Source organism: Harpegnathos saltator, unplaced genomic scaffold, assembly GCF_003227715.2.
Source record: "Harpegnathos saltator strain DR-91 unplaced genomic scaffold, Hsal_v8.6 scaffold830, whole genome shotgun sequence".
NCBI classification, from domain to species: domain Eukaryota; kingdom Metazoa; phylum Arthropoda; class Insecta; order Hymenoptera; family Formicidae; genus Harpegnathos; species Harpegnathos saltator.
In genome coordinates this window covers 1-137,331 of record NW_020230683.1, presented here as the reverse complement: position 1 = coordinate 137,331, position 137,331 = coordinate 1, and the positions used below count along the sequence as shown (strand labels likewise).

The 137,331-nt window shown below is 49.0% G+C and overlaps 7 protein-coding genes, 1 long non-coding RNA gene and 1 other non-coding gene across 17 annotated transcripts; 2 read left to right on the top strand and 7 right to left on the bottom strand.

The window, feature by feature from the left end:
• Positions 1–32,477: 32,477 nt before the first annotated feature.
• On the bottom strand, positions 32,478–74,696 carry AP-1mu (adaptor protein complex 1, mu subunit). 3 transcript variants are annotated; one of them, XM_011143336.2, is made up of 3 exons: positions 74,491–74,696; positions 73,590–73,676; positions 32,478–34,466 (listed from the first exon to the last, which is right to left on the bottom strand). In XM_011143336.2, exon 3 carries the CDS (start codon positions 34,453–34,455, stop codon positions 33,187–33,189), a length of 1,269 nt encoding a protein of 422 aa, XP_011141638.1. In that variant the 5' UTR covers positions 34,456–34,466; positions 73,590–73,676; positions 74,491–74,696; the 3' UTR covers positions 32,478–33,186. The 3 variants fall into 3 exon arrangements, with proteins under 3 accessions (XP_011141638.1, XP_011141639.1, XP_011141637.1); XM_011143337.3 differs by lacking the exons at positions 73,590–73,676; positions 74,491–74,696 and adding an exon at positions 34,735–35,059; XM_011143335.3 differs by lacking the exons at positions 73,590–73,676; positions 74,491–74,696 and adding an exon at positions 34,883–35,058.
• On the top strand, positions 43,765–85,824 carry NLG-5 (neuroligin 5). Of its 4 annotated transcripts, none has more exons than XM_025307148.1 (9): positions 43,765–43,938; positions 56,586–56,889; positions 61,176–61,328; positions 62,463–62,663; positions 77,382–77,574; positions 78,583–79,027; positions 81,357–81,630; positions 82,194–82,340; positions 83,116–85,824. In XM_025307148.1, exons 2-9 carry the CDS (start codon positions 56,784–56,786, stop codon positions 83,772–83,774), a joined length of 2,178 nt encoding a protein of 725 aa, XP_025162933.1. In that variant the 5' UTR covers positions 43,765–43,938; positions 56,586–56,783; the 3' UTR covers positions 83,775–85,824. The 4 variants fall into 4 exon arrangements, with proteins under 4 accessions (XP_025162933.1, XP_011141650.1, XP_025162931.1 ...); XM_011143348.2 differs by having other exon boundaries at positions 43,765–44,462; positions 56,586–56,883; XM_025307146.1 differs by having other exon boundaries at positions 43,765–44,462.
• Positions 85,825–86,945: 1,121 nt separating this feature from the next.
• La (La autoantigen-like) lies at positions 86,946–89,746 on the bottom strand. 2 transcript variants are annotated; one of them, XR_849874.3, is made up of 8 exons: positions 89,321–89,746; positions 88,817–89,170; positions 88,549–88,691; positions 88,380–88,461; positions 88,023–88,277; positions 87,735–87,870; positions 87,375–87,515; positions 86,946–87,061 (listed from the first exon to the last, which is right to left on the bottom strand). XR_849874.3 is itself a non-coding variant. In XM_011143340.3 (8 exons), exons 1-8 carry the CDS (start codon positions 89,558–89,560, stop codon positions 87,030–87,032), a joined length of 1,311 nt encoding a protein of 436 aa, XP_011141642.1. In that variant the 5' UTR covers positions 89,561–89,746; the 3' UTR covers positions 86,946–87,029. The 2 variants fall into 2 exon arrangements, 1 of the variants encoding a protein (XP_011141642.1); XM_011143340.3 differs by having other exon boundaries at positions 87,447–87,515.
• LOC112590478 (small nucleolar RNA U6-53/MBII-28) lies at positions 87,585–87,682 on the bottom strand. The gene has a single exon (XR_003114234.1). It is a non-coding gene; the product is annotated as a small nucleolar RNA U6-53/MBII-28 (small nucleolar RNA).
• A 10,341-nt stretch (positions 89,747–100,087) lies between the features above and the next one.
• Positions 100,088–107,001, top strand: Hey (Hairy/E(spl)-related with YRPW motif). Its single transcript, XM_011143343.3, has 3 exons — positions 100,088–101,610; positions 102,144–102,358; positions 105,193–107,001. Exons 1-3 carry the CDS (start codon positions 100,982–100,984, stop codon positions 105,597–105,599), a joined length of 1,251 nt encoding a protein of 416 aa, XP_011141645.1. The 5' UTR covers positions 100,088–100,981; the 3' UTR covers positions 105,600–107,001.
• Positions 107,002–108,678: 1,677 nt separating this feature from the next.
• Positions 108,679–113,013, bottom strand: LOC105184506 (uncharacterized). Its single transcript, XM_011143342.3, has 2 exons — positions 111,718–113,013; positions 108,679–111,166 (listed from the first exon to the last, which is right to left on the bottom strand). Exons 1-2 carry the CDS (start codon positions 111,760–111,762, stop codon positions 110,912–110,914), a joined length of 300 nt encoding a protein of 99 aa, XP_011141644.1. The 5' UTR covers positions 111,763–113,013; the 3' UTR covers positions 108,679–110,911.
• A 4,105-nt stretch (positions 113,014–117,118) lies between these two features.
• LOC112590477 (uncharacterized) lies at positions 117,119–120,936 on the bottom strand. The gene is made up of 2 exons (XR_003114233.1): positions 118,965–120,936; positions 117,119–118,897 (listed from the first exon to the last, which is right to left on the bottom strand). It is a non-coding gene; the product is annotated as an uncharacterized LOC112590477 (long non-coding RNA).
• An 85-nt stretch (positions 120,937–121,021) lies between these two features.
• LOC105184508 (uncharacterized) lies at positions 121,022–125,670 on the bottom strand. 2 transcript variants are annotated; one of them, XM_011143344.3, is made up of 4 exons: positions 125,093–125,670; positions 124,628–124,768; positions 121,717–124,509; positions 121,022–121,274 (listed from the first exon to the last, which is right to left on the bottom strand). In XM_011143344.3, exons 1-3 carry the CDS (start codon positions 125,190–125,192, stop codon positions 121,718–121,720), a joined length of 3,033 nt encoding a protein of 1,010 aa, XP_011141646.2. In that variant the 5' UTR covers positions 125,193–125,670; the 3' UTR covers positions 121,022–121,274; position 121,717. The 2 variants fall into 2 exon arrangements, with proteins under 2 accessions (XP_011141646.2, XP_019697590.2); XM_019842031.2 differs by lacking the exon at positions 121,022–121,274 and adding an exon at positions 121,359–121,660.
• A 69-nt stretch (positions 125,671–125,739) lies between these two features.
• On the bottom strand, positions 125,740–127,689 carry LOC105184509 (gastrulation defective protein 1 homolog). 2 transcript variants are annotated; one of them, XM_025307145.1, is made up of 2 exons: positions 127,106–127,310; positions 125,740–127,034 (listed from the first exon to the last, which is right to left on the bottom strand). In XM_025307145.1, exons 1-2 carry the CDS (start codon positions 127,127–127,129, stop codon positions 125,787–125,789), a joined length of 1,272 nt encoding a protein of 423 aa, XP_025162930.1. In that variant the 5' UTR covers positions 127,130–127,310; the 3' UTR covers positions 125,740–125,786. The 2 variants fall into 2 exon arrangements, with proteins under 2 accessions (XP_025162930.1, XP_011141648.2); XM_011143346.3 differs by having other exon boundaries at positions 125,740–127,689.
• Positions 127,690–137,331: the final 9,642 nt, after the last annotated feature.

Below are 137,331 nucleotides of genomic sequence, written 5' to 3'. Positions count from 1 at the left end.
TATCTCAGACGGTCACTCTGCCACACACTATCTCGCGCGCGAGGGTCCGGTATCTCGCCTCAATCAGATAGTTTCCATTACTTTTATTACTCGCCCGGCGGCGTTTAACTTTCGTTCCCGGCTTTATCTGCTCCCGCAACGGCAAGATTTACGCCTCTGTGGGCTGCTCCGCCGGTCGCCGGATCGGCCACTCTCAATATCGTAATTGAGCGAGACATCGGCGCTCAAACTCGCGATAAAAGTGCGCGCGAGAGATTGCGTTTACAAGCCAGCGGATCCCGGCGAATTAACGGATCGGCGTTACCTGGACGTTATACGCTCTCCGGCGCGCTGTGGCTTAAGGAAAACGTCATTTCCCGACCGACATCTCGTACCGAGACACGCGCGCGGCTTCTCTTCTCCGTCGGCTGAGCAACGGCGAGGACGACGACGACGACGACGACGACGATGACGACGGTTGTTGATAAAATTCCGTGTCACTCGCAATCAAGCGCACTCGCTGCGAAATGTACACTCAATTATCGGCACCACTCCGGTTGGCTTTTTTACAACGCTAGTTGTTTTTTTCATTATTTGCAATATTACTGGCCGTCGGGCAAATTAAATGAATACCGTACATAAAATCAATTCCATTTATTTGTCGGGCGGATCGCATTTCCCCTTTCGATATCCCGTATCAAAAATATCAACGGCTCCATATACGCGCTGCGCACGTACGTGTACGTGCACACGTGTGTGTGTGTGTGTATGTTAAATCATGCACGTGTGCAGCCCGTAAATGTGTGCACTAGCATGCGCATGCGTGGATGTTCGATAAATGTTTACCGAGCTGGTTGCAGTCTGGTTGACGTTAATTCACTTGATATAGCCAAGCGCGCGCCACATCCTTCTCCAACGATATCCTTCCAATCTCTCTCTCTCTCTCTTTCTCTCGCTCTCTTACTCTCTTTCTTTCTTTTTCTTCCTCTCTCTTCGCCAAGAAAGCATCCGTCCCGCCGACGACCTCGTCCTCGATCATCGGTTCCTTTTTCGTCGCACCGTCGCGGCCTCGGCATATGCGACGGCGACGGCGACGGCGACGGAGGCGGCGCATCGATTTCGCTTTTATTCTTTTACTGACACGATAGCGACGCGGCTTAACGTGTCACTCGCCCCGATACCCGATATATAAGACAACGCCTCCGTCCGTGGAAAATACCGCGGATGAATTTTACCTCCCATCGTGCAACATCAACATTATTGATTAAGTGCACAGTGTTGCGGCCGCGTCGCGACCCCTTCCCGCGCGACCCACCCCCTTGAACGCTTCCGCGTTACCGTAGATCCCTGCCGTTATTGCGGTAACCGTACGGCCACTTTGCAACCATGTCACCGAACGTATAACAAGCCCGAGGAGCGTCCTTTTTTATCGCGTGTACAACACCGCGACGGATCGAATTACCCGGCCGATAAAATATCTCTCGTTATCGGCGATTTTTCAAGGAGGAGACTCGAATGTCGTCCAGCCGTGGTCGGACGTACGGACGTACGGGATGCCAATCGGGGAGTTCGATCGACCAGCAGAAAGCGGAGAACAAAAAAGGAAGCGAAAGGAAGAGCGGAAAAAGGAAAGCAAAGGGAGGGAGGGAGGGAGCGAGCGAGCGAGCGAGAGAGAAAGAGCGGAGTACTTTTCTCCGTCGGATATATTTTCAGACCTCGATGGATGGTCTATTTTATGCCAACGCGGTGTGTTATTTCGGTGCGCGAGCGAGCGCGAGGTGTCCCAGGAATAAACGGTTCGCGTTTTTACATCGTTCCCTCTTCATTGATTTAATCGCCGCGGCTTTATTCCCCGCGGATGGGAACGAGATAAACGACCTATATATGGCGGAAAGCTGCAGGAAGGGGAGGGCTGGGGAGGGTGGTTTCCGCGTAATGCGTACACGAAATAAGCGAGGACCCGGACGTATGCGCAGTGCGCGCGTACGCGCGCGCGACGCGTAATGCGAAATTAATTATTTTGCACAACGATAAATTCCGCATCAGTTCTCTCTCTCTCTCTCTCTCTCTCTCCCCTTCCCTCTTCCTCCCTCGTGTTCCGCTCAACCCGATGCGCGATGGCTGCCGATAATAAACAGGAACGTCAGATATAATGACGAAACTCGATCGGTTCTTCTCGAATATATATAACTCGCGGATTGGCTCTCTCGCTCGCTCTTGAGGAGATCAATCGCGGAGGAATAATCGATGTCACGCGAGCGCGCGCGATCGCCCTCACGATGGGGAGCGCGTAATAATTTCGAAAGTGCGCTCGCGCTCGAGACCTCACTCGTAGCACACATACGCGCATTTGCGTGCAGGAGCGAGATTTTTTTTTTTTTGTTTTTAATGCTCTGAATTGCACGTTTGTTGCAATCTCGCGGCGCGAGAGAGAGAGAGAGAGAGAGAGAGAGAGAAACCCACAATGTCCGCGAGAGCGGTAATAATAGCGGCGCGAACACGAAGCATACGTGAACACGGTATGAATACTTGAAAAGCTGCACTTTTCCACAGTCGCGTGTTTTCGTTAAACAAATACGAGGTTAAGCATTTGCCTAGCCGTGCGTCGAGTGTGACTGGTAATACGTCGCGAACGATGACGACGATTTCGTAACGAGTGCGATTGCTCGTAAATGCACTCACAGACGCGCGCGCGCGCACGCCCACACATGCACATCCACAGACTGTATTGCACAATTTTCTCATTAGATTTAATCCTACGGCACAATCGCTGAAGAAGATTCGAGACGATTCCTCGCATTCTGCCGGGGCGCGGAGGGAAAATGTAACCATGGGAGCTTTATAAATCTTAACGTCTGCGAAGTGGAGCACTTATTTCTATTTTAATCGCCCTCCTTTTATCCTCTGTCTTTCTCTCTCTCCCTCTTTTTGCCCGTCCGCCACCCTTGCGATAAACCGTCGTCTTCGTAGCGAGCGCTCCTTTCCATGGGGAGTGAGAGAGAGAGAGAGAGAGAGAGAGAGAGAGCCACGTCGCTCTCGGACAAGTGTCCATTTACGCCGAAAGGGCCAAAGAGAGCAGCCGTGGTAGTCGCGTAGTAAATCTCTCTCTCTCTCTCTCTCTCTCTCCCTCTTTCTTCCTCTTCCTCTTCCTCTTCCTCTCTTTATTCCTCTCTCCTCATCTCGACCGGCTATCCTCCTTTCATCTGCCGCGAGAACGGTAGACGGCGAGAGAAATTCGCGGAGAACGGACGAGAGGAAATTATGTTCGCGGTATCGGCTCTTAAGACGTGTTTCCCTAAGAGGCTTCGTCCTCGCACGATCGATATTACGCGCGCGCAATAATGTCCATTGTGGAATATTGTTTCGATCGAGCGATATCGGGGAGCGCGCGCTACGAGGAAACCAGCGCTGGGAACAGCGCTCTCTCTCTCTCTCTCTCTCTCTCACTCTCTCTCTCTCTCTCTCTCTCTCTCTCTCTCTCTCTCTCTCTTCCTCTCTCCCTCCCTCCCTCCCGCAAGTGCGCAATCCGCAAGCGTGCTGTTATTACATCCGACGCTGCGCTCGAAACGATCGAGCGCTCGGAATTATTACAGATGCGAGAGAATTATCGAAATTCATTTCACTCGTCGAACATGAAAATTTCGCGTATTACGTTTTGCCCGATTAACGGAGAAAAATCGATCATTTCCGCGATTTATTCCGAAACAAATCGCTTCCGCCCTCTCTTCGTCCTCTCCCCGTCGTTGCGGCTCGTTCGCGTTACTTTCGCGATAACCGATTTATTTCCGGACGGAAGAGAGAGAGAGAGAGAGAGAGAGAGAGAGAGAGAGAGAGAGAGAGAGAGAGAGAGAGAGGGAGGGGGAGAGAGAGAGAGGGGGGGAGAGAGAGAGATAGAGAGATAAATAGACAGATAGATAAAGGGCAATACAAAAAGAATGAGAAGAGGGAGGAAACAGCTGGAAATGGGAAGAACGACGGAAGAGGGGAGGAAGAAGTTGTTATTTCACGGTGTTGATTAATCGACGTACCTCGCAATGTGGCTGACGCTTATCAGGCCGGATATTTCCGGCACACGATTTTTCGCTCGTGACTGCGGAACGGCAGGATTTCGAAGTACGGCTATCTCCCTCGCGAAGGGAATCGGATCGGAGCGGCGATCGTGACGTTACCGTCGCCGCTTATTTTAAATAAGGGGGATGCACCGTCTCGCGCGACGGTGACCTGACGCTCGACACGGAAACGCTATCGCGCGAGATTGCATTCGTCCGTCGTCGTATCGTTAACGTCGCAAACATATTTGCAAAGAAAATGCAAATGCACCCTTTCTGTCTCCCTCCTCCTATCTCGCTGTGAACACCCCTTTCTTTCTCTCTTTTTCAACCTCCCCCTTCTCCCTCCCTTCCTCCCTCTCTCTCTCTCTCTCTCTCTCTCTCTCTCTCTCTCTCTCTCTCTCAATTGCTTCGTACCGCCAGACAAACGAGACCGTAAGTGTCGTACTTGTACGCCCACCTCGCGTTCCTTCGGAGACGAAAAAGAGGAAAAAGAGGAGCGAAAGGAAGGAATAGAGATTGTAATAATGATCATTGCATAATGACTGCAGCGGAGCATCGAAATTGCGAGCGGACGGATTTCGCGCGCAGAGTACAGCCGGCGAACGGGCTGGGCAAGGGCGGGAAGGGGCGAGCAGGTGGAAAGAGATTATCGCGATGCTCGTTAAATTCAATATGCCGCGCATAAAAGTCGCCTTTCAGAAATTGCACAGCGCACAGAGAACCGGACGACGCGGGAGCGGGAGCGGGAGCGGGAGCGGGAGCGGGAGCGCGTTGTAGTTACCGTAGCGTAATAAATCGATTCCGCTTTGTATCGCATCTATCTCGCGATGCAACAGATATCTCTGGCTTTCTCTGCGCGCGCGTACGCACGACGCAGCGCGGTAGCTGCTTAATATTATTGAAACCGCAGCAATCTGCATCGATTACATCGCGCGGGCGTACACAAAAGCGGGAGCGGAACGCGCGGCGCGATTCGCCAGGCGACGAGAGCCGAACGCGCGCGGCTTTTTATTATACAATATACTGGAGAGGGGGGGAGGGGGGCGCGGGGGAGCGCGGTCACGGAGTCGCCGTGGGTGAAGTTCGTCAATGGCGACGCGAGCGAAAAGGCGCGTATCGATCGGACGAGCGGCGCACAATGCTAAATTCCGCGACGGAATAATTCCGGGACGGAAGCCGCGGCGAGAGCGGACGACGGAAGGCAATCGACGATGTTGTACGAAAGCTGAAAGGGAGATGGAGCGCTTATCGGATCGCTATGTATAAAACACGGAAACGTAAACCAACACGAAAACTGACCAGCCGCCGCCGTCGCCGCCGCTGGCGATCCAAGCGGAGCGGATCTCGCGGAAACGATAAGACCGTGCAATCTCGACGTTATGATCCGCGGATAAATCGGCGAGGGGGAGGAGAGAGGCAAGAGAGAGAGAGAGAGAGAGAGAGAGAGAGAGGACGGTTCTCGCGATTCGAATCGCTCCCGTGAGAAACCACGTGGAAAAAGAGCGAGCGAGGGGGCGAGCGAGAGGAGAGACGAGGACGGATCGTTAAAATTGCCATTTCGCCGGTGCGTCCCGCCATAAATTGGCTCTCGCTGCTACTACTCTTCTCCGATACCGAGAGAACGCGACCGTTCGCCGCGAGAGATCGCTCGAATTTTCCGAGCACGATCGTGCGGTAGGCTCGCGCAACTCGCCAAAGCAGTTCGGCTCTTTAGCGGCCATTCCGCCGAGTTTTAGTTTAATCCTACGGGGACTGTTCTCCAAAATGTACTTTCGTCCGGAAACTCTCTTCTCCAAGTTCTCGTTCGAGCGGACCGATAACCGCAGATAAGAACTTCGAAGAATACTGCCGCATTCGAGAACCGCTCGACTCTCTCCCCCTCTGTCTCCCTCTCTTCCCCTGCAGACGGATAGAGAAGGTTCTCCGCGCGCGCGCGCGCGCGCGAAAGATATATATAAGAAAGTGTGAAATTTTTACCTGAACGTGCGTTCCCTCGGCCGCCGCGAGGAAGAGACGCTTCGCCGTTTGTTTCGCGCATTGACGGCGTAATAATAATCATTTTCATACGCTCGGCCGGGTGTTAATGGAGAAATTTTCAATACAAGCGAGTGTAACACGAAAATTAAAGTTTGTTTCATCCCTAAGCGCTTGTGAAAAGATACAGCGACCCCTTGCTGAAAATCGACGATGCACCTTCCCAGCTGTTTCTCTCCATGCGAGTGCACGAGGAAAATATCGTACAACTTTCCTCCCAAGTAGCAGTTCTTTCCCCAAAGGGGAAAGATAAACTATGAGCAGAGTTCGCTTCTACGAAACGAAAGGATGATCAATTCAGACATGTTTCTCGACTGCAAAATTCCACGGCAATTTCCAGCACGAAATTCGCGCACTTCTCGCCGGGCGGCCAGTATCGCGGATCTCTAACTCTCGCAACGCAACTCAATAACACGCGACCCTGAAGATAAAACCGAGCCTCTCCGTGCCTCTCCGGGATCGGAGGAGAAAGAGAGGACCGGGCCGATGATTCGATCAGCGATCGTCCATCGTGTAGCACGGAGGATTCTCGCGCGTAGCGTGTCTAAAGCGAAACCAAGTGCAACGCAATTAGCAACGCGAGATTGGCGGAGAGCGACGCGGACAGCGTCGCTCTACAATCTCGGTAGATTGCACTCGGCGAAGGCCGCGCCGACGGGATATCGGTGGCCGCAATATTAAACGATATTACGAGAAAATTGGAGAGCGCTCCTGAAGACGCGCGCGCGCGCGACCGGCCAACAGTCGATCGGCCTGGCAGGAGAAGAAGTAGAAGAGAGGAGTCTTCCTGGTCCCGGCAGAAAGGAACAGGATCGGTAGGAAACGCGCGCGGCTAACTACTTCCGTGCTTCCGCGCTTCCGTGCTTTGTCCGAATCCTCGTCCGGGATCCCTCGGCCGTGAAATTCCCCGTGAAATTCCCCGTGAAATTCCGCGGCCCGATCGCGCGCGCGACCGTCTCATCACGAATTCATCGATCGCCACGGGAGGCGGCGAGGCCCGGCGGCAGCAGGGGGCGGCGGGGGGGGGAGACGTAAGACAGATAAGATCTCCTTTCTCCTCCTCGAGGTGCGAGCACAAAAGCACGCTGGAACTAAATTCGCCGGCTAACGCCGACGACGATGCCTGCTGCGCGCAGCCGACAATCACCTCCCGACCGGGACGGATCAAATTGGTCGACTCGGCGGAAGACGCGGGGGGCTCGGGAAACGGCAGTTTCGGAGGCTCAATCGGCTCGCGACTCAGACTGATAGAAGAATATAGTTGAATTAACTATAATCTATCAGTATATTTTATAGTTCATTTTGGCGTCAACCATATTTTCATAGTTGGTGGAACCTGCAAAATATAGTAGAATAAACACAAATATATAGTCAATGGTTGTCTTAAATAATTGTTTAGTTACTTTTACCACATATATGTTAATTTCTCATTCACAAATGTAGTGAGATTTAATATTCATATAGTTATCATATAGTTAGTCTGTCATCATTTAGCAAATATTCTGGCAATATTCACTATATAAAAGAGTTACTTTACCTACCATTTTATGGATTTGTATCCATACAGTAATTTTAGTTTGACTTACTATAATTCTTAGTAAAAATATTATATGGTTGGTTATACTATACTTATATCGTAATTATTACCGATATTATGGTAATACTTACTATAAATATGATATTTTGGACTATAATTTAGTTACTATATCATTACAGTTCCAAATATCATAATACTTTTCTCTCAGTGCAGACTCCAACGCGCGCTGTCTTTGTCGGGAACAGCGCGACTTCCACCCGTCCTTGGGTAAACACCTCATCGATTTTTTTCATTTTGAAATATGTTACAAAGGACGAAATTCTGAGTGACTTTTCCCAATACGATTATACGGGGGTCGCTTATAGTTTCTGAGATATCTGACTCTAAAGTTTTATAATTGTACGTTGAAGTGTATTTGAAGTAGAGGTAAATATATAGAAAGGGCTACACCTCACCGGTGTTCTTCATTTCGAAATACGTTATAAAGGATGAAATTCTGAGTGACTTCCTGATGCAACTATATGGGAATCGCTTATAGTTTCCGAGATATTTGATTTTAAAGTTTGGGAATTTTCATTATCCTCGAATTAAATTCCAGATATCATAAGCTGACGTTATTTACAGTACAAACCAATACAATCCAAACAGTTAATCCGAACATAGCGTATACATAGATGCGCAACCAAGCTTCCGGGTTTCACACATGGATGCCGCTAACGACACATGTAGTCGACATACATGTCTGAAGTTGTGTTTTTTTTTATAGCTTGGACATCTGTTAACAATAACCAGTCGTAATACCAACACATATCGCGACGCAAAAATATTTTTTCTAACAACGAAGATGTCGAGTTTTGTGCCAAATAAACAGCATTTGCGGGAAGCTGTGCTTTTCTGCTTTAACTTGAAAAGAAGTGCAGCTGAAGCACGTCGTTTGCTTGAGGAGGCCTACGGCGAACATGCACCATCGAAAACTACCTGAAGATTGGTTTAAACGCTTCAGAAGTGGCGATTTCGACACTGAGGACAAGGAGCGCTCCGGAAGAACAAAAACCGGAAGAACAAAAGCCGGAGAACGCCGATCTGCAAGCGTTATTGGATGAAGATGATACGCAAACAGAAGATCAACTTGCGGAGCGGCATTAAACATGACTCGCCAAGGTATTTCCAAACGTTTACATGCCATGGGAACAATTCAAAAGGAAGGAAAATGGGTGCCGCATGAGTCGACTGAGAGACGGATGGAAAATCGAAGAGCCACTTCCGAAATTTTGCTTTTGCGGCGTGAAAGAAAGAGTTTCCTGCATCGAATTGTTACTGGCGATGAGAAGTGGATATATTTCGAGAATCCCAAACGCACAAAATCGTGGCTTTCACCTGGCGAAGCATCAACATCGACGGCACGGCCAAATTGCTTCGGAAAGTAGACAATGCTCTGCGTTTGGTGGGACCAGAAAGGAATCGTGTACTATGAGCTGCTGAAAAGAAGTCGGGCGAAACTGTCAATGAGCATCGCTACCGACAACAACTGATCAATTTGAACCATGCATTGCTCGAAAAACGGCCAGAATGGGACACGAGACACGAACGAGTGATATCGCAGCACGACAACGCTCCGTGCCATCGCACTTTCATCGTCCAGGACACCATCAAAACGCTGATATGGGATCTGCTATCGCACCCGCCGTATTCGCCAGGTCCCTTCCGATTATCACTTGTTCCGGTCGATGGTGCATGGCTTGGCTGGGCAACACTTTGCAACAATTTCGAAGAAGTGGTTGGGTTTCGGTCCACAGACATTAGCGTCGTTTTATCGTCGCGGTATTCATGTATTGCCAGAGAGATGGCGAAGATGTGTAGGGACGATACTTTGAGTAAACCATTTTTTGTATTTCTCTTGAAATTTTCCATTTTTCATTGATCAAAAAAACCCGGAAACTTAGTTGCGCATCTAGTAGTAGAAATATAGGAAACAGTACATACAAGCGCACCCCCGCCCCAAGAAAATCCTAACCTAGCCTAACTTATTGCATCTTTATATATCGTTGGGCGATGTTGAAAAGATCTCCTCAAAAGCTACAACACCTAATTATATGCAGATATTACAATAAGTTAAGTTGAGCCAGGTGATAGATCTTAAGAGAACTTTTAAGAACTTCTTCAGAGAACTTTTCAACAATATCCAAAAATATATAAAAATGCAATAAGTTAGGTTAGGTTAGGTTAGGATTTGTTTGGGGAGGAGGTACGGGGGAGGGGCGGAGCCCCTCTCCCGCTTATATGTACTGTTTCCTATATTTAAAGTGAATGAAAACTGCTTGTCTACTTCAAATATACTTCAACGTGCAATTATAAAACTTTAGAGTCAAATATCTCAGAAACTATAAGCGACCCCCATATAATCGTATTGGGAAAAGTCACTCAGAATTTCATCCTTTATAACATATTTCAAAATGAAAGAAATCGGTGAGGTGTACCCTTTTCTATATATTTACCCGCCCTTGTTTCGCGCGAGACGACCGGCTTGATTTTGTCGCTTCACGCGGATTTGCATCGCGCGCGATCTCGCCGCGAACCTTGACCTCCTCAATTTGAAATTAAATCTCCTGACTCTGATAAATTCGCCCCCGAGAGGTCAAACGAATAAGCAGCGAGCCCCAGGCATGACGACGAGCATCGAGCCGGTCGTTCTACTCCAAACTTGTCCCCAAACACGAGATGCTCAGAACCGCATCAGATCTGAGCTTCTCTGAGTCGAATCACGATGATGATGTCCTGGCGTGATCGTTCGACTTGTGAGAAACTCGCGTCTCGAAATTCAGCTCAGAGTGTCTCAGGTGACGGCGAGTTCCAAGAGTAACGACCACCGTACGGGAGGAACTCGGAGGAAGTTTGCTCGGACGATACGCTGACGAGCGCGGAAAATAAACCACGCCGACTTGTGTGATTCCTCTATTGTCGATCGTTCCAGACCCACGCAGCGCGGCGGGGGGAGGGGAGGGGGACGCGCCCGCGTGCGACTCGCGTTTTCACGCGGGTTCGGACGAAGGCCGGCGCTCGAGACCGTCCGACAGATTTCTTCGAGTGCCCTTTCGATCGAGGGCCTCGTCGTGTATTCATCGATCGCGCTCAAGTACCCGGCGAGGATCACTCGCATCCTCAGACATGCCACGCCACTCTACGAAGCGGAGCGCGGAAGCTGCGGGTTGGGGTGCGCCCACAAACAATGGGGTGCGCCTCGGCCGGGCTGCTTCGGCCGAGAGGAGAGAGAGAGAGAGAGATGGAATATTTATTAGCTCCGAGTCCCGGGAAGAGAATCGCGCACGCGCGCGCACTCGAGGGAAGAAGAGGAGGAAAGAAAAAAGAAGGAAGAGTAGAATTCGGGGCTGAGATTTCGGCTGAGATTCTCGGTCCGAGACGAGACCGATTCGCCGGCTAATCGAGAGATGTGTCGGATTAGTTTCTCCCCGAGACAGCGAGCTCCCTCGATCCACTCGTCTTTCCTTCTTGTTTTTTTTTCTTTTCTCACCAAGCGGGGAACTCGGCGCGCGTACGTGAATTATCGAGAAGCCAGGAATCGGAGGGGGAATAAACACCCGAATTGAGAGTAAAAGATTTATATCCCGCGAAAGATCCGCTGGATCTCGAGCTCCGTCTCGCCTTGGGAGATCTGCCTGTCGACTGACGAGACGCGATGCGAAAACATCGCGTCTAATTTCTCCCAGCTCCTCGAGATTCGCGAGAAATCGCTAATGCGGTGAAAAATAAAGGGGGAAGACGCCGCGAGACTTGATGCACGTACCGAGACCGGGGACTCCGCGATAATAACTCGCGCGAAAAGGAAACGCGGTCTTAAGGGGATAAAAAGCGGACTGCCGACGCGGCGGCGGGAGACTTGCCGAATAGAGAGAGAGAGAGAGAGAGAGAGTGATAAAAGCGGCGAAGGTGAGTTCGATACTCACCCTCCGCATGCATTGAATAGGCGCAAGTATGTTTACCTATGTGCGCCGGTATATAATGCACGTTCAAGCAGCGCCGGCTGTGAGGCGCATCGGCACCCCAAGCGAAAGCCCGCGCTCGCGGGAGGAGGGGAATTTTTTAACGCGCCCTCGCGCGCAACCCCAGCCTGCGTGAGTCGAGAAAAATTTACATTTACCGCAGCAGATCGAGTAAACGGAAATCAGGACGAGAGAGAGAGAGAGAGAGAGAGAGGGAGAGGGAGAGAGACGAGAAACGATCCCGGCAAGAAGGATCTGCCGTAATGACATTTGCATTGCGAGGTTGCCGCGAGAAAAATCGATGTCACAAACAAAATGGACGAGATCTCGCCCGTCGCGGCGGAGATGTTTGCGCGTAATTTTTTAACGCGCAAGTTAATCTGATTCTCTCTTCCCCGCCGCGTTTCGCGTCTCGCCCCACCAAATGCAATCTCCCGGCTCCTGAATTTATCAAGATCGTAGCAACTGCGTGAAAGAATCAGCACCGGCGTGTGCAATGTTTAATGCGAAAGAGCGCAACGATGCGGCGACAAGATTCCTCGCGAAGAGACGAGTCGCAAGAATGCAGACTGAAATTTTCCCGCTGTCTCTCTCTGCGCGAAGTATCGTCCGCTTCTCTTCCGCGCGAGTCACTAAATATTCCACACCTCCGGTATCTAAAGCATCACCCTCGACGAGGGTGGATAATTTACCCTCCGTGATTGGCGCCCGTTATGATCACCCCTAAGGCCGGCGTTGCATTTGCATCGGCATGTGACCTCTCTCTCTCTCTCTCTCTCTCTCTCTCTCTCTCTCTCTCTCTCTCTCTCTCTCTCTCTTTTTCTCTCTCGATGCGCGCACACATACACAACGGCTATAATAGCCATATCGGCGGGACATAAATACGACCTCGCGAAAAGCGCCGGGAAAGGAGTGTAACTTCGCGACGGTGCATGCGTATGCATATGCATTCTTTCTTCTTACGATGCCGGTACCGGGACACCGGTTCAAAAACGGTTCCACACGTGAATAATTTATACGGCGTGTCTTACGAGATGGCAAAATACAGGCTAGCGAAGGCGAGGGGAAAGAGAGAGGCAGGGAAGGAGAGAGAGAGAGAGAGAGAGAAAGCGCCCTTAAATATGTATTACGCTGGAACTGAATAACGCGAGAATAATTCATATCAGACCGGGATGAAATTGCAGACGACGGCCTTTCATGAATGCGTCGTTGTCGTCGTCGTCGTCGTCGTCGTCGTCGTCGTCGTCATCGTCATCGTCATCGTCGTCGTCATCGTCGTCGTTGTCGTTGTCGTCGTCGTTATCATCATCGTCGTTGTCGTTGTCGTCATTGTCGTCCTCGTCGTCGTCGTCGTCGTAGTCGTCGTCGTCGTCGTCGTCATCCTCGTCGTACTGATACCCGTATATTTTCCCAAGAGAGAAAACTGTCCGCAAGCACGTGCCGGGTCGTCAATGAACGTAACTTGGTGCAATCGCGCGTGATGACGCATTACACTGATCCGCCAATTGGAATCTCCCGCGACCGCGTGATAACGCTTTATCCGTCCGAGAGAGAGAGAGAGAGAGAGAGAGAGAGAGAGAGAGAGAGAGAGAGAGAGAGAGAGAGAGAGAGAGAGAGAGAGAGAGAGAAATACCACCGATCCTCTCTTTCCTTCTTTCTTCTTTCTCTCTCTGGCGGTCGACGACGGTGGGAACGAGTCTGTCCGCCAATGGAACATGAAATATCGCGAGCTGACGCTAAATATTTTCCGGCGCTATTTTCAACGCGACGTCGCGGCGCGGCGGGCAAGAATCGAGCGAAAAAGCCGGGGCGCGCGCAAGTGATTGGCCTTTTTCAGCTTTTTCGACAACAATAGGCAAAAAAGGGGGGAGGGGGGGAAACAGAGGGAAAATAGTCCGTTTCCGCGATTTTAGTCAATCTGTCTTGCTCGATATTCAATATTTGCCCTGTAAATACTTCCCTCGCAGCGGCAATTGTGAGCAATCGCAAATATTGTCGCGCATTCATCGAATACACGCACTAGCACGCAAAAAGCAATGTTCCCCATGTGCCGCCGGAAATCTCGCGATCAATCTTCCTTCCGTTCGCGCTCTTCCTTCCTTCCTTCCTTCCCGCCCGCCCACCGCCGCTTTTTCTCGCTTTCGTCCGCTCAGTCTTTGTTTCCTCTCCCGCGGCGCTCGCTACCGGAGAAAGGTCCGCGCTCCTAAAAGCTTCCTCGTTCTTTCTGTTCCTCGCGCGGGCCTCGGCACGCGGAAGCTCGGAAAGTTCGCGACTGGACAATGAATGCCGCTCGGTGAAACGACGAGGAGGCAAAAAGGAATAAACGGTGGGACAGATGCGCCGCGGAGGTTGGGTGGGCGGCGGTCAGGGAAGTGGACGGAAAATAAAGGGAGAAAACTCCAAGGACACCCGCTCTTCCTCCTCCTCACGCGGATCCTTTTTCCCCGGCGGCCCGGTGCGGCGCGGGGAACGACGACGACGACGACGGTGATTCTTTCCGTCGACCGGCGAAACTTTACCGTCCGTCAAACGAGCCAATGTTTACCGGGCCGGACAAAGAGAAGGAGGAGGAACGGACGACGCTGGATGATCCGGGAGTTTTCGGAGTATCGAGCTTCGTTCGCGCGCCGGACTGGACGCTCGCTCGCGTCGCCGTCGACATTTTTTTCTTGCTGCCAGCTGCTCGAAATGCCGAGACATAGAGTGTGTCTAATGACCGAGTAATCATCGTGACATACCTAACGATCCAGATGAGGGAGGGAGCAGGGCGAGGAATTTAGCGCGAACGATGTCCCGAGAGCAGAGCAGAGCAAGGACGAGAGGCGTTTCCCGCCGGAAACGTTCGTCCGCCTGTCATATTTGAAATTGTATCATGTTTTACTGGGAGAGCGAGCGCTTGTAATAAAAGACGAACTTCACTTTGTACCGTCTCTCTGCTCAGCGCGGGGAGCAGCAGCCTCGTTGCGTGAAGCATGCGCCACGTTAATAGCCTGCCGGCAACAAAGATCGCGAGGACGGAATCTGCGGTATCGCGAGCGCGAGCGCGATCCGACGAGAGAGTGCTGAGCTTTCGCGTTTGGTTGCATGAAGGATTCCCCGGCAGGAAGCCGGATTTCGGACAAACTTATTCGCGCGACGATCATGAGCGAGCTTAATTAGTAGCGAAAACGAATAATCCGCGGGAGCCAACCTATTTAACTTGACTGTAACCGATGTTCGCAGACGAAGAGAGAGAGAGAGAGAGAGAGAGAGGGGGAAAAGAGAGATAGATAGATAACTCGATGTCTCTCTCATGTGGTTCGAGTGACTCGATTTATCCGGGCGTTTAAAGTCCTCCGGTGACATTCGACGAACGGGGTGAACCTTCCGGGCTCGCCTCGATGGCGACTAACCGGCGCGAGATTTCTTTTTAGTGCGACGGAGTTAATTAACGATTCCCTCCACGCTCGCTCACTCTCCAGTTCGCTTCTTTCTCCCTATCGTTCTACCTTTCTTTCTCTCTTTCGAGCCCTTTCGTCTTCCGGCTCTCTTCGCCCTCCTTTTGCCTTAAAACCTGTCTTTTCGCTCGTCGCGACTTCATCGTCGTCACATCCCCGGAAACTCGTAAAATGCTCGCGAGTGAGCGAGCGAGCGAGCGAACGCGCGGGAAGCAGCGCGATTTTAATGAGATTCATTTCGTTACGCCGGCATCAAAGCCGGAGCCGTAACTTTGCCTCCGCATGCGGCTACGTTACTTTCAAAAAAGTACGGCCTCCGTTCCGGAAGTTCCGCGCCGCGCCGGCGTCTCGGCCGCCGCTTCGTTCCGTAATTACGCGTCCCGAGCGGGGAAAATAGGCGCGCGTGTGCGGGAGAGGGAGAGAGGAGAGAGAGAGAGAGAGAGAGAGAGAGAGAGAGAGAGCGAGCGAGCGAGGGAGAGTCCGACGAGTTTTCTGTAACGCGACTACATTAAAGTAGCGAAATGAGGGAATTACCGAGAGCCTCGGCGGAAACCGCATTTCGCGAAACACCGCCCTCAAATCGTAAATTCGAAACACGACGATGGTCGGTCGGTGGTTTTCGGTACGGGCGTGGCGCGCGTTTGGAAAATGAAAGTATTCGTGGGCCAAGTTAATTAATCGAGGAATTAATGTTCGGGGGAAATCGACTCATCGTCTCTCTCTTCCTCTCTATCTCTCTCTGGTTATTGCGTTCGTGTAATTTTCTTCACGTCCTATGAACACGCACTGCGTTCTCGCGAATATCCTAGTCGAAATTTTGAATCCACATCGATCCTGCAAATCCCGTCGAGTTTGCGGAATCGATACACACACACATACACATACGAGATATGACGCTATGCTATACAATTGAAGGAAGTAATGAGGAATTTTTCTTCTCATAAACTCTTTATTTATCTTTTCTTTGATAACGTTGGAAATTCCGATAGGATTTTTGTAGCCCTGAAAAGGGCTGAAAAGGAGTTGCGAGGACAAACATGGTTATATATCTAATAATGCTCTATATCGGTAATTTAAATCAATACTTAAATTTGAATTCGGCACAATGACAGGACTGAACAAAGGTGAGAAAAAAAGTTGGGAGATTTCCAAGACTGGGTTTGTTAGCATTATTAGAAGCACAAATTGGCAATTGTTGAAAACTTATATTCAGGCCGGTATTTGTAGCGTATGATTTGACGAATAATTGCTTCTTATATCACCAAGATATATCTGTATTTCTTTCACGCAAAAATCGACGTCTCAAACGACAACACGATAACAGCGTATGAACGCGAATTTGTGATTGATCAAATGCTCTCGATCAAAGATGGTAAATAATTTATACAATTACACGAACACCGGCCTTAAGGGTGGATTCTAAATTTCGACTCGGACGTGTCCCCTTGCTTTCGAAAAATTCGAACGCGAGGAATTCCGTTAATATCGGTAATATCTCGCATGATAAAATTTGACACACCTGGATACATGATGTATCGCTGCCCGCCTCCTGGTGTCCTGTGTCCTCCCGTGTCCTGGATCCCTGAATCAGCGTCCTGTTGCCAGCTGCGTCGTCGCGGCTCTCCAGATATCCCTTTGGGGCACTTGACACTGACACCGACACTGATACTCGCGTACGCATGATTCGATCAGAGAAACGCGACGCCGGCGACGGCTCGGTTGAACGTTTCGCGAAATTTCTCACCCCATGAGAATATAATTTACGCGCTCCGCGTCACGGTGTGGCGTCGTTCGCCGACTCGAACCGTTGTCACGCGGTAAACAGGACAGGTACGCAGCGCACGAGTGTATCAAAACAATGGGCGAAGTCGTGACTCGTGACCCCCACCAGTCGTCACTGTTGTCGCTCGGCGTCGAAATCTACAAAGGCAAGGGAAAAAATAGAGACTATGCGAAAACGAGAAACTAATTATTTCATATTCATGTGCCGTCTCGCGCTAATTTTTACTCGATTATTTAATACTCGCTCGTCGTCGAGGTAACGGGTGATTTTAACCCTTTAACGCCCGACTCTTTTATCAGTGTTTTAAGAATAAAATTTGAGTTTTTTTTTTTTAACTGAGACTATAAGTAGCGATAACCAAGACAAATATCAGAATTTTATACCTACGAGAAACTACCTTTTGCAAGCAGAAACTACTCCCAGAAGCGAAAAATACGCCCGATCGGTTAAATTTTGTTTTTAGTTTTAATAATATATCTTATAGATCACCATTTAGGTAGTTAATTGTCCCTTCATTTTTCGCCGCATAAAAAACTGTAGGTCATCGAAAATACGTTGGTTTCTTGATTTTCGTGTCCACCATATCGGATTCGCCATTTTGAATTTCTGTATTCTTTTAATTTCACATTTCGCATCTGAGAAAGATTCCAAATGTATAAAATTATAACAGATACCAATCTGTTCATTTATAGTGCACTTCTAGATCTAGTCAGTGACAATGCTAACTATGCCTATTTGGAATTTGACAAAACATGTTATCATTAAAACTGAGCAAAAAACAGACTAAACCGAATCTACATACAATCTACATACCATTTCTTAGAAGAAGAATTCACCTTTACCATGGTGCAAAAAAGACACGAAAATATCTCTTTTTTTGACTAAGTTACGGATTCTGAAATGCGGATTCTGGTAATTATAGTTACCAGTAGGCGTTAAAGGGTTAACATATCGGGAATCAAAATCGAAAATGCAGACGGAATACCGAGACGATGGAATATTAAATGATTCTCAACACCTCGTGAGATGCTCACGGCGCGACTGAAGCCCCCTCCCCCCTCCGCGCACCGGAGCTCCCCCGCGAACTACTTTTTCAAGTTTCGAGCCTGGGAAAACGACAGCAGAGGAAGCAGCCGTCTGCAGTATCGAGGGACAATAGCTTGTACAATGTATAACATCGGTATAAGCCCGGAATTCTCCGCTGGTCCTTCAAGTTGAATGGAACTTGTGGAGTTAATGCAGGGCCAAATTTTCGACTCTCGGCTTACTTCGTCGAATATTCTACGAGAGAGAGAAAGAGAGAGAGAGAGAGAGAGAGAGAGATCCTGAATTACAGCGAACACGATAGCACAGCCGGGAAAAGCATTCGCGGCAGAATGCTTTTACACGCGATAAACTTATCGGGAGACTCCTCTCCCCCTCCGCTGCATCTTGCCTCGCGCGCGCGCGCGCGCGCACCTGCTTCATTAATATCTTTAATAAATATTCATGACGCCCTCCTAGTAAATGTACTCCTCGTAATAAGAAATCATTTGTAGTAAAACACAGCGCGCGTCGGTGCACGAGTATTCTTTTTTAACCATCAGCGGACAATGGCGCCATTGTCTCGCGGCAGAGAGCGCGAGGGAGAGAGTGAAAGGGGGGGGAGAGAGGGAGAGAGAGAGAGAGAGAGAGAGAAAGAAATTTCCTCTCTCATCCCGATGATCGATCGCCGGATTATCGATCACGTTCGGGATGCGCCTTCCGTCGCGTGTCTCGCCGCACACGCGCGCCGGTTTTTGGGCGCGCCGGCAATGATCCGTAACTAAATGCAAATGTATGTGGACTGCAGTAAATGCAAATGCAAAGAGACGTAGTCTCAACTTTAAGCCCGCCTAATGCATTCAAGTGCGACGAGAGCAACGAAAGTTCGACGAACTCGCCACGGTCGTGTAAACCGCCGCTTTCCCCCTCCCCATCCCCCTCCCCCTCCTTCCTTCCCACCCGCCCGCCGGGCGCCTTTATGCAAAATCGTAACAACATCGTTTGACTTCATTATTGCGAGTCCGGTTTAACGGTAGCGGGTGCACTCGCGTCGAGTGCGGCGGGCCGGAGAAGAGAGTAACAGATGGGCGAATGAGACGACGAAAGACCGGAACGCGAGCGGAGATGCAGGGGCGGATGACGGAGGGTGAGGCGCGGCGGGAGGGAGGGGGGGTGCAGCCGCGTAAAGACCGTATCACACTAGCGACTCGCGACTGCGGCTGCGATTGCGATTTTTCCTCGAGCGATCAGAAAGCCGTCCAAAGGACAGTCCGCGAGTCGCTGCCTTCCGATTGGTCGAGGAAGAGTCGCAATCGCAATCGCAGCCGCAGCCGCAGTCGCGAGTCGCTGGTGTGATACGGCTATTACGCGACAAGTAACGCGACGCGACTACGGCGGCGACGGTCGAAACGCAACGCAACGCGACGCAACGCAAGTAACATAACGCGAGCCTCGCGAGAGCGCATTGTTAGGTCCACACGCGAAGGCCCAAATAAACATCTCCGCTCCGAGAAGCGACAGACCATTGTGGCGCGGCAGACTTCTTTTGTTCTCGCGCTTCGCATTGTTGCGCCGGGGGGATGCTGAAATATCAACGATAATTGTCGACCGCGACGCGACCGACGGCCGCGTATATCCCGCGAGTGCATCCCGAAGGGTTGGACATGGAGGGTGCGGTGACAGGGTGGAGAGATTGGGGAGAGGGGGGAGGGGAGGGGGGCAGGAGACGCCGCAAGACGCGGATAATTATCACGCGGGGTGGCCGGCGAATCAATCCGCGCTCGCGCGCACAATGCGTGCGCTGAATCAAACACGGCTCCATCAAAGACAACCCGATAAATTGCCGCGCGAGCGTTGCCACTCCCGCCGAGGCAATTATGCAAACCGCACTCATTAACGAATGCAAAGTACACTAGAGAGGTCTCGCGGAGGAGGCGGCGGAGGATCCGCGTACAAGCCGGATCGACACATTACTCGCTCGCGAGTAATTTATCCGCGTTTACAGGCATGCAAATGTACGCGGAACGCGCGCTACGCCCCGGCGAGTAAACACCCCCTCCCCTCTCTCTCTCTCTCTCTCTCTCTCGGTTCACGGTGAGTCCTCTCTCGATTATCCCGGCGGCGTGATATCTAATTCACGCGATTCAAGCGAATCGATCATTATATCACCGCGAGTGAATAATTATTATTTGATTCACCGAATCTGTGCGAACCGACGGAGAGAGAGAGAGAGAGAGAAAGAGGAAGAGAGAGAGAAAAAGAGAAGGGAGAAGAACGAGCACGGCAGTGGTGGCGTTTCGCACGAGCGAGACACGCTCCGTGTATTTTTGCGCTTCCTTCCTTTTTCGTCCGCCCGACACGCAGATAAAATGAAAATTAAGGTCGTGACTTTTTAGAACGCCTTATATATTTTTCTCTGCTGTGTCGCCCGTTTTCTCATTCCCCCCTCTCTCTCTCTCTCGACTGTTATATTTGCGCCCACAAGTGTTTCCGCGATGGAAATTTTTTCGTCGCCCGCTCTCGCAGCGTTGCATTTATGATAAAGACACGGGGAGAGGCGGACAGGGGAAAGGACGGGGGTTGGGACGGGCGATCTTCGGACGCGGCGGAAAATTTTTAACATTTGCCCGCGCTCTCTCCGCCGTTTTTAATATTGTTTACCGGCGCGAGCTCAGCTCGACTCGGTGCGACGCTTATGCAAATTCAAACGGTCCTCGCGCCCGAACAGGTTTCACCCTCCTTTCCCACCCCCGCGCGCGCATGCGCCAGCGGAAGGACGGGCATGATATTAAATGCGTTCGGGACGAGTGGAAGTTTCGCGGATTGAAATAATAACGGCCGACTCGAACTCGGTCCCGAGCATCAGACTGAGTTTAGACGGAGTGCCCTTACGTTTAATTGGCCAACTATGGGGTTAATTTCATTCCGTAAACTTCAGTTAGGCCAATCGTTCGTTGTTGGACGAGCAAATATTCGCCTCAACTTCGGTCTTATCTAGTCCCGTTGTCCGCGGTTTAATTAAATTAAATTCGACTCGGAGTCTTCGTTAACACACAGCCGCGTGCGTTACCACTCTGCGAATCAAGACGGATTCCTCTTTTGCCGGGGCCAAGGAGCGAGGGGGGGCGGGGGAAGACTTGAAAATAACCCGTCACTCCTCGTGCATGGGGACTCGCGCACAAGAGAGAGCGAGATTTTCCGCAATGCTCGCGAGGCGGAATGATTTGTGTTGGAGATTAAATGATACAGAGCGCCAAACGCGCACCGCAAAGCGCGTAAAGCGTAACGCCGCTTGCAGCAGCAAGAGCGGAGACAAGAAGGAGGGGAGGAAGAGAGGAGGGAATCGCCGAGAGGACGAAATTAAAAAAGCAAAATTTGCGAGAGAGGCGTGTGACGAATTCTCACGTCGCGTCGGCGGGAAATTTCCTAGTTTCCCACGCCGTCGCGTCTCTTCGCGCACTTCGCCTCGTCGATTTTCAAACGGCAATAAAAATCGCTCGGGACCCGCGGCGGCGGAAACGCGACGAAATATAAACGCGCATGCTCCCGACGTGGCTTTCCTTCGAGGAAGTGAGTGAAGTCTGTCGAGCTGCGAGCAGAGTTCGAAATAGCGAGAGAGGAAGAGAGAAAAAGACAGAAAGGGTGAGAAAGGGGGGGGGGAAGACGCGACGCTTGTTATATACACTCGCGCGCAGCATGTCGCCGCGCCTCTCGCGACGGCGTTGTGTTCCGGCTTTTCTAATGTCGCGACGGCAACAGGAGGACGGCGAAGAAGAGGGGGGAGGGGGACAAACAACGGGCATCGGTAAATGCAAATACGCGGGGAGTCTGGAGACGGCGCGGTGTCCCTTCGGTCGAACCCCCGGGGTTAATGCATTCGAGTGTAGCGCGTGACGTTGTTTGCGCGACGTATGCTTGTATGCAAATGCACGGTAAAGAGGACATCGTGCGCTACACACGCGGGACCCAGTAATGTCGATCTCTCGATTGTCGATATTTCGACGGTGCGTTATGTAAATATAAACGCTACACAGCCGCCGCCGCCGCCGCCGCCGCCGCGCGCGCTACTCTCGACGCGACCGCTCTCGCAAGCGTCTCTCCTCGTCGTCGTCGTCGTCGTCGTTGTCGTTGTCGGCAATAATATGCCGGACACACGGAAAATTCCGCTCGCGAGCCGAACAAGAGCGCGCCGAGGTTTTTTCACAGCCGCGGATTTGGCTTGAAAGGGCGGCCGAAAGTGCACGCTCGCCTCGCGAGGAATTGCCGATTCTTCTCTTTCTCCTGGAGAAAGTCCGAGGTGCCCGTTCGAGTTCTCTCGCGCCGCGAAATTGCGCGCCGGCGACGATTGCCGTCGATCGCAACGCCGCGCAAAAGACAACGGACGTCCGCGCGCGTGAATTCCCCGTCGTGTAGATTCAGCGCTGAGTGCTAAACGTAGTCGCATAGTTCTAAGTTTCACAGTCGGGGTAACGCACTACATACATTTCACGCAAACAAGGGCTGCGAGAGATCAGGCAGCCACATTCGGCGCTAAGTGCGCGGCTGATAGCACGGGTCTTGCGTTCGATAAATTTAAAGCCGAGCTGCCGTTGTCGCCGCAAGCGGCGAAGAAGCGCGCGGGGCGCCGCGCGCTATCGCCAATCACACGTGATAACCCTCCCCCCATCTCGCCCCCCCCCCTCCCCGATCGATACATCGCCGAACGCGAGTTACGGAATGCAACTACGCGATGATTAAAAAACAATAAACGCGCGATGAAGGTAGCTTGTAAAAGCGCGTTTAACACGTCCCGTGCCGTGCGCGCCAGCGATGAACGAACGGTGCGTGTGTGTTTTTGTGTTGCCGAGTACGCACATTCGTGGGTTGTTGCACACGCTGTAATACATCTGCTCACACGCGAGATACGCGTGTGAAATATGTATACTTCGACATAATGCGCAAATATCTCGCCGTCGCTCGGCCCGCGTAAATAACGAGAGTGGGGAAAATTGTCTGAAATCTGTGGGCGGCGCGTTTAATAAATTAGCCCAGTGATCGATAACGCCCGACTAATAAATTTACACGCGAAAGTTGGCGCCCGCGCCGCCCCCGGGCGGCTTCGTATTCTCGGAGCGAGACGCGCGGGCTAACGATATGAATTAAAGCCCCCGCTTTAACATAACCGAACCAACCGACCGACCGACCGACCCACCGACCGACCAACCAACCAACCGACCGACCGACCAAGCAACCTACGATCGACGCCTCGAAAATCGCGGGACCGGGTCGTGGCACTTTAATGCACCTTGACGAACGGCCGGTGTCGGGCGGGACGATGCGCGGCGGATCAAGTTTGAGCTCCCCGAAAATCACCGCGGTCCCGAAAGATCGCCGGGAGGGGGGAGAATCGGCGGAGCGCCGCGACCTCCGCCCGTGGCTGGGGGCGAGGGGGGGGAGGGACGGGGACGGGGACGGGGGTGGGAGCGGATGTAATTTGCAATCAGATGTCGAAGTCGCAGGACGAAAACAAGGAAGTCCCTCGCACCCGATTGGCTCTCAGCCAGTGACGGATCGCGCGGTCTTGCCGAAGGGGTGGCGTTTTGTCACTCGCGCGACCCTCCGGCCGCACGGCGCGCGAAGGCGACCACCCTCGCGCTGCTAGCTTAACACTCACCTTCCCTCACCAGCAGCAGCACCCGGGCTTCGGTACCCTCGAGCCCGCCACTTCCCCCGCCGCGCAGCCCTCTTCGCCGGCACGAGGGCGCGAGTGAGCTCGAGAGAGCTCGTGTCTTTTTCGCTCGGTGATAAATCAATGCGGGCCGCTATTTGCGAGAGAGCTCGCTCTCGGGCTTTGGCTTGCCTTTTCCTAAACGGATCGCCGCGGTAAATGCTGCTTTTTCGCGCGCACCCCATAATTCACAATTTCCGCTGCTCTCAAAGCTGTCGACCGGTTTTCATCCCTGCGTGCACGCGCCGCCCGCCCGCCCGCGCCGAGACGCAGCCGGGACGCGGGGGTTGTTTGCTCGCGGTATGGGAAGAATGAAATAGACACTCGATGAATTTGGGTCGCGCGACGAGAGCGTTGCATTTTTGCGCGCGCGCTCGCATACGCGAGCGTTACAGCCTCGCCTCACTTCGTGTCTCACCGAGGTGAAATGTGCGCGATCGAGTCTAGCTAGAAGAGAATCATCCTACGCTCTGTATGTAAAATGTAATCAATGTTGGAATGTTTCAATCATGTTTTTTTAATTTGAGCTTGTGAAAAGTGGGTCGCTTTAGGGGGGGGGGTTACATGTGGAGCCATAGCGTTTTCAAGGCTATTTTTACGAATTTTTTTAACAGTGTATTCATTAATGTTCCAAGTATAAAATAAATTTGTCACTATCTGTCTCGAATACAGTTATATTTTATTTTATTCATTTTCTCCAAACATGATTACAGATTGAAAAAAGTTTCATTTCCAATATTTTTTTTTAATATTGGTTATTTTTCTAAATCTGGCTTCACTGCCTTCATATTGGTACGGATTATAATGGCAACTGTATATTTTGAAAATCCTTCTCATTTTTTCGCTTCAGAGTAGCGAGAGACCCGGAATTATGTCGACAGTAAGCATAGAGCTCGCAAACGGATGACTATATTTTTATCTATAATTACAAATTGTGATTCGGTAAAATTTATTTTATACTTTGAACACATTAATGAATACATTAATGAAACTTTCAAGTCCATTGATCTTGCTGTTTCTGTAAAAAAAAAATTGATAAAAATAACCCTGAAAATGGCTTTCCGCGTGTACAAATTCCCTCCTTAGAATTATAAACCGGTACGAGCTTGCTGGGCACGGTAAATGTACTTCTGTCGAACGAGAGAACAATGTATCCCCCCGCCAACATCTAAATTACGAGACATTATCGCGCTCAACACTGCGCTCTTCAGCTTCAGTCCCTCCGCAACATCTTTCTTCAGAATATTTTATATTCTTTAATAATTTAGTTCCCGTTATCGCAACACACGCTACTCAAGTCGTGCTGAAGCTTGTCGTTTGTGTTGGTTCTCTTCTCGCCAATCCTAATTATATCCCCGAGAATCCGATGTTTTAAACCGTATTAGGTTTCAAATATGAACCTTCGCGAGGAGGGTCTGGGCGAGTCCAATATCTCGGGGATGCGCTAACAGGTAGGCACCGCCGCGTTAATTTCGCAAACAAACGAATCAACGGAACTTCGAACAGGCGGCGTAAAGTTACCAGACAAGCTGCTCGCGATCATAAAGACACGGCTGCCTCCGTCGCGGTAAGACGGCTGAAGGAGGGAGTTCGCGATATATCGCGCGAGAGAGCGAGGAAGAAGACCGTATGTATATTTCAGAGGCGGGGGCAGAGGTGGGGGAAAGGATAACTTTAGGACTCATAACGGCGTATTTTCGCGCGTCGTAACTTCCCGCGAGTACTTTGTACACGAAGTACATAAACTCGAATTGAGTTTCCCGATGCCAAACTCCCCTAAAAACACACCCCCTCGCGCGAGAACTCTCTCCCTCTCTCTCTCTCTCTCTCTCTCTCTCTCTCTCTCTATATATATATATATATATCTCTCTCTCTCTCTCTCTCATTCTCTCTCGCTCTCAGTGCGACGCTCCTCCTCCTCCTCCTCCTCCTCTTCCTCATCTTCGTTCTCGTCCTCGTCCTCCTCGCGGAACTTCCTCCACGCGCGCGGCTTTTACGAGACTTATATTATAACAGTATTGCAGTAAACACCGGCGGTTAGCGTTACTCCGCACGACGTCGCGCGCCACTCGCGACAAAGTGGCCCGCTGTAGCGCTCGAATACTCAACGGGGAAAATACATCGAGGGGGGAGCATCCGAGAGCGCGTTTTTACGACTGCCTTTTACTGCCCGCCGGCCGGCGGGACAAAAAATTCGCGCTGCCGATAATGCACTCACGGGATGAGGGGGGCAGAGAGCAGGCACACACAAACGAAGCCGACGAAGCGAAGAAATCGTTAAGATCGCCTTCGTTAAGAAATCAGACTGCCGCGAGACAACTCGCGCCTTCTCGGCGGCGATTCGGCCCTCGAGATTCGCTGTGCTCTCGGGAGGACCTGGAGGACACGATCTCTCGCTGGAGAGTTCGCGCGATCGCGAAACAGCCGGGATTAATCGATATATAACAACGTATATGTTTATACGGATACACGACACGACACGACACGGCGGCGGAGCGACGACCGCGGCACGTTGCGCCGCTACGTGATTTTCGACGTGGCTACGGAATTAACGACGCGCCGGATGTAAATGAGTGTGGAAATGCAGGAGCACGCTGGGGTGCGTCCATACCGCGCGCAATTGCTGACAAACGCAGCTATTTCGACGGCGGGGTCTCTCCTCATCATCAGCGCGATTGTAAGCGTCCACAGCGAAATTCAACGTCTCGGATAATTCGATTGGATTCTGGGGCCGAACTCTCGCCGGGCCGCGTCTCGCGATCGGCGGCGCTTCAACGCGCGTTCGCCAACGACGTCGCGAGCAATCCCTCGTGCGAGACACGCGTTCATATCCGTGAAGCCGTGATATATCAAGTCTATGCATAAGTTTTGTAGGTTAGGTTTAGATGGCGCTAGAAAACGGTGTACTGATATGTTTGAACTAATTATTTTTATGTTGAGCAACCTGCATTCAACTAGATACACGACAGATCGTAACTGTTGACGTAATCTCATTTTTTTAGACTGTTTAAGGGGACTGGAGGGTCAGATTACTGAAAAATCGTGCTTGATTTTGATAATGATTTTGTGACGAACTGAACAAATGTGCAAGAATGAAAATTTTACATGCATTTATATAACATACGAAGAGTAGAAAAATTTTGTTTTTAAACAGATACTCATATATAAATGTACGTCCACTTAAATTTCAAGCGCGTTTTTCTCGAAATTTTGTTGTTCAACTTTTTGCAGTGATTTCTCCGAAACTGAGCTTCGTACCGATTTGAAATTTTAAAGCAATAATGTTTGTTCATGCGGCTCTCAGGCGAACTATAGACAACTCCGTCAAAATATTTCATTTCGAGATATTAATTTTTTTATTGTAAAAGAACTGAAAAATTTGAATGTTTTCCTAATAATAGCTGCCGTTTTGTTGATTTCGTTCGATTTTTTTTCTAGTAGTTCACCGGATAATGATAAGCCTCCTCAAGATTTCTAGCTAAAATTCGCTCTGATCGGACACCACTGAGAGCCGAGATATTATTGCAAAAACGATAACTTGAAAAAAAAAGGAGAGTATATTTCAGCTATATATATTTATACGAATATTTGTTAATAAACAAATTTTTTCTGCTCTTCATATGTTGTACAACTATACCTAAAATTTTCATTCTTGCACATTCATTCAGTTCGTCACAAAATATCAAAAAGATCAAAAACAAGCACGATTTTTCAGCAATCTGACCCTCCAGTCCCCTTAATAATGGAGCACGAAAAAGTGCACACATCCGACATTGCTTATTACCAGGCTTAATACCGGGCGAAACTGTCACTGCGGAGCGTTATAGTCAACAGTTTGAACCGTTTGAACGATAATCTAGAGCAAGGGAGACTGTTTACCGGCAAAGGACCCCGTCCGATTATTTTGCTGCGTGACAACGCTAGACCCCATATATGTCGCTGCGGCGACCCAGCAAACTTTATTCGAGCTCGAATGGGAAGTCCTACCTCACCCGGCGTACTCGCCTGACATTGCGCCTTCTGATTATCATTTATTCCGGTCGATGCAGCACGGTCTCTCTGGCACACGCGTTTCGAAAATGAGGCCGATGTCCGAGAATGAGTCGATGAATTCATCGCATCGAAAGATGCCGCGTTCTTCCGACGTGGAATCTACCTTTTGCCCGACAGATGGCGGAAGGTTGGTAGAAAGCGGGGGAAAATATTTTCATTAAAAAGTAACGTATACATTTCGTTTGGTGAATAAAATAATTCAGCCCAAAAATTCGTCCCCCCGTGTCCGCGTCGTCAAACCGCGTCTATTTTGCGCGCCATTTTACGTGAGAAGAAAAAATATGCAGCGATCTCTCACGAGAGACCAAAATACCACCCACGCACGCGTGACAGTGAAAATTCTTTTTCGCCGCGTCCGCGCATTATCAGACCGGGTCTATTTTACACAATTACGTTGAAAAAAAGAAGAGAGAGAGAGAGAGAGAGAGAGAGAGAGAGAGAGAGAGAGAGGTTCCCTGAGGGAAAGGTTGCCCAGATGAAAGCCTGGCGGCGAACGTGTTAACGTTAAGCGCGGTCACGCACGTTACCGCTGCGTTTCCGCGGACGCGGAACACAATGAAAGTGCATTTTGTACACCCCTATGCGAATAATAAAAAGATTATCGTCACCGACTAATACAGTAGCCGGGCGCGCGCACGCGCGTACGTGCGATGAATATGCAGCGTCCGTGCGTTTTCGAAAAAGAAGAGCGCTCGCGCGTTTTATTCGCTCTCTCGCGCGGTTCAGACGCTTCGCCTCGTGGGGAATGCCGGAGCGACGGCCTTCCGGCAAAGCGGCGAAGAGCCGGAAAATCGCGCGATTTTCAGCCGCTCCCGCGGAACGGAGTCACGATAACAATTTGCAGGGGCTGCGAGAACGCCGCGAGAACTCAGCTATGCGATATCTCGTCGAGCTTTTTTATTCCGCTCAGAAGTCTCCGAAGTCTCATCACAAAATTCCCGGCCGTGGAATCTTCCGCGCGTTGCGCGACGCTATTCGCACAATTATCCCAAGGCCGACCGCGAGCGACCGGAGAATCAAAGAGCGGGTGCGGCCGGCGATTACCGGGGGGCTACAGGCCGCGGAGGGCGGGCGGGGGCGGTGGTCTACAAGAGAGAGTATAATTGGTGATTAATATCATCAGCGATAATTGATTTTATAGCGGCTCGATATTTCCATTCGCGCGCATGTTATTATGCAGATAGGAGGGGAGCGTCCCGCGGTATATAATTAGCCCGGGAATATATCTGCAAATGAAATTATTTTAATATCATTTCCCGTCCCGGACGGAAGATGCCAGTGTTTGTGTTTGATGCGCGGACATATTTATAATACGTCGCGCGCAACAGCGGCGGCGGCGGCGGCCGTCGGGTGATACGCACGCGATGTAAATTACAGCGCTAGCGGATGAAAAGCCGTTTTCCCCACTTTTCAGCGCAACGCCGGAAAATATCAAAAGCCATACCCCCGCTCGGATATCGGAAACGTCGAGTGCGCCGGCCGCGTAATCTCATCTGCCGGCTGCTGTACCATCGACGTCTGTATCTCTCTCTCTCTCTTTCTCTCTCTCTCTCTCTCTCTCTCTCTGTCGTCTCTGAGCGCGTATAATAAAGCTCGCGCACCAACGCCGCGCCGTCGCCGTCGCCGCATTTAGCCGAGCGTTTCAGCGCTCGCGATTCGCGCTCGGTGCTCCGGCAACGTAAATCCGGCGCGAACTGCGCGGGCTCGGTCGCAGTTAACGTTAAACGCTAAACGACGAGTCGCCCAAGTTCGCGCATTTCTGTGAGCCGGCGAAAGAGGAGGCGGACGAAGAGGAAGAGGAGTCGCAGAGGTAGATGAAGAAGAGGATACTCGACGCTCGAGCGGACTAAATTACGGGATTCTTCTCGCGCTGCTCCGCATCGCTATTACAAATAACACACCCACACTCACACACACACACACGCACATATAGAATCGATATTGATCCGCGTGTTTCCGCGATGGCTCGTTAATGCGAGTCTCTCTCTCTCTCTCTCTCTCTCTCTCTCTCTCTCTCTCTCTCTCTTTTTCTCTCTCTCCCTCTCCATCTCCCTCTCTCGAAACTTTCCTTCGTACTAGGCGCGCACGGACGGGCGCGTATATTTCCCGGATAAGTTTTAATATCACCTCGCGGGGTCGCGGGAGAGAGAAAGATCGCGCCAGAAAGTCGGCGAGAAAGGAGCAAGAGCGTCTTGGTCCCGGCGACGAAGACGACGAACGGGAGTTTTCGCGAGGCCGCTCTCTCCGGCCACCGCTACAACTTTCAATCGTCCTCTCCTCGCCGGAGAGTCGCGTCGAATCCGGGCGACGAGGAGGACCGACGAAGCGTCCCGGGAGTGCGCTACGAACGGTCGGGGAAGTCCCGGAGCTTTCCCCCTTCGCACCAAGCCGCCGAACAACGCATCTCATTACCCCCCGCTCTTTCTCTCTCTCTCTCTCTCTCTCTGGGCACTTCGCGATCGAGTACCAGTCGGATTTCCTCGGCGACGCCGTTAAATTTGCTTTCTCTATTAGCGGCACGCGACGCGAGCGAGAAACGAGACGAATCCCCGGGAATTTTACCCGACCCGAATTCCACTCCGCGGCGGCGACCGCTCCCGAGACTCGAGTCCTTTTCCCGGCCTTTCCCGCCCGACAGGATCCCTCGCTCGGCAGGATACACGCGGTCGGGCTAAATCCCGAGGCCGGGATCCTCGCGGGCGAGTCGATAACACGAGCGCGTCGTTACGATGAACGTTCCGCGTCTCCTCGTCTGGCATATCACCGGGAAACGCGATATCGAGATATCCGCGTCATTTTACGGCCGGTGCGAAAGGTCTGTCGGGTTTGTCGAATAAAAGGGAAAGCCAATTATCCAATTTCGCAGGGTCGATCGTCCTCGCGAATAAAGTGGACAATACCGACTCGCTATTTTTTTTCGACGTCTGTATCTTCCTCTTTAATGCCCGAACTTCCCACGAGAATTGAACAGAGGAATGATAGATCAGTCTGATATCATTCTGTTACAACGCGAGAACTTCCCGCGATGTTGCACCTGTGATGTGACGTGTTACGATAAATATAGGACAGAATATCGCGGGTTAATCGAACATGATCACGGATGTGGCCGACAAGTTTCGTCGTTCGATTTGCGGATTAAAATAAGACGGATCGCCGGAATTTTCGCTTCGTCTCTCCTTCTTCTTCGCGTTCGATCAGATGAAAATTTAAATCCCCGGCTCAAGTCTCTACTTTTCCTCCTGGCTCGAGACTCTCGGTTCGACGATGAGTGCTCTCTCTCTCTCTCTCACTCTCTCACTCTCCTCTCTCCGTTTACTTCACCTGCGTCGGTAGGATGCGACGGCACGGTGCTGCGATGCGCCAACAGCCCGCGCTCGCCTTCTCGGTATCTAATTGAACGGATCTAACGCGTTAATTACGATACCGGGGACCGGAGCCACCAATATTTACACCGGTCGACTGCTCGTTACCGTTATCGTTGTTTGCACGCGGCCTCCTTAGAAACAGAGAGCGTTCTCCGATATCGCCCGAAGGCGCGCTGCGCATCGTATCGCTCCCCCTCTCATCGATTTTTCCCAACCCGGCGGAGGGAGATCATCTCTCGTCGCTGTGCGTGCGGCAAACGTGATAAAAATATGCCGGATGGAAAGATAACACGAAGTGTGAGCGAGCGGGGCGGCGCGGCGCGGCGCGGCGGCTGAAGAGAAGAAATTCAAGTGGAACCTTGTGCGAAAAAGGGAAAGATCACACGCGGCCACGTTCTCTCGACATTCGACAAGTCGTTACCGACACTTTCCTCGTATCGCTCGTTCCCGACGCGCCTCGAGCCGAGCTTCGAGCACGTTGCCGCACGAATGCAAGCACGGACCCGTTAATTCACTCGTAACAACCCCTCCTCTTCGCCCACCCCCAGGCCGATTACTATCTGCGCGACCGAACATTACCGTTATCCGCGCGCCATCGTTGCGTTCCGGCGGGCCCTCGTCGTCGCGCTGAGCGAAAAAGGATCAAGAAAATTCGTCCGATGAATACAGATAAGCGCGCGGGCCGTCACTTCCCTCCCCCCCCCCCTCCTCCTTGATGCGATCCGGCCACACGAAGGCGCGTCGTCGTTCTCGTCCTTCTCTCTTCTTTCTTCTCCCCCTTTTCCTCTCCGTATTTTGCCTCGCCGATTCGCCTCTCACGTTCGCGCTCGCGCGCGAAATTCTGTATGAGTGTACTTGGCGGGGATTTCCATAAAATTATTACACGCTCGTACGCTCGCCAAAAAATTTGCATACCGCGAGCATTCGGGCCGAGCGCGAGTGTTCAGCGGCGTCGCGAGAAAGAGAAAGAGAGAGAGAGAGAGAGAGAGAGAGAGGAAGGGAGGAGGGAGAAGCTGAATAAAAAGGTTTCGGCTTCCACCATTTCGCTCTAATCGCGTTTTCGTGTCGTCCCTGCATCGCGCGAACGGCAGACACGAGCTCTCGTGGAATATTTATCGTTTTCTCTTTTTTTTATTATTCTCTTCTCTCGCGCCCTCCCTCGAATACGCGCGCGCGCGCGCGCACTTTTGCCGTTCTCGATACGCGGCGCGCGGTGCGACGAGGCAATCTTCGATTTCCCGAGGAATAGGAATGTTCCTACGGGACGAACGGGGAACCGATATTATTACGGTTAGAGTGGAAACAATTGGAAGCGATGGGAATCGATCGACCGACTCGTGGAGTCTCCGTAGGATTTCTATTAAAAACTCTTTACGTATCTCCATGATGTTCCTCACATTATTATCGTAGGGATGTACAGTGATTACAGTACGATCGAGAATCGTGATACTGACACATACAAGTAATATATATATATATATATATATATATGTATAATCCTTAGCGATATAATACTCTATTTAGTGTCTATTTATTACTTACATATACATATACATATCAAACGCTTTCTGTCCGTAAACTCGCCTTGCCAAACGTACGTGTTACGAAATGACTCCCAATTCTCTCGTACGATCTCTCATTGCGGGTATTGCGGGAGCGCGGAGGGAGGAACGATATTTTTTTTCTCTTTATTAGAAGTCGTCTCTTTATTAGAAGGGTTATCGTGTTTAGAAAAATAAATTGGGAAATATACGCGTGTAGAAAGTAGACTCGATGTCGAGTCGAGCGTTGTCTGAATTAAGTACTCTCAGGAGCGTGAGCGAGTCTCGGATTCGAATTCGCGATATCGCGTGCGCTCAGGATCTTTCACTTCGCGATCACCTCGAGCGGTTCCAGAGCAACGTTGAGTCCGCGGAATGTGTGTTCGCCGAAAGGATAACCGAGAAGAAACTCGCGAGGCCGGTGTTCGAGAAGCGGTCGCTTTTAAGCGCGCGCGCGCGCGCGCCTTCTCGCGCGTCGCGATGAATCTCGAGGGAGTAAAAGGTGGGAGCGCGCGGTGGTGGTGGCAGCGGTAATAGCAGTAGCGCAATTATCGGTTCTGAATACCTCGGGAAAACGTACATTACGCGCACCGGCTACTTGTCGCAGCCGAGAGTAACGGAGACGCCGGAGAAAACCCGGGATGATGATGACCGTAAGCTGCGTCGGCGCCGAGTGGCTAATTCGTCCGCAGCTGATAATCACCATTCTGGGTGATGTAGCGCACCCACGGTAGCGCCTGGTAGCCGCTCTTCTCGATGATCTTCAGGTATCGTACTTGAATACCCGACGTGGTGAAGTATGGAATTTCAAACTTCACTTGGATGGGCGGTTTGCCCTCGACGTCCTCGCCGACGACCGAGGGTAGGCCAAAGTGCGCTCGCATCAGGTACTCCTTACCGCCCGGGAACGACTTGATGATCCAGGTGATGGCGCTCTGCTCCGGCGAGTACTTGACGCTGCCGATTGTGGTCTTGAACTTGGGCGAGTCAGCGTCGTTCGGCACCGGTATCACGATCTCCACATTGTTCGCCGTCGAACGTCGCTTGAATTGCGACCTCGCCTTTATCATGTACTCGACGCGGCTGTGGGCATGCCGCTCGATCACGGACTCGATCCATATGAGGGGTTTCACGTGAGTGTTCAATCGATACGACATCAGCTCGAACTCGCCGTCTGGCGGGATAAACGAGATCGTCCGGTCGTTCTCGAAACGTGACAGTCTCACGCACTGGTGGAACTTGACGTCCTCCAGCTCCACAGACTTGGACTTGCCGCGGCCGGTCGACTCAAACAGAACCTTGTCGTTCAGACCCAGCCTGAGTTCTGGCATTCCTGACAAGTAGACTCTCATCTTTATGGCACCTACGATTTCTGAGCTCAGGACATTGCCATTGGCGTTCGCCAAGAGATTCACCGACTCTATCACGTCGAGGAACACCTCATTCTTGCGGTACTTGATACCTTCTGACCGCCATGAGACAGCATTAGTCACAGCCATGGGGATTCTGGGTTGAATTTCCAGTTTATGACCCTCCTGAGTAATATACTCTTGCAAAATTTTACTGTCAGTGGTTTGAGGGTAACCAAAGTCCAACAGCTCGTCCAAGAGCTCATAGATGACGACAAAGTTGTCTCGTATACTCTCTTCTTCCAATTCTTTGAAGTATTCCTGCATGACGTGTACCACCTTGTGCAAGAACACAAACACCAGGGATATGTTGGCGTTCTTCTTCGTAGTGGATACGATATACAGATTGTTATATTTTATATATGCGTATGTACATTCTGGAGTCTGGATGATAGGAGTGAGATTGCCCTCTTCCTCGCGCTCCATCACCAGTGGCATGAACTTTTCTATGACACCAGTCTCGATGTCGCCACGGTAGTTTCGTGAGATCAGCACCTTACCCTTCACATCCAAAATGTATATCGCCGACGTCGACATCTTGTCTCAGTCTGCAAGCAAAAACAATAAAGAGAGGTTAAAGGTGTCAGCAAAATGCCTCGAGATCCGTTTAAACAAACACTAGCGATGACTACTCTGGCATATTCCTCGTGTAGAATTTGTTGCAAAAAAGCGACTGTTATCGTCGGAATAACGCGTGACTTTGAGATTGAACGCAGCCAATATTACTTGAACGTATAGGTTAGGATTGCCAGAGTAACACAGTTTCCACACGAAATTCGCAGGAATATACGAACTTGCAGAAACCGAGATGCGTACGTTATTGAGGCAAAAATAATGCTGTCAATCGAAGGTCAAGGTTGAAATAGATACGTGACGAAACATTAATTTGACTGTGTGTTTCACTGTGTGTCGAAATGCTTTACACGAAATCACTGGGGAATTCCGTAGGTGCGTGAATGTTTACCTAGGTTGCCCGCAAGAGCAATGAGCGAATCCTTCAAGAACGGCCTCGCTACCGTTTACATTTAGGTACGTGCTTTTCTCCGAGATCGACGCGGTAAGATCAAGCGACAAAAAACAAACCCAACAACACCTCGCGCTGCTAGACTGCCACTGTGGACTGTCACGAAGTTGCTCGAGACTCGCCACGTCGCGCGCATGCGTCAGCGGCTAACTTCACACGGCATATCGACCGCGGCGCTGCCTGCCGTTCGAACGCGTCGTACATACAATAGGGAGACGCTCGCGAGTCGATATTTTGCAGTTTTCGATCAAGTGCGCGAGATAATCGGACGATCGTCCGGAACTGCCGAGAGAATCGCGTCGAGCGAATAACGAGAGTCAAATTTGCTCGCATTAATCAAAGCTAAGCTGAACAATTGAAGAGCACATCCGGAAGAGCACTCGCGTCGAATCAGACAATTTGGCGTTTACCGCGTTCGCAGCGCTTCGTTTTCCAAATGTTGCAGCGGTCATGAGAGCGCGATCAATATCCGCAATTTTTCGCGCGCGGAACAGTGCACTCTGCTCGCCGCCTCAATTAACCTAATTCCCGCTGAAAGAGGATTTACGAATATCTAAGAAGAAGGGAAACGCCCCGATAAGACTATGCGCGCTCCGTTCTCCGTCTCTTAATCCGAGCTCATTCGAGCGAGTACAAATATTTCGAAAATCGCGCTTAATACTGCAGAGGTAAATCCGTACTAAGGCATTTTAATCTGTACCCCGTGTTTCACGAAACATTAAATCCTACTTGAAGCCGTTTCGTAGGAAGCGCGCTGTATCTCTCCGGCGAAGAGCGAGACAGAGAGAAAGGGGGAGAGTGCGGGGGGGAGGGGGGAGGGAGGGAGAGAATAGCACCCTCCGACATTAAGATTCTATGGAACAACTGGAAGTCATTTAATCTCGGCGGGAGATTTCAGCAGCGGCCACTTCGCGAACGGGAGAAAACGATAGCGCTGCAGGCAGGATATACCGTCGAGTTTGAAAACACGAGGAATAGACACGACTGTGTTGCAAGGCAAATTCGACGAGCGGGAATCGCGCGCGCGCGCGCGCTTTTATATTCGAAGTGAGCTTTCCAGATCTTATCGCCCGACATTTAAATAACATCCATCCGATAAAGGCTGCGAGATGGTAGAACTGCACATTCGTTCGTATACATACGAGGTGCATGGGGCAAACTGTCCCTCCCTTTTCCTCTGCTCTTCCCGAAACAACCGAGAGAAACGAAGTCGGCCAAAGCGTCGCCGAAAGAGTCAGTCCGGCGCAGAAGCTAGTCGGCCGAGTGACTGAACGTCTCGCGAAATCTTCGACTAATCGGCAAATGGCCCTCAAACGACAAACACATAGCGGCGCGCGTACGTTCAACGCGGCGCCATCGATTTTCCTCGCGCGTTGTCTGCCGAATATGCCGATAGACGCGGCGCGATAGCGTCGCATTAAACTGACTGCAAATACACGTCGACGGTGATTGCCGGCTTACAGATTCTGTCGAAATAAAACGTTTCGCGCGCATTTCCGGACGAAAAACGTCGACACGCGCGACACGTCGCGTTTCGCGTTTCGCGCGATATAAAAGCTCTCTCTCTCTCTCTCTCTCTCTCTCTCGCTCGCTCGCGCTCACGCCGACAGAGAACCGTAAGCTACTGCAGCTTCATAAAGTATCGGTACTTACCCGTATCCCTTATCCCGTCGAGCCGTGATACGATATACGACGCGATATTACGTGTCGCAAAAGTAAATCGCGCGGAAGGAAAATTATGGGAATAAAAGCGGCCGTCGACGGGCAGGCTCGCTCGCTCGCTCGCTCGCTCGCTCGCATTATTCTTCTATCGCGTAATCGACATTCGCCGACGCGTCGATTTGTTGCGTATTTTAATTGAACACCGCGCGATTCCGCAGCGCTGTTTTAACGCGCCGCGTGCTCGCTGCAGCGTTAAAACGCGATTTGTGCGCGGCGTAAAAGCCCCGGCCGCGTCTAACCGATTGAACGTTTATAACGGGCATCAAAAGGCGCGCTTCCGGCCGCCGTCCGAAAATCACCGCTGTACTCGTTCAACTATTCACAAGCGGTCGATCCAACCGTGTTATCTGCGGTCAGCGTGACGCACCCATTAGGTACTGCGATCGCGCTTATTTTCGCTTGCGCCGACACGATCGGCAGGTCGACGCGGGCGGTTCTACAGCTCGAAAACGCTGGCAACGAACGCTGGCCCTTCTGCCGCTTTTTCGACCGACCGAACGAACAATCACCGTCGACACTTTCAACACCGCGCTCGCAGATAAGTCGGCCGATTTCGATAGCGCGCTTGAGCATCGCCGTCGGTATTCCGAAACGAGCTTTACTTCGCTAGCCTGATCGAAGCGCTGCGAAGCGACAAATGCGATTGCGAGCGCGAGTCGGGACTACGCGACGGATAGAAAATCGTCGCGGCCGTGATCAACATATTTTTGCTATCGTCGAAAAAATTTTATCCTTTTAACGACTGTGCGGCTTCGTTTCGGTGAGATACATTTCGCCGAATGCTCCTGTGCGGTGAATATGTGGGGAAAAAATGCGCGATGTGCACGGCGGCGAAGATAGAATTTCTCTCTCTCTCTCTCTCTTTCTTTTTTTCGTCATTCCCTGTCCGAGGTTTCGACCCTTCTGTTATCCCAGAGAGCAATGAAATTATACCGACGGGCGAGAAGGACGGGAGGGGGGAGGGTTCAACTAGCGGTTCTTTTCGCCGACGCGAATGAATTTAAATCGCGACGATCGAGCTTAACGCGCCGCCGTAATTTATGTTGCGAAAAATTGCGACGATATTTCCGTCCGTCGGATGACGGCCGCGGGATGACCGGTGCGGGCGGCGGGGGATACAATATCATCCTCCCCGTCGTCCTAATGAATACATTAACCGCGCGATGAGCGACGGGCGGCGGCGTACGCGTTCGCGCGTGTGATCAAATTCTCCGGTAGTTTTAGCATAAAATATTGAGATCAGATACGGATCCATACGGCGCCCCGATCGTATGCATCCGGATGTGTTTGCTCGGTAAGCATTCCCCGGTATTTAGGAAAACAGGCTTGGCCGGCACGAGTCCCGATTTCCTATTTTCAATTGAATATCAGCCCGCCGCCGCGCCGCCGTCGCCGTCGACGTGAAACGCGTAGCCTGCACCCTGATAAATATTTCATAGCGATCCCTGGTTACCGCGGGCAACGTCACCGCGAATATTATTACGCGCGAGTACGTCTCGGCGATATAGCCGTGAAACGCGTTATTTGTCGAGACTTGTCAAAATCTGTCGGAGCAATAATCGGGCTAGTGAATAATCGGCGTTCCCGAATTAGTTCGTGCCGATGCGCGCGCGGTTATAATGTTTCTGCGATACCGATACCGATACCGATACGCGAATATCATTTGTGTGAAGAAGATATTTCGCGGTAATACGGCACGGTAATATAAAACTGTTATCGATATATCACCTGCGCGTTGCGCGAGCAATAATGATCAATACCATTACGCAAATGACACCGGTATCGCTTACATCGCCGGCGCGATGGCACCAGCCGGACATCGCACCGGCGACATTGTACACATCGCGCGTAATTAACGCGATGTTATTATTTAGTTACATACCCGATATTTTCCCGAGCACACCTACACTTCAGACGAAGGCGGCGAGTGTCCGTCCGACAGCGCAGCGGTTAAACAGCGTTTCCTCTTTCGTGCGCTACTAACGACACTCCCCGACCGTGAATTAATCATGAGCTCGAAAATCATTCGTCGCGTACGGCTTATGCATCCGGCGGAGTATTCGCCAACCGGGCGAATATTTACCGGAGCACGATCGGGCCGCGCGCGCGCTGAGTCGCGCGCACTGTTTGCGACAAATTCCACGGGAGATTCCATTGTAATTGAACGAGGCTGACTCGATTATAAAGTCAAATCATCAGCAGGTGAAGACGGAAGGAGTTCTTCCTTCCAGCGTGCGAAGGCGAATGCGTTTCTCTCCCTTCGTCGTCTTCCCTTCGCCGGCGTAACTCACCCTCTTTGTCCGCCTCTCTTTTTCGCGCTCGCTCTTACCATGCACGAGCGGCGCTGAATCGAGGTACAGAGACAATGTCGACGGCGTCGTCGCTGTCGTCGCAGTCGTTGTCACCGTCGTCGTCTTCTTGGGGGCCTCCTCTCGCACCGCGTCCAATCCGCGAAGCGCTTCAGAAAGACCGTTCTGAGGAATCTGGGAAACTCACTAAGTCCGCACGAGCGAATTACCGGCGATGTTAAGAAGCGAGAAGCTCTCGACAAAAATTTACCTCTTCCTCTCCTCCATTCCTCACTTTCTCTCTTTCTCCGCCGAAAAGGATAGAATCACCGCTGTCGTGGGATTTTCAGCGGGGCGAAATGTCAGCTTGAATTTATTGCAAAAACTGAAATAATACGCTGGCAGAGACAGCGCAATAACGGGGGCGCTTTCATCAGTCAACGTTACAATTCGACTATAATAAAAAAAGAGGAAGAAAAAATCTAGAGAGGGTGAGAGAGAGAGAGAGAGTGAGAGAGAAAGAAGACGGTTGAAAACTTTTGTCGTATATCTATTTCGAGATTAAACTATTTCGAGGACTCGTCGCAGTGCACCGTAAGAATTCCGAGAACAATTCCCATACGCCCTAAAATTAATCACATGCACCATCGTGCTGCTCCCTTCCCCCCTTTTCCACGCGCGCTACTATTTCCCACGGATGATTAAGGGGTCAGATTACTGAAAAATCGTGCTTGTTTTTGATAATGATTTTGTGACGAACTGAATAAATGTGCAAGAATGAAAATTTTACATGCATTTATATAACATACGAAGAGTAGACGAATTTTGTTTTTAAACAGATACTCATATAAATGTACGTCCACTTAAATTTTAAGCGCGTTTTTCTCGAAATTTTGTTGTTCAACTTTTTGCAGTGATTTCTCCGAAACTGAGCTTCGTATCGATTTGAAATTTTAAAGCAATAATGTTTGTTCATGCGGCTCTCAGGCGAACTATAGACAACTCCGTCAAAATATTTCATTTCGAGATATTAATTTTTTTATTGTAAAAGAACTGAAAAATTTGAATGTTTTCCTAATAATAGCTGCCATTTTGTTAATTTTGTTCGATTTTTTTTTCTAGTAGTTCACCGGATAATGATAAGCCTCCTCAAGATTTCTAGCTAAAATTCGCTCTGATCGGACACCACTGAGAGCCGAGATATTATTGCAAAAACGATAACTTGAAAGAAAAAAGGAGAGTATATTTCAGCTATATATATCGTATATTTATACGAATATATGTGTGAATAAACAAATTTTTTCTGCTCTTCATATGTTGTACAACTATACCTAAAATTTTCATTCTCGCACATTCATTCAGTTCGTCACAAAATATTATCAGAAACAAGCACGATTTTTCAGCAATCTGACCCTCCAGTCCCTTTAATGAATATTAATTCCTTCCTTTTTCGCGGCTGACGATCAGCCGAATCGGCAACGCGCGTCTCGACGCTCGTGGAAGCTACCGAAACGAAACATCCATGGGTCGGGGCTTGATAGGGTTCCGGAAAAATGATAAGATTAAACCCTGAGAGAACCAAAGAGAGCTTCTCGTCGGTGTCGATATTTTCCTCGCTAGCTCGCGCGCGCGCACGCGAATGAAACGTCAAACCGAAGATAAAGTGATGCAGTACGTACAAGGTTGAGAGAGGTCGGCAACGCAGTTATATTACACGTCTATTCCTGGAGCCGCTCCTCTGGGGAATGAGCGAGCTATATCAGAAAGCAAGAGGAGGAGGAGGAGGAGGAGGAGGCGGAGGGCGGCGGGAAAGTTAGAGCCGCCCGGGGGATCGGTACGGCCGATAATTGAGGCTTGAATTAAATTAGCCCCGGTTCCATTCCAGAACGACTGAAAGTCTCGCGCGTTACACACACTACGCGATAACCGAGTTGACCCATGCCGGCCGATCTAATCGCGATTATCGATCACACACCGCTCTTACGCCGAGATTTCATTAGGATCGATATCGCGCTGTCGGTTAAATCGGTTAGGCAAGATGCATAATGGATTAAGCAATCGCACGTGGTCTCCATAGCGATCGGAGAGCCTACTTTTGACTTCTCGACTCTCCGTCTCTCTCCCTCTCTCTGTCTCTTCCTCCCCCTTCCCTTCCTTTCCCCGGCCCGCTCTCGTCGGAACGTTCCTCGCGCGTGATTACAATTAATAATTCTCGCGGATTTCCAATCGGGCCCGACAGTGGAGGTAAGAGTGACGTCGATGGTCAAAGCGACGAGTATAATTCGCGCTTTCCTGCTGACGCAATTGGGTGATGGAGGAGGAGGGACGCGGGAGGGAGAGGGAGAGGAAAGAGGCGGCGCGTCGAATCGCGAAAAATAAGCCGGAAGCGGCGGGCAACTCCTATCTCGTATTTCTCCCGCGAAGGGGCCCGGAAAGTTCTGAATATCAAAGTTGTAATTTATCGTAAGAACTTATTCCGGTGGCGCGACCGTCCCGTATTTATTATCGTCGTCAATTTTTCGTTCCGCGCCACCGAGATGTCGGTGTACACCGCGCAGAATGGTTACAGGATGTACGGCGTGACGCCGTTGCCAAAAGAAACCGTGGATCCTCCCTCTCGCTCGCTCGCTCGCTCGCTCGCCCGCCCACCCCCCCCACCCCCCCCCTTCGTCACCCATTTACGCGAGATAAATTATATTACGCGAGTAAAACGCGCAAACCCACCGACGCTGCTCCGGCTGGCCTCGGCAACCGGCGACGAAACATAACCGCGCCGACTAAGTGGATTCACTTAAGAGTTTAATCATTTATGTACGCCACGAGAGTCTCTTTTATGCGCGCGCACGCGCCGCGACATTATAACGAGAAAATCCATTAAGACGCCTCGCCAAACGACCAGACGATTGAAACAAACGAGAAGAAAAGAACAAAAATCGCGGCGGTCCCTGCCTCTTCGAGTGAGAAATTGCCGCTCGGCGATGACGCGCGCGCGTTACCTCCTCGCAGCTCTCGCGATTGTACCGACCGGAGAAATTGGTTCGTACTACGTGTATAATTCCGCAATCTGCCTTCTAATTAATCCATTTCCCGTTTCAGCAGCGAATTAACAAACGCGCCGCCGACGCGGCTGTTGCTGTCAACGGGCAGCGAAAAGAGGAAGAAAGAAAGTGAAACGGAGAGAGAGAAGAGAGAGAGAGGGAGAGAGAAAGAGAGAAAGACTCCTATCGGGGGGGGGGGGGACGCGGGGGTATGGATAATGTAGTCGCGATTAAAAATTTAAATCAGCCATCGGCGCGGCGAGAGAAAGTTCGGACCGATGAAGCGACGACATGGCACCGTTGCCGTCGTCGTAGTCGCCGTCGTCGCCGTCGTCGCCGTCGCCGTTAACCCTAAGTAGAAACGGTGCGGAGAAGTGCACCGCGACGGGGTGAGGAGGAAGGGGGAGGGGTGAGTAGGCGGTGCGGAAACGAGAGTAGATTGAAACCAGAAGGAGAGGGTTGATCAGCGAGATGTCTTGCGGGGAGGGTAAGTTTCTCGGTGCAATCAGTGCCTCGCTATCAACCCTCCCGCGTCTCCTCCCTCGCCCGGCCGCAGCTGGTCCTTGTTCTTTCTCTAAGCGGTATCAAGCGCCGTCTCCAGTCGCTATATTCCGCGCGTTTCCCTGTTCTTCTCGTTTCCACGACGCCACGCGGAACTTAAGATAATGCGGCCGCCACCGTCGCCGTCGTCGTTGAGAGCGCTTGGTGGTTTGCTCGCTGATGGCGGAGAGAGTTCGACGGTGCTTTTTGCGTACGAGCGAGCGAAGTTCTCGAGCGAACTGAGCTCTCGCGCGAGCGAAGAGACTGCGATCGCAATTCTGATCGACTGAATTCGTCATTTTCCCCGAAGAGGGAAGAAGAAGAAGAAGAAGAAGAAGAAGAAGAAGAAGAAGAAGAGAGAGAGAGAGAGAAAGGAAAACGCATCTTGCATCGATCACAATTTACCTGGCTATGGGAGGGAGGAGGAGAGGGAAGAACTTTTATCCCGGTTAATTATTCCGAACGTCTGTCAGACCAGAACGAACACTTACACTTGAGAGAGAAAAAATACGAATGAGAATGATTTAGCGAGCCCCGTCGTCTGGACGTTCGAGAAATAAATTCGGATTTCATTAGCGAGACGCAACTTCGTTGCCGCCTGGATCGCACGGCAGAATCAATTAACAAGCGCGCTTTAGTCGCGCTGTACGCCGCGTACTCGAGAGATTCGCGCGCGCCCCGAGTTTTGTAAATTCAGAAGCGGCCGACGATCGATCGGATCGCCGCATCGTGTCGCGTCACGTGCCTCATGCAGTGTGAGAGATTCACCGCGGAACCGGACGCGGTGCATCCAATGGATCAACGATTTTTTAACAAAAAAAAATAAAAAAAAGAGAGAGAGAGAGAAGCAAGAAATGACGAATGGCAATCCCCGGGAGAGATGCGTTCGCACAGATAAGCCTATTGTTGTAATTATAAGAGTGGACAAAAGCCCATTCCCGCGGATGACGGCTTTGGTTGTACAAACGCGGAGTGGATTCCAGCGCGTCCCCGCGGCGGAACAGGCCGGGATGCGCGAGTCTGCTCGCTGATCTCTCGCTAGAGCAACGGCGATCTGATCGATTTTAATCTCTATCTCGTCGCTTTAATAAACGCGCGGCGCGCGAGTGCCGCTCGCGCTGAGAAAAGAAACGAGAAGTGCCGCGGGTGCGGTGCACAAATGCACAAACACACACATACACACACACACACACACACACACACACACACACACACACAAGCGTACACAAAACGCTGTATCGGATTCTCGTTTGTGCTTACAGACCGACGTCCTCGCCGAGTGGCCGCCCAACAACGTCCCGCCGCATCTCGACGTGCACGGAACGAGCGCGAGCTGGGCAACCCATGGCGCGAGCCCGAGCCATTCTCATCCGAGATGTTTTGAGAGAGCAATTTAACTTGGACCACGGTCGGTCGGGGTCGGCGGAATAAAAGCGGCGTCGCGAGCGCGATGCACGAGCGGACTACGGCGGCGGACCGCGGCACGAGGAAGTCGCGCGACCGGGCGAATTAGCGGGGCCGTCCGCGGCGAATTCGCGCTCCTTCTCCCCCAGGGTGACACGTCCTCCCCCCCCCCTTCGCCCCCCCTTCGCCCCCCGCCCCGGCCGGCTCTCTCGAGACCTCGGCTGTCCTCACCGACACCTCGACGACCAAGGTCGCCGCGCACGGTTATGCTGGTGGCGTCGCTGCAGGTGGCCGCCAGCAAATGCTGTCATGCTGCTGCCATGCCAGCCGGCGGCCCGGAGCCGGCCGCTGGCCGCGAGGAGTCCGATCGGACCCAGGTCTATCCGCAGCTCCTGCATAGGACTCGTCGTCTTCCTGATCGTCCTGTCAAGCCTGACCGGCAACGGCCGGGCAGCCTCTCAGCCAGTGACCCGCTACGCCTCGCGCATCGTCGAGACCAAGAGCGGACAGATACGTGGAATACTTCAGGTATGTGTCGATTCTTTTCTCATTCCGACCATCGGTCGCTCAGGGTGGGAGCGAGCGCCTCCCGACGGTGCTGGCGGCGGCGGTGACCAAGAGTGGTCGGCAAGAGACAGAGGAGGGTGTCGAACGGCGAAACTCGTCGACAGGATTTCGGGTGTCCCGCAGGTGGAGAGGAGAACTCGACACGCGCGCGAGCATCGTCCCGGACACGGCTCGAGCCCGCTTGTAAATACTGGGTATCGCGAATCGGCTCGTCGACGGCATCACCGGTCGCGTCGCGCTGTTTCCGCGGTGCGTTCGAAACGCGAGCGCGCAACCGTGCCCAGGGCGGAGATTTATCGCCGGGTCGACGCGCAGGTTTTTCCGTTCGACGTCCGAGCGGTACGTTCGCCGCGCGGATGTTCGGGAACGTCAATTACTCGCGCGCGCGACGTGGCGTTCTTTATGACCTTCAAATTGAAATTCGTCCCGCCGGCGGCACGGCAAGGCGCCGAGAGACTTGCGAAGGCGACAATTTTGCGTCGTGAGTTTCAACGAGTCGCGCCGGAGGTGAACGGGAGTTTCGCGCTGAGGATAGACAAGCTGACGTGTGTGTGTGTGTGTGTGTGTGTGTGTGTGTGTGTGTGGGGGGGGGGGGGGGGGGGGGGGTGTGTGTGTGGTGTGTGTGTGTGTGCATGTTCGTGCAGAAATCGATTCGCGGCTATTTTGCTCGTAGGTCTATTCTTCCTGTTTACAGAGGGTCCGGGCAGCGGTTACGATGATGCTGGATATGATGACATGGATATTTGGACACCGTGTGTACAGAATGGGATAATATCTTGGACGCGGAATTAATCTCCCGCCGCGATTCGTAAACGAACTGTGAATCAATTTTGGCCAAACGCGCGCGCGCATGTACATGCATGCATCCAGTTAAATATCTTGTTAACTAATATTAGAATAATTATGATAATATCGACGGTATTTCGTATTGACAATGCTCCACCAGCGAGCGCATTAATATTCATATTAACAATTTGCTGCTCATCTGTACGATGGACGTTGCAACGATAATAATGATAATGGAAATATTAACGATGCACACGTATCTGTCGCCGCGAGGGAAATTACAAAGTATTTGCCGAGTGCGCCAATACACACACACACACACATACACACGCACACACGCACGCACACACACGCGCACACATACATTTCCGTCTCGCGAAATTTTTTATCGCTCGCGCGATCATTCATCATCCGCGATCTGCCTTCGGAGAAAGAAAGAAAGACCGAAATAAGTATTACGGCGCTTAATGCCCTCCAATTAACATACCGCAGAGCATTTGTGCACAACGGTGCATTAATCTCGCGACTTTAATTATTTCCACATTAGCGTTGTCTTTGCGCCGCCTCCTAAATTTGATCGTCTCGCTCTCTCTGTATTCCCCGTTTCTTCTATCCCCCCTCCCCCCCCGTGTCTCATCTTTACCCTCTTCTCTCTGCGGCTATCTCTCTTTCTTTCTCTCTCCCCTTCTCTCCCTTTCTCATCACTTCTTCCATCCAATTTAACTCGTCGTTCTCTCAGTACTCAACATCTTTTCCTTTTTCTGCCCCTTCTCCGTCTCCACCTCATGCCCCTCACCCGTACTCTTTCATTAAATGCGTTACTGTCCTCCTATCACTCCCACAAACTTCGCAGACCGCCCCCGCCTTCCTCGCCAGCCGCGTCACTTTTCTCTTTTCCCGTCCCTTTAACTTATTACCGCATCTAAATCTTGCTGTCGACCCGACACGTTGAAAGTTCCTTTTGCCTGCTAAGTATCTGAACCGAGCGATAGCTCTTTACCTCCTTGCACTACTCGACGCGCTACAGAGCTCTAATTAACCAAGAACACACGTGCCCGCGATCGTTACTCCTCTCTTTTTCGCCGTATCTTTTTTCTTCTGTTTTAGCCAAACGTCACTTTCTCGAAAAGAATGGAGAGGGAGAATGCAAAGAGAGAGAGAGAGAGAGAGAGAGAGAGAGAGAGACAGAGAGAAAGAGAGAGAGAGAAAAAGAGAAAAAGAAAACGCAACAAGGTCCTCGTCAAAGGGTACAACGTAAAACAATTACAGCTGAAACAAGCTTTCATTGCGCGACTCGCGGGGAATTTCGCAATCGGAATTAAAACAATTAAATTTGAAATGACGTGCTGCGGGAAAATCCCCCGGTTTTATCCAGCTATTTCCGATACACACAGCGCATACAGCCAATACGCTCCGGTCGAAGCGACCAGAGAGAGAGAGAGAGAGAGAGAGAGAGAGAGAGAGAGAGAGAGAGAGAGAGAGAGAGAGAGAGAGAGAGAGAGAGAGAGAGAGAGAGAGAGAGAACGAGAGCGCGGTTCGATATCTCCGATGGCTCCAACGACAGCGAAATTTTTTCAGGAGACAATCCGCTGGCAGCTCGTCTATCGGAGCCGAAGCGTTTTCACAACACCGATCAGTCAGAGCGAGGCGAGGCCGATTTGACGTTTACTGCGACATTCGCTACGCCTGATGGTAGACATCAATTACGTCTAATAGATATTCATATCGACAAGAGGCGGATCGATGGATGTCCGATGATTCCTCCTCCCTTCCCTCTGCCTCCTGCAGCCAATAACCGCTCGCAGTTCCCGCCAGCGTGTTGGCGCGACTCGTTCGCGCGCTTGGCGTTGAAGTAACTGCGGCGCGACGCGCCGGCGGGATATATCACGGGCGAAAATGATTTCGCGATTCGCGCGACCGTGGCCTCGCGGTCGCGGGAGTGAAATCGGCCAATTCGATATCGGGGTCAGTCGGTATCAATTCGCACGGAATCGTCCGCCACACTCGACGAATGTAGCAGCGATTTCTCTCTCTCTCTCTCTCTCTCTCTCTCTCTCTCTCTCTGTCTGTCTGTCTGTCTGTCTCTCCTTCTCCATCTCGTAGCGATCGTTATTTAACTTTGCGACGCTCGATATATTTACGCGCGTCGCCGCCGTTGCTTCGGCGAGTGTTGCTGCGCCGCGCGCGAAATTACGAATCGCGTTTTCTCGCTCTCGAAATTGCAGCACGTCGGGAACGATCGCGAGAACGGGCGCGAGCGTTAATCCCCCGAGCCAATTACTGCAATCCCGCAATTTCGTCTCCGCGTTATCGCGCCGTAAGACGCTGTAAATTGCGCGAAATACCTCGAGTGCGCCGCCACGGCGCGAAACTTCGATACGTCGCGTCGACTGCGATGTAAATTTATTTACACCGACGACAGGACGAGAGAGCGGACGGGAGAGGAGGAGGAGGGGGGAGGGGGCGAAGAGGAAGAAAAAGGGAGGAAAAGAGAGTAACCGAGAGAGGGAGAGGTGGGCAGACACAAACGAAGAAGAGTGACGATGGCACGACCGACGGAGTGAAATATATTTCGGACGCGAGTTAAATATTTATGGCGAGTTTGATGGTGAAATATTTATAGCGCTCGTCCGTCGATCCGGCGTATGCGGCGAGCGGTATCCTTATCGCGATACTTAGCCGAGAGAGCCGAGAGAGATCCAATTAAAACACAAAGTCCTGCGTCCTGCGGCGGATATTACTCAGACTCGATCCGCTCCGTCGCTCTCAACGCCTCATTTTGTCGGTACACAGAAGGGATCGTCGGGATTGAGGCCGTGAATGAGACGCGCCCGCGGATTATGGGGCAACACTGCCGCCGCTGTCGTCTCCGTCTGCGTCTTCGTCGTCGTCGTCGCGATTGAAACATCCGTATGGATCAGTCGCCGTATGGAGCAGTCGCTTTGGCGGAATTGCGGATCCGCAATTTACCGGCCTTTTTTCGCCCGACGGTCTCCGGGCGGATGGATGGATAACGAGAAAACTTTTTCGCTCAGGACGCCTCGTGGCCTTTACATTACGTCGTAACGCGCCGCAACTCACGCTTGTCGTTTTTGTTCCCGCTTCGCTCGGCCCGGGCTCTCTCTCTCTCTCTCTCTCTCTCTCTCTCGCGCGCGCGCGCGCACACCTTCGCGTTCGCGCCCTCGGTCCATTTCGCGCGATCGAGTGCTGCACGTTTTGCCGGCAGGAAAACATTGCTCTGTCAAACGCCGCTTCGCTACACAACGAACGTGTGTACGTACATACGGACAAACGAGAGAGAGAGAGAGAGAGAGAGAGAGAGAGAGAGAGAGAGAGAGAGAGAGAGAGAGAGAGAGAGAGAGAGAGAGAGCGAGCAGCAGACAGACGAGCGAGCGCTCCTCTCCGGCGGCGTGATATATAAGCAGAATTGTTTTGCATATTGCCGACCGTATATATCAAGGTACATTCAGGTACACCTCAGGTATACCGAGAAGCGGTCGCCGCGCTGCATCCCGGACCGCGCGCCATCGATTATCATTACGATTGCGGACTACGAGCGGGCTTAGGACGCGCGCGCGTTCATCCGTTATTCTATACGCGGTTATATATACGCACGTCGAGCGCGAGATGTATCGACGCGCGGAATATTTATCAACCGCCTACGAAATACAGCTTACCGCGGAATATCGAGTTTTCCCGCGCATGCAGAATCCCCGATGAAATTTCCCGCCGGAAAATTCGATCCGCCCGCTTACGGCGAACCTTACGGCTTCGAACTAGCCACGCGCGCGCGCGCGCGCGCGCGCTCGCTCGTCTCCTCCTCAGGATTCGCGAGTGTGTCGAACGTAAAGCCGGGTAATACCCCGCGAAGACGAGAGCGACGGGCAAGCGTGCGTCGTTTCTCTCTCGTGCACTTATCCCCGTCGCGCCGGCCGCCAGTCTGGGCGATGAAAAGCGCGTTAATTAGATCTCCACTCCCTCCCGCCCGTCCTCCGTCACGAAGGAGGAGACGCGCGCGCGCGAAAGAAGAATTATTTATAGATGCGCATTTTAATACGGTTATACCGCGGCCGTGGGGTTGCACGAGCTCCACCGGCCCGGTATCCCGGTGAAAAGCGCATACGTTTGAGGCTTCATAAATTTCCCTCACGATGCGTATAATTCCCGCGCGAGGCGGAGCGAGGCGAAATGAGACAAGGTGAGACGAGAGCGGACAAGATGTGAGCCGCAGATGTCTGCATGATATATCCCGTCGCGACATTTTTTTCGCGCCCCCTCTCGAACACGCCCGTGCCAATTGGCATTGCGAACGACACGCGAAAGTGTATACCCTCGCCGCGTATCGCCAGTTTGCCTTTGTAGCGAAATCCTAGGCCCGCCTCTTCATCGCCGGAATTTCAATCTCGGAAATATTTTCCAAGAACGGCGGAGAGTCGAGGCGGAGGCGCGCGGCGAGTGGAGGCCGCACGTTCGTTTTGTTTGCTTTTCCTGCGCCCCCTCCCTCCCCCCGTCTCTTCCCCTCCTTCCCCTCGTACTTTTTCGTCACGACGCGGCCCGCAAGCGCCGTGTAAAAGTCCCGGAGTCAAAAGAAAGGCTCGCGCGATAAGCCTCCGCGGGAACGTGGAACATCGCGAATCGGCGAGGCGCGTCCGATCAAATGCAACCTCGCGAGAGGCGCTTAAAGTCCGTGTCACACTACGGATTGAAGATCAAGGATTGCGGATTGAAGATTGAAATTTGACCAATCGGAAGAAAGCAAATCGAAACCGAAGTTCGTTGATTTGTCGTCGAAATCTAATCTTCAATCCGCAATCCTTCATCTTCAATCCGTAGTGTGACACGGGCTTAATGCTCCCTCCTCCTGCGAAGCACACTTTCAAGGCTTTCCGCGGAAACGCGGACGCACCTCTCTCCCTTATCCGTCTCGCAAGGGAAGATCCGGCAAAAGTCGGCGGAAAGTCGACTTTCGCGCGTGCGCGCGCGACTTTGAGGCTTAATAAATTTCTCTCACATTTATGTGCCGTAATAACTCATTGAGCCGCGGCCGGCGCACATAACTTCACCGCCAAAAGCTTCCATGCGGCCATTATTGGCCGCTCGGACCGCACGGTGCGCCACGGTGACGTAAATTCTCCGTATCTTCGCCATTTTTCCGGCCGACTTCCTTTGTCGCGCGGCGCATAATTTATCGCGTCGCCCGAATTTACGTAATTTATCGTACCGTTTAAATCAACCGCGAGAATCTTCGCTGCTCCCTCTTCCTTTTTCTCGCTTTCTTTCAGCTCGCAACAAACCGCGCGTAATTGCGTTATCGCGCCTAGCCTCGCGCAGCCACGCGGCCGCTCGACTCGATAAGCGCCGCGTATAATCGTGTTTCTCCTTCTCTCTCCAACGTCCGTGGCTTTATATTCAAATCCGTTGAACTCGCGCCGGAAACTCCGAACGAACAAACGAACGAACGAACGTGTATGAACGAACGTGTCGCGGAGCGAGCGAGACGGCACATTTGGGCGGGGGGGGGGGGATTGGAGGTTCCGATTCAGAAAGTATACGTTATAAAAGCTCCCCCGGCGATTTAATCGCGATATAATCCCGATGACAAAAACGAGACCATAATTTTCGCCGCTAATTAATGCGAAACTCCTAGTAGCCGCGGTGCAATTAAACGCGTACGTGCGAATATGCCAGAAACGCAGTATTAATTTGCTTCGCTTTAGCACGTTATACGTCCTGTCCTTCGCGCCGTTGTTGTTGCATCCGTAATTTATGACGTAACCAAATTTATTTCGCTCGTTATCATTTGTATGTACGAGATGAGACCTAATGAATATCGCGCGAGAAATGTAAACAATCCCTTTAGGGTGGCAATTGTCGCGGAACGAATAAGCATATGCAAATTGTCGGCCGGCATACAGTTGCGAAACACGCATTTATGCACGCCCGCCCGCACGCACGTACGCATGCGCGCGCGCGCGCGCGCGCGTGTGTGTGTGTGTGTACGACCACGAAATAATAAATCAGTAAACCATTGTAATTGCGCTGTCTTTAAATAAACACTGGCGTATCGCGCTGCTTTCGCATCCGTACACGCTCATTCGGCCTCGTTTATCGTTGTTTATCTTAAATGTACATTACGCACGTAGGTCGCGCGCGTTATCATCATCACCGGCGAATCCACCTTTTATATTAACGCCGTCGTACGGGATACACGCCGGATGAGATCGACGGCGCATCGCTATCTGCGTAACGTTCGCGTGTTTCCACCGACATGCCGACGCGCGCCGGTAAATGCGGACCATCAATTTCACTTTGTATCCAAGAGAGAGAGAGAGAGAGAGAGAGAGAGAGAGAGAGAGATTTCGGGGCGACGACCGGCCCGCTCGTCCGCCTCTCGTTATTTCATCGCTCCCTCTGCTCCCCTTCGTTCTATTGAAGGAGCAAGAAAGGAAACGGACGATTTCACCTTCACCCTCCGAACTCTTCAGCTTGTCCCGGAGATACTCGACGAAGTCCGGGCTCGTCGTTTTTCGTGCTTCTCTCCCGCAAAAGGGCGAAGAGTACCTCCGGGAACAAGCGAGATAGAGAGAGAGAGAGAGAGAGAGAGGGGGGAGAAAGACAGAGATAATTGCATCATCAGCTGTCCCTTCATCGAGATTGGAAATGTGTGCGCGACGTCCCGCGGGTGCTTAATTTTAATGACGAATTCTTCGTTCAATTTGCAATAACTTTCCCCCCCTCCCCCTCCCTCTCCCCGCCCCGGACGAGGACACGTCGATATAGATAGCCCGATAATTTCCGCAGTGTCCGCTATTTTTTTTTCCATTTTTCGCGAATCCGGTTGCCCGAGAGTAAATCGGCTTCGCCCGGAGTAAATCGGCTTCCCCGGCGGCGTCTCGCCTTCGCACACGCGGAAAGTTTCTCCGCGTTCCGGAAATAATGAGAATTACGATCACGTCTGCGGGCGACTGATTTCGAAATAAAATTCGCCCCGTTCACGCCGAGAGATTATAATAATTCACCGACACCGTTACGCAGTCCGCCCACGAAACGCTCCGCGTTTCCCCGCCCCCCCCGCTGCCGCCCCCGGCGTCTTCCCTCTTTGCGGGGCGTCCAAGTCCCGCAAAGTCCGAAAGGCGCAGACGGGGGCAATAATCCAGCCATAAGTCTCATCCCCGCCGTTATCGCCGTTATCGCGCTATCACCACTGACTATTATTCGAGCCGGGTACGCTCGATCGCGAGGAACGGCTGCGCTGCGAGAACGGTAAGAGAACGCGGCGTGTGCGTATCGACCCGTTATCTCAACTACATAAACGTAATTTCGCAATCCACCGAATTTACGTTTTTACCTGTGCGGACAGTTAGTTCGCCCCTTATCACGGGCTGCGATGAGCAAAAAGGCTGAAATATGAGCGACGTAAATTCCCGGTATTTCGTAGCGATTCTCCCGCGTGCGTGGCCGCGGAGTCGCGTCCCCCGGGAACATTACCGAATTTTCTCAAATGTTAGACCCCGGCTCTCTAGTGCGGTTTCGTCATGCCAAATTAGTGCAGTTAATGGACATGCTAATATCATCGATGTAACCGGCTTCAAAGCTTGACGTATGTTAATATTTACGTGAACACACGTGGAACGCAGCCACTGCGAGCTGGAAAAGCTGCGAATCGACGCGCCTTTCAATCACGCGTAATCGCTCGATTTTATCCGAATCAAAGGACCTTTTAAAGGGGGAATTACATGCGGAAGGTCGTTTCCAAGACTATTTCTATGATTTTTTTTTTTTAACAGAAAAGGGGAAAATCAGTGGAAATGCTTGGCATTTTCGTAGTGTATTCGTTAATGTTCAAAGTATAAAATGAATTTTAGTGAACCGCAAGAGCTGATCCAATTTGTAATTATAGATAAAAACGCAATCATCCGTTTGCGAGCTCTGTGTTTGCCGTGTCGACATAATTTCGGGCCTCTCGCTACTCTGAGACCAAAAAGTGAGAAAGATTTTTAAAATATACGGTTACCATTGTAGCCCGTACCGAAATGACGGCAGTGAAGCCAAGTTTGGGAAAATACTGACTGTGCAAAAACAAGTATCGAAAATGAAACTTTTTTCAACCTGTAATCATGTTTAAAAAAAATAAATAAAATGAAATGTAACTGTGTTCGAGGTAGGGGCGAAAACTACGTGTCTGCTGTATATTGCGAAAAATTTCAAGTTATTCGTAATTCAGTAATTTTCGCGTAATCGTGTCGGTAGCTTAAGAAGCTGGTGTTTTCAGATAAACGCGTTTAAAGTTTTATATGTATGTACTTTCCATACATATATAGATAGTAACAAATTTACTTTATACTTTGAACATCAATGAATCCCACTGCGAAAATTTCAAGTCCATTGATGCTACCGTTTCTGTTAAAAAAAATTCATAAAAATAGCCTCGGAAACGGCCTATCTCGCATGTAATTCCCTTTTCAGTGGAGACGGAGATACTTGCGAGCGCGCGTGCGCGCACACACACGTTCAGATACGTGCAACTTTTCTGCTTTTACCTCAAGCATTGTCGACAAGGTATAAACAAATGTTACTACGAATGAACACGCGTCGTAAAATCCCACGGAAAGGAAGACCTCGTCACGCGGCATGACAGATGTTATATCTAGCTTCAAAATTCGATGTCCCTTCCTTCTGATTTAAATAGACTCGCAAATAAATTCTCTCCGGGTCTTGGTAAACTTATCCCTAAGGAGGTTGCGCGAGTATCGTCGGTGAAACAAATGGGGTCGCGTCTAAGCGGACGGTCGATACCCTCGGATTTTAGCCGGCCCGACCTGTTTCCAGATCGAAACGCGCCCCCCGCGCCCTCCGCAGCTTCATAAGCAGCTGCGCCCGTGCGTCATCGCGGACGCAATTATGCATATTATTATGAGAGCAGCGCGACATTTCGCTCGAGTTCGGACGGCAAGACCCCGACGACGGGCGGCGACAAAAGCGCTCTCAAAGGAGTCGCGCGCGAGGGTTTCTTTCGAGACTCGGCCGAGGTCGCGTTTCCATTCCCATTTCGCGATCTCGCCAAACTCCTGCGACGGAAATCCGTTTAAAGAGCACGTCAGAAACGCAAAGTGCGCCCCCCGGACGTATCGCTTGGTAGCGCGAGACAAACGCATCTCTCCCGATCAATTTCCGACTAATTTGCGATCTCACGAATCCGCGTGTGCGTACGTTTGCGTCACCGCGACACTATTGTCTTCTTTCCCGCCCCCTCCTCGCGTCGCGTCACGCTGATGATTTTCAATCCCGCGCGCGCAAGAGTCAATTACGGCCGGAGAGCCAACTCGCCGGGACAAAATTCGCGAACCCAAAATCGCGCGAAATTAATATTTCATCCGACGTCATCGCCGTCATCCACCCGGGATTTTACCGGGAAGCTTCGATAAGCGCCGATTGTTATCGGCAGTCGCATGACGCGCGTTAAATTTTTAATGCAATCGAAAGTGTCGAATCAAATAACTCCGATTCTCTCTCTCTCTCTCTCTCTCTCTTTCCCATCACGTTTCCTCTCAAGCCCTCTCCTCTGTCAGCCCGATCCACTCTCACGCCCCTCAACAGGGTGACATTCTTCTCTATCCTTTTTTTTTTTCGCCACTCCTCCGACAAGTGCGCGACGCCGGAACGTTAATAGAAATTTGTAATTTCCAGGACGAGAGTCATAGGATGCCCATTTCGACGGGGGCGGCCCTTTCCCAATTGCGCTCGGAGGTGCAATTAACGTCGGCGCGCGGCAAACGAGATTTATCGGTCCTCCTAACATAATTGCTTTCAAGATGCGACCTAATGGCAATTTTTCCCGCTCGATTATGTCGCGCGAGAAGGATTGCCCGCCACTAGGCTCTCACCTGCGCGATCGGCTTCGCGTATATTGTTTCCGCGCACAAATGTCTCTCTGGGGTAATCTCATTAGCGTAATCACGCCGCGAAGCGCGCGACTCTCGCCGTTCGAACGTTCGATCCGATCAGATTAATATTTCAACGTAATCTCCCGGTACTCAAACGATACAAGTGTGGAGGTTTTTCTTTTTTCTTTTCTCTCTCTCTCTCTCTCTCTCTCTCTCTTCCTTTTCTTTCTTTACGTAGACGTCCGCTCACAACGGCGCTTCGATCATCGCGACGTTTGCGTCAAAAGCGCGAGAATCCCACGGTTTCTCGTCCTTTTAGCGCGACGTTTTTAATCACCGGCTCGTTTAGAAAGCGCCGGCACGCGCGAGCCGAGTGTCTTCCGAGTCATTCGCACGTCGCACTTCCGACACGCTCAGATGAATATTGGATGCGGAGAGCTTGGCCAAGGGAGACAGGAAGAAAGAGAAAGAGAGAGAGAGAGAGAGAGAGAGAAAGCATATCCAGTCCGCGGTCGCCTGTTCCCCCCCGTAGATCCGCGCAACGGCGTGATGTATCTTCGCGCTGTTGCATCGCGCACGTTTTAGGAGGAGCCACTTGCATGTGTCAAACGGGGCTAAAAATGTCGCGACTTTATGTTTATCAATTTCCCCGGCAGCTGTCCCCGGGCATCGATAGAATCGGTAAGCGTGAATATCCGTCCGTGGCTCCGCGCCGCGGAGGATATATCGCAACCCGATCCAATTCGGTGAAATCAACCCCTCTCGAAGCGCTCGTTCGAAGTCGCGTTGTGTCATATCGCGTCGCGGCCGAAAGTAACTCGGAAACGTTAATTCCTCCGCGCGACAATTTCCTCTTGTCATCGAATAATTTAATCGAAACTTGTACCGCGCGCAATTGTGCAATTTGAAAGCCTGTCTGGAGAATCCACCGTGCTCACCGGGCGATCGGATGTTTTCTCCGGCGTTCTTCAGCCTTTCACGCCTTCGGGCAAAGGCGAAGTGTTCTCAACAAGCCGCAGGCGAAACGCACAAATTCCCGAGTTCTCGGAGCTCAAACTTCGGGAATGGCCATTTTCGGCCATTTACGGAGGATACGCGGAGGTGTCGCGCTTGTTGTCGGCCATCGATTCGCTTAATAAGAGCGCAGGTTTTACATTCCGTGTGCAAGTTTTCACACTCCAAGATTTAACGGCAACGGGAGAGGGAGGGACGAAAAGTGGGGCTGCGGGAGAATGTGGAGAAGCTGGACGAGAAGCTAAACGGCTAAACGGAATATAATCCTATTAAGTAATTCCCAATTGTCCGCCAGAGTGTCCGCCGCCAAAGTCGCACACGAGGTGTTTTGTCCGGTTAGAGACAGTCGCAGTGGCGAGGGATGCATTCGATTGACCGTTCTCGTCGTGCTCTGCCGCAGGAACTGAACAGCCGGCACTTGGACCCCGTGGAAGTGTTTCGCGGTATACCCTACGCCGCGGCCCCGGTGGGAGACCTAAGGTTCCGCGCCCCGATCTCACCGATACCTTGGAACGGCGTCAAGCTGGCGGACACCTTCGGCACGGTGTGCCCGCAAAACTATCCGGACATCACCAATGACACCGCGGCGCTCTTGCAGATGCCGCTCGGCAGATACCAGCAGCTGAAGAAGATGATCGCCTCCCTGACGAATCAGAGCGAGGAATGCCTCTTTCTCAACTTGTACATACCCGGAAGTGGTAAGGGTGAGCGGTATGAGCATGTATCTTTTCGCATGAGAGATTCCAGTCGGAAAAGGCCCGAGAAAGGGTCGCGCTTGTCGCGAAAGAGGAAGCGACAACGTCCGAAGGAACCTCCATTGATTCTTCGCTTTCTCGCAGTAGCGCCGCGCTGATAATTAAATTTCGCGACGACACATGATGTCCCCCGAGAGGGTGGCGAAACTTCTTCTCTCTTTCTCTCTCTCTCTCTCTCTCTCTCTCTCTCTCTCTCTCTCACGCACACACGCACACACAGAGGTGAACAAGAACGCGCGATAAATAGTTTCGTAAAAAAGGAACTATGGGAAATTACGTTTCTATTGTTGGTCGAAGTAATCCGCGGCTAACGTAAAGTTCATCTCATCTCCGGCAGAATAAAAGGGATAATAAGTTTTAATGAAGATCTTTATTCCGCGGGAAGATAGTGAAGCTACTGCATATCCCGGTTAATGAAAGTTCAACCTTTGCGCGACTGCATAAATTATCTCCTTTTCGCGATTCATCGCTTATTTAAGCGGCGCGGGGTCTCGCTTAGGGGGCCTCGCAACTTGATTATCAACTCTCGATTAATCCGCGCGGATTTATTTTGGGAAAAACACCCGGGCGCCCCGCACACGCATGCGCGCACGCACACACACACAGCCACCCGTGCAAGCGCCGCTTCAAACGGACTATTAAAAAATCCTGTTATAAAAAATTAACGACGTTTGTCGGTTAAACGAAAACGTTCGCGCACTGTGAACACCGGCGGGGCGGGGCGAGGGGGAGAGGAAAAAAGATTTCGCAAACTGTTCCCCGAACAAAATTACGCGTTAACGCGTATTACAGCGCTCGCGGTGCAATCGACCGCGATTAATATCGCGCCACCGCAAAAATTACACGGCGAAGGTAACGCGTTACGTCGGGGCGTGCTGCGCGTTGCGAAGTTCCGGGGAGCTCGACGGCAACCGCTCTCTCCCCCCGAAATTTCTCAACTACATTATCTATCGGGACCGACAATTTATGCGCGTCCCTATAGTGTTACACGCGCGAGGCGCAACTTGCTTCCTAAAGTAATTAGTCCTAAAGTAATTAGTACCTTTATACCGGGGTAGTATCAGCCCGGGAGCAGCCGCACGCGTTACGTCGCACGTTGCCTGCCGCTCTCGCCGCGCGATGAAAGATAAAGGCGAATTTGCAACGTAAAGCGGCCGCCAGGCGCCCGGTATCCTCGGCTCGACTCTCTAAATTTAAAAACCGAGAGTTACGCGCGCACGAGAGAGAAAGAGACAGACAGACAGACAGACAGAGAGAGAGAGAGAGAGAGAGAGAGAGAGAGAGAGAGAAGCGCGAGCGCCAGCCAGACTGAGAGAGGAGTAACAGGTCGCGAAAAACAGGAGTGCAATGTCCGTGGGAATTCTCGCAGTGCGACCGTGAAACGACGGATAAAAGAGGGACCTCTCCCTCCGCGGGGAGCGCGGAAGTTATTCGAATCTTCGTCGGGACGATGATGATTGCGCGCCGCTGTCGGAGTGAATCTCGGCCGATTAGTAGCCGAGTCGTAAGAGAGTCAATTCTCGTCGAAACCGGGGCGAGAGGTGACGTCGTACGCGCGCGTACGGGGGCGATCGAGGAGGGATTTCGCGACGATTAGAACGCAATTAACAATCGCCATAAGAACTGCTTAATATACGATCGTGCGACACACGCCCGGGCTGATGACGTCCGTCCGCGAAGCCCCGGTCCCGTTTATCGATCGATCGCGCTCGTTCCGACGCTGTTAATCGACGGAGACGAGCTCGCGCCGCTCGCCTATCGAGCTTAATACCACTAATCGTGAGCATTTTACGCGATCGAGTAATCAAAGTAAGATCGCGGCGCGCGCGATCGAATCACCGCTGGCTGCGATTATTGCGAGCGGCTGGTATAGCGATGCAAAGCCCGCCATCCTTTCGCCGTGGTGCTTGGGGGATCGTATTTAGTCAGACGGTAATCGCGCAATGTGAATCGTGTGTGGGTGTGCGAGAGAGATGGACGTTAAGGGGACTGGAGGGTCAGATTGTTGAAAAATCGTGCTTGTTTTTGATAATATTTTGTGACGAGCTGAATAAATGTGCAAGAATAAAAATTTTAGATTTTATATCTGTACAACGTATGGAGAGTAGAAAAGTTTTGTTTATTAACAAATACTCATATAAATATAACGTCCACTTAAACTTTGAACGCGTTTTTCTCGAAATTTTGTCGTTCAACTTTTTGCAGTGATTTCTCTGAAACTCAGCTTCGTACCGATTTGAAATTTTGAAACAATAATATTTGTTCATCTGGCTCTCAGGTGAACCACAGACCACTCCGTCAAAATATTTCATTTCGAGGATATTAATTGTTTTATTAATTAATATTAGTTCAATATTAGTTTTTTAAAAGAACTGAAAAATTTGAATTTTTTCCTAATATTAGCTGCCATTTTGTTAATTTTGTCCGATTTTTTTTTTTTCTAGCGGTTCACCGGATAATAATAAGCTTTCTTAAGATTTCTAGCTAAAATTCGCTCTGATCAAACCATCGAGAGCCGAGATATTACTGCAAAAACGACAACTTGAAAAAAAAAGGAAAATATATTTCAGCCGTATACATCGTATATTTATATGAGTATTTGTTAATAAACAAAATGTTTCTACTCTTTATATGTTGCATAAATATACCTAAAGTTGTCATTCTTGCACATTTATTCAGTTTGTCACAAAATGTTATCAAAAACAAGCACGATTTTTCAGCAATCTAACTCTCCAGTCCCCTTAATTGATCACGATACCGCGCTTACCGGGATAAACGCATCGGCGACTTGTCAATCGCCGAGACGGCTGTCGAGAGAGACAACGGAATCTTTCACGCCGGGTTTTTTCTTCTGAGAAGACGGCAAAAGCGGTCGGATTTCAAAAGTGAGAAACACGCTGATTGTACTTCGGCCGTTCGAGTCGTCCCGTCAGAGCGCGACGTCCTACGATCAAAGGATTAATCTCCAGACAAGAATGTCCCGCGTGCGGAAGCTTCCTCGACGGAGAAACACGTCAGAGAGCGCCGGAGAATGCGAACGCGAAAGAGAGAGAGAGAGAGAGAGAGAGAGAGAGAGAGAGAGTTCTCGGTGACTCGTGAGAAAGATGGCCGCGCGCGCGCGCGCGCAAATCTATAAAAAACGTCGTATAATCCTGACGGTGTTATTAAAACTAGTCCTTCGTTTTAATTTACGTTTATCTCGACTTTACGCGGCTTACACGCTCGGTGTAAAATTTTACATCCGCCGTAAAAACGGCGAACACATTTGTAAAAGAAAAAAAAAAAAAAGGGGGGGGGGACGGAGAAAAAAGGAGGAGACGAATATCCGCGTTTTATCGATTGCCAAACGTGCCGAACGTTTACGACGGCTGCATCATAACGTGAATTCGCGATGCGTTCTCTCTCTTTCCCGGTCTCTCGCTCGCTCGCGCCTCTCTTTTTACGCGCACGCGAAAATTCACCGGCGTAGAATCCGCGCGTAAATAAGTGAGTTTCGCGCGCGCGCGTTCCTATGCGCCGGGCGCGCCGGCGATCGATGCGAATCTATCCCGTTGGACGAAGTTACTCTTAATAAAAGCGTCGCCCCCCGTCGCATCCGTCTTCTTCGGGGGCAAATTAGAGCCTTTGACGCTGCGGTTTTCCAGCCGAAGCTGCCCTACGTGCGACGAATCGCAATATCGCGTGTATAATAGATGCGCGTCACCGCGCGACGTGCGACTAACGCCTCGCGAATCTTTAGCGCGTATTACAAGATGCAATTAGCGGTCTTAATTGCACAGACGGAAAATATCAAGGCCGGCTAATTACCTCATATTTGCGGAGTCTACAGGAAAATGTTGGAAAATTTAAGCAGACTCGGTAGCTTCTCTCTCTCTCTCTCTCTCTCCCTCTCTGCCTCTCCCACTTTTTCCTTCTCTCTCCTTCTCTGCTCGTCTTTTTCCCTCTTTCGGGGAACGCCGAGAGTATTATAAATACCAACTCGATAAGGTTACACGGAGATAACAGTTAAAAAGACGAAGAGAGACCCGCGGGACTTCGCAATCCCGGCGTTTTACGTCTCGCGGTTTTATCCCCGGAGGATAAAGCGGGACGGCATAATGCAACGTAAGCGATAATGTCGCGCGCGGTATTACGAGGAAGCTGGATGTGTCAATGGAGGTTTATACGGATAAGAGGTTTATTCGCGGAAGAAAATGGAAGAGAGCGCGGTAAGAGTACGCCGTGTGCGCTTTCAGGATCTCGAGGACTGGAGGCGCCGTACGCGGTGATGGTGTACGTTCACGGTGAAAGTTTCGAATGGGGATCGGGTAACATGTACGACGGATCGGTCCTGGCGAGCGCCGGCCACGTCATAGTGATTACGCTCAACTATCGCCTCGGCATCTTAGGTACGTGCCATCCTTTAATCAGCCATCCTGCATGCTCGGATGCAGCGTTTTCATTAAGCGGCTCCTCTCGACGTGACATTCCGAAATCGCGTCCCGAGATATTATCTCGTTTTTTATGTTGCTGCATCTGGCCTCTCCTCTCCCTCCCCTCTCTGATTTTTGTTCGTTTCAATAAACTCGGCAAATGCAAACTTCCAGATCTCTCTATACTCAATTCAAAGATCCTTCCTCCCGTCGTGTTAATTTTTCGTAATTCGAGTTCGATTTTGCCGATCACCGATCATCGCCACCGACCGAGAAAGAGACTCTCGCATTTGGAACGTGGTGTCAAAGTGTCAAAGTGATTTCCCTCCTGTCGCGAGGAGACCACGGTGTTCCGCGTTTCGCGAAAAAGACTGTGCCGCGCGCTCACGGTTATTACGCGCGCTCGCACTCGCGAAAGTAAGTTCGTGTCATTAACCATCCGGCTATACTCCGAAATGGAGAGATAGTCAGCGAGAACAGTGTTGGCACAGCCGAGTCAATATTGAAACTTCGAGGATCTACGAATGCGTCCACGTCGCTGCACTATGAATACACCCCAAAGTCCGAAAGTGTCAATTCTGTCTATTTACATGTCAAACTGCCGCGGATTATGACTTAATGGTGTAACGAGCCTTTCCACGCTCCGCTTAACTGTCACCGCGGCCGCGGGGAGGCAGTCGCCGCGCGTCAACTTTCAATCTTCACGCTCGTCGCGTAAATATCAGAATAATAAACCGCCTAATCGCGCACACATTTTACCCGACGAATTTATCCAATGAATTCGCGCGCGCGCGCGCGCGCGCGCGGCCGCGAATTTCTTCTTTCATTCCCTCGCTCTCTCCTCGCGGAAGCCTCGAGCCGTCATCGTGCCCGAAATTCTCTTGCGGCCGCGAATTGCGACCGACATTCTCGCGGTCAAATTCACGGCCGGGATTTAAGCGAATAAACCGTTTCGCCGCATTGCAACGTCGCGAGCGGGCGAACGGGGGGGAGTTGAGGTCGAAAGGCGGACGGAGGAAAAACTTTCGAGGGTAAAGCGCGGCGGGATATTATCCGTCGGCGATACGCGAGAATACGTTGTAATCGCGAGCGCGCTTGGCGTTCTTCCAGGGTTCCTGAGGACCCGTCCGTTCCCCGACAGGACCAGCGGATCCGGCGGCAATTTGGCGCTGAAGGACATCACGATGGCGCTTCGATGGGTGCGCGAAAATATCGGAGCCTTCGGCGGCGACCCGACGCGGGTGACTATAATGGGCCACGATACCGGGGCAGCGCTGGTGAATCTGCTGTTGCTCGCGCCTTACAGCAAAGGTAGGATCAAGTGTCGCCGGCGCAATTACCGTTAATCTCCTGGCCGGATTAAACAGCCGCTCGAGAGCGCGCCGCAAACGCGCGCACTGCCAGAAAAACATATCCAGAGGATAGAAAATATCTATCCGGTACAACAGCGACGTATTTGCTCAGGCCACCGTACGCATATTTTTCCATGCGATAGGAAAAAGCTTTTATACGGAGAACGTATTTTTCTCTCGGATAAAAAGATGCATATTCCTTTAAAACGGAAGTCGCTTTGTGAAAGAAAGTAATTGCTTATTTCACTTGAGCAGAAATTGGAATTAAACAAAAATTATGAAAACATTCTTCGCACTCCACTCTCGAGTAGACACTGAGAGAAAAGTATTATGATATTTGGAACTATAATGACGTAGTAACTAAATTATAGTCCGAAATATCATATTTATCGTAAGTATTACCATAATATCGGTAATAATTACGATATAGGCATGGTATAACCAAGCATATAATATTCTTACTGAGAATTACAGTAAGTTAAACTAAAATTATTGTATGGATACAAATCCATAAAATGGTAGGTAAAGTAACTATATGAATATTAAATCTCACTATATTTGTGAATGAGAAATTAGCATATATGTGGTAAAAGTAACTAAACAATTATTTAAGACAATCATCGACTATATATTTGTGTTTATTCGACTATATTTTGCAGGTTCCACGAACTATAAAAATATATGGTTGACGCCAAAATCGACTATAAAATATAGTGAGATTATAATTTCAATTCAACTATATTTTTCTATCGGTGTGAAAGAATGCAGATCTAAGCAAATATCTTGTCGAGGGGGCATGATTATTTTCATCCCTTTTAGATGCTCCTCCCTTCGGTGTAAACTCGTGCATGCGCGCCAGTTGCAATTTGGATCGCGGTTCTTTTAACCGTTGGAAAATCCTCGTATCACTCGCTACCTCCCCCCTCCCTGCTATCGGCGGAGGAACTCGGGAGCCGAAGAGGCGCGTTCGTCCTTCAACGTGCAATTTCGAGCGGCGATCGATCGCGGCACGTACTTTCGCGAAGGTGCGTGTATCGTTCCTTTCAGCGCGCTATCGAACTCGCGTTGACAGCTTAATATCGCCATTGTGCCGGGCTTAACAGGTTGCCGGTCATTCCCGGCCGATGCATGCGCGATGGACTGATGTAATGCAAAATAAATCAATCCGATCCACGGTGTTATTATATTTATAAATGCGCGGCGAGTGATGCGCCGACGGCAGTGCCCGATATATTATTTTGTTCGACTTACTGGCCGCCGCGCCGCCACCGAGTAAGTCGATCCAATATTTACCGTTAACGCGCCAGCGTATTAATAACGTTGCTGTTTACGGCGCCAATGTGCCAATGAAAAATGCTCCGGCGCCGACCGGCCGGAAAATACTCGACGGGACTTGACGCTAACCGAGCGTGAAGAGGCGAGAACGCGCGTCTCGTCGCGGCGGCCGATCGCGCGCGATCAATCGATCGGGCAGATGATCTCTGAAAATCCGAAAATCCTACGGCGTCGTCGGCGGTAGCCTTCAGGTGGAAGCGGAGATGCTATTTGCAGGACGTTCGGTAGATTAATCGTCGGGGGATTAGTTGGCAAGGGTCGTGGAGGAGACAACCGAAGGGTTGGTTCGTCCCTCTCAAAAAAACATCACCCATTGATCCGCGCGCCCGGGGTGACAAATTGCAGGACTCCATTTTATTCGATCAGGAGCGAGATGGGCTTTTTTTTTTTCATTGTCGCCGGACTGAACACCGGCTGAAATTGAACGCTCGCCCGGCTTTTGTCCTTCAGGTGCGCTCCCCGCAGGAAACCGCTCGAGCCGGCCGAGCAAGAGGAGACAACGGAGAAGGAGGAGAGGGAGGGTGAGGGGAGGGTCCGGACGAAATTGCGCAATAATAAAAATGCATGGTCCTCGGGACGCGCGTCGCCCGAGGAACAAAAGCGGGAAGCGCTAAAAGCGTCATAAATACATCGCCGCGCGATAAATCGCCTCGCAGAATGCGATTACAGTGTGATATAGTTGGACGCTAATTCCGCGCCAATCAGGCAAATTATGACCAACAGCCCGTCCTGAAACCTCATGCGCCCTCGCATAATCGACGATGGTCAACATCCCTCATCGAACCCAGCCAGCTTTTGGCAAAGCTGAGCATCGCGCGCGCGCACACCGCCGCGACGGTATATTTCGGAGAAATATCGCGACCCGGCGAATTTGTCAACCGTTCAACATCACTTTTGCAGTTCAACCGTTGTCCATCATACGCGCGCGCGCGCGCGCGTACTCGTTGCCACGGCAGCCGAAATCCCTAAAACTGTCACCATACACCCCGCGTGCCAACCCTACCCTACGCTAAAAAAAAGAGATATTAAAAAAGCCGCGCGCTCCATCGCGAAAGCGCGAACAGCGAGTCGGAGCCGATTATTGATGATCGTTACTAGAAACTTGTCTCCCCGAGCGAGACGCTCGCTCGCTTTGAATTCAGGACTAGACCCTTTACGTTCCCAGTTGGATCAGCAAATCAAGATCATTAGATAACAGTTATTGGATACAACGTCGCATGGATCGTAAAACTCGACTGGAAAGTTCAGACTCAACGCTAAGTTTAACTCCGGGTATTTCACGCGAGGCAAGCTTCAAGTAAAGACTATTAATATGAGCCTCAGACAGGTGGAACGAGAGAGAGAGAGAGAGAGAGAGAGAGAGAGAGACAGAGAGAGAGAGCGTTAAAAAGAGACGCGCGACTAGAGGGAGAGGCAGGATAGAGCGACCAGAGAGAAGAGAGTTCTTCCCCTTCCTGTCTCTCACACACTCTCTGTCTCTCTCTCTCTCTCTTTCCTTTCTCCTTCTCTGGCGGATGACCGGTCGGATTCACTTCGCCTCGCCTGGCCATTTCTCGGACCTCCGGTTGTACCGGAAGCAGCGCAAACAGTTTACATCTCGAGGAGAGCATCGCCCAGTTGCGCATTCCTTCCGCACGTTCTTCCTCCTTCGCTCGAGGCTCGCTCTCGCGTCGACGGGGCAGGAAGAAAAGACGGGAAAGCCCTCGGGAAAAACGCTTTTCTTCGGCGTCCGGGACGCCGAACGGGGACGCCGCTTTTTCCGTTACCGCACTTTCCGCTTCTTCGATTCCGACATCTAGCCGACGCCGCGACCAGGTGCGGTTCTGCACTTCTTGCTAGTCAGGGATTGCAGCAGGCGGCCAGGATGCGCCGCCCGCTCTCTCTCTCTCTCTCTCTCTTTTGGCGGAGGAAATGTGCGCGGCGGCGGAGTTACGAGCAAAGTTACGAGGCGGCGAAAATATATCGAGCTCCCAACGCGCGGCCCTTTAATCTGCCGGGAGAAAAATCCGAATTTTTCGTGCGAGCGGTCTGCTTATACACGATCGCGAGCTTTCCCGGAAACGTTGCGGAATTTTCAAAAGTGCCGCTCGCGAGCTCGCTTTTCAGCGCATAAACGTTGGCCGCTTGTCCGCGGACGCGTTCGCTGCGCCCGCGTGAAAACGTGACACGAAGGCTTGCCGTGACGCAAGCCGCGCACCCGGGCTATTTTCCCCGACTAACGACATCGGTTCATTCGGCAGACGAATGCATCGGCCGCAGGCGAGTTAATATTGCATCGGGATGCAGCTCGAGCGGTCGCTCGGTCGGGGACGTCAAGCTATGCAAGGTTAACGAGAGGCTGAGTGGAATGAATGGAGAAGTGTCGATGAGAGTTGCCGGCCGGCCGCGGCGCTGCGAAAATATTAATACGCCTCTGCGCGCGTCTCGTGGAGCAGCGGGTGACTCTCCGCGCGCGGACAGAATCGCGGAAACGCGAGAGATACGAGAGAGAGAGAGAGAGAGAGAGAGAGAGAGAGAGAGAGAGAGAGAGAGAGAGAGAGAGCGCGCGTGTTTCGGCGATTAAACGCGCGACAGTGTCGTAATAAAGTTTCCGATCGAGTTACGACCCCTTCCGCGCTTCAATTGCGGCGGGGGAAAAAAATAGAAGAAGAGGGGAGAACGAAGGACGCGAGGAAAAATCGATCTGGATATCGCATCGATTTTCGGCGCTGCCAGCCGACAACAAGCAGCGCGCAGCGCAATCCGCTTTTTGTCGGCGCGCGTTGTACTCGATGCGATTACGCGCGAGATCGCTAATGGCCTTGTCTCGTGTCGCGCGTTGAAAAAGTGGCAAAACGATCAGCCGGTGTTTTCATCGATAACCAGCCGTGTACACGACGGCGAACGCGATTGCTTTTCCGCCACCGCCAACGTCAACACCAACGCCACCGCCACCGTCCGCGCCGCCGACGTCGACGTCGACGTCGCTGCTGTCTGCTGCCTTCGGCGGAGCGGAGAATGGACGACGGCGGAGCTTCAATGTTCGATGATAAATGAAGATCGCGCTCGCCTCGCCGAGCTCCGCCGAAGACATAAACGTTTCGTATTACATCGATCTCCCGTGTAATTCAGAAAGTCACTTCTTCCGTTCTCCCCGTCCGTTCTCTCCCGGGGGCGGTTGGCGCGGCTTCCCCCTTCCTTCCTTTCTCAATCCCGAGGAGAAGATCGTCGACGTTACGTATCATCGGCCCGGAAGAGACAAGAGAAATAAGCTTCTCATGGCGCAGGGAGACAGTCTCGATTTATCGTTTCCCCCGCTGTAATTTTTTATGAGCGAGGAGGACCCAACGTGTGCGGAGAGAGCACGCCTCGAAACGTCTTCTCTCCTTTAGCTCGCGCTCGCGTCTCCCTTGTGTCTTTGTGTGTTGCGCCATGTGTAAGCAGTGTATGTGTGCACACGGCAATCCTCGAAGCAGGACGAGCTTCTTCTGGAGCCGCTTCGCTCTCCTCGCCCACCGTCCCTGCTCACCCTGCCACCCGACTCCGTCTCACGACCCTCACGGAGCAGAGATACGAGCGATTGGCTTCGTGAGTAATCAAGGAGGCAACCGAGTGTGATTCCTGGCAATTGTCTGATTCGCTGCACCTCGAGACGTATAAGACCCCGCACGGTTATCTCGGCGGCTGCCTTCGCCGGAAAAGAGCGTGTCACCGGCGGCCTTCTGGATTACGTCCGCGCGGATGCACGGACGTCCGTCGCGACGTCCTCCCGAACTAGAGATACTTTATTATCAGGGAATGTAGACCGCGCGCGAGAAACAAGTCAATGCCCGGTGCAAAGCGAGTCGCGAGTCGAGAGACAAACAATTTTTACCGCGGCAATTCATGCGCGAAACGAATCCCCCGCTTTCTCTTCTTCTTCTTCTTTTTCTTCTTCTTCTTCTTCTTCTTCTTCTTCTTCTCCTTCTTTTCTCTCTCGTAATTTAATAATAAGCGTACCTCGCGAGCGGCCCCCTCGAGAGACGCGAGATTAGTCGCGTTAAGTTATACGTATCAAGATTTATCGCGATTATAGAAACGTATATCGTGGGATATTGGAGTCCCGAGGGAATAGTATTGCGGCGAAGGATGCAAAGCGCCGCGTGCAATGCGACGCATAACAGTAAGTCATAAAAATAGCTTCCAAACAGCGTTCCCGCCCCCGCGTCTTCCGCCCCTTCCCCTCGCCGCACGACACACCCCCTTCGTTCTATTTTGCAGTTCGTTACCGGCAAAAATAACTCAGGAGAAACGCCCTGGTGATGTTACAAAAAAGGAAAGGAGCGAGAGCGAGAGAGAGAGAGAGAGAGAGAGAGACCATTCCCGGATTTTCGAGAACCATCGTCGTTATTGGTCCGCGTACTATCGCCGGCAGTAGAATTGATTTCGACGTGTTACTCTATCATTTCTACGATCGGCGCCATTGCTCTTTGATAGCTAGCTGACGCTCGAAATCTCGCGACGTGATAACGCTATTAAATATTTCCCCCAAGTCATCGGATTATCGAACGGCTCGGCAATTCGCGCCAGCTGGTCGTCCTCAATCTTCAGGATACGCCGTGTTAACGCGTATTCAACGCAGCAGGCTGTCAATTCGAAATCGCGAGAGAGTTCAGAGCTTTCCGTAGATACATATATTAAATTCCACCCCCTTGAAATTCCCCTGAAGTCTCTTCGAGCGCCGATAAGAGCGTTTGTCGGAGTTAAAAAAAAATCGGGATTTAATGGGGAGAGCGGATGAGATTAATTGATAACCCGAGTGCATGATCGCGCGATTCGCTCCCGGGTATGATTGCGCGCGGAAAGGACCTCTGCGAAATTCGCGCGCGCGCGCGCGCGCGCTCGCGCGTTCCGACTCGATTCAATCAGTATGGCAAGGCCCTGCAGACCCGTGCGCGTGTTCATAGAATTTTCACGAGACACGCCAAGTAATTTACATGCGGAATGCCGCGGCTAAAGCGTCGCACCAGGTAGGGCAGAGTCGTGAGAATATGTCCCGGGTAAAGACACGGCGATGATCTCGAAGGAGGTCGCGCGATAAGTAGACGTGCGAACGCGCGCGTGCGGACATTCCGTTTCACACCGACGGTCGTGAAAGCGCGAACAAGGAGGAAAATAAATTAGGAGGAGAGTGCCATATTGCGTCGCTTCCTTTCAAAGTATAATTTGCGTTCCATCTAAATAAAATTCTTACCGAATGAAAATTCATGCCGCACCCGCGGAACCGGCGCCTCTTTTTCTTTCGCAGGGAAATAAGATACTTTTTATCCTGTCGGAAAAGAGAGACAGAGAGAGAGAGAGAGAGAGCCTCGTACGTTTTCGCGACAAAATATTGTGACACTCGACGAATTGCTTTAACGAGCGTTCCGTGAGCGAACGAACAAACGAACGAACGAGCGAACGAGCGAGCGAGCGAACGAACGAGCGAGCGAGCGAGCGCGTGCACACACGCATGCATGCATGCGCGCACACACACACACACACGCACGCTCTATGACGACGTTTTTCCTTTTTTTTCCTCGTCTGCAAAACGAGCGATATCATCGACGTGGGCGCTCGCTCGCCCGTGCGCACGAATATCGTATCGCGAACGTTCCTTTTTCAACGTCAGCGAAATAACCGAAAAAAGAGCCCTGGCCACGAACAAATACGTCTTTTTGGCCCATTATTTTTTATCCCGTTTAACGAGCGTTGGAAAATTAAACCCTTAAAAAAAATCACTCGCCTCTGCGCGCATAGCTGCGCCGACTGTTTCAGCGTTACGATATTTTGCAGGCGGAACGCTGCCTCTCGTATATCTCATCAAACCAGCCCGGGCCAAATCTATTTTTCCGTCAAAATGAGCGTGTCCGTGTATACCTTGGACGTGCCGTCCCGCCGTTCGCGGCTTCGACGGACGAATTTATCTAAGCGGGTTTAACCGTTGCTCGATCGCCCCTGGAAATCCTCGCGAATCCCGCAGGGAATCCGGTGTTCGTCGACGAGAAAAATCCAGCGAGTGGAAGTCGCGAGTTAGCGCAACGGGAGAGCGCACATTACGAGCCATTGAGAATCTCGATTGACCAACGATGCGGACATATCGCGACGACGACGTTAACGACGACGACGACGACGACGACGACGACGATCAGCCAACACAGTCAGTCGGTGGTCCTTCCCGAGATGTTTGCTCCGGGAAGATCCATCTCCGGACCGTAAGCCAGTCTGATTAGCGTCACGCGCCGGTGTTTCTTGTTTGTCTTTAATCTTTCGCCGCGCTTCGCTAACGAAAAGTATACAATGTCCGCGCCGGTCCTTTTCCTCCGGCTCGTTGTTTCGCCATGTTTTGCCCGAGGAGGGAAACCTCCTCGACGTCGCCGTCGATTCAGCTGCCCTCCCTCCTCGGCCGACATCCTCCTCAACGATCGCCTAGCTCGATGTATCGCGAGACAAAGTCACGACCGATCGCCGTCGCGGCGAGAACCGTGAAAAGGAGGCCACTCGCCGAATGGCCGATTACGGCTACGGGCGCGACTATCACCCTCGCCCTCGATGCCGCCCCGCCCCCTCCCCCCGGCCCGCCGAAATTTCATCGACGCGACGCGACACCCGCGTATCGTGGACATGACATTGTGGAGGAATTATGGTAGCTGGCCGACGGAACGAGGCTAGTTGCGAAACGGCGGGGCGGAGGACCGCGGGACGAGGTGCTGGCCATACCGGATGAAATATCGCGGTTTAACGTGACAGTTTAAGGGCGTTAACCCTGCGACGCTAATGTTGTCGGCCGATGGAAGGCGTAGCCGCCGTACGTCCGGCGCACCGGCACTCGTAGAAATGACAACGTACGAACGTATCTCTTTCCGCCGACGCGCGCATCAAGCCCTCGTATTGGAATCACGTATCTCGGACATTTTACCATTTACCAGCCGAAGTCGCGAAGTCGCACCTCTGAATACCGGCGCTTTTCTTTCCTCTTTTGCTCCCGTCGGGACGTCCTCGGACTCAAATGAAGTGCCAACGCAAGGGCTCGAAAGACGTTTGCGACACGATCACGATGCGAATCGAGCCGTCGCTTCGTCCCTCATTTCGGCGAACAGCGAGCGCGATTTAATTTACCTAACCGTCACCGCTAAGAAATACTCATCTCTGCGACATCGGGCGACAAGGAAACACCGTGTGAGAAACTGCATCGAGACTCGCGGCCGGGAAAGAGGGAAGGAAAAAGAGCCTGTTACGGACGGGCGAGAGAGAGAGAGAGAGAGAAGACTTCGATCAGGGGGCGACCTGTCTGCCGCGAATAAACGCGACGTATCGAATCGACGAGCGCTCATCTATAGGCAATACGGGCGGGTCCCGTGCGACGCTATCGAAGCGAATAAATCGAGTCCTTCGTTGCCATGATTGCCGCATGAACGTGCCTCGTAGAAATAAAGGAAAGCGCCGATGTCTATCATCAGCGGCACGATACGAGCGCGCGATCGACGTCGAGCGAAACGTCGAGCGACGAAATGGACGTTCCGCTCGGTATCTGGTACGAGAAGGGATACCGTGACCGGGATAATTGGCCCGCCACACCAGCCCCTATCGGTTACCCACATACCAGAGAAGGAGGGGGAGGGCGGGGAAGCCTGATCCCCGGGAAGAAATAGAATTAGCCCGACGGCGGAATCAAGAGTTAATCGCAGGCGGGGAACGTCGCGACGGCACCACCCGGCGGAATCTCGAACGAGTGGGCTACTCTCGAGCGATTCTTCGCGCGAGGCGAGATTCGCGAACGGCCGATTTCGCCCGGGTCGGTTTTATCGGCCGTCGAATTAAATGCGCATAAATTACGCTGAGGCCGCGCGCGAGCGCGCGCTCGCGCGAATAGCTTCGCCAGCGGTGGCGATGTTCCCCAGCGACCGATATTCTCCAGCAGCTGCGAGAGCGTCTGCCGTGTGCAGACACCATAAACGAATATCGCACCCCCGTGTTCTTGCGCGGAATAAACAGTGGCCGTTACTCGCGCGGTTAACGCTGCGTATGGCTACTTGCCTCGAGTGCACATTGAGAAATCATTTCGAACGTAATACGAGATTCCAGGCCGACGAAAGTCGCGACGCAAATAACATCGTGATCTTATTGATGATAAAAAAAAAAGAAGAGATTCGATGAGCAATACGACGAAAGCACACACACGGAGGGTGGAAACGGTAGAAAAAAGAGGGGCGACTTGGACTTGCCGGAAATGCTTCGGAAATTGTCCATTACGCTCGTGATGTATAAATTATTTTATTAGAAATTGCAATAAATTGTTATTATCCCGCGGATGTAAATTACGTGCTGAAATTCTGTGGGAGCGAGTCTAGCTCCCATTGGCCATCATTTGTATAATTAAATATCAAATATATCAACCTTCGGTATATCACCAGAGCCTACTGGACTCACTTTTAGTTTCTGAATGCCTTCTTGGAGTAATTTTAATTATTTGTTGAAGGATTAATATCCCATATCTTGATAGAACGTTAAAAGACTATAGAAAGAGTTTACTTGTTTTTTTTTCTTTAATAAAGAAAAATTAATTCTCGAGTTTAATTGGTGTCACAATGCTATACCAAAGCTTGACAAATAACATTAATTACGATATCGATATCGAAACACTCGTATCATGACAATTGAATATTGAATATTGAATCAATGTTTCCGAGTCGAAATTTTGATTCCATATTGATCCTGCAAATTGATTCCAAACTTGAAGAACCAATGGAGAATCTCGAAATATCGCATTGTACAAACTTGTCCTAATTTTTACCGTCCTGATAATTACTTACTGTCTTTTTCTACATGTCGAGTCTCATCTTAAGATTATTTAATATTCGATTATCCTAATATTCCACCTGCACTTTTTCTCTTATTTTAATTTCAGTCAGCAATGCATTAATTGTATAACTTACTACAAATATATATGTGAGGTAATCAAATATTAAATAATGTCATAAAAATTGAAAGAAGCAACACACATTTTTTTTCTCAATATTTTTATTTTTTTTCTTCTGGCGTTGGTAGACTCTCATCTAGCACTGAAAAGAGTTGATGGAAAAGCTGTAAAGGCAAAGTAACGGTTATTTGTCCAATAATGCTGTTTATCAATAGAGATTTACGTCTGGATTCGGTACGAGAAAGCTGAAAGGCCGTTGGAAAATGTCAACAAGATCGGATTCGCGACTCGCAGAGCATTATTAGACATAAAAATCAACATTTGTGAGATTTACATTAGATTTCGAGACCGGTATGCATAGTCGCAAATTATTTAGCATCTTTGTTCGAGAATACTATTAATTACAGATTCGTATTCATGAGGATCATTATTTGATTAGTTGTATCAATGTTTCCTATACCAGTAATATAAACACATATCACATATAAACAAGCGCGTACAGGATATCGAGAATATAATCGAAGATTCATAAGGCTTTATTTACTTGTCAAATGAAAGCAGACTATGAATGCCGGTCGAAATTTCGACTCGGATGTTTCTTTATTCCCGGCAAGTAAAAAAGATTTGACTAACCTCGAAAGTACATTTACTTCTTATTGTCGAGCGATGATGTCGAGCGACTGGCACGCGTAACTTTTTTTTACCCTCCTGCCGATTCTCCTGAAAGAAAGAGCGACGAGTAAACCATTTTGCTGCATCGAAGAAAAATAATAAAATAACGCTCAATCTCGATACTTTCCCGGAATTTTTTATATTCAGTAGTGTAAGAGTAACACATATAGGATGTATATAAATAACATAGGGAGCGAGTCCCTATAGATATGACCTTCCTTCTTTTGTTTACTTGCCTTATGCATACGCACTAAGAGCCGAATGAATAGACGAGCAGTTCGAGGCAGTAAACACAAGAAAAACAATAGATAGCGTAACGATAATATAATTCAGACGCCCGTCGGTGGAGGTCGAGCGGGAGATACGGAGACGCACCCCGAGTGCCAGAACACCTTCGAGTCAGACTTTCGCGCAATTACCTCACGCGATAATTGAATTAAAAATGGCGGTCCGAATGGGCTTGGTGCGCACTCGAACCGCTGCAGCGAGCAGTCGGAGATCTCCAAGGGAAAGCACACGAGGAAATCACCAACGTATCCCAGCCTAAAGCTCCACCATCCAGCACCAAGAGGTACGAATGGACATCAAGGAAAAGCGCACGGGATGTCCCTCTCAGCTGCTGGCTCAGTTCACTTAGGTTATACCGGGCCCTCCCTCCCTCCCTCCCCCCGGGAAAATGCACGGCGAGCCCTTGGTCCGGCGACCAAAAGAACATCTGAATCGGACCGAAGGGTGTCGAAGGGGAACGCACGACGACACCGGTATTCGGAATTAAGAGAAATCAACTAATTGTGTAAGGGAACAATGCTCGACCCCGGTCATCCGATGAACATTACGAAACAATGATTTGATTACCACTCACCAACATTCCGCACGAGTGGCGATGGCACGTCTTCGTTCGGGCGTCCAACTGCGACTAACTGCCTACCTCTATTCGCGACATCGTTTTTATGATCCGCGTCTCTATCTTCCAAACGTAAACACATCGTTTTCCCCACCATTGACCTCGCTGTGATCGTTATTGTTTCTCAACGCCCCGAATGCCCGTTTCGGACTTTCATCTGCAATACTCACATCTCGTACGATATGAATATGGTTAGATATTAGAAACAAGAATAAATTCATATTCTTATTATTTTTATTATTATATTTATTATTTATTATATATATTATTTATTATTATTATATTTATTATTTATTATATATATTTATTATTTTTATTACAATAGTGTGCTTTTCTTCAAAGATATACACAACAACAGATCGACGGCGTTCTTTAGAAAAGGAAAAAGAAAAAGGGGACGAACAAGCGAAGAAAAAGAAAAAAAAAGGGGATATTCGTCTCACGGTAGAATATTTGGGATTAATGTGTGGAAGCGAGTTTCGATTTAACAAAAGCGTACTTTTTGTAAAAATTACGTAATAGCTGTCAAGTATGCTCGCATATTCCACTCGCGGCTGCACAAGTTACACAATCAACGCGTGAAAATGACTCGGATTCGGGGATAAAGATGAAATTCCAGGTAAAATATCGAGATAATCGAATCTCCTCGCAAATTGCTACATAGACGTGCTACGTATCGCATAATGTATCGCGTCATTGGCAACGCTCCAAAGGGAGGACAGTGCGGGCCGAGGCCGTCTCTTAATAATATTGGCGATAAAGCAGCCGAAAGGAACACCCTCGGGTCACCGCGCGCGCGGCGTTCACTGTGAATGCACTCCCGCGGAAATGAAACTGCTGCCATATGACACGCCGACGATCTCTTCCTTTCCTCCCCGTAGCCGCTCTTCTTTAGTGATTTCTTTCTTGAGTTTTACGGCTCGCCGGTAGCCAGAATCTCCGCATTAAACGCATTCGCGCGACTCGCTGTTTCGGAATAACGACGAGCCGACTTCGTATAATGAGCCGATGTTTCCCGGATAGTTGGCGATGAAACGAACACCGCGCTCGGCGCGCGTTCTATGAATGCGAATGGAGCGATAACGATACTCGGTCGATTGTAATACGCCCGCGAGTTTTACTCGTGAAAGGAAAGAGAGGAGAGGAAAATTCCGCGCATGAGAGAAGTTACATGCGCGATGAGAACCTTTTCAACAGACTCTCTTCCCCGAACCGGAATTCGATGGAAAAACGAATCTGTCGAATCTGTCGAATTTATATTTTTCTACCAATTTGATAGCATCGACAGGGGGTGACGCTTCGGCAGTAAACGGGCGTATGTCAATCGTCAAACTGTCCGGAGTTTATCGATGATTCGATCGATTTCACCGGTTGATAATAACATCCGCGATTCAACTACTTTCTCGCCATCGCGAATCATCTAACGTCGTAAAATAAGTATCGTGTCTCGATCCTGGCAGAATGTCATATTCGCGCGAGATCAACCGGGTACGAAATTCGAGGATTATCCGCCGAGGATTCCGCTAACATTATGAAGCCTCAATGGTCATATACCGTCGATTCGCGCGGGAGCGTGTGGACAAAATTTCGGCGCGGTTTAATAACGTCTTTGTCAACGCTCAATTGGCCGGATCTCGGCGATATAATGGGAAATGGGCGGACAATAAAACGCGGCTCGACGATACATCGATACTCGCTGGCGCTAGCGTCGCTCAGATTCGCCGCCAGATTGATATCGAAGCGCGAGAGCGAATATTACTTTCGAGAAATTAAACCGCGAGAGCAGAGCGCCCGCGCGCCGTCGAGTATGTAAAGTCATAAAATACAAATATTTGTACGGCGCATCAACGACGCGAGTGTTTATGTTGGACACATATTGCGTAATATTTCTCCTCGCAGCAAGACGGGCACGTTGCTCGCGCATTCGAAACAGCGATTTTCATAAAGAAACCAGTGACGTTCGATAAACGACTTCAGCGCCAGCGTAAATGTTTACCGGCTCGAATATGATTTTCCGGCTCGCGCGACCAACTCTGTACGCATCCTCTCCCCCCCTTTCCCGCCTCCGCGATACCGCTTTGAAACGCGACATTGCTTGTTTCGGAGCGCTTTACCGCGCGTTTGCGTTATAAAATGTAGCTCATTAACGGCGAGATTAATTACATTCCGTAGGATCCTTTTTAATTAGCGACGACACAGCGTGATTCCCGTCCCCCCCCCTCCCCCGCGTTTTAGCGTTGCCCTTGCGACGTCCATGTTAATTGTAATAACGTCTAGCGGGCGAACTCGCTGCCCCCCTCGTGCAGATTCTCGATCCGACGCTAAAAAATTACCATTCAATCTCCGCCCTCTCCCCCGGCCCCTCGTCGCCGTCACCGCCGGCAAGCTTACCCCATGCGATACGGATGGTTAACGTAATTCAATCGCGGCTCGCCGCCGCGTAATGGTTTTTAATCGCTCGATAATCGCGCGCGCCCATCAGTCGCGATCCGCCGGATTTTCAACGCTCCCGAACAAACCCCCCTCCCCTCCCCTTCCCTCCGCGCGCCCCAGCGTGAAAAACAATTCCGGATTCCGAGATCGTGTATTTGCATCCACCTCTAATTATCCATGCGGGGATAATAACCGTCCGGGCTGATTCCCATCGGGTTCGTCGTTTCCGGCCGATCGGCCGGAAGTCGATGATATCCCGCCGTATTCGCGCGCGACGCACGCTCGATGTTGCGGGCTTGCCGTCGCAAAAGGATGATCCTTGCCCACCTGGCCGGCTCGATGTCCCGCGTGACGTCCACGTGCACACGTGACGCGCGTATGAGTGGCTGGGTGAACACACAGTCTGTTCTTCGCAGGATTATTTCACCGCGTGGTATTGTCCAGCGGCTCGGCGCTGAGTCCTTGGGCTTCGGTGCACGATCCGAACGACCTCAGGACGAAGATCGGCGAGCAGATGGGCTGTTCGACCGAGGGCGACGACGACATCGCCGATTGCCTTCGCGGTGTGCCGCTGGAGACGCTGATGGACGTGCAGTTACCGGAGATCAGGTGAGAGCACTGATCGCTTTTGTGGCTTCGGCAGGGAGAAAGAAGGACACACACACACACACACTCTTCATCGAAGGATTCGTCCGACGGACGATTTCTCCTGTGCGCGCGCGTACGTTGCTCCCTCCTGCGTCTGCATTTCTCTCTTTCGTTTTCATTCCCTCCCTCTTCCCCCTCGTCCCTCGTCGCACGTGTGCAATCGACGAGAAAATTAAAATGATAAAATATGCATCTCCGAAATTGATACAAATGGAACGGATTGATATTCCCTTTTATTTCTTTTTTATTTGCGACAGCGTGTCGGTGTAATAAATATTGTCGCGGAATTGCGCCCGCGCGATACGTATATACTGCGGCGCGATTCATATTCATCGGCCGAATATCGGAGTGATGCATTTCAATGAAAAGCAGCAAACGCCGGATTTTGTATAAAATAAAAGAAGGTAAAAACAAGCGGCGCGCGCGATTGATATCGTCTCGCGGAAATAACGTCTGATCGGCGCGGTTTGCGCGATTACCGCGCTATGAAATTTTTGCAATAATTTCATTGCTTGTCGAGCCGGCCGCGTCGCGATAAATCCGAGACTTGCAAAACCGTGTAATCGCGAAACAACGACAAGCCTCACCGAGGGAGAGAACAAGAGAGAGAAAGGGAGGGGGGGGGAGAGAGAGAGAGAGAGAGAGAGAGAGAGAGAGAGAGAGAGAGAGAGAGAGAGAGAGAGAGAGAGAGAGAGCGAGGGAGGGAGGAACATTGCCAGATTAATAAAGTATATGTCGCGCGTAAAATTTATATTTATTTATATCGCGTTTCCCGAGCGCGGGGCAGAAACGGACAATGGGGAGCGAGAAAATCCGAAAAATCTGCATTTCGGAGATGAAAGGCGATCGTCGAACTCGGTAACGTAATTCGCGATCGCGTTCAGCACAGCCGCGCGCTTCACGTTAATTGTGCGCGGCTTACGCGGCGCCGAGAGCGTCCTTATTATATCGACTTACCGGCGCTTTCAGATTCGTGCCGCGCATAGGACCCGGTTTGCCGGTGGACCAAAATAATCCGGACCCGGGTCTGGACATGGAGCGGGCGAGCGACGCATTCATCAAGGTGCCGCTGATCCTGGGTGTCTCCACGACCGAGTCCAACCTCGATTTCAACGCCAACGACATCCAGTTCGGCTTCGAGGAGGATCACCGGAACCGCATTCTGCGCACCTTCATCCGCAACGCCTACGTCTACCATCTGAACGAGATCTTCTCGGCGGTGAGGAACGAGTACACGGACTGGGATAAGCCGGTGCTTCATCCCATCATAATAAGGGACTCGACGATGGAGGCGTTGAGCGATGGCCACACGGTAGCGCCGCTCATGAGAATCGCCTTCTATCACGCGAGAAGGGGCGCCAAGACGTATTTTTATCATTTCAATCATCAGTCCAAGGACAGCGGCTACCTGCAGGTGAGAAGAACCCGTCGGTAATCTCGATTTCCCCCGTGTGGTCTACAAATTCTTCCATCCGCCATGCGTCTTGGAAAACTCGGCGTTGACGTGACGACGATTTGTCTCTCTTCCTTTTCTTTCCCTATCTCTTTCGTTTTCTCACGGCGCGTTGTGAGATTTCAATGTCGGGATCGTGACTCCGTTCTTAAATAGCGACCGAGATCGCTTTTCGGCAATCCGGTAGTGAAAGTAAGCGGCGGGGAGAGCGCGAAAATTTCTTTTCCTTGCGAAAGATAACTCACGCGCACGGGAAATGAAGCCGGCTGGCTGCAAGTCTTCATCGCGACGGGCTATACACGTGAAAATAACCCCGAGGCTCTCCCGGCTATTCCGTATTCCAAAACGGCGTGTCTCTGCTTCTCACTCCCAACGACGTCCTAACGACGTAAGGCGGAGAGGGTGAGCGGAAGGGGGGTGGGGCGCTGCTTAAGTTCGGATTAACTCCATTAACTTGACGTCCCGAAGAGAGACTAACGTTCGCCCTCGACACCTAGTTCACCGGCACCCTCAGTTAAGGTAGCAACTGTTCAACCCCTTCCTGAGATACACTCGCTATCTCTCTCTCTCTCTCTCACCTTCTCTCGGTCCTCCTCGATGCTCCTCACGATATCCCATCTATCTCACTCTACCACCGGTCGATCTATACCCGCTGGTAACCGCTGGCCATGACTTCACGATGAAGACACTGATTTAATAAAACGCCTCGAGAGCGGCCCGGCCGCCCGTGACTCGCGTTTTGTCTCGGCGATGACGGACATTTGTCAAGCTTGACATAATAATATCGAGAGGCCAGGAAGAAATTCTTATATCGGCCAATTTGTAAGGCCGCCGCCGCCGACGCGACGTGTGCCTAACTAACTAACGCCAAGCCCGCGAGAGTTAGCGCGGGAGGAGACGGGAACAGATTGATGTCTTCAATTTCTCCGCTCCGCGGCTTGGCCGAAAAAAAAGGAGGAGGCTTCGGCAATTTCGGCGCTGCGGCAACATTGAAAAAGTCGCAGATAGAGTCAAATCTGCGATAGGGGCGGATCGCGCGCGAGACGCTGACTCGGGCGAGCGTAAGCGGCAGGAAAATACCTTCTCGCCGTTTAGACACGGACGCGGCAAGTTAGCGCTTGGTAATGCTTCTCACGTTGACTCTGAAAGTCGCTTAATCCTAACTCGGCTAGCCGCGGTTCTCACGGCGTTTCGGGGAGAGAGAGAGAGAGAGAGAGAGAGAGAGAGAGAGAGAGAGAGAGAGAGAGAGAGAGAGAGAGAGAGAGAGAGAGAAACGGGGGAGGGGGAGGGGGAGAGAGAGAACGTAGAGCCGCGAGTCCACCGCATGCGCGCGATACGAAATTCAATTAAGCGCCCGAGGTGAAGGATTTCTCCTTTAATAAGTTCGTATTCGCGCGCTCGCTCGCCCGGACGAGAGTAACCCTACCGTCGTCGCCTCGGTTATTACCGCAATCAAAACGTCGTCGTTACTCGCACGAATTTAGCAGCCGCGCCGCGGGAAAACGCTGAGGATGCGACGAGAGTAAAAGGGGATGGGGAAAAAATACGAGAGAGAGAGAGAGAGAGAGAGAGAGAGGGAGGGAGGGAGGAGCAGGAGGAGGGAAGAGGAGGAAACGCGAATTAAACGAGACAAAGGCAGAGAAAGCCGCGCGAGGAAGAGATAAGAAGCGATATCAAGAACGCTCAATGCAAATGCGATGAATTTATTTGAATTGTTAATCGCGCCGTCCCGTCGCCCTCCTCCCGCGACCGCTTTGTGCATTCTTTCCGTACTTCCTCCTCTCGCGGCGCACGCGTGCCGCTAATGGGGAGAGAGCCGGGGCTAACACGACGTACCATTTCGCGAGCGCAACGACGAGCGAAATTTCGGCGTTTACGGCCGAAAAAAAGCTTGGAAATTCCCGTCTTGAGGAACGGGAAACGCGCTCGCAAGTCGATTCGACGCGCAGTCACACGATGAGAAAATGAATAATTTGAGACTCCGTTGATATACAATAGTAATTAAGTGGACATGCAGCAAGAGTCCGTCCACGAATATCCTGTGGTGCCACAAAAATTAGTTGATGAACAATTTTATTCCGTGAAATCCGTGCACGGGCTCTTATCGGTCGTAATTAACATTACGATAAATTGCAAGTTACGCGAATTGCGCCCGATCGCGGGGGTATCAAGCGATTTGGCCATTTCCCGAATCGAAATTCCTCCTCCCTCCCTTCCTCTCCTGTTCTCCCTTGTCGTCAATTAAGGAACGATAGATCGCCGAGTCCCCGAGCGGAAAATCTCATTGCAGCGGCTGGGGAGCGTGCGTGGCGAGGACATACCGTACATTTTCGGGCTGCCGTTGGTGGCAGGCGGGGCTTTCTTCCCGCGGAATTATTCCCGACAAGACCAGGGCGTTGCGGAGGCCGTCCTCACCTTCTTCACCAATTTCGCCAAGACGGGCAATCCGAACGAGCCGCACAAGATCGAGTCGGTCGACTACGGCACACCGAAGGAGAAGACGCGATTCCGCGGTCTCACATGGGAACAATACGAGACAGGCTCGCAGCAGTACCTCACGATAGGTATGTCGAAACAACTAACAATGGGCTAACAATGGATGGCCCTCTCCCCTTCCCCCATTTTTTCCCGACAAATTAAATTTTCCGCGAGCGAAATCACCGCGGTCTATTTCCTTGTCCTCCCTCCCTCTATTACTCTCTCTCTCTCTCTCTCTCTCTCTCTCCCTCCCCCAGAAAGAGAGAGAGAGAGAGAGAGAATATCGCGACTTTTTAAAATTCCCTCAAAGTTATCTCGCAAGTTAAATTGTGTTTATTCTGGAACTCCCGTCCGCTCTTCCTCACTTTGACACTCTTCCAAAGTTTTTTTTTCTCGAAACTTTAATTGTGCGCAACACGAGATCTCATTTTCCTCGCACTCGCGGATGACGACGCGCGTTAGGATTATCCGTCGCGCATAAGCGGAAGCGCGAAGCGAAATGCCTCGATGCGCTCGATAAGCGCCGATTAATTCGGCAATTAGCGTCCGCGTCGCCTCGTGACGCGATTCGCGACCGCCCAAACACACCTACGCGATTAATTAATACACGATTGTGTCCGCGCCTTTATCGTCGCGCGCTCGTTTTCAGCACTGAAGCCCAAGATGAAGAGCCATTATCGCGGTCACAAAATGGCAGTGTGGTTGAATCTGATACCGCAGCTACATCGTCCCGGCGACGACGACGTCTCCATGCGGCATCACCACTTCAGGGAACGCGGCGACCACTATTACGCAGGTAATTGCCTCGCTCTCGGGCGAGAAGAATCGAATAAACGCGCGCCGATTCTCTCGCGTACAATTAACCCTTTGAGCCCGCCATCACATTTGCAATGCACCTTTGACCTTGGTTCTAATGAGACATGAAATAATTTGTAGGAAACGCAACGCGGCGGAAAGTCGTCTCTTTTACTTGATTAACCCCTTCCGTGGCAGAGCAAAATTCAGTCAAACGCACTGAAACCGCCCCACAAAAAATGACGGGGCGGATTTCTTCAATAATTTGTATACTTCAGTTCTTTCGGTCGCTGAAGCCGAATTTGAGGTCAAAATATAGAAATTCACTGAATGTTTAACCGTGCCACGGAAGGGGCTAAATATTACAGAATAATTTCCAAATGAGAAAAAATGCGCATTCCAAGAGCAAAAAGCTTCTCGTGAAAAATCAACCGGTTAGTCGATTACCATCGGATACACGTCGCACCGCTCTGGGAAATTAGAGATCAAAGAGCTAACGCGTATCGCATAATTAACACGTTGACCAACGAGCTGCGCGCCGAGTCTCACCGTGAAAATACGTTCGCGGTGAAATTTTTCTCGTCGACGAAATGCGAACCGGCAAAACGCACGATGCAAAAGATCGCGCGGGCACCGTTAAATTGGCCATTAAATCATCGCGCGTGACGACTGACCTCACCGACGAATCATCGGCACGTTCCCGGGCGGCGGTGGGGGGAACGTGCGCTAATAAATTAATTAATTAATCTCTCACTGCCGTTACCGTGATTGTTCAGGCCCGGTGCGAGACGAATGGTACACGCCGCTGCCGCTGACAGGCACGACTCGGACGAGCGCGTCCTCGACCACCGCCTGCAGCACGTCGACGGGCGACGACGGCCTCGCCGAGGACATCACGCCGATCTTGGACGACTCCGAGGACGACGCCGAGCTGCTGCAGCGGTTGGCGTCGCGCCACTACTACAGCACGACCACCGCCCTGGCCATCACCGTGGGCGTCGGCTGCATCCTCCTGGTGCTCAACATGCTGATCTTCGCCGGCATTTATTACCAGCGGGATCGCGACAAGAAGCGCGCCACCATGGACTGCAGACCCAACGGCCAGGAATCGTTGCCGCTTACCACCAGGACGTCCATCAAATCCTCGGAGAACCCGCGACCCGCTCACGAGCCCCCGCCGTCGTACACGACCTTGGCCAGGAGCCCGTCGATCCAGGAGCAGCAGCACCAGCAGCAACAGCTCGCCCAGGATCCGCTGGACAACGGCGAGCAGTCGCGGAAAGAGCCGCGACCCAGCCACGGGAGCAGCAACACCATCCACAAGGATCCCATCCCGCCGAAACCGCCGGCCCGCACCACCAGCTCGCTCAGCACCACCTCCGGCGGCACCAACACCATCAAGAAGCGCGTGCAGATACAAGAGATATCCGTATAGCATTAGGGGTTGCCCCCAGAGGGCAACAATTCGCGGACAAAGCGGGTGACTTTCGTGGAGGCCACCGCCGAGTCCAGATTCTGATCGCAACTCGGAACTCTCAGTTGTCGATCGCGCGATCACGCGAGTCGGCCGGCGAGAATTCTGGTCTCACGGTGGCATACGATTCCGCGCCGCGCGTGTGTCACACCAATATAGACCGGCAATGCTGAGCACTCGAGGCGCAAATTGGAGACTGACGCGCGCGGCTAATGATGACGGGATATTGCCACATTTCGATGCAATGACCGATCATGATCATTAGCGAGAGCGTTTTCTCCCACGTGGCTCGCCGTGGCGCCACTAAACCCGACCGAACTGCCATTAGCGGGCCGGCTTAGCGCGGCCGACCGTTAACTACTTAAGGGACATTGTGGATGATTCTTTCTACCTGTAGAAATGTAAGGATGCACGTGATCGTTACCGCTGATAAAGACGTGGATTGTGTACGTAGTCGCTACTCTTAAGAAGATGGGATATCGTTGGAGGACGTAGCTCTCTCTCGCGAGGGGGGAGGGGAGGGGGGGGGGACTTAGTGAAATACGCTGTAGAAAGCTCGAAACGCCTCCCTTTTCTCCCAGGGATCATTGTTGCAAGAGGTATTCGAAGGTATCGATGCGACGTCTCTCAGCCGTTTCATTTGTCGCGACTCTACGTAAGTCGCGATTCCCTTTTCGGAGGACAGCGGGAAATAGGTGGCCTTAAGTATTATTGCAGCGACATAAAGAGAAAGAGGAAAAGAGAAGAACGCATCGACGTCTTCGAAAGACACGAAGAAAGGCGGGGAATTACCGGGACGAGAGAGCGCGGCACATGAATGGGAATTCGCGCAAGAGGTCTCGGATCGGATTCGAGCATATCCCGGCCGACGCGACTGCGTCCACGTAAGAATACCGTCGGGTCGGCCAGCTAAGCGCTGTGTAATTAACAACGGCTCCGACGAGACGCGAAGATTCTCGGAAACGATCGGGGAAATACCGGGCTAATGTACATACACATATACACGCACACGTACAGTCACGAAGCATCTCAGCGGCGCTTTGCGAAGCATCGATCGGAAGGAAGAGACACTCGACGGAAACGGATCAAACGGATCGTCGCGATAAGTGGCCCGATATTCGAACGAAACGATAGCGCCCGAAGCACCAAAGAGAGGGAGCTCTCCCCCCCTCTCTCTCTCTCCCCCCCGCAAGTGCCACTTGCCACTTGCGCCCGCCCTGAGATTGCGACACACAAGCGAGCGTGTGTGACTGTGCCCGAGGCTGCAACTTTCGAAGTATCCGCGTATTTCCGATCGAAGATCGGCCGGTGGCTTGATAACGCTCGCATTCCTTCGAAGCTCACCCGGCCCGAAGCTCTCGCAGAGATTGCGCTATGCGACGTGAAGCCGAGGTGGGAATGCACCGTGACTCGAACATGGTGGCGCGGCGACCCTCGAGAGCACCGAATCCGACCTCCGCTTGAGTGTTCCGTCTTCAAGTGTTCTTCTCGTAGGCGGTAGTCCGACGGTGATGAGCCGGCGACCGGAAAGCTCCGCTCTGTGACGATGATCTCTCACTCGTGAAAGCTTCTCACCTACGAGCCCCGAGCTTCCGACTGGCGGTATCCTGTGCGCGCATATATTCTTCACGTTGGCACGCGAATTCGTACGCACGAGACTCGACGCGAGTATCGTCGAGACGTCGGTATCCAGAAAGAGGCGCGAGAGCACGTCAACGCGCAGTGTGTGTCCATCGCTGCTCGAGACATGACCGAATTACTTCTTTCGCACGAGGTCGCTCCGGCCTCGTGAACACCGCGGCGGAATTTGGAATTTCTCGTCGAAGTTACCCTCTCGTGTAAGAGTCAAGACTCGTGGGTATATCGACGAGCGAGCTTGGACTGAGCTCGAGGCTATCAGAGTGGGAGATTTTCACCCTGGACACTGTCTGCTTGAACTCTTGTCTGCTCGTGTGCGATACACCGACGAGTCACCGCCTACGATCAAATATCTGCTCAAAGAAAAAAAAAACATGCGTAACGATAAAAATCCGAGAATGTAATTTCTCCCTTCAAGTAGAATTAAAGCCGTCAAAAAGACTCGCGGCTATAGTGACACACACACACACTCTCTTTCTCTTTCTTCCTCTCTCTCTCTCTCTCTCTCTCTCTCTCTCTCACTCTCATTCACTCACTCTTCCACGACCAAGTATCCTAAGGTGTGATCACACACTCATGTTTGCGAAGGTACATTTTGTCTTTGTATAGCGCTCCTTAATCCCGAATTAATATTCATGACCCGGCATCGCACGTTCCCGCCAAACTGCTCACCGGATATTGAACCTCGAGGAGTCGTGTTGCGCGCGGCTAAATCTTGAAACGCGCTCTTTGGGATATCGCGGGGCTGCGACATATCGCGATAGTATCGAGCGCGAGGCAGGGTCATGCGCAATGAGACGCGGAAAGAGCGGGAGATCACGAGACACGCGAGATGGATCCTTCGCGAAGAAACAAACATTGCCAAAAGGAGAGACTCTTTGTAATAACCCGTTTATATTTCAATTCTCGCGATTGCTTACGGCAATCTCGCGGTCCCGGGATCCATTGCGACAACAATAATAATAACGTGATAACAATAACGGCGATTTTATGGCGACCGTTAGTGTTTATCTCACGTGAAAACCTTCGAGACCTTTTCTTACCAGACCTGAAATGTATAAAAGTGAATATCGCAGTCTCGGAGATATGAAGAATTTTCGACGATCAAGACTGTCTGAAGTAATAAGATCCGTTTCACCGATTATCATGTACGACTCGGAGACGCACGAGAGAGATTATACATATGTACTAATACAATTAAGCGGGCTGTAAAAGCTGTAAGTTACCACAGTAGCGTTAATATGCACAGACTCGGTGTGTCGCGTAAGGAATCGTAAAATGAAATACTGTCGACTTCGATAGCTTTAAGTGCGTACGTCATCACGTGTAATTTTTTCATGGTAATCGCTCGCGACGGCACGTTGTGATACTTGCGTGAACGGAGATTATCGGCGCACGTATGTGACGACAGTGAAATTTAAATACGTGTTAGTTTAGACAACCAATTTGTAAATTTCACTGTACAACAATAAATGCCCATTTATAAAATATAAATGCCTTTTATGCTTTTATTAATAACGCTTTTTATCACGTCGTTTGAATAATGTCGTTTATTCTCCTCAGGTTCTCGTCAGATCATCATGGAGCGGGCCTCGTTGATTTGCTCGATGCTGAAGGACATCGAGTGATCAGTGGAATCATGTATATATAACAAATGTAGACAAAATTATATTTTTCCAAGTAAATGTATGTATAATATATGTATGTATAATATATAAACATATACATATATATATAATACAGAAGTATCGCACAACATGTCAATGAGGTATAACAGAGAGATATCAGTATTTAACAAAAATCCGTCTCCTGTTCATTAATCATCGTACTACGTACGATCTATGTATTACTTTCTCTCACTTCTAAATTATATATGGTCATATAATTGAAAATATACATATTGTGATTTAATATTTTGCTTACAAGTATCATTAGTTTCGAAGTCCCCACGGAGAGTCCTCGCGGAGACCTCGCAATCTTACTCGGCGATCTTACCCTTCTTAGCAGGAGCTGCATCGCGAACAGGACTGTTGCCCCTCTTCTTTCCACCTCGCGCGTTACGACCTTCGAATACAACGTTTGTTAATGACTGCATCTTTTTCGAACGAACTTTAACATTACTATCGTATATATGGAATTCAGTACATCAAATTTAACTCATTGAAATCCAGATATATGACCACCATATATATGATTTCTCGGTATTAGCATGGCTAAACTCATCATTATATAATGTATACAGTGATCAATATAATTATATTTTCAAAATTGAAACGAACTTACCTTTTTTACCGCTACGTTTTCCTTTATTGTGCTTGTTTTTCGCAGCCGTCATCTCCTCAGTCACTTTAATGAGGTACTTTTCTTCTTCTTCGCCCTCGAGTATTCTGCAAGTGACCTCCGAGTTGTTAATTGTCACCTTCAAACACAAAACATATCGGCTCAATTATCTTAATATATCATAACACACGTACGATAACTTTGATGGTGTCTCAAATAGGTTATAAAAATATTCTTAGCTAATCGACAGTCACGTTAGTCAACCTTAAGTATTTTACAAATGTTTCTCACTTTGTTATCATCCATTTTTTCCAACACAGGCTTAGCAGCATTTTCTCCCTGGAGACGGATCCATCCTTCCGTATTGCCCCTTTGGAAGTCAATATACGCGACCTCAGCATTCAGTTCTTCTAAACGTTCTTTGACATCTTCTCTGATACAAGTTTTAGAAACACCAGAGAAATAAATAACTGAACCTCTTGGCAATTTAATTTCTGTCACAGCGGGTGTTGAATCTGTTTCTTCATCTTTGTCTTCCTGTTCCGCCTGAGGGAAGTACATCAAACATATTATTCTGATAATGATAACATGTCAATCTGTCCTATTGGCATTGATATATTTTTCTGAAAACTGAAGTTTTGTACTTACACTTCCTTTCTTGGACTTATTATCTGTTTTTTTCCTTCTACGTTCCTCCTTTTCCTGTGCCTTCTCCACTGCGTAATCCGCACTACAACAGTTGCATTAAAGTCATAAAATTAATCTAATTACAGACGTATATAGGGTAATTAATTGCGTATCAATCAATATTACTTACGCCCATTTTCTTATTAATTCAACATCATTATACTTCACGGATTCAACAGTCATGAAAGCTTTAGCAACATCTAAAGTTTGAAATTGTACAAAAATGGATCCTTTAAACTTCAGATTTTTTTCTTTATCTTGGTATTTTCTCATCTATAGGAAATGAGATATTCAATGCTTAGATATGAAATATATATACATATATATATATATATAACTTAATATATATATAACGTAATGCTTAACATATAATCATACAGTAAAACAAATACACTTACCACAATTGTCTCAAATGGTTTATATGGGGCAAAGAATGTTTTCAACTTTTCAATATTCATATTTGTTTGTGGGAATCCCTTAACATAAACTGTCTTAGCCTCTTGGGCTTTCCTATACTCTTCGTTATATTCTGGTAGTGGATGTTTAGGTGAACGCCGAATCTTCTTTCTATCTTCAGATATATCCATAAGATCACTATCTTCCAGAGCTTTCAGTATTACATCGACACTTTTGCTAAGATTTGTTAGCTGTTTAAAGTTCAACATGATAGTCATTGGGATCCAGCCATCGTCTAGCTTTGTTTGCTCTATAAGAAACTTGTCCTTTTGCATATTCACATTGCCAAAGTAATACTGCCAAGAAACACACAAAAAGTTAAAATTAGAAAACTAGAAATTCTCGTTAGTTGCTAATGGAATTATTTCCGCGTAAGTAAAAACTCAAGAATTGAATTCGGAAGACACGTGATCAAATCATTCGGCCGTAAGAACAAAACGCGATACCTCTACTTGTTCCTTTATCTTCTGCGAAATTTCTGCGGAAATTTCTGCGGATTCTTCCTCTTTCATGTCGTTCTCTTTTACATTATCTGCTTCTTTTATATCGGTCTCTTCTTTTGCGTCTTTCGAATCGCCGGCAATCGGCGTAGCGTTCTTAACCTTATCAGCGGTAACTTCGTCAACGGCCTCTTCAGCGACGCTATTTGTGCCCTCGGTTTTCGTTTCCTTCTGACCGTTTTCCATGTTTGTGATATTCAACTGAAAATATCTACACGAAGCAATATCTACAAGAAGCAGCGACGTTTAAAATCAATAATTCCTAGTACGTTTCAAGTATCTACGCGCAAATATTCACGTTCCACCAATGCGCAATATGAGCATCAGGCGACGAAATGATCGCGTTACACACACGTGCCCTCGGCAGTAATGAAAAAGTGAATAGGCTGGGCGCGCATGCGCGTCGGACAAATGGGGATTCCAGTATCGTACATATAAATATATACATATGTAATGCACGTGCAAATCTAATAAAATATTAGTTTACGCGAGATACAGCCGGTAGACAAACGACGAGGCAAGTATTTAATTAAGTATAGGCATAAATTTAAGTATAGATATTTAACTATAGGTAAGTATACTAGATTATTATATACATATATATGTATATATTTTCTAATTTTCCAAAAATATATATTTATACAATAGGGCCCTTGGTAATGACACCTCATTTTACTTGTTCTACATACTACCTTAACGCATGCGCATCCAGCCTATCCACTTTCCCACCATTGGCCGTTAGTTACATCAAAATCGGAAATAACTTAACTACTGTGATCAATCAACCTTCCTAAGTAAATTTCAATTTTGATGCATTGTTGAAATCCTGATACCTAACGAATAAATGGAGAAATATAAATAGGACTGAAAATATTAGATATCGAGCGATGGCTGATTTCCTTCGAAATTAATTATCAAATGTGTACTTGATCTAATCTTGGCACCATCTAACGGTATCTCAGTAAAAACGGTTGGTCGTACGGTTTAAGTAAACAAAACATGGTTTGAGTTTTGGCTAAAAATGGTTCGAGTCTCGATGATGTCGACATTTAGTTCAGAAATCTCCGTTACGAGCCGCTACTTTCCTCGATATCGTAATTCTTAAATAGTCAATGGCAGATATTGGACGTTATCATGCAAAATGAGCAAAACTCAACGACTTGTAATTTTGTCAAAAAAGACGTTATCGAGACAGTTTCAAAAACATTTTATAGCTTAAAGTATCCAGCTTTTAATAACATTAATGTCATGTTTCGCTGTCATGTTTCAAAAGAATATATCGAATTAAACAAAAAATGTTGTATAACACAGTGAAAAAAAATCGCACTGCAATTTATATGCACACAAATTAAAGGAACAATTTCATGTTTTGAATGACATAAACAGCACTTGTGTGCAAAATTTAGTGTATACAGTACAAATCGATAAATATCATTAAGAATTTGGCGTTGATTTATGAAGTACAACTTACATTTCTATAACAACATGAATTTTTAAAAATGATTATATTTTATACTCAACGTTAAATTGGGAAATTGAAAAGTTCAAGTTGTAAAATGCTTCATGAACCATTTAGTTTCTCGTTTTCGAGTTACAAGTCGTTGAATTTTGGCTGTTTGTCATAATCGAGGAAAGTGAGTCCTCAAAGTGCAACAAATTATTTTATCGAGTCGGATGAAAAATAACTTTTACCCGCGTCTTCTTGTAAAATTTTCACATTGAAAATTTACATCCGATGTCGCTGTAACCGGTGGAGAAATTAAAGGGGCGCACGAGAGAAAGTAACGAAGCCGCGAGGAGCCTTTCTGCCAGCGAACAATGCGGCGCGACGATTGGAAAGTCATCGATCATGTATCCTAATTCGCGCGGCGCCGCGTGATATTGTAAAATTCGTAGCCATGATCGATCGCCTGCGAACTCCCGCGAGACGACGCGGCCTCTGCACGCTTGATTGCCACAGCGGTGCACCGATGCCCCACGTCATCGAGGATCGATGCGACAGCCGATAACATTCGGATCGCGAGAACGGAAATGCGCGAACCTTGAGAAAATCCGCGCTCAAAGTGTCCGCGAGGCAGAGCGAAACGTTATTTCCACCGTCGTTTCTACAAACGTGAAGCGTTCGATACGCGTGTCAAATAATAACTCATTGTGACGGTCCGGAGAAGAGAAAAAAAAGGATATGCAGGGAAGGTCCTTCGTCCTAATGAACCGCTCGTGTCCGTTCGATTCGCGCGCGTTGCCGTCTCGGTCTGTCAAATCGGACTGGCAGCTGTCACCTTTTAAAACCACGGTCGAAAAAATTGTTTAATATACGACACCGCACTTGTAACTCGGCAATTGAGTCGCCTCGGACCGCAGCGAATCGTCGTGACGATTGGGGGCTGGCGACTTTCAAATGGGGATGTAATTTCCAGAGGGTGCCGACGCGCATTTAAATTCAATCCGCACCGCTCGGCCGTCGCGCGACATTTTCCCCAAACGCGCGCTTTTTTGTCCTCGCGCGAGAATCGCTCGGCGTGTCGTTACGGTGGGAGTTCGGCAATTGCCGCAAATCGACCGCGGTGTCTTTATTGCGTCGCTAGAAAAAAAAAGAAAACGAAAAAAATTCCCGTCTAACGTCGGGGTTGCTTCGATGACGCGTCGACGCGCGGAGTACTCGCGCGGGTGCAGTCGGATGATTGAAAATTGCGGCACTTTTACCTCGACGAACTTTTTTTCTTCTTAGTCTGTCTGAAGAGATACATTGTCTCACTCGAGACGAAAATCGCGTGACTCGTCGAGACGAAAAGACGTGTTGCAATTTTTGGTAAATTTTGCAGTAATAGCCCGGGGAGAAAGCGAGGAGTGCGGATAAAATTTGCAAAAAGCTCCGACTCACCTCATTGTGATCGCGTGGAAAAGAAAATAAGAGACACGTCGCGTTCTGGCTTCGGAGTTTCGTCGCAAAGTCAATAACGCGATAATCCGATCTGATTAATTCGATTCGATGCCGAGCGCGGACGTGACTTACCGCTAGCCGGACCAGTTCTTGAAAGGGAGCCGCACCGAGAGAGAAAGAGAGAGAGAGAGAGAGAGAGAGAGAGAGAGAACACAGATGGTGCGGGAAATCGTGATTCGGCGGAATCGGGGAAATCTCGACAGCCCGCACAGTCCTAATTGGGAGACAAAAATGTTCAACCAGTGTTGCGCAATTTCATTATACGCGCTACGCTCACGGTACAACGTGACCAGACGAATTAATTGCGACGAGAATTCTTTGGCAAAGCGAGTATCGTACACTGAGAGAAAAGTATTATGATATTTGGAACTATAATGATACAGTAACTAAATTATAGTCCGAAATATCATATTTATCGTAAGTATTACCATAATATCGGTAATAATTACGATATAGACATAGTATAACCAAACATAGTATAATATTTTCACTAAGAATTATAGTAAGTTAAACTAAAATTATTGTATGGATACAAATCCATAAAATGGTAGGTAAAGTAACTCTTTTATATAGTCAATATTACCAGAATATTTGCTAAATGATGACAGATGTAACTATATGAATATTAAATCTCACTATATTTGTGAATGAGAAATTAGCATATATGTGGTAAAAGTAACTAAACAACTATTTAAGACAATCATTGACTACATATTTGTGTTTATTCGACTATATTTTGCAGGTTCCACGAACTATAAAAATATGGTTGACGCCAAAATGAACTATAAAATATAGTGAAATTATAGTTAATTCAACTATATTTTTCTATCAGTGTATCTTCACATGTGTCATTCGTCGACGACAAAGTTTGCACTTACCTCTTCACCGCTTGTTGAGTCCTTGAATTCCACTTGAAATTTTAAGTTTAGTCGAATGACAGGACTGCGAGAGAAGAAAATTTGGTGGTTTATTTATCCGTCGATAAGGTAAATTTTCCAGTAACCGGATGTTTAAGCATAGGTCGTGACAAAAAATACAATATATAATATTAAGAATAGTTTTGATTTGAAATATTTGCATTTATTCGAAAACTTAAGATTCCCTTAAGTAAAGAAAAATGATTTAAACCAATGTATATATCTATTATCAATAAAATATTTACATAAGTAATGAAGCGCATTAATATACCAGTGACCGGACAGTTGAAATCGATTATGGCTCAATGTTCGAATATATTTATCCCAGTGTGTCTGACTGCAATTAGAAAATTAATATGTGCTAACGGGAAATAATATAAATATAGATGCTATCTCTTAATGAATTTATTAACGATTGACCATTATTTTGCCAAACCATAGGTGCATACTTATTTAATTAATTTTTATTTCAACACAAAAGTATCAAATTGGGTATATTTTTTTTCCAACTAATCGTCAAATATCTGAGTTTTCTTTTTACAATAATTATTACTTTCATTCATTGTTGTTAAAATAAATAGTAAATATTTTTTTTCAAAGTGGTCGGATACTTGAGACGTTCACCTTATTCTACCTGCAGTTACATAATTAATATATTGTTTGGAATTAATTAATATATTGTTGTTAGAATCGAAAACAAAGACTCAACGCAGAATATCGAATTGATTATCGAATATTAAATGATTCTTAAGTAAATCTTCTCTCCATCTTTCGTCAGGCTACACTAGGAAAAAAAATTTAGTATCTCTAACAAAACTGTTTAGTTGAGGCATTTTTTAATAGCAATATCTTGTTTTATATAACAGAATAATTAGTTATCTCAACTAAATATATTTTTCTGCTTTGTTCTCTGGACCAAATGATTTTGTTCTTAGACTTCATATATAAAAATTAAGCATTTTAGTTATTTTATCTACAAAAATGACATAATAACGAAATATTATTTTACATAAACTAAAATGATGCCGAATGAATACTATTTTGTCTTTCTGTGCACTAAAATTTAGATTTTATATATTAAGTAAATTATAGTATTTTTAACAAAATTCATATAGTTAAAGCTTGTTGGTTGCTATATAACAAAAGTATTACATTATACGAACAAACCGTAATCAAACGAGATATTTGTTTACAGGAACTGAACAGTTTTGTTGGGCATATTTTAACCAAATTATTTTGTTGTTACAACAAAATTTTGGTTCACGCAACAATACATTTCTCCTAGTGTAGATTCCTGCAGTTAGCTTCTCAAAGTCGACGGAACTTGCAGGATTAATGTGGGACTAAAATTTCGGCCCGAGTCCGCTCAGTGTTACGCAGCGACATTGCGTGCGTGCGTGCGTTTGGTGGGCCAAAACGCGATATTCAATCGTCGGAGCAGATTTACGAGGGCAAACAGAGGGCCGAGTCGCGAATAATGCAACGCGTCATAATCGATATCGCCTTTCTCACTTTCTCTCCGGCCGTCATCGTAACACGATCGGTGATAAATTCATATTTCCGATCAGCCGCGTCACGATCGCGGCGGCCAACAAATCGTAAAGCAAACGTAAAGCGAAGAGCCTGCATACTCATCGCTCGGTGGTAGGATGCACACGCGCGCGCGTGTGCCCGCGCCGAAGGCAGGACAATGTCTGCCAATTATCGGACGATTGTGTCGCGATGCCAACTGTCGGTGCTGGTCAAGTTGCCGTTCGATCGGGGGAGTGAGTGACCATTGCTTTAATCGACAAGTCGTTAACTTTCGTCCAGCCGGGAAAGCGCTCCGCGAGACGCAACTTGTGGCCTGCAGCAGCAGAGAAAAGGCTCGCACGAACATCCTGTCGAACATCCCGCCAGGAGGATCCCGCCTGTCCTGCCTGGCATTTCCGCGGGACGCTCGCAGGATTGCTGTCTTTGAACGCAGGAAAGAGATGCGGGTTCATCGGCGCGCGATTCATCATCGAGAAAACTCGCGAACGATAAACTCGAGAGAGAGAGAGAGAGAGAGAGACACGAGCTGGAAAGTCGATGCGCGACCGATGAGACACGACAAAAAGAAAGAAAAAATAATCATTCATATCGAGATACACACCTCCGCGTCGTTCGTCGTCTCTCATCGCAGCGCAATCGCATCGCAGGAAGGATCGCATCGCGGAATGAAGAGATCCCGAGTAAGCTAGCGTGAAAACGCTATCGGGAGAAATAAAGGCTGCGCGCGCTCGTGTAGAATTTCCTTCCACCGTTCCGCCTCGATAAATAATTGCAAGGGGAAACATGAAGAGAACTTTGGCCGATACCGTGTACGTACGTCGTGCATGATTGTGAGCGTGCGGGAGGATGTACGCGTACACATACAAACACACACACACACACACACACACATGTACGACTTTCTTCTATCATTCCAGCTCGATAAATAATCGCATGGGGAAGAGCGGAAATCCTAATATCACTGCGCTGCGATCATGGCAGGCCACGACCCGGCAAACGTATCTATATATCGCGATGGACCAGCCGCCCCTTGCCGCCCCCGGCAGGGCGCGGTAATCGCGTTTCGTGTTTTTCTAAGAGCGCACAGTCGGCTCATATCCAGAGCGAGCGAGCGATCGTTCGGTCGGTCGTTTCGTTCGTCCGTTCGTTCGTTCGCGGCGAAGCCGGCACGAGAGCCGTACGAATACGTAATTTTACGCGTGTTTGTTTTACGCACGTCGGCAGCAGGGCAGGAGGGAGAAAAGGAGCGCGAGGGGGGTCTATACATCGTCAGAGCGGAGGTGTCTTTACCCCCACACCCCCGCCCGTTGTTTGTCCAGAAGATGGACTGACCAGCGGCGAAATCCACTCGACATTGGCGCGCCGGTATATGTGCATGATTGAAACGAAATTATGAATAAATATTTGCCGATAGAAAGTACCAGGCGCGCAGCACCGTCTCTCGTGAGAGACGCCAGACGCGCGCCGCCGGCAGCCAGCCGATCGAAATTCTGATATCGCGAAACGGCAGAATCGAGCGCATAATTCTCGCCTAGCGCCTATCGTGCAAAGGTCTGAAGGACCTTAACCCATTTGCATCATAGCTCTGAATACGCAGCTAGCTTCAGAAATCGGAGACGTTCAAGTGATGGTCGGCCTGTATCACCGCGCATCACCGCACATCATTGGCGAAAGCTGAACGTCGTCGTGAATGTATTATTCCGCGGTTGGTATATAAGTAAATGTGTCGTGGCTCGCGGAATATTCCGCGACTGGTGATAAGTGACGATCATAGTTGCTGCCGGTTGTTACAACTTCTTGGTAAGTTAACTTGACAGTTAAATCATATATTTTGTCCTTGTTTTGCCTTCAATTTAGACAAAGATAGACGTATGATATGATTTAATGGATAATTTAATTAAGAGAGACTTAACATGATAATTAGATACAATATGATTTAACTATCAGTCAATGTACCAAGGAATTGGAAAAACCAGTCCTATGTGCGGATTATTCCGCTTGCGGATGCAAGTGGGTTAACCGGCTTACGGTTAGACCCGAGTCTGACTCGGAGTAAGATTCACTACCCTCGTGTCCGCCATTTTTGGTCCGCCATTTTGAATCTTGCAACAACAACCTCAAGTTTTAAATCAGCACGTTCGAAAACTATTATAAAACACGAGAGTAAATATTTTCCTCCGCAGAAAGAATTTAACCATTTTGATACTGATTTTTCTGCCAATAAATAGTACCGCAAGAGGGTTAATTCGCCGAATCGTGCGTGCGTGTGCAACGAAATCGTGCCTTCGAATGCGCCAGTCGAATCGTCCAGCGCCTCGCTGTTCCGCCGGCGATCGAATTTCCGCGCGATCGCGAGCGACGCGATTTCCCCGCGTAGCGGGAATAAAAGATCACGGGCGGAACAGGACTGTTGTCGCCTGGCCCTCCGCCGTCCTTCTGCCGCGAGAGCTAACGCAAATACGCACTTTTCGGCACGCATGTGCGCAGGCGAACGCTCAGATACGCGCCACGTGTCTTCACGTGCAGAAGCCGCGTGCGGGCCGGAAGTGAGCGCCGGATACTTTGGCCGTAATGCAACGTACGAGATGTAAGTCATCGATATCGTGAACCTGCACAATGCTTAATGGCCCGGTGACTCACGGCCGGCGCGCACCCCCCCCCCCTTCTCCCGGTCTTCTTTTTCAGGCGAAACGCCGAGACGCTGCTCCGTCCCGATCCCTCTCGCTTTACATGCTGGCTAAATTCCTCGGACCGAAATCCCGCTCGAAAAGCGCCGAGTCGCGAGATTTCGAGCGACTGATCGCCCTTGGGGAGCGAATTCTCCGCCCTGATTCGTTGAGCGGGTCTATACTTTGAATCAGAGTTGAACAGCGAGTCTGATGCGCTCCACCATCGCAGGACCAATTCACTACGATCGATTGAAACAATCGCTCGAAATCAAAATCCGCCCCAAGCTTGAATGAATGTTGAAGCTTAAGCGTTCACTCTCGCGATCGTCCGAGCGCTACGCGATTCTCGACAACGCCGCTTCGAGCGACTTCCGCTCGCGGTTGCGGAGACCAAGCCAGGCCAGATCGCCGCGCCGGTGAACCGGAAAGAATCACGCTTCGTGCGAGCCATCTTGAGGACTCTCGTGTCCGTAGAATTCCGGTTCCTGCCGAAGTGGAAGCGCGCGCGAGCGCGTCTACGCGCTACCTGTGGGAACCGCGCGACCCTCCTGAGCGCGTCCAGGAGGCGATCAAAAGGTCCGCGGGAAAGATATTACATAATACGGAATACAAGGACTGTCCGTGGGGTGGCTCGTGAATTTGGAGCGACGCGACGCGACGCGAAGAATGGTCGATCGGCGCGAGGTGCAAGAAAAAAAAAAAGAAACGGGCACGCGATCCACTATACCCTCTTTCCCCTTCCTCCTTGCTCCTTCTCCCTCGGCTCGCTCTCCTGCCTCTTTTTCGCCCTTCGTCCTCCTCGCCGTGTTCTCTCACCCTTGATCGCGTGACGTGTGCTGGACGTGTGTGCACGCGACGACGCGCGGTGCACAGGTCTCGTGATACGCGCGCGCGTCGGCGCCCGCTGCGACCGCCGTGTCCTTTTCATCGGCCGCCCGCCCGCCGCGCCGCGCCGCGCCGCGCCGAGCGGGCATGTAAACGTTGCCTCGTGCATCTCAGCGAAGTCAGTCGATTCCTTCGCAAGCGCGAGGTCGCGGAATTCGCCCGACTCCAGATAGATCTCGAGTCGCGCGATCCGTGAAGAGGGCTTCGCGCGAAGCTCTTGCCCGCGTGTGCGAAGGATCGCCTCCTAGGATTTGTCAGAGAGCGCGAACGACGGTAATAATCGTGAAAGCAGAAAGAAACGGGACTAGGGACGATTAAAAAAGAATCTATAAATTTGCGCGAGGTTCTTTCTCGCGGGGTTGTTTCGCTCCGAGGACTCTTTTACACGAGGTCCGCAATTTTCCCTTTACAACACCGAGCCACGCACATTTCATGCAAATTCTCCCACTATTTTTCTCTTCCTCCCGTCCTCCTTCCCTCGCCCTCTCTCTCTCTCTCTCTCTCTCTCTCTCTCTCTCTCTCTCTGCAGCCGCTCTCTCACCTTCTGCGCTGCACGTCGCATTATCGGTCGATCGCCACTGAAAAGTTAACGATACGATTAGTCAGCTTCGTTCCCAGGCAGCCAAGGATAATCATGCGAGCGCGTGCCGCGTACGATTCCTATGTGAACTTTATCGCGCGATCGCACCCTCTCTCCCGCGGCCGGCCCCCACCTCGCGGAAGGGTCGCCCTCGACCCTTCCGCACCGCCGCGACACGCGTGGACGTCTCCGCCGCGACGCACGAGCGTGCGAACGCCACGTAGAGGGTGGATCTCGCGGGGAGGGTGGCGGCGGAGTGATTTCATGGTGGCGTGCGTATTATTGCTCGAAGGGGCCGCGGGCCTGGGCCTGGGCCGATTGTCTAATCGGACTTATCTCGATTTTATCAGCAGTTACCGAACGATGCGCGAAATGAAGACGATTTCAAGGAGACGATTTCAAGGAGACACGCCGCACCGGTGTGACTTGCGATCTGCCGAGCGCGAACGCTCGACGTCTCAAAGGTACCGATTGGACGCGACATCCGGACGCGAAATGAATGCGAAATTGGAGAATCGACATGGAGCGATAGGGACGCGGTTCCCAGCGTTCCCTCGACGAGCGCGGCGCAGCCGCTCAAGGATTCACGCACAGCAGCCTGCGAAAGGGCAGTTTCCGGCCGCCGCGCCGTCTCCTCCGTTCTCCTCACACATCCGCTCGATCTGACGAGCGGCGAGAAGATCACTTCCTCGTCGGTCTCCTTGACCGAGTGCAGCAGAAGCCGCGGTCGCGCACAATCAAGGGCCCGCACGCTCGTCAGACGCGCGCACGCACGCACGCACGCACGCACGCTCGCACACGAGTCGCCGCGGACGTTCCCACGAAAGTCGCCCCTCCTGATTTTCGTTCCCCCTTCGGCGCACTGAGCAGCCCTCTCTGTCTGCCTCTCGCGTGCGCTCTCTCTCTCTCTCTCTCTCTCTCTCTCTCTCTCGCTCCCATTCTCTCGCTTCCTCCCGGCTGTCGTCGAGAGACGCTTTTCACCTCGACGACCGTAGGGCCTCCGGTGCCCCACTCCATCCCGAAGGGCGCACACCTCCGAGCATCCCCACTCGTCGCTGGACGACGACGGGCCACGCGGTCGTGTGTCGTCCCTGCGTCCTCCCGCACACGACATACGTCGGCCGCCACGCGACCAGTGCACACGCACATCCTGCAGCAGCATCCCGGCAGCAAGTTAGCAGCAGCAACGGCAGCAGCAGCAGCAGCAGCAGCGACGACTGCCGCCGCCGCCGCCGCCGCCGCAACGAGCGAGAGAGCGGGAGAGAGTGCGCACGATTTCTTCTTCCACGAGCACGCCACGCGACCGCGAACGACGTCGGGAAGCCGCGGCACGTGAGCGCCGATAAACTCCCACCGGCGTCGCGAAACAAGTGCCGGACCGAGTGACTGCTCCTTTCGCGACCGCGACGAAGGCCGTGCCCGCACGCAGGACTCCGCGCCACGCGGCGCCCGCGATTATCCGCACGCGAGTTCGCCTCGGTGACATCCGCGAGCCACGAAGCTCGCGATCTCGAGCGCGCGCTGCGCACGATGCGCGAAAATCCCGCGAGTTTTCATCCGCGTACTGGCGACCGCCGCGCGCTCGCGGCAACGAGACCGAGGGTCATCTTCGGATTTTCAGAGGTTCTTCGGAGGAAGTCCTAGTTCACGTCTGTGCGAGACGCAGGACCGCTCATCTGGCGGCAAGTGCGCATCGCTGTGACAGAAGAAGTCGTGGACACAGCGCGGGCAGTCTTCGCGGTGCGAGTGCGCGACTTACGCTGCGAGATCGCACATCGCGATTGCTCCCCTTCGAGTTCGATCGCCGAGCGCGTAGGGTGATCGCGACGTGTCCCGTCGGCGGCACGGTGTGTCGATGCTTATCGAGGAGCGCTAACGATCGCACCAGGAGGCTACGTCGACGGTACCGCAATGCGGCTGCAATGACAGCTCGTCTGTGCATCGTTATGGGCTCGATAATCGGCGATAGTCGGTAACGCTAGCGATCTCGTCCCTCCGAAGCTGCGTCTTTCCTCGGATCGATCCCTCCCCTTGGTCCGTCCACGGTCGCCACGACAGCCCCGATCCCGAAGCGCGAGCAACATGTGGCGAGTAGTGGTCGCGCGTTCCGACGACAACAGCACTCTGCTGTCCTCCGAGATCACTTCCGGCGCGGTCGCGCCCGGTCATCTGCCGAGCCTGCCGGCGCCGCCGTCGGGTCACCATTGGGGTTACCCGCCGCCGCCTCATCATCCACCCTATCAGCCGACGCAGCACCCGGACATGCGTCACCACCATCACCATCACCACCACCACCACGACATGCGACCCCCGGCGCCGCACGAGCTGCGGCACGCCGCCGGTGACCCGAGGAGCCAGGAGCTGCGGCACCCGGAGATGCAGAGGCACCAGGAGCTGCCGCGGCACCAGGACATCCATCATCGGCCTGACGTCGCCAGGCATCAGGACATGCCGGGGATGAGGGCCGACATGCCGGAGATGCGGTCGAGTCACGAGTACTTGGAGCTGAAGATCGACACCGAGCTCCGAGCTCCGGAGAACAGTCAGCCGCAGCCGCAGCAGCAGTCGCAGCAGCAACAGCCGCAGCAGTCGCAGCCGCAGCAGCAATCGCAATCGCAGCAGAGTCAAGTCCACCAGCAGAGGAACCTGAAGAGGGCCATGAGCGACTCCGACTGCGACGACGTGTTCTCGGAGGAGAGCGGCAAGGAACCGTACGTATGCTCATCCGGGAATCCTGCCCCCTCCCTCCCCCCCCCTCCTTCCATCTTCCGAGTCGAGGGAGCATCGTGACCTTGAAGTCCGCGCGAAGTCCGAGGAAATTCGACTCGCGAGGACGGTCTAGCGACCGTCTTCCATCCGCTTCCATCCGCTTGACATTGCCGATGCCGGCGCGACATATGTCCTCTTTGTGCGGCGACAAGGTCGCAATTAGTCGCGACATTGTTTCAGCCCGTACGCTGAAAATTAACGAGCTCGTTTTGTCGCGCGCGCCGCCTCTCCACCAAGTCTCCTCATTAACAATACGTAATTAAAACTCTCGGCCCCCCTCCCCCCACTTTCTCTCTCTTCCGCACGTGCGACCAGCCTCTCTCTCTCTCTCTCTCTCTCTCTCTCTCTCTCTCTCTCTCTCTCTCTCTCTCTCTGTCCCCTCCTCTCTCTCTCTCTCTCTCTTTCTCTCTCTCTCTCTCTCTCTTTGTCTGTCTGTCTCGAGGCTAACCCCCCGACGTTGATCGCGACGTTGCAGATGCAACTCGCCCGGAGGAGACTCCTGTCAACACGCGTCGCGGAAACGCAGGAGGGGGATGATCGAGAAGAAACGCCGCGACAGGATCAACGCATCCCTCGGCGAGCTGCGGCGGCTGGTACCGGCGGCCGCGCGGGACCCTCACAGCGGAAAACTCGAGAAAGCGGAGATCCTGCAGCTCACCGTCGAGCATCTGCGTACGCTCCGCAACAAGGGTGAGTTTGCGCGTCTTCGCCCTCCTCTCAGTTTCCCTCCGTCCAACCGGCCGGAATGCGTGCCGGAATTCGAATTCGCGGTCTCCGCGTATCATCCACCAAAGAATCGCTCCGAAACTGACCGTCTCGCGTTTTCGCACATTGCTGATTTTTCCCCCCTAAAACGCGGGCGTTTAAAGCAAAGCGATTGATTAAATTGATATCTAATTCATCAGGGTGAAACTTCTGATATGAATTATTTGGAAATATTCTCGTTCCTTTTTGCGCTTTGTTGTGCAACAATGTTCGTTGTTAACCGCGAGGTCGACAAAGTGCGAGTTAACTAACTGCTGAGTTACGTAACGGGTGTGCAGAGGGATGTGTAACGGTGTCGAGTAATAAGAGCCGTGATTCCGGAAGGACCTGCCCCGTACCTCGCTTCGAGCGCGGGAACGATCCTTCGGGATCAATGAGATTTTTTGCTCGAGATTTCTCAGACCCGAGGTTTTAATAACGAGCTCTGCCGAAGGAAGGAGCCGCCGCCACACCCGCAGCAATTTCAGTTTTACGCCGTTATTACGTATCTCTGTTATAGCCTGTCATAGCTCTGTCGGGTCTTCTCTCCTCTCTCTCTTTCTCTCTTTCTCTCTCTCCTCCCTCCGCTTCTTTTTTTCTTTTTACCGGAAGACACCTGTTGGCCGTGAGGGCCAACAGCGGTAACTGTAACTGCCTAACCGAATGTCCATCTGGCGCCTCTGCGTTTCCTTATTAAGGCAGATTCGAGAACGATTACGAACGTGGACTCGCCATCGTGATCGATACGACTCGGTGTATCTGCAACCGCAGACTGTTTTTGTATCACTTCACGTTTGCATCACTACAAAACATTTCGATATTCCCGAGACATATTTCTCTCTTCACGAGGTAATCGCGTCGTTCATTATTTCCTCGTTAGAGGAGAACAGCGCGGAACGCTCGGTCGGTCGGTCGAATTGTTTATCGGGAAGAAGTCTCGGGAAAAGATCCCGCCAGCTTGAAAACGCAAGCGAAAAATCCGCTCGCGCGATCTTCCCGCGTGAGTATCGCGTTGATACGGTTAACGTTACTCCGACGCTGCTCGCTGCTAAAGCGAGATGTGTATCTCTCCCCCGATATTATCGCGCGATCGTGTTCCTCGAAGTATTCAGCCTGAGACGGACGCGCACGAGGAGGAAACGAGCGAGGCGCCTGACGAACAATCGCGGAGGGACGGCGGCATATGCTGGCCGTGAAGGCCGCGGCGAGGAGCCCGCGAGTAAACGGGATCCTCGGAGCAGGTGCTGGACCGGGCGCGGAGATCCTGTGGGAAGCACAGGAAGTCAACGACTCTCTGGAAGTGGTGTTCCCACGATTGGTGGCGGAGCCGCCGGGGGTGAGGTGTCCCGCGCGGCACCCCTCTCGCGAGGGAGGCGCTCGGCTCGGATCGGCCTAGGGCAGATGTCGAACCCTGTGGGAAACCAGCTAGCATAAGAGTGCACGGACACGCGGGCACTGTGCACGTCCGCGATTGTGTGCAGGCCGCCGCGCCGCCTTGTTTGTAAATGCGTGCTCGGCCGAGCGGGCCGGGGCGAGGGGAGGGGCGCGAGGCGCCCCAGAAGTGAGCGATATTAAATGTAATATCGCCAAATAAAGCGATCGCGAGCGGCCGAGAGAAATTAGCGACGCGCGCGTCTCCGACATCGGCCGAATGTCATAATTTCGGGTCTTTCCCATTGATCGCAAACCGCGACACGCCTCGCGAAATTCTTCTCCTCACCGTCCGCGGAAGATCCGTCCGCGGGCTCAATCGCCCTCGAGTCTCAATCGAACCAACGGGCAGATGATTAAATTAAATCCAGACTAAACGACATTAATTCGAAATAACGACGTCGACTGAATCGACTGAGATTAAATGACAGAGGCAACACGACAGCTAATTAAACGACGATTAAAAGCGCATTCCCTCGGGACACCTCGTGCGAGCGGAACTTCCGAAATCTCGCCTATCGACAGATTAAACGCAAATTAAACGATGATCGATCGCGCGCGTGATTCGCCGCGCTCGGTGATGTTTGCGCAGCGCGGCTCTGAGAACTCTTGCATAGTAATACAACGTGGGACACTCTCCGCGCTCGTACGCGCGTATGCACGCGTGTGTGTGTGTGTGTGTGTGTGTCTCGCATGAGGCCCGGCCTATGGGGGTCTAAACGATTCCCACGCTACCTGTCCCATTCCACGTGTGCACAATGAGCCGCCTGCTGCTAAAGCCAAGGCGCCCATCTCGCCTCGGTGCACGTATGCCGGCATTGTTGCGCCGCGAAACTAAAACTGCACAAAGGATCTCCGCGTCCGCAGATGCACTTCGCTGTCGATCCACGACTCGCCCGGGGAGAGAGAGAGAGAGAGAGAGAGAGTCGGCAGACTCTCACGGAAAAGCCCGGAAAAGCCCGGAAATACGCGCGCGGTTTTCTCGCGCGATGCACCCTCAGAGATAACAAACGTCGCGCTGTACGCCGCCGGTACTGTTGTTCGAGATAACAAACGTCTCTTCAGGCTAAACTCTCTTCCTTCAAAATACCACATCACTCTGGCGTCACTTTTGCAAAACTCAAAATTAACCACTTTCCCCACGATGAGAGTCCACTGTCGGACTTCGGAATGTCCATTCGCGAGTATCCGGTGGCTTTCGTGAGGCTCGACATGCTCATAAATCTCTCTCGGACAATCAGAATTCACGACACGGTGACGAGCGAATCGTCGGGACTCGAATGTCGTGTGCGAAGGGATGACGAGGATGAAGACTTATCTAATCTCACTCGAACAAATGACGCTTGCAGGACCGGAAGGATACGACAGTACGAAGCTCGCGATGGACTACCACGCGGTAGGCTGGGGCGAGTGCGCCGCCGAGGTGGGCCGTTACCTGGTGACCATGGAGGGCCTGGACGAGAGGGATCCCCTTCGGCTGCGCTTGCTGTCGCATCTGCAGAGCTTCCATCGCGAGCACCCGCCGTCGGGCGCCGTCCCGTCGGCGGTGCCGTCGGCCACGACGTTGACGTCGTCGTCCACTGCCAGCGGCTACGAGCCGCCGAGCACAGTTTCCAGCGGGATGCCAGCCGGCCCGGGCAGCATGCAGCATCTGTTGAGCAGCAGTACCATCGGCTGGAGCCAGTACCCCGGTCAGTATCCCCAGCAGCAGCACGGCAAGCCTTATCGACCCTGGGGCACGGAACTGGCGTACTGATCTCGAGGCTGTCGACGCGCGACCGACAGCCTTCGTCGAGTCGAGTCGATCGGCGCAAGAGCGGTGTGTGAGTCGGCGAAATTCCGATCAACGGATGAAAGAATCTCTCCCCGAGAGTTTGTTTAAACCACCCCTCCCACACCAAACAATCACGGGGACGGCCCGTTTCCGTTTTCTTGCTGTAGTCGTAGTAAAGCGGTAGCTGTAGTGTTGAAGTTAAAGGGAAATCTCGCGGCACGCGGTGTAGGTAAATCTTTCGTCGAGTGTTCTCTATCTTTGCGAATAATTAGCAGTATTTTTTTACGTGTAGAAAGGAGGAGAGTCTAGCGTACGGGATAGCCCGCTCTATGCCGATCGCGCGCCGGCGTGTGGATGTTGCATCTGATGAGTTACTGATCGTTACTGCGTTACTTTCCGACGTGCACGTTCGTCCTCACGTCGACGTCGCTTCATCGATTGCGACGTTAAAGAAATGTATCGGGGAGAGATGTGAATGCGATTTGCCATTCGTGAGCCACACGTGACCGTAAAGTGAGCGGCGAGCTTCGTCGTTCGCGCGTCGTACGTGCGATGTATGCATTTTGTACGATATTTCGACAGCTCAGAAAACATATCTCAGGAACTTCGAGCTACCAAAAGTATGTATGTAAACCGACGTGTTTTCAATGAGTGAGATAATGATAGTCATGCAAGTACCTAATTAGAGTAATACTAATTTATTGACACGGGACTCTGTATATGTATATACACGGACTGTACATACGCTCGTGTAAATAATCAGACGTATTCGTAACTTTATCGGTCAACTTCGTAATCTCGACCACTGATTTGCGACACCGTCGTTTCTCCGCTCCCTCGCTCCGTCGTTATCGAGCGATAAGCGATTACGCGAGTGCGCAAAGTCCGACCCTCGCGCAGGAGGAGGGGAAAGAAGTGTGAGAAAAAAAAAAAGGAAAAGAAGAAAGACGCAGACGGAAAGAAGAAGAGAAACGACCGTCGTACGCATTCGGAACGTGCCATTACGCATTTCAGTGTATACGTGTCAGAGAGAGAAGCCTGAGTATTTTTGCAATACGACTTTGTAAGAAAACGATAACACGACAATCCAAATAGAACATGTCATAGTGTGTGTGTGTGTGTGTACGTAAAATTATCCCCTTCCCTTTCCCTGCGAGAAAAATCAGTCGATAATGCGCGCTTCCGAGAATCGCGAAACTAATCGCAATTCGCACGAATGATAACCGCGCGGGACCGAAGAGGAGAAAGAAAAGGAAACACATTACCTGTCGCGTATAAGAGCGTTCTATATTCTTATCAGATCGACTGACGTCGAGTACGAAACAGGAAACGCGAACCCGCCTCGATCGATGGCGAATTCGCGAATTCCGGGCTCTCTCTCTCTCTCTCTCTCTCTCTCTCTCTCTCTCTCTCTCTGCCTCTCTTTCGCTTTCTCCCCTCTCTCACCCCCATGTTTGCCCGATTCTGGGTCGCGGCGGGACACGATGTGGGTAAACCGCCTCGTACTTTTGCTCGTCGCACGCGCGCAAACGAGCGGGCTTTTGTGCGTTTTACGCAGCCTTGCCTGACAAAACCGACACAAATTTGCGGACGAGAGCGCGCGAATTTACACATTCGGGCAGGCGTGTATGCGCGTCGCTCTTTTCCCCCTTTCTCATGCAAAACACTCCCTTCGCAGACGCGGAATATTCCCGGCCACGTAGAACAAAGGGGATTTACGACCCTACCCGTTCGCATTATATCCGCAAACCAGTTTCGCGAGTCGTTAGTTTCGCGACATAGTTCGCGAAACGCCTTTTTTCTTCCCTCCTTTCCTCCCCTTTCCTCTCCGTCTCTCTCTCTCTCTCTCTCTCTCTCTCTCTCTCTCTCTCTCTCTCTCTCTCTCTCTCTCTTTCTCATTCAACAAACTACGGGCGACGATTAGTCGCGGCTATTTCCGCTCCCGCGCGTTCGCCGACGCAAGGCGACGGCGAAACCTAATTTTCGGGTATTACCGATACTGCGCGGCCACGTGCGGCCCATTGTTCGCGCGTGCTCGTTACGCGCGATTTTTCCACGAGTCGCACGCGCGCCTAATTGCGAGACGCGCCCACGTAACGCATTCGCCTCGCGATCTCCTGTGTCAAAGCTCGACACGAGTCGTTCGCACGAATTAACGGCCGACGACGAGTCGCCGAGCATCGAGCTCCGTATATTTCGCTCGATCCGCTCCGTGTGTAATATCGACGAGCGATATGCGACGTTGATATATCTTAGGGGCGGTATAATTGATCTTAGACATAATTGATGAGTCGAGCTCGAGCTCGAGTCACGGCCGAGCTGAAGTAAATGGCTCATACTCGAAATACAGTGTGGATTCTTCGGGCGAATCGTCGACTCGTAATCGAAAAGAAACGCGTCTCGCGCTTCCTCGTTGGACGCGGAAACTTGAACGCGACGCTTGGATTTCCCCCGCGGAAAAAAGCGCGAGACTCGCAGCAAGGGGAAACCCGTGGCCCCGCGGATTGCGTAACGCTCGAAATCGACCGATGCGCGCGCGGTCGACCTGGAAATTAATCCGACATTAATCAAGCAGCAGGAAGCAGCACGCGAATTGTCAGAGACTCGCGGGATCATTATTAAGTCATTCGCCGAGAAGCAACTATCCCTGTTAGCGTGAGCTTCGCGAGCCAAGTCGCGCGGCTCGCGGTCGTTAGGACGCTATCGGGGAAACGACGTGGAATTATGAGCAACTGGCTTATAGCCGCCTGTAAGTTGGCCGCGCTATAAGCAACCCTCAATTGCACGAGCCCGCGAATACAGGTTGTGCCGCGCGACCGGCGGCGCACGTCGTAACGAGAAAATCGTGCGCAAATCGATATCATTACCAATTCAAACGAAGGACTCGCGTATCTACCACTACTGGTCATATTATAGTACTTTCCCGACTAATGCGTGTGTGTGTGTGTGTGTGTGTGTACGTGTGTGTTAAGCATACATGTATGCACATATATGCACATATGTGATAGGCGAGTCGCGCGATCAATGAAACCGTGATGACAGGGGTCATGGGAACACCGGGGATCGTCAATAAAACCATTTTATTTATGACACTCACATCCGTTACAAAGTCACAGCCTTATCGACGCTTACGATAGAGTATCAACACGCACCTACGTACACATCCATATTTTCGTGTGTCTCTTATGTACATATAAATTCTGCATTCTATACATATAAGTCGTTAAAGCTCATCATCATCATCATCATCGCCTTCTTCTCATTCTGTTTCTTCTTCTGTGTTTCCTCTTCTTTTTCATCGTCATTATATATTTTCGTCTTTACCTTCTCCTCTCTTACGAATCAACCCGTAGGAAAAACAAACGCATCCTCGTCGCTCGTCAGTGGAGCCCGGACGCGTTTGAGCAAAAGGTGCTGAAGAACGATCGGAAATAGAAGAACAGGCTTTCGGATGATCAGGCCGGTGCGATTTTATTGCTCAAGTGTCCTCGCGGCACCCGGGAGCCGCCAAAGTTCGAAGGCGGCGCGACGGGCCGCTATTTTCCCTCCCAGCGGAGGGCTGAGAGCCGCTTGTCCGCTAACTAATCTCTAACGGGTGCACCTTGACCGCGCGGAATATTGAACACCTACGACGATTAGCGCAAAAGTGACGACAACATCGAGTTAAAAATTCGGACCTCCCCCCCCGCACGTCGACGAGCGGCACAGGGAGGGTCCTTCGTGTTCTACGCGTCGTTTTACATCGGATCGAACCTCTCACGATTCGATTCGCCGATATGCGTGTACGTACGGCTCGGCCGTTTTTGAGTAGAATTGTACGAGAGAAGGAGAGAGAGAAGGTGTGTGTGTGTGTGTGTGTGTGTGTGTGTATGTGTGTGTGTATGTGTGTATGTAGTGTTGAGTTAATTGAAGAGATAAATTTAATCCTCCGGTTCTCCTCTCTCCAAGCCACCTTTCGCCCCTCTTCCTCGAGTGCGTTTTCCTCACTCTCTTATGATATAATTTCCTAAAATTGTTTCAGTGCACTCAAACATCGATTAGAAATATAAATTACTTCGTCAGTGGAGAGAGAGAGAGAGAGAGAGAGAGAGAGAGAGAGAGAGAGAGAGAGAGAGAGAGAGAGAAAGAATGGTACAAGCAGTGTACCACATATTGAGAATACAGCAAATTGAAAATAATTTATTGATCTAAAACAATTCACGACACGCCGGTAACGCGAATACCGTGCGAAGGTGTGATCAACACGAGTTATACCCGACACACGCTAATCACACACGATGAATGGAAAAGTCCTATTATTTCGGGCGTCGCGCTCTCTCGCGAGAACGAACGTTCGATAACGCGCTACACGATATATTGTGATGTATATATATATATATTTATTATATATATTTTTTTCTCTTTTCTTTGTACTACGTCATGTATTGCTATGCTCTATTTCGAAAGAGACAATGACGCGCGCTGCCTCCTAGCGCGACGAGACGAGGAAACAAGAGCACACCGTCGCGAGAACGCGAATGGAAACGAAATCGTGGGGGAGATCTGCGCGAAAGAACGCGGTGAACATGATATCGCTCGGTGATAATAAATAAATAAGTCGTGTCGCGCCTAAACGACGAACGAAAGCCGCGGGACTAAAGTCGGCTGAAGTGAGATCGAGGTGGACGCGAGTCGCGCGGTCGCGACGCGCCGCAAACGAGTGGACGATTCGTGGAAGACTAACCGGAAATAAATTACCGCCTCTCCGCCGCGCGCTGTTTCGCCACGTCACGATGACGGTCGCGGTGATCCGCGAGTCGGCGCGGCGCGGAGAGCTCCTCTTGCTTCTTCTCTTGTATTCTTCTTTTATTCAAAACCCGCCCCGTCTTCGAAATACGACGTCTCGAAAAATAAGGGAGCGCGCGGCGCGCCTCTGCGTGGAACGGATTAAGGAGGGATGCGTGATTAACCCTTCACCGGCAACACCAACCCCCGAGAGCGATCTGGCCTCTCTCGGCACCCTCGTGTGAGTAAATATTGCACTGGCAGCCGCGCGCGCGCGCGCGCGCGCGGCTGCGTCCTTCTTTCCATCCTCGCGAGCCCTCCGTCGAGAGTCCTTACGGCCGGCGGCGCGAGAGAAAGCGACGGTCGAGTGGCCGCGTGCGTCGTCGGTCAAGGGTTAAATGTCGTTTCGGCACACCGTGGGCGTGCGATTCTCCCGGGCCGGCTTGGCCCGGCTGTCGATCGCGGCGATCTCTCGATCGTGAGAGACGAACGGACGAGCGAGCGAGCGAGCGAACCTAACGACACGGACGTTAGATTATCATCTCGTTCTCCCTGTTCTCGTTCCTCTGGTTCTCCTCGTACTCGTCGCAGCAGCAACAGCTTGACGTGCAGTCCTCCGAGTTCTCGGCCACGTACGTCATGTACGTGTCGATGCTCTTTGTGTCCAAGGACGGCAAAGACCACGAGAGCGAGGTCGTCTCGAGGTCGGGTATGGCCGTGTGCCAAGAGCTGGGATTGTGCGACTTTTTGGCCTTGCGACTCCTGGTGGACAGCTTCTTGATCGCCTACGGAGCGAAGCATAAGCCTCTGGTAGCGGGAGCAGCAGAGAAAGCCGGGGGAGACGAGACGAGCAAACGAGACGGCAAAGGAGAGAACGAGCCCTCCTTCGCGTCGACGTAAGTTCCCGCCGTTTCCTCGGTAGTTGCGCGAAAGCCTGTCGAACACGAGAATACCGCCGCGACCGGTCGACCCGGGCCGACCTACGCACGAGGACATTGATCCACGATAATGATCTCGCGAGTGCAATCTCGCGCGGAGAGTCGATGGGAGGAGAGATGGCAAGAATCTTGCCATCGAGAATGGAAAAAAAAAAGCAAAAAAAAAAACTCACGAGAGCGCGCAAGAAGCATGTCCAGGATTCGGAAACTAGAACAGCCTCCCGATCGAGCGAGCGAAACGCCGGAACCGGCCAGCGTCCAGGTGACACCCGGGAAGAATTAGGTCGCGACCTAATCATGCGCGACGGAAACGTGCATGTATGCGTACGTCACGAGAGACAACGAAACGTCACGATCGGCGGGGAGGAATCATCGTTATCGTGTTGTCGTCGGCTTACCCGCAGGATCCTGCGGCCGGACTTGCTCAGCAACTTCTTCAGCATCGCGCTGAGAGACACCGACGGTGGTTTCCTACCTCGTGGCTCGGCGAACGCCTCCTCTCCTCGTCGACGCCTCCTCGTCCTCGGGGGTGAGGAAATGAGGCAGGGGGGGGAGAGAGAGAGAGAGAGAGAGAAAGAGAGAGAGAGAGAAAGAACGAGGCAGAAAGGCGGAGATATAGACAGATCGAGCCTCGTCTGATGATTTCTCTGCTGCGCTGCGCGACTGTATACGCGTCGGATTGATTTTCGGCCGTGTGCGCGAACGCCTGTTACCCGCCCTGCGCCTACGTTCACCAGCTCACGTCGGATCGATGCGAACGTCACGGCGTCACGCGACGAAATACCGCTCCGGAGCGGCGCGTCGTCCTATTTATAACCTCGGCCTGTGCCGGCCCGGACTCTGCCGGCGTCACCATCATCCCCCCGAGCGCGCGTCATGCCCGCCGTCCCTGCTCCGCCGTCGCCGCCGCCGCCACCGCCGCCGCTGCCGAGTGTAAGGGTGGCCGAGAACCCTTGCCCACCTCCACCCCCGCGTCACCAACCTGACTCTCGCCAAAGAGACCACGCGCGCGGAGATATTACCGCAAGCCCCGTGTGATCTCTCGGGAGGACTTCCGAGTTTGCGAGTTTGCGGGCCGCTTCAGGCGGCTCAAGCCTCGCGGAGGAAGGTGGTTTTAGACGGGGAAGGGGAGAGGTGGATGCCTGGCTAGACGGAGTAGGGAAGGATAGGTAGGTGGGTGGGCTAATGAGAGACCGGTAATTACAACCGCCGCGTCTCGACGCAACAGTAATTTCTACGGCGACGGGACTTGACTTGAATTATTCGCCAGCGAGCGCCGGGGAGACTCGCTTAATCCGCGAGTGATATTCGCTTTCGCTCGCGAGAGAATCCTCCGAGATGCAGACGGAGCTGGTGGAGCGACGCGCGGCCGCTGTAATCGCACGCCGCAAATAAGGAGACCGCAAACGAGTCCGACTGGCGACTACGGGGGGCCGATTAATCGATGCGATAGAACGAGAGATCGCACGCGTTTCGCGCGGTGCGTACGCTTTGTGAGTTTTGCGAACGGCAGAGCACGCGCGCCTGATGGCCCGTGGGGATCAAGCGCGAGAATAAGGGCCAATTGGATTAATGGTGCGCGCGGATGATCGACGAGAATCAATCGGCGATCGGTCGCGCGGCGGGTAGCCGATCGCCAAAACGCCGATTGCACTTTCGAGGCGGTCAATCAAGAGGGATTAAAAGTAATTAAAAACGATCAAGGATAAGGAAATAGAAGAAGAAAAGCTTAAGAATTAGAAGAAAATCTGTAGTAGAATATATAGTAGAATAAGCAGGGTTTTTCCAGACCACCCGGGTCACACCGATTTTTTCGTAAACGCGACATTTTAGAGAAAAATGTTTCAGACAAAAGTTGTAGAACTTCAAAGAATCTATTTACTGATGCTATTATGTGTACAACTTTGCTTCCTATAGATAGCCGTTTTCCTATAGATGACTTTAGCGGTAAGTAGTGGTCGAAATAAATAGATCATAGACGTCATGCAATAAACTTGGGCATCTGTCAACATAACCCCATAACATTAGTCGATTTGTGTCTGCATCATAAAGTTATTCTCGATTGAAAACGTCAGTTTACGAGCCAAATTCTCGTCATTTGCGGGAGGTTTAAATTTTCTGCTTCAATATGAAGAAATCTGCGGCTGAGGCTCATCGAATGCTCTCAAATACTTATGATGAGGCCGCTATTGAAAGAACGTGTCGTGAGTGGTTTCAACGCTTCAAGAACGGTGATTTTCACGTCGAAGACTGGCATAGCAGTGGAAGAGAGAAGGTTTTCGAAGATGCAGAATTGGAGGCATTACTTAATGAAGACTCGTGTCAAAGACAAGAAGAATTGGCACGATCATTGGAAGTGACCCAACAAGCAATTTCAAAATGCCTCGAAGACATGGGAATGATTCAGAAGCAAGGAAATTGGGTGCCGTACGAGTTGAAACCGAGAGATGTTGAACGGCGTTTGTTTGCTTGTGAACAGTTGCTTGAAAGGCAAAGATGGAAGGGATTTCTGCATCGCATTGTGACTGGGGACGAAAAATGAGTTCATTACGATAACCCCAAGCGCAGAAAATCATGGGCATATCCACGTCGACAGCCAAACCGAATATTCACGGCTCCAAGGTCATGCTCTGTATTTGGTGGGATCAGCTCGGCGTAGTGTATTATGAGCTGTTAAAACCGACTGAAACAATCACAGACGATCGTTATCGAACGCAATTAATGCGTTTGAGCCGAGCGTTGAAAGACAAACGGCCGCAATACAACGAGAGACACGACAAAGTGATTTTGCAGCATGACAATGCTCGACCCCATGTTGCGAAAGTGGTCAAGACATACTTGGAAACGTTGAAATGGGAAGTCCTACCCCACCCGCCGTATTCTCCAGACGTTGCTCCCTCTGACTATCACTCGTTTCGATCAATGGCACACGGCCTGCTTGACCAGCACTTCCGGTCTTATGAAGAAGTAAGAAATTGGATCGATTCGTGGATCGCTTCAAAAGATGACCAGTTTTTTCAACGCGGGATTCGTACGCTGCCTGAAAGATGGGAGAAAGTAGCGGTCAGCGATGGACAATACTTTGAATCATAAATGTATAACCAGTTTTTTACAATAAAGCCTCGAATTTCAGAAAAAAACGGCGGAAGCAAAGTTGTATACCTAATAACAAATTTTTATTACACCGTCTTTTTCCACCAATTAATTTGAACAACTTTTGTCTGAAACATTTTTTTATTTGCCTAATATTTTTTGAGATATTTAAGGATAACTTGACAACTTTTTCAATATTTAACTTACGATATCTCGCTAACTGTTTGTCGGAATAAAAAAATGGTACTAGACTTTTCTATTCTACTTGGTCTCAAGAATATATTGTTATAATAGCGCCCTGACTTTCGTTAATTTGATGATTTTGAAATTTCGAAAGATCAATAAATTAACAAATAATAGAGCATTATTGTACCAATATATTCTTGAGACCAAGTAGAATAGAAAAGTTTATCAAAAGTTAGTACCATTTTTTTATCCCGACAAACAGCGAGATATCGTAAGTTAAATATTGAAAAAGTTACCAAGTTATCCTTAAATATCTCAAAAAATATTAGGAAAATAAAAAAATGTTTCAGACGAAAGTTGTTCAAATTAATTGGTGGAAAAAGACGGTGTAATAAAAAATTGGAGTTTCCATTTAAGATTTTTATGTTGATCTTGACTGGGCTTTTCAAGGTCATCCCAAGGTCAAATTTATAGCATCAGTAAATAGATTCTTTGAAGCCCTACAACTTTTGTCTGAAACATTTTTCTCTAAAATGTCGTGTTCATGAAAAAATCGGGTGATCCGTGTGGTCTGAAACACTCTGTATAATAAAAGGAAGGAATAGAATATATAATAATAATAAAATAATAAAAAGTAAAGATGGTGTATTTAATGGACATAAAGAAAATATTGTGGATGAGTAAGATATAACTAAGGAACGTTTAAAAACACAAGAATTAGGTATAGGATAAAATAACAGTAAAAGAGCTAGACTGAAAAAGGTTAAATAATAATATACTGAAATGTTAATGTAAAATATAAAAAGTTTGTTTCGGGTTATAGAAGAATAGGATAATGAAAAGGAAACGAGCGCGAGGAAAGAATGGACGAATGAATGAGGTTAAGGTCATATTGTAAACCAAGCCCTTCCTGGCTGTGATTTAGCTGAAGAATAAATATACGTATTCTCTCTCGCTTCCGAGGCAATCGTTTCCTCGCAGATCGAACTTCCAGTTTCTCGTCTCGATCTTTTGCCGTCTCTCTCGGTACGAACATTCTTTCATCGCCGATTATGCGTCGAGGGCAAACCGAGTTTGCCGAGAGTTTAATCGTCAAATTAATCTGTGCTGCCCGAATATTAGTCAAAGATACTCGAATGATCTCATTACTTCTACACGCGCCTGGATCTTTTTCTCGCAGATTGAAGTTCGAGCATCATCTCGATCTCTCGTCATCTGCCGATGTAATCGATCTTTAATTATCCGCCCGTGAAACATCGTCGAATGTGCCTACACTGCGCGATTATTAGTTACACTTTGCACTGAGCGTCAAAGACGAAGCTCGAGTCGCGTGTACATATACACACGCGTCCACGTGCACGCACGTGTACCGCCGATACGTGCAAATAAGGAAAACCATCGCGAAAGATTATTTAGAGTAGGGAGAGAGGAAAAGAGAGATTGGCGCGAAGAAAAAGAGGCCAACGCGAGATGAAAAGGAGGAGGCGCTATATCAAAACACGCTCGAGAGCATTGGTAATTCCGCTCGTCGAGACTCCGAGATCGTATCGATTTCGTCGCGCATGTTTGCCGAAAACGATCGAGAACGACGCACACGCGTACACACGTGCGTGCACGTGCATTCCGCATGTGTGCGGCTTGCGAATGCGGCGCTCCGTCGATCTGTTATCAATTCCCTCGTGTCCGTCCGCCGAATGTAACAAATAATGCGACCGATCCCAGTTTCGTTCGTGCGCGAAATAAAGGTGGGCGAGCGCTCGTGGGGTTCCGTCTCGCAATTAGCGAATGATTACACGACGGGCGCTCCAAACGAGACCGAGTCCGTCGTCGTATTCCATCTCGTGTTATCCGCGTGTGATATAAGGCCGCTCATGTGCGACGCCAGCGCGGATCGATTAAACGACAAATCATTTTAACGAATTATCTCCTCCCTCGTCGCGTTCAACGCGCGAGACGCCAAATTCAATCGGCGAAGCGCCGCTTCGCGAGAAGTCGAATGTGAATAAATCGCGTAAATCCCGGAGAGAGAGAGAGAGAGAGAGAGAGAGAGAGAGAGAGAGAGATGCGTGAGAGATGCACTCTCTCTCTCTCTCTCTCTCTCTCTCTCTCTTTCTCTCTCTCATTCCCTTTTTCCTCTTTCTCGCGCTGCTGCGTGTGCAGCACACACGTGCGCGTCGTGTGCGTGTGACGCGTGTGAGCGGGGCCGTTCTCACGCGGCGGCACGCGCCGCTCCCCCTCTTTCCCCCTCGCCGCCCTCCGCCGGCCGACGCACGCTGCACGCCGGGCCACGTGCCACCCCCGGGTGCCCCCACGGAAAACTCATAATTGTCATAACATTCGAGCGCACCGTCGCCGAGCGTGGAAAGACCGACGCTCCCCGGAATTGAATTCATAAGTGCACTTCGGCTCATCAATGCGGTTCCGACCTACACCGATAAATCTCCCCGGCCCCCTCCCCTCTCGCTCCCACGCATTGTCTCGGAGTTAAAATCGCGCTTTGTCGCTTTGAGGGTTTGATCGTTTTTTTTTTTTTTTCGGAAGAACAGCGGTGTTTCTCCTTCGGCAGTTTTTGTGCGAAGAGAGACTCTCAAGATGTACGGTCGATTTAGGCAGATAATGAGACAAACAAGAGCTGGTGCCCGCCGGGTGGCATTTCATCAACAAAACACTGTTTTACATGTTATTATTCGAGAGAACGTCGCGATCTCATCGTCTGAAACCTCTTGAGCGAGAAACAGCAAAAAATCTGAATACAAAAAATAATGTTGCATTTAAACATGAGGAAGCCTCTCAAAATAAAGTTTCCCCGCTTTATTTCCTCGTGCTTAAATTTGACATTTTTTGTGTTGCAAATATTCACTTTTTACGGAGCCCCTTTGTGATATTTATATTTATAAATAACGACACGTTGTCGCGTCATCAACAAGCTTTACCGCTGCGCTACGTTTGTAACACTGAGAACCTTCGTCTGTTTGGCAAATCTAAGGAATCACGTCTGCCTGGCAAGTGATTTCTCATTTTTCTTACCTTTGATTATTACTATCGGTTGCCAATTTTCAATCAATAGCCAACAAATGCTGCACACTCTGATGTTCGTTCGACTTTCTGACGTGACGAATATCCAGCTTGAAATCCGACTTTGATCGCAAATAACTACACTACGTAAAGCGCTGTTTCATCATATCAATCAAATTTCGCTCAAACGTCCACACTGGCTCCTCACTTGCCTTGTGTCTTTTTTTAGATGTTGCTCGGAGTGTTTTACATACGGTTACGGCGATAAGGCGACACGAACGAAGACGGACGCGGTATTTTTGATCGGTATTTTTAATCACCGGGTTGAAAGTTCAGTTAATAAACATCGCACAGTCAATGCCGCTTATCCGGCGACTGAAGTTCGCGTTCGGGAGAGCGTTATCGCGAGCCGATAGCCGATAGCGGCGATGAGGTAATGAAATCACGGAGATACCCGTCGCCGATGCTTTCGCGAGAATACGACGCACATCTGCCTGCTCTGGCCTATCCAGCGAATACATACATACGTCAAAACACAAATGGACCGTATCATGGCGAATCAGGCTCGCGCGGTCGCGCGAGCGGCGCCTCGTAATCCACGTAATTCGCGGACGCGCGAATCTGTCTCGTGATTCACTCCACGCAATTATTGCAACGCACTCGCTTTCCGTAGCGCGTCAGCTCTAATCATTTTTGCGCCGAAGGCGAGGGGAAACAATCGCCGTCGGCGACGGGGCGTAACGAGCGGCGCGTGGCGCGGTCGCGTGGCTACAAATGCGTGCTCAAACATCGCGGCTCGGCGAAAATAAGTCCGGCCTAATTGAGGCGACGCGACCGTTCCATTAGAGATTAGACTTCAAACGAAGGCCCGGTCCTTCGCGAGGACTATGCGCGATTAATTAACAACGCGAGACAACCGTGTCTCGCCCGCCGAGAGCCCTGTCGGTTTTCGGCCCTCGGCGAGCGAACACGCGCGACGTCTCGTTCGCAGGGAATATAATTATATTCCCTGGAATTATGTTATAATTTACGCGACCCGGCTCGCGTGAGAGAATTCAATTTGCGATTTCGTACGCTGCGTGAAGCCGACGTGTTTGAGGATCCACCGCTGAGTATTCATTCATGAATATCACATGAATGTCCCGGGCCCGAATCTCTGGCGAGGTATACATCGCTCGATCACCGATCGGAATGCAACGAAAGCAGCGGGTTGGGGGTTAGGTCATTTTTAGGTCGCGAAGTTTGGAATTTGGTGTCAATCGACAAGATCGATTCCGTCGTCAACTACGAGAAATATGGATCGAATGGCGGTACTAAGAATGAAAAAAGAAGGCAAAATTGATCGACTCACCGTCAATCGATGCCGTTGAGCTCATCGGCGTTCATGTCGTCACAGGATTGCACTGCGCGCGCTCCCGGGGGAGGGAGGGGTCAGGAGGTCACGATAATTGCGGTCGCTAAGTTGCTCATCACACGTCGCGCGGCTTTGCAACACTAATCGCGCGACGATCCTTCGTCTCTCAAATGCGTCACTGAATTGCGTGAGCGCCGATACGTAAATATTTAACACGCGACACACTCGTCTTCTCGTAAATATTTATCCAATCGCGCGTCATGACATAATCGACACGCACCGCGAACGAATTTGAAGATAGCAACAACAATGGAGGAAATGAAAACAACATGGAGGACAGGAGAATCGATTAACGATCGACTATCGATCACAGTCGGTAATAACAGGGCGATTGTCACCGATAAATCTCGAGTACGATCGACCGATTCGCTCATCTCTCGAGTCTTTTGTTGACCTCCGAACCGGAGCCGTTGGTTTTCGTCGCTGCGAAACTACGCTTGATTGTTGTCTGTTGGGACTGCGTACACGCAGTCCTTGTTTTTTGTGCCACACTTCACTCTCACTTTTCTTATCTATTATCTTAATTTATCGTAAAATGGCATTTGGGAATTCGCCTCAACAGACGCCGGTAGCCGATATCGAAGGAAGGAAGGAAGGAAGGAAGGCTCATCTCTCGTATTATTTTTTCCCGCGCAACGTAACCCTCGCTCACGAATATTGCGTTAATTATAGCGTATCGAGACTAATGAAAAAAATAAGTGAGATGAATGAACATGTACACGCAAATTGAATAACAAATGAATGTTATCTAGCAAATATATTATAATTTTAACACGCTATGCAACCAGGTTACGAGAGTTTCCCAGCCGCACGCAATATCGATTATTCAAATCAGCGATCCGTCGCTGTGATGACTTTACGTGAATTAAAATTACATTGTAACTTAATCTGAATGTTTACGAGGCTCGCGGGAACCTCGTTAGCGGCTAGTGTTAAAGGTTAAAAAATACTAGTAACCTAATTGTTTCGCGTGTTAAGTCGATTCGTGTAAGCAAGATGAAAAGATTGAGGAAAATTTCGACCGATCACGTCCGTGATATTCGGCGCAAGAAACGAAATATCGTAAAACGTATGTAGAATTTGGTATTTAATAAATTATATCCACGATTCGCTCAATGCGACGCTGTCCCCGTCACGTTTGCGTCAAACCGCGTAAATATCTTCGTCGAGCGTCACGCGAGAGAAAAATAAGGAGGACTGTTTGTCCGCGCGAAAGGATTATCGTACAGAACCGCCGATTAGGAGGTTATTAATAGCCCCGAAGATAACAATAGATCTGTATGCAATACGGCTGTGACAAGCGAGAGAGCGTATGTACGCACGCGCGCGCGTCAATCGGAATAAATAAATGAGGAAGGGTAGGTTGTTCCAACTTCTCGGTGAGTTAACCGATAGTTAAATCATATGTTTGTCTTTATTTTTCCTTCAACTTAGACAAAGGCAGACATATGATTTAACTATCAGTTACATAACTTACCAACCAAGTTGAAACAACCGGACCTTGGTAAGTTAAATGATGGTTAAATCACATGTGTCCGCCTTCGTTTAACCCTTTGCGGATTGCGGAATTTTTCCTTAACTCCAATTCCCAGCAAGTCGAGCATATTCTCTATACAAAACAAAATTATACATAAAGACTTGAATATTGGAATAAAAAGATAAAGAAAAATATATATTGCTTTATGAAAATCTTCGCGGATAACTTCGCGATGCCTTAAAGCATCGCACGGCTTTCTGAGGAGTACATGAGTAGCGATGACTATAGTCATCTCACGGACTTAGAAGGTTAAATTGAAAATGAAAAACAAAGATAAACATATGATTTAACAATCAGTTAACTTACCAAGAAGTTGGAGCAACCGGTCCTAAATGAGAAAGGGTAGGTTGCTCCAACTCCTTGGTAAGTTAACTGATAGTTAAACCACCAATATCCGTCTTCGTTTAAATTGAAGGAAAAACAAAGATAAACATGCGATTTAATTATCAGTTAACTTACCAAGAAGAAATTGGGACAACCGGCCCTGAGAGATACGAATCTCGTTCGAGAGACGATCATCGAACGCAAGTGTCGACTCACCGTGGGAAAAGCAAGTTTCTCGGGGGTGTCGCACGCACGACAGACGCGTGCCAAATGGGACGCTGACGGGCGGACAAAGAGCGGGAATGTAGACATTGGCCGTTTGCGTGTACTAATTCTCGGCTACTTGCTTGTTTGCCTAACGTGCTCATCACCGGCCAACCGACGCGCTGCGAAAACGAGTCGAGTCGAGTATAAGAAATATATTTATACGAGAAATACAACGAGAACGTAATGTCATTTGTGTTAACAGCTACATAGAACATATTTCTTTATTAGAAGATACAAAAATAGCGATCTCCTGGGCTTTTCTGCAGCAGGAAACTCGCTCTTACGATATAATACATAGTTAAATAATATTTCATCTCTGTTCTAACGCACGTGCAATTGTCAAAAATACAATGGCGCTCTTGGCGTGACTTGTTAGCACCCATACATCGCGCGCCTTCGTTCACATATTATTATATAGAGTACGTGTACCTGCACGTATACAACGAGACTAGTACAACAATTAAGTCAGTGGATCGACTTCTGTTGGTCTTCTGCAACGGCGAATCTACTTGGATATTTATTTAGAACAGAACATCACATTTATACAAATATAATTCTCACCTTATTCATCGAGCAAAGGCACATGCAGCTCCGCCGGATCGTAGGGAATCGTCTGCTCGTTACCGGGTAACAATATAGGGATGACCTTAGCACGAAATTCGTACGGCATGAAGTCGCGACAGAAGTTGTAGAAGTCGTTGCGAGTGTTGATGATCTGCAAACGGGCCATCTCCTTCATCAGGGCATCCAGCTCGGATTTGTAGCTGCCGTATTTTTTACGCCGTAAGATCAGACTGGTAACCTCGTTGAACTCCTTAATGAACTTCTCGGACCGTACTCGCGTCGACAGCTTGTACTTCGGTTCCATGCGTTTCCACAGGAACTTGTAAAGGCGATCCGTGGCCCATTGCTTTGGACGTGGAAGCTTCGGTGCTTTGTATACCTTTCCGTTCACCAGGTACGCCTCGTTCACTTTCTTCGCAAGATCGGTGGCCAATTTTTTCTTCTTCGCAGCTCCACCCGGAACACCAACGGGCTTCATGTTCAAACGTCTCTTATCGGTTTTATCGGTCCTGCCGTGTGTCTTACTCGTGGTTGCTTCACGATTTTTCATGATCTCCAACTGCTTTTTAATCTCCCGCATCTTCTCGGCATTAAAGATCGATGGTACCAGGCGCTGCTCGTTCGACGTGGCCTGCTTCTTAGCTGTCGAAGGCCGTTTCGTCTTGAAGAAGAAGTCTATCGTTTTGTTGGATGAGGTTGCATTTGTCTTGTTGATACTGTCATTGCTTGTCGCTTTAACGGGTGTGCTGCGTTGACTTTGAAGCCTGCTCGATTTTGTAGGCAAAGTATTCCTATTCTCCTTAACGTAGGTTTTACTGGAGTCTGGCGCCTGCATCGACCCACTCGTTAAGGATTCTTGCCGAGTTACCATTTTATTGCTTGCTCGATCTCTCGACGAAGTCGCGAGAGACGAATCTCGCGGATTTGTGCGCATCGTCGGTGTTGCTTCTTCGTCATCAGACATCAATGCTTCTTCCAATTCTGTGGATTTGCCAACTGTCACACTCGCATGTTTGTCCACAGAAACATTCTTCGAATTCCTAGTTGAGTTTCCCGTCCGTGAAGCACTACGCGTCTCTATGTTGGAATGCGGTGTCATATTGTCGGAATGTACACTACTGTTGTTTGAACGCGCCGACCGTCTGCGTAATTTTGATGCAAGGGAACCTCCGCCAAAACTTTTGATCCTTATCGCCGCATCGTCAAGTGAACTATTAGTTGCAGCTCCAACCAACTCCTCATCAATGTCCGACCTGGCAACGAGCGACGTCCTACCTACCGATGCACTGTCTTTCGAAATCTCTGGTACATTTCCCACAGACCCGTGCTTTGATAATTGTTTATCGGATGATATAACTGTCACATTCTTTTGAGAGACCGATTTCTGTGCATCCGCGTCATTCGAGACGTTTATGGGCTTATGTTGTTCCAAATCTATGCATAGGTGGTCAGAATTTTCTTTGTCATTAATGATCGAGGATGAACGACTGTGAAAAAGGAATCCCGAATCGTTCGCCATTCTTTCATTCACAACTGATAAATTCGACATCATGAAAGATTTAACTTTATCGCGCTGCGCGACTACACTTGGCAAAGGAGAAGTACGATTTCCAATCAGCATACTGCTATTATCTTCCACATTGTCTTTGTCTTCTTCGACTATCTTCTTGAATAGACTCGAGTCTGAGTTTTTCTGGAATACACGTTTCATAATCGCTGTTTTTGGCTTGAGAGTTGGTCTTTTGTCGAGAACGTTGTTAACATCCGTTGGTAAACTGGTTGACATGAGGTCTTTCATTTCATCTTGCGTTTCCTTATTTAATTTCTTAAATGCTTTGAAGAACTTTGATCTAGGACTTGTTGTCACCACTGAATTCTTATCCGCGACATTATTCTTCAAACTATCAGCAGATATTTCCGGAGAAATGCGTAACGAGATTCTTGACGTCTGAGGTTCTACATCACGAGTATTGATTACTCGAGACTGGTTATTCTGGTCTCTACTTTTTGGCAAACTAACATCACTATTATCAACGAAAGCATCTTCAAAAGCATTCGTTTCTTTATTCTTTTGCAGCTGTGTTAATAATTTAGATTTATTTTTTACAACTTTATCGACATCTTCGTTCTCATAACTATTTTGCATTGCCTCATTAATATTGGATGCAGAATATCTCTTGATCATTGAACATTGTGCTTTTGATAAACTTCTCCGAGAAATTGATGAATGTAAATCATCAGTATGGCTTTTATTTGAATTTTTACTTTTTGCAGTTGGATGTTTTACAAATTCATGCAATGATTCATTATTGTCGAAAATATGTGTTTCCTCTGTTAACTTATTCTGAAAGATATTACTTGTCTCTCTAGACATTTTTCTTCTTGAAATCTTTACTCTTTGTTTCAAAGGAATATCATCTATTGAATCTTCGCTATCTTTCTTTCCTTCTTGTAACTTCCTTGATGTAATTTTTCTATGGACAAGATTGTCCAAACTTCTTTGTGTCAAAGGAATATTATCTAGTCTTAAATCTTCGTCATCTTCCTTTCCTTCTTCTAACTTCTTTGATGAGATTTTTTTACGGTGAGGATTGTTCAAACCATCGGATGTATGAGTCTCTTTATCTAATCCTTGCAATAAAGTATTTTCTTCTGTAGTATTTAGTGCACTTAAGAAATTGTTATTTCTGCTCTTTCTATTTGCTAATTTCAAAGGAGCTTTCCTCTTTTTTATATAAGCTGTTTTCTCAGACTCAGATGTTGTCTCCAAAATGTTAGTTTTCACAATATCTGTCACAATATTAAAACAAAAAAATATGTATACATATACAAAATATCTAAAAATTCAAAGTACATTCTTTATGTGTTCATGCTATATAAATTTACTTCTATTTAATTTTGATCATACTTGCACTCATATTTCCTGTTATGTTGGTTGAATCAGCAATTGTCATGTCAGAAAGATTCAAAGCTATATTCCTTGATTTAATATTGCTATTATTCTTCGATTTGTTAAATACTTCCCACCAAGGACTTTGGTTTTCATCTTCTGTAGAAAGAAGAAATTTGAGCATATGCAAAATATATTTATAATCAAGATATTTTACAAGTTAAATATATTCATAAATATCATAAAAAAGAAACTATTCTCAGTTCTAAAACTATTCTATTTTTCATACAATCTTTTCAAATTTCTTCACAGAGAATCCTGAAGACTTACTGAAATTTCTTTAGGTTTCATCACTTAATTATCAAGGAAAGTATACACAAAGTTACAAAAATTAAAACATCTTAGATTTAGTCATGTGACATTTTTTTCACGTAGGTAGACAGCTTATACCATGAAACAAAATAATGAGGAAATAATGTTTACCTTTGCTCACATTGCTCGAGTTGCTCGTATCCTGATCGAGAATAGCAGATGTAGGAAATAAAGAACTTTTAGAACTATTTGTTTGTATCAACTCAGACATGTTTAATGTAATTTGACTTATACGTAAGTTGATAAAGTAACTTCTCGAGAATCGATGTTATTCTTATTTATAACTGAAAATAACTTAAAAATGCTTGCTCTCAATAATTTCGATGGAACACTTATCCAATTCGCTCACTTTTATACTACGTATAATTCATAAGATATATTTCTTATGACGGTTGTTTAGATAGAGATAGAAGTAGAGAGGTTGGCTTTATATAACAAATTTCTAGAAGGGTTTCCTGCAGAGACAAGATGATACTAACGACCATTGGCGTTACAGGCGCTACAGAACTTCTTTATTTAATAACCTACTGTCGGTAAATCTTGTGTCAAATCAGTATCGACTGTACAAAAATTATTTATAAAATTAATACTTTATTGTACACTTAAGGTGGTTTAGGTATTTATATTTGCAAAATATACTTTTTTACAGGAGCTATTTGAATATCATATAATTTTACTGCACCGAATGCAAAAAAATTAATATTACATTTATTGTAACAAAATTACTTTAAGTAATAATATACATTAAATATATATTAAATAATAAAACATAAGTTAAAGTGGTCTGTACAAAATAAATATAAGTTCATTGTTTCTGTCTTTTGTTGCTCAGGCCGCCGTCCTGATCATCAGTTTGAAAGATAGTCCTTGGTTGCGTCCTCTTGTATGCTGGTGCGATCCAATATGGCTTCTCTTCTGCTATCTTAGCATACTTAAGAATAGCTTCTCTAGGATCTTGATCATCCTCTATTCTCTTGCTTAGGCCAAGATTTCGGATAACATAGGAACTGAGTGTTCCTCCTGATGATGCTACTCTACCACCTTGACCAGAAGTAATAGGCAGATCAGGACGTCTTGATTTAACGGGATCCAATCTGTCTTTCTCCATTTGCTTACGAACTGACTTGGGTCTGTCCTGACGAAATAGAGGAAGCGCGTGAGGTGTTATAATTTGCTGCGTAGACATTATTTCAATATGTTTCTGCTTGGTATGTGTTTTAACAACACACAGCTTGGCGCCTCTCATGCTCTTTTTAGGATCGTAGTACACCTTTACAATACCATTGCCACAGCCAACAAATACTTGATTTAATTTTGGATGCCACAGAGTCTTGATCACATGTGAATTCGTTACAGAGATCTGATTGACTACATCAAATGTTGTGCTATTGTAAAACAACATCTTGCCATTCTGTGCACCTTTATTCAAGGACTGTCCTGTAACCACCATCGTGTCATCTGGACTAAACATACAGTCAGTTGTGTTGTAACGTGAGAACAAATCTTTTGCCACAAAGATTGGTGATTTGAACATCCGCAAGTCCCATAATTTTAAAGTGTCGTCGCAAGCTCTACTAGCCAGCATCTGTTTGGTGTAGGAAAAACTCAGGCTTGATATCTCAGTGTGCTGTGTGTGTGCACCACGTGAAACCAAAGAAGGAGTCACAAAATTTTTTCGCTGATCCCACATTTGAATTGAACCATCTATGCATCCACATGCAATCACAGTACCATCTCGACTATATGTACAAGTGGTCGGTACAGTCTTTACACCATTCTGTGCCCTGCATCTTATCAAACTCTTATGACAGCGTGGACTGTTCAGAACCCATATCCGACATGTACTATCCTGAGAGCAAGTGAGATACTGTTCTTTCGAGAATGGATGCCAACTGCCACTGTTCAGACTGGCAGTATGACCTTTGGTACGCGACATGTCTATAAGATACTGATCACCTTTTACTGTCTCACACTTTTCGAAACCATCCCGGTCCAGAACCTTGGCCTGTGCTGCTCCCGATACCACTAATATCATGTCGCCTGTGGTTGAATACTGTAGGCATTTAATAGGATGATTTTCACATGGTTGCAAGGTTCTGAAACTCCTCATGGACGAGTCCATACCTGCAAAGTCCCAGAAACATACATCGTAGTCAACGGATCCTGAGGCTAATCGAGCGCCAGAGGGATCCGCGGCGATGGCAGTAACAGCTTTTGTGCCATGCGTCATTATCACTTCGTGAGTGCATGGTATTTTGTTAGGCGATTCATCGTCGGACGATTCTTCATCCTCATCGTCTTCGCTATCGTTTCTTTTCTCTTCCTCACTTGTGTCTGAAGTTTTCGTCCTTGAATCGGGAGACAGCGAAAGTGGTATCGGTGGACCGATCAGGTCATTTTCGTCGTCATTCTCTTTGCTCTCATCCTTTTTGGATTCCGCAGTTTCGTCTGCAGGTTTCTCTTGTTGGAGAGCTGCTGCTTTGTTGTTCTCGAGAGTTTGTCTAATATTCTGCATCATCTCCTGAATATCAAAAACTCTCGCCTTTTTCGACATCGTAACTGTGTCCAACCTTGCACAATCGTGTTCTCAAGCGTTTTGATCAGCGTTGCTACACAACTATTCTTTTTCGCTGCACTGCTGCACTGATGCAATAAGTAGAGTGAGACGAAGGCCGCGTTCCGTTTCACGCATATGCGTGAATATGCGCGTTTATATATAGTTCATGTTACGTATACTGTAGAAGATGCGCGCATATTGCGTGAAACGGAACGCAGTCATATATATATTTGTTTTAAGGCTCGTCTACAATAGCTGTAACAGTAAAGGCTCGTCTACAATAGCTGTAAGAGCAGAGAGTAACCTGAGAGCGGCCAATACGACATTTTCTGCGACACCGACTTTACGCACTGGGAAAGGACGCCATCTGCATCCATTTTGAGAAGGGAACTACGATAGTACATCCACTTTCAGGTCTCGGTGGTAAAATCTGCATATGGTGGAAGTCCATGCTACATCCACTTTCAGGCGGTTTATGTCCGTGCTGCAATGACAGTTGCCATCTCTATGCCAGACTATGGCCGGTGGTCTAAAAAGAGCGGGGGAGAGGGGGAAGGAGCAGAAAAAATAAAAGTACGTATTAAATGTTAAATCTTCGAATATATATTGCCGTATCAAAGTCTCTTCTATAATAAACAATTTGACATGTATGGAGACGCATGATGTATCGTTGCCCGCGTCCCGTTCACTTCGTCTTGTTTTTTAATTCAGCATCCCGTCCGCTCCGGACATTCGCTCGTGGCACTGACAGTGGCCGTCGGTGAGCATTCGATCCTCTCGGAGGAGCACATGTTAATTAACGCGACGAGACTCCAATTATAAATATCCCGCGAGTCGACGAAATATTTGAACTTTTAAAAAAAGCATCAAAGAAAATCACGTTGATGTTGTTATGGGTGAAATCTCACCCTGGTGTATATTTTTTTATTTTCGAAATAAAAAATGTCAAACGAATGCAATTAAATGTTATTTATTATCATTGAATATTAGATGAAAAGTAGAAGACTTATTGTCCGCAGCGGATAATCTAACATTTAATAAGAACGAGACAAAATTCGCATGTCAATAGAGACGGTTTAAATTCGGCGTAATATGATTCTTGGGACAGACGTAAAGTATTACGAAGTTTGAAGCGAATCTCTCACAGGCATGCTTTGAAAATACGAGTTGTTTTCATTTTCAGCTAACGGACGACGCAGGCATCAACACTGATCGGCAAAGTGGGGGGTAACCGTGCCTTCCCGATTGTTTGTTTTCATACGCTTATACATGACTCCGTGATTGCGGAAAGGACATTGCGCCTCGGGCCGACGAACGACGCGCATACCGCGACGCAGAGTACGAGTGTCGGTAGTCGTATCGGTTAATACGCGTTTCTTTGTCCGAATCTTACTTGCGCGAGTGTTAGAGCTAGAGTCAGTGTCGTCGCCAGTGCTACGATGGAGTATCCGGGGGTGCTGCGACGGAGTAACCAGAAGGAGGATGTCGGATCGAGAAGTCAGGATGCAGAGAAGACTTGGAGCGCGCCGAGAGACGTGGACAGCGATACATCATATATGGTATTCGAGGTATCTCGAGTCATTATTATTACGCAAGATTTTTCTGATTTTAACGGACCTTATTCGAAGTAAGGACATACCCGAGTCGAAATTAGATCAGCATTCATAGTTTATCATCTGAAAAATAGCTTGAAATTTGATTATTCGTTAAACTAATTTCACGTAACATGAGTTCTACTTTTCTTTTCTCATAAAAAAAAATAAAATATGAATGTCTATTCAAGCAAGGTTGCTAAGGCAAGCTAAGGTTTATGAATACAAATTTGTAATTATGTTCTCAATGAAAAATTGCACATAATTTAAAAAACTATGAATAATGATCTTAGAATCTGATATAAATTTTACAAGTATTGATTTTTATTCGTCTAATAATGCTCAGATTGCTGTTTCCCTTTAGAATCTGCTAGAATGTCCGTTTCTCATTCTTGTTTATCTTTCTTATTGTACCGAATTAGAATTAAAATCTCTATTAGTGAAACAGCATTATTAGACATAACCGTTGTCTTTTTGCAGCTTCAGCTCTTTTGAGAGCTACAATTCTCATCATTCTCATTAGAAAAAAGAAAAGAAAAAAAAGAGAAGAAAAAAGAAAAAAGAACTTTAAGAATGATGAGAATAAAAAGTGTTTTTCATCTCCCATTTCCTCTAATTCTTATATGATTATTTAATCCTTATATATTTATCTCACGCGCAGTTCTAACAAAGACAGTTCTATTTACGTGTTTATCTTTGTTCTCTTTCTTGCGCTGTTAAGCAAATATATAATCAATATCAACAAAAATTGCTCATTTAAATTAAGAATATAAGGATTAAGTACATATACATTATCGAGATAAACGAGTATTAAATAACTGCGGAATACGTCGCTGTTGAAGACTCATCATGGGCGAGACTGCGAGAGTAGCCAGATGTAACGTTCAGGTAAGACAAAGCTTGTCCACTATTGCGCATCTAGATATTCTGCAATGATTTTTCAAATTGGATGCAATTTGCAGGATCAATGTAGAATTAATATTTCGACTCGGGAAAGACTCGGGAATGAGAACGAATTGTCATTGCACTTGGACAATCTTCTGACACTGATTTATGGTATTGATCGATATTCGATTTTCAGTACTGATTTACTCTTTCATTCCTCTACAAGAAAACAAAATTGATACGACTCGTTCATATATCCGCGTTAATTTGATGAATAAATTAAATATTGATCGGTCTTCAATTTTCGGTACTGATTTATTCTATCATTTCTCTATAAGACAAGAAAAATTGATACGAAGCAATCGTTTATTCCAGTTAATTTGTTGAGTAAATTAGAAAGATAAACACCCGAAACATGAGAACAAATTGTCATTGCACATGGACAATTTTCTGACATTGATTTACGGTATTAATCGATATTCGATTTTCGGTACTGATTTACTCTTTCACTTCTCTATAAGAAAACAGAAAATTAATACGAATCGTTCATTTATCCGCGTTTGTTTGATGGAAAAATTACGTATTGATCGGTCTTCGGTTTTCGGTACTGATTTATTCTCTCATTTCTTTATAAGAGAAGAAAAATTGATACGGATCGTTCGTTTAACAGAGTTAATTTGTTAAGTAAATTAGAGGGGTAAGTACCTGAAAAATAAGAACAAATTGTCATTGCACTTGGACAATTCTCTGACACTGATTTACGGTATTAATCGATATTCGATTTTCGGTACTGATTTACTCTTTCATTTCTCTATAAGAAAACAGAAAATTAATACGAATCGTTCATTTATCCGCGTTAATTTGATGGAAAAATTACGTATTGATCGGTCTTCGGTTTTCGATACTGATTTATACTCTCATTTCTTTATAAGAAAAGAAAAATTGATACGGATCGTGCGTTTAACACAGTTAATTTGTTAAGTAAATTAAAGGGGTAAGTACCTGAAAAATAAGAACAAATTGTCATTGCATTTGGACAATTCTCTGACACTGATTTACGGTATTAATCGATATTCGATTTTCGGTACTGATTTACTCTTTCATTTCTCCATAAGAAAACAGAAAATTAATACGAATCGTTCATTTATCCGCGTTAATTTGATGGAAAAATTACGTATTGATCGGTCTTCGGTTTTCGGTACTGATTTATTCTCTTATTTCTTTATAAGAAAAGAAAAATTGATACGGATCGTTCGTTTAAAAGAGTTAATTTGTTAAGTAAATTAAAGAGGTAAGTACCTGAAAAATAAGAACAAAGTGTCATTGCACTTGGACAATTCTCTGACACTGATTTACGGTATTAATCGATATTCGATTTTCGGTACTGATTTACTCTTTCATTGCTCTATAAGAAAACAGAAAATTAATACGAATCGTTCATTTATCCGCGTTAATTTGATGGAAAAATTACGTATTTATAAGTCTTCGGTTTTCGGTACTGATTTATTCTCTCATTTCTTTATAAGAAAAGAAAAATTGATACGGACCGTTCGTTTAACCGAGTTAATTTGTTGAGTAAATTAGAGGGTTAAGTACCTGAAAAATGAGAACAAATTGTCATTGCACTTGGTCAATTTTCTCGACATTGATTTATGGTATTGATCAGTCTTCGGTTTTCGGTACTGATTTATTTTCTCATTTTTTTATAAGACAAAAAAAATTGATACGAATCGTTCGTTTATCCGAGTTAATTTGTTGAATAAGTTTAGAGGGGTAAGTACCTGAAAAATGAGAACAAATTGTCATTGCACTTGGACAATTTCCTGACACTGATTTACGGTATTAATCGATATGCGATTTTCGGTACTAATTTACTCTTTCATTTCTCTATAAGAAAAAAAAATTCATACGGAGCGTTCAGTTATCCGCGTTAATTTGATGAATAAATTAAATATTGATCGGTCTTCAATTTTCGGTACTGACTGATTCTCTAATTTCTTTATAAGAGAATAAAAATTGATACGAATCGTTCTTTTATCCGACTTAATTTGTTGAATAAATTAGTGGGGTAAGTACCTGCAAGATGAAAACAACTTGTCATTGCACTTGGGTAATTTTCTTGACATTGATTTATGATATTAATCAGTCTTCGGTTTTCGGTACTGATTTATTTTCTCATTTTTTATAAGACAAAAATATTGATACCAATCGTTCGTTTATCCGAGTTAATTTGTTGAATAAGTTTAGACGGGTAAGTACCTGAAAAATGAGAGCAAATTGTCTTTGCACTTGGACAATTTTCTGACACTGATTTACGGTATTAATCGATATTCGATATTCGGTACTGATTTACTCTTTCATTTCTCTAAGAAAACAGAAAATTAACACGAATCGTTCATTTATCCGCGTTAGTTTGATGGAAAAATTACGTATTGATCGATCTTCGGTTTTCGGTACTGATTTATTCTCTCATTTCTTTATAAGAAAAGAAAAATTGATACGGACCGTTCGTTTAACAGAGTTAATTTGTTGATTAAATTAGAGGGGTAAGTACGTGAAAAATAAGAACAAATTGTCATTGCACTTAAACAATTTTCTGACACTGATTTATGGTATTAATCAATATTCAATTTTCGATACTGTTTTACTCTTTCATTTCTGTATAAGAAAAGAAAAAATTGATACGAATCGTTCATTTATCCGCGTTAATTTCTGAATAAATTAAATATTGATCGTGGACGGGTCGTTCGTTTATGGGATGGGGGGAGAGGGAGAGGGATGGGGATAGGTGGTAGAAAGGCTGCTAGGAGGGTGGAGGGAGAGGGGGATGAAAGGGGTGAAGGAAAGGAGGGGGAGAGAGGGAGGACGAAGAGGATTAAAAGGATGAGAGAGAGAGAGAGCGAGGGAGAAACTGTGAAGGAATGTAATGAATGGAGGAAAGCGAAAATCGGCGTTAGGATATAAGAATTATAGGAGTAACAGCGGCATAGAAATATAGATATATACATATGTATAAGAATAGATGAGAAGCGGACAGTTAATTATAAGAGATAAGCGAGAGAGTAGATATAAGATATTAGTAAAGTAGTTATAAGGAAGGGCAGGGGATGGGAGTGTGTGTGTGTGTGTGTGTGTGTGTGTGTGTGTGTGTGTGTGTGTGTGTGTGTGTGTGTGTGCGCAAGTGGATAGGGGCGAGCGTAATAGGAAGTAAGGAGAAATTGTATTGGAATTTGTAACCCCGCCAGGGGAATCAACAAACTATACATACAATTAAATATTGATCGGTCTTCAATTTTCGGTACTGATTTATTCTTTCATTTCTTTATAAGAGAAGAAAAATTGACACTAATCATACGTTTATTCAAGTTAATTTGTTGGAACGGAAAAAGTTGGAAAAATTTAACCTTCGATATCTCCTAAACGGCTAGAGATACAGGCCTGTTTTTTGCACCAAAATATAGTACTCTCAAAACCCTACATTTTCCCGTAAATTACGACTTTCAACTACCAGTAGAAGCAGAGATATCAACGGTAAATGGTTAGAAAATTTTAACCTTCGATATCTCCTAAACGGCTAGAGATACAGGCCTCGGTCTGGCACCAAATTAGTCCTCTCAAAACCCTACATTTTCGACTACATGGACGACTCTCTACTCCCAGTAGAAGCGGAGATATCGACGGAGGAAGGCTGGATATCGACGGAGAAAGGTTGGAAAAATTTAATCTTCGATATCTCCTAAACGGTTAGAGACACAGGCTTCGGACAGGTACCGAAATTAAAGCCCTTTCAAAACCCTACATTTTGGACAACATGGAAGACTCTCTACTCCCAGTAGAAGCGGAGATATCGACGGAGAAAGGTTGGAAAACTTTAACCTTCGATATCTCCTAAACGGTTAGAGATACAGGCTTCGGACAGGTACCAAATTAAAGCCCTTTCAAAACCCTACATTTTGGACTACATGTACGACTCTCTACTCCCCAGTAGAAGCGGAGATATCGACGGATGAAGGCTGGATATCGACGGAGAAAGGTTGGAAAACTTTAACCTTCGATATCTCCTAAACGGTTAGAGATACAGGCTTCGGACAGGTACCAAATTAAAGCCCTTTCAAAACCTTACATTTTGGACACATGGACGACTCTCTACTCCCAGTAGAAGCGGAGATATCGTCGGAGAAAGGTTGGAAAACTTTAACCTTCGATATCTCCTAAACGGTTAGAGATACAGGCTTCGGACAGTACCAAATTAAAGCCCTTTCAAAACCCTACATTTTGGACTACATGTACGACTCTCTACTCCCAGTAGAAGCGGAGATATCGACGGATGAAGGCTGGATATCGACGGAGAAAGGTTGGGAAAACTTTAACCTTCGATATCTCCTAAACGGTTAGAGATACAGGCTTCGGACAGGTACCAAATTAAAGCCCTTTCAAAACCTACATTTTGGACTACATGGACGACTCTCTACTCCCAGTAGAAGCGGGAGATATCGTCGGAGAAAGGTTGGAAAACTTTAAACTTCGATATCTCCTAAACGGTTAGAGAAACAGGCTTCCGACAGGTACCAAATTAAAGCCCTTTCAAAACCCTACATTTTGGACTACATGTACGACTCTCTACTCCCAGTAGAAGCGGAGATATCGACGGATGAAGGCTGGATATCGACGGAGAAAGGTTGGAAAACTTTAACCTTCGATATCTCCTAAACGGTTAGAGATACAGGCTTCGGACAGGTACCAAATTAAAGCCCTTTCAAAACCCTACATTTTGGACTACATGGACGACTCTCTACTCCCAGTAGAAGCGGAGATATCGACGGATGAAGGCTGGATATCGACGGAGAAAGGTTGGAAAACTTTAACCTTCGATATCTCCTAAACGGTTAGAGATACAGGCTTCGGACAGGTACCAAATTAAAGCCCTTTCAAAACCCTACATTTTGGACTACAATGGCGACCCTCTACTCCCAATAGAAGCGGAGATATCGACGGATGAAGGCTGGATATCGACGGAGAAAGGTTAGAAACTTTAACCTTCGATATCTCCTAAACGGTTAGAGATACAGGCTTCGGACAGGTACCAAATTAAAGCCCTTTCAAAACCCCTACATTTTGGACTACAATGACGACCCTCTACTCCCAATAGAAGCGGAGATATCGACGGAATGAAGGATATCGACGGAGAAAGGTAAAAAACTTTTAACCTTCGATATCTCCTAAACGGTTAGAGATACAGGCTTCGGACAGGTACCAATACCAAATTAAAGCCCTTTCAAAACCCTACATTATTGGACTACATGGACGACCTCTACTTACCCAATAGAAAGCCGGAGATATGCCGACGAATGAGGTGGATATCGACGGAGAAATGGTTACGAAAAACTTTAACCTTCGATATCTTCTAACGCGTTAGAGATACGGCTTTGGACAGGTTACCGGAATCATAAAAGCCCTTTCAAAACCCCTTACATTTTGGACTACATGGAGATCGACCCTCTATCAACGTAGAAGCGGAGAATATCGGACGGATTGAAGGGCTGGATCATCGACGTGAGAAGGGTTAGAAAACTTTCTAACCTTCGATATTCTCCTAAACCGGTTAGAAGACCTACAGGGCTCTCGGACACGGTACCAAAAATGTAAAGGGCCCTTTCAAAACCCTACATTTTAGGACTATCATTGGGACGAACCCTGCTACTCCCAATTAAAAAGCGGAGATATCGCACGAATGAAGGCTAGGGATTATGACGGAGAAAGGTTAGAAAACCTTAACCTTTCGATATCGTCCTAAAAACCGGTTAGCGAATACAGGCTTCGGACAGGTAACCAAATTAAAGCTCTTTCAAAACCCTACATTTTGACTACAAGGACGATCTCTACTGCCCAGTAGAAGCGGAGATATCAACGGATGAAGGCTGGATTTATCGACGGAGAAAGGTGGAAAAACTTTAAAACCTTTCGATATCTCTAAACGGTTAGAGATACAAGAGCTTCGAACTGGTACAAATTGAAAGCCCTTTCAAACCCCTACATTTTTGGACTACAATGGACGGACTCCTCTACTCCCAGTAGAAGCGGAGATATGCGACGAGAAAGGTTGGAAAACTTTAAAACCTTCGATATCTCTAAACGGTTTAGAGATTACAGGCTTCGGACAGGTACCAAATTAAAGCCCTTTCAAACCCTACATTTTGGACTACATGGACAACCCTCTACTCCCCAATAGAAGCGGATGATATCGACGGATGAAGGCTGGTATCGACGGAGAAAGGTTGGAAATTTAACCTTCGATATATCTCCTAAACGGTTAGAGTACAGGCTTCCGGACAGGTACCGAAATTAAAGCCTCTTTCAATAACCCTACATTTTAGGACTAACAATGGACCGACCCTCTACTGCCAAGTAGAAGCGGAGATATCGACGGGAAGAAAGGTTGGAAAACTTTAACCTTCGATATCTCCTAACGGTTAGAGATACGGCTTCGGACAGGTACCGAAATTAAAGCCCTTTCCAAAACCACTACATTTTGGAACTACATGTACCGCCTCTAACTCCCAATAGAAGCGGAGATATCGACGGATGAAGGCTGGATATCGACGGAGAGGTTAGAACTTTAAAACCTTCCATATCTCCTAAAGGTGTAGAGATACAGGCTTCGGACAGGTTACCAAAATTAAAGGCCCTTTCCAAAACCCTACATTCTGGACTACATGGACGAGCCCTCTTATCCCAATAAGAAAGCGGAGATATTCGACAAATGGAAAGGCTGATATCGACGGAGAAAGGTTAGAAAACTTTAACCTTCGATATCTCCTAAACGGTTAGAGATACAGGCTTCGGACAGGTACCAAATTAAAGCCCTTTCAAAAACATATATTTTGGACTACAATGGTACGACCCCTCCTAACTCCCAATAGCAAGCGGAGATATCGACGGATGAAGGCTGGATATCGACGGAGAAGGTGTAAGAAACCTTAAACCTTCGATATCTCCTAAACGGTTAGAGATACCAAGGCCTTCGGACAGGGTACCAAATTAAAGCCCTTTTCCCAAAAAAAACCCTACATTTTGGACTACTATGGCGACCCTCCTACTCCCATAGAAGGCGGAGATATCCGACGAATTGAAAGGCTGGATATCGACGGAAGAAAGGTTAGGAAAAAACTTTTAACCTTCGAATATCTCCTAAAACGGTTAAGAGATACAGTAGGCTTCGGACAGGTACCAATAAAGCCCTTTCAAAACCTCTACATTTTGGGACTACAAATGGACGACCCTCTACTTCCCAAGTAAGAAGCGGAATATGACTTGGA

What these genes read in the sequence shown, in the direction of transcription:
- AP-1mu (XM_011143336.2), bottom strand. Translation starts at nt 34,455, where the DNA reads ATGTCGACGTCGGCGATATACATTTTGGATGTGAAGGGTAAGGTGCTG.
- NLG-5 (XM_025307146.1), top strand. Translation starts at nt 44,244, where the DNA reads ATGCTGCTGCCATGCCAGCCGGCGGCCCGGAGCCGGCCGCTGGCCGCG. An exon ending in AGATACGTGGAATACTTCAG is followed by an intron (nt 44,463 to 56,585) that starts GTATGTGTCGAT and finishes GCTCTGCCGCAG; the next exon opens with GAACTGAACAGCCGGCACTT. An exon ending in CTATCGCCTCGGCATCTTAG is followed by an intron (nt 61,329 to 62,462) that starts GTACGTGCCATC and finishes GCGTTCTTCCAG; the next exon opens with GGTTCCTGAGGACCCGTCCG.
- La (XM_011143340.3), bottom strand. Translation starts at nt 89,560, where the DNA reads ATGGAAAACGGTCAGAAGGAAACGAAAACCGAGGGCACAAATAGCGTC. An exon ending in AACCATTTGAGACAATTGTG is followed by an intron (nt 88,692 to 88,816) that starts GTAAGTGTATTT and finishes CATTTCCTATAG; the next exon opens with ATGAGAAAATACCAAGATAA. An exon ending in GAATTAATAAGAAAATGGGC is followed by an intron (nt 88,462 to 88,548) that starts GTAAGTAATATT and finishes CAACTGTTGTAG; the next exon opens with TGCGGATTACGCAGTGGAGA.
- Hey (XM_011143343.3), top strand. Translation starts at nt 100,982, where the DNA reads ATGTGGCGAGTAGTGGTCGCGCGTTCCGACGACAACAGCACTCTGCTG. An exon ending in GAGGAGAGCGGCAAGGAACC is followed by an intron (nt 101,611 to 102,143) that starts GTACGTATGCTC and finishes GCGACGTTGCAG; the next exon opens with ATGCAACTCGCCCGGAGGAG. An exon ending in GCGTACGCTCCGCAACAAGG is followed by an intron (nt 102,359 to 105,192) that starts GTGAGTTTGCGC and finishes TGACGCTTGCAG; the next exon opens with GACCGGAAGGATACGACAGT.
- LOC105184506 (XM_011143342.3), bottom strand. Translation starts at nt 111,762, where the DNA reads ATGCTGAAGAAGTTGCTGAGCAAGTCCGGCCGCAGGATCCTGCGG. An exon ending in CCGGCCGCAGGATCCTGCGG is followed by an intron (nt 111,167 to 111,717) that starts GTAAGCCGACGA and finishes TTCGCTCCGTAG; the next exon opens with GCGATCAAGAAGCTGTCCAC.
- LOC105184508 (XM_011143344.3), bottom strand. Translation starts at nt 125,192, where the DNA reads ATGTCTGAGTTGATACAAACAAATAGTTCTAAAAGTTCTTTATTTCCT. An exon ending in CTCGAGCAATGTGAGCAAAG is followed by an intron (nt 124,769 to 125,092) that starts GTAAACATTATT and finishes TTCTTTCTACAG; the next exon opens with AAGATGAAAACCAAAGTCCT. An exon ending in AACAGGAAATATGAGTGCAA is followed by an intron (nt 124,510 to 124,627) that starts GTATGATCAAAA and finishes ATATTGTGACAG; the next exon opens with ATATTGTGAAAACTAACATT.
- LOC105184509 (XM_011143346.3), bottom strand. Translation starts at nt 127,535, where the DNA reads ATGTCGAAAAAGGCGAGAGTTTTTGATATTCAGGAGATGATGCAGAAT.